We start from the raw sequence: 144,179 nt of genomic DNA on the forward strand, positions 1-144,179 counted from the left end.
CAGTGGGGCTCTCCCACTTAGCTTGAAGCTACAAATACATAACTCTGGGACCTATCAAGACCCCTTATCCTCCATTGACACAATCTCGCATAATCGACCCACCAAATTCCCCGGAATCCTTATGTTAAACATTTCATGAACATTCTGAATCACTAGCCATATTCACATACTTGACCTCTTGCTGGATAGTCAGTAAAATTCTTCGTGGAAGCTCCATCAACACCACGCAACTGCTAACCTGCTCACATGAGATATCCCACATTTGGAAATTCCATGCTGACATACTCCAACAACGTTGCGCCGAGTACTATTACCACGAAACCAATAAACCACTCTGAGCCTGTACTCATTCACCAGTTGTACAAGTACGTTCACTCCCCATAGATAATAACTAAAAGTGCAATGATACATCCCAATCCAAAGTCATGTTGCACTCCTCTTCATATCAGGAAAACTCACTTCTGTCGCATCCAATCTTCCCACAATATAACAGCCAACATTCCAAATTAAGTCGGTAAACCTAGTCACTGTCTACAATGAATCCCAAATCACTCCAAACTTTCCTCAATACGTGTAGTTATCCTACCCCGTAACCCATATGCTATCTTGCCACTCTCCCACTTTGGTCAAACCCTCTCCTTTAAGCAACTACTCGACTTTTGTTTCTCACACTTGGCCTTCTAGAAACTTAACCACCACAAGGCACTTCCCACATGTCCTTCCTCATCCTTTGCTGACCAGTTGTTGTAACGACCCAGCCGGTTATTTTAACTTTTAGAACCCCTTTCCCTAAAATAAAACTTCCTATAGGTGCTTGTAATGATTTATGACTTGCGGGGATGGTTGGTTCGGGATTTGGAAGTGTTTGGGGGTGAAACCAGAACACTTGGTTCCTTAAGTTGGCCTTAAAGTGCTAAGTTTGACTTCGGTCAATATTTTGTGAAAATGACCCCGGAATAGAATTTTGATGATTCCAACAGCTCCGTATGGTGATTTTGGACTTAGGAGCGTGTTCGGAATTTTATTTGGAAGTCCGTAGTTAAATTAGTCATGAAATGGATAAAAACAAGAATTTAATTTGGAAGTTTGACCGATGAGTTGACTTTTTGATACCGGAGTCAGAATCCAGTTCCAAAACTTTTCATAGCTCTATTATGTAATTTATGACTTGTGTGTAAAATTTGAGGTAAATCAGAGTTGATTTCATAGGTTCTGACATTGAATGTAGAAGTTGAAAACTCTTAGTTTCATTAGGCTTGAATTTGGGAATGATTCATGGTTTTAGCATTGTTTGATGTGATTTAGAGGTTTGACTAAGTTTATATGATGGTTTAGGACTTGTTGGTATATTTGGTTAAGGTCCCGAGGGCCTCGAGTGAGTTTCAGATGGTTAACGGATCAAAAATTTGAGTTAAAAAGTTGCTGCAATTTTTCCTCTTCTGTTGGACATTCTGGGCTGTGATCGAGCCCAGATATACGTCCAGATATCGAGCCCAGGTATCGAGCCTAGGGTTGACGAGGTACAGGCTCGAGCTAGTGTATTGAAGCCATGATCGAAGGTCCAACTAGAGGGACATGATCGAAGGTCCAGCTCGAGGGACATGATCGAAGGCAAGGCTCGAGGGCCAGGATTAAGACCCAAGATCGAGGGTCACAATCGAAGGCTCAAGCTTGATGCCATGATTGAGGCTATGATCGAAGGCCCAACCTCGATGCCCTGATCGAGGCCATGACTGAGGTCCAGGCTTGAGCCTGTGATCGAAGACGCAATCGAGGCCCAGTTCGAGGACCAGTTCTGAAGGTTGCTGGGCAGTTTTATAAAAAGAGGGCATTCGTCCCATTTGTCATTTTTGACGAACTTGAGCTTGAGCAGAGATGACTTTTGGCAGATTTTCAAGGGAAAAATATTGGGGTAAGTGATTCTAACTCGGATTTGGTCTACATATACAAGTATATCATTGTTTTCACCATAAATTAGTGTTTTGAGATTTAAATTTGGAAAATTTTTAGAAATCTCATAGAAACGAATTTTTGAGATTTCGGTATCGATTCGGAGTCGTATTTGAGTGAAACTAGTATGGTTGGACTTGTAATTGAATGGGTTATCGGATTTCGTAACTTTTGCTGGATTCCGAGATGTGGGCCCTGCTGGCAAAGTTTTAACTAAATTCGGGATCTTTTCTTAAAAATGTAGTATTTTCTTATAGAATTGATTCCTATAATATTTAGTGATTGTATCGAATTATTTTGGCTAGATTCGAGCCAGACGGAGTTGGATAATCATGAAAAAGGCCTTATAGTGGATTAAATTGGAGCAAGACGAGGTAAGTCTCTTGTCTAATCTTGTGAGGGGGAAATTACCTCATACGTGATTAAAATTAAATAAGTGTTGCTAATTATGGGAGGCTACGTACGCACGAGGTGACGAGAGTCCGTGCGTAGCTACTATTAATACTAAAGTCCGGATAGTTTAGGTCTCAAAGAATGCCTTACTTGTGTAAATTGTATTCTTTGATTTATTTATATTAATTGATATCTATATGAATATATTGTGAATTGTTCGATAAAGATATTAAAGGATGGAAATCTCATAGGCTTGATTGTTTGTTTAAATTAATTAATTGTTAAAAGAAATTGTTCTCCTCACGAATTTACCTTATAATAAATATACTCTCCTTCCGGAGGCACATAAGAAAATGTCCTCCTTTCTTGTGGAGCGGGCCGAACGCCTCGGCAGGATAGATGCATCTATGGATCATGCCGCACGTCCCTCGGCAGTGTACACGACACTCTGGATCGGGTCGTACGTCCTCGGCAGAAATCGTGCTTAATAATAGTAATTACACGATACTTTAATAATTTATTTCAGCTTGTGAAGCTAATTAATAAATTGAAAAATCCTTGGAATTTAATGAATTATTATTCTTGCTTGTTTAGGAATTATTTGTTACTCCTGTAAATGAGATTTAATTGATAAATTGGAATTTATTTAAATTGAAGGAATTTAATTAATATATTTAGAATTGTTACATTTGAAGGAATTTGATTATTTCTGCTGATAAAATAAATTATTGTAAATTCTGTAAATCATGATGATTTAAATATCCTAGTTTTATTTCAATTATTATTGACCCATAGTGAGTGTCAAGGTCGGCCATCTCATCTCTACCACTTCGAGATTAGGCTTGATACTTACTGGGTACACGTTGTTTACGTACTCATACTACACTTGCTGCACTTTTTGTGCAGGGTCTGAGACAGGTGCTAGTGGAGGACCTATCATCACATACCCACGTCATCCCGAGGCATAGTGGTGAGCTGCCTTTTTGAGCCGTTCTGCAGCTACCAGTGTCTCTTCTGATATTTATATTCTGTCTATTTTATTTCAGACAGTATTTGGAGTTTTGTATAATCTACTAGATGCTCATGCACTCGTGACACCGGGTCTTGGGACACACACATTGGTAGAAATTGGTATTTTATTATTTTCTTGGAATAAAGTTTAACCAATTTACGTTTGACTTATTAGTTGGCTTGCCTAGCTATATTGTTGGGTGCCATCACGACCTATAGGTGAAATTGGGTCGTGACAACATGGTATCAGAGCACTAGGTTCACGTAGGTCTCACAAGTTATGAGCAGACCTAATAGAGTCTTGCGGATCGGTACGGAGACGTCTGTACTTATCTTTGAGAGGCTATATGGTGTTAGGAAACTACTTTTCTTCATATTCCATCATGCAATTGATGTAGTACTAAATATCCTTCTCTTATTATCTCACAGATGGTGAGAACACATTGTAATGAGAATCCCATTATTGAGCAGCAGGGTGAGGTGCCTGTGACAGAGCCAGCTCCGGTGGACTTCACATCTGCACCGGGATTTCAGGATGTCATGGGTCGTATGCTACGATTCATGGACAATATGACTCAGGCCTCTTTATTTCCTGTAGACCCAGCCACATCTCAGGCGGGCGGGGGAGCACAGACCCCTACCGCAGAGGCTCATGGACAGGCAGCTGCTGTATATCAGACCCAGGGTGCACTACCTGTGGGTGGAGTCCAGCCAGTGGCAGCAGCTACACCTGAGCCCAGGCCAGCTGTAGCCGCCAATCCTCAGAAACTATTGGACAGATGGACTAGACTACATCCTCCTGTCTTCGGGGGTGAGCGACATGAGGATCCACAGGATTTCATTGATCGTTGCAAGGATAGACAGTATAACATGAGGATATTGGAATCCCATGGGGTTGATTTCGTTACTTTTCAGCTAGAGGGTAGAGCTCGTAGATGGTGGCAGTCTTATTCTCTTGGCAGACCAGCAGATTCTCCTCCCATGACTTGGGACAGGTTCACCCGTATCTTCTTGGACAGGTATATTCCACCCTCCTAGAGGGAAGAGTTGCGGTTTCTATTTGAGCAGCTCCAGCAGGGTCAGATGTCAGTGACTGATTATGAGGCGAGGTTTTCTGAATTATCTCGCCATGCACTAATGATACTCCCTACTGACGCGGAGAGAGTGTGAAGGTTTGTGGCCGGTTTACATACTGGTATTCAGGCCACTATGGCTCGAGAGGTTGAGATGGGTACTTCTTATGAGCGAGTTGTGGAGATATCCCGGAGGATTGAGGGTGTACGTCAGTGGAGCCGAGAGCAAATTATGAGAGATAAGCGATTCAGGTACTCTGGAGAGTTCAGAGGTGCTCCGTCCGGGGGCAGAGGTCAGTTTGTGAGGGGACAGTCCAGCAGACCCCCATATCCAGCACCACCACCTCCTCGAGGTGCTCCAGTACGACCTTATTTCAGTGCTATACCAGAGAGTTCTTATCGCCCACCTACTATTCAGGGTTCTTTCTATGAGTATTCAGGTCCCCATGGCCAGACACTTAGTCAGCAGCCCATCGCACCGAAGAGTTGTTATGAGTGCGGGGATCCCAGTCACATGCAGAGGTTTTGCCCCAGACTTCGAGGTAGACCAGTACAGCAGGGTCAGCAACCTATGCTTACCGGACCAGTTGCTTCACCAGTAGTTCGACAACCGAGAGGCAGAGGACAGGTGGGTAGGGGCTGTCCTAGAGGTGGAGGTCAGCCAGGCGGAGGCCAGACAGTTGGCGCTCCAGCTCGGTTCTATGCTTTTCCAGCTAGACCAGATGCAGAGGCCTCAGATGCCGTGATTACAAGTATTATTTCTGTTTGTGGCAAAGATGCCTCAGTATTATTTGATCCAGGATCTACGTATTCATATGTGTCATCTCTATTTGCTCTATTCCTGGATGTTTCTCGTGAGTCCTTGAGTACTCATGTTTATGTGTCCACTCCTGTAGGCAATTCTGTTGTTGTGAACCGGATCTACCGGTCCTGTATTATTACATTCTGTAGTTACAAAACTAGAGCAGATCTTCTATTGCTTGAGATGACCGATTTTGAAATTATTCTGGGCATGGACTGGTTGTCTCCATATCATGCTATTCTAGATTGTCATGCCAAGACTGTTACCTTGGCTATTCCAGCATTGCCTAAGCTGGAGTGGAAGGGTTCGCCTGTTAGTTCATTTAATCGAGTTATTTCTTTTATAAAGGCTCAACACATGGTTGAGAAGGGTTGTTTGGCTTATCTAGCCTATGTTCGGGATACTACTGCAGAGACTCTGACTATTGATTCAGTGCCTGTAGTTCGGGAGTTTCCTGATGTATTTCCGTCAGATCTTCCAAGTATGCCACCTAATCATGATATTGATTTCTGTATTGACTTGGCTTCAGATACCCAGCCTATATCTATCCCACCGTATCGCATGGCTCCGAAAGAATTGAAAGAATTGAAAGAACAGCTTGAAGAGTTACTAGCCAAAGGGTTTGTCAGACCGAGTGTATCGCCTTGGGGTGCACCAGTATTATTTGTGAAAAAGAAGGATGGAACAATGCGGATGTGTATTGATTATCGCCAATTGAACAAAGTCACTATTAAGAACAAGTACCCGTTGCCGCGTATTGATGATCTATTTGACCAGTTGCAGGGTGCTAGGGTATTCTCTAAGATCGACTTGAGGTCGGGGTACCATTAGTTGAAGATTCGGGATTCGAATATTCCGAAGACTGTTTTCCGTACTAGATATGGTCATTATGAGTTTCTGGTAATGTCTTTTGGTTTAGCTAATGCCCCGACAGCGCTTATGGATCTGATGAATAGGGTATTCAGGCCATATATTGACTCATTTGTCATTGTCTTCATTGATGACATTTTGATCTACTCACGTAGTAAGGAGGAGCATGAGCAGCATATGAGAGTAGTGCTTCAGACATTGCAGGAACAAAAGCTATATGCTAAGTTCTCTAAATGTGAGTTTTGGCTAGAGTCTGTAGCATTTTTGGGACATATCGTATCGGGAGAAGGTATTAAAGTTGATCCCAAAAGATTGAGGCAGTTCAGAATTGGCGTCGTCCTACTTCAGCGACGAAGATCAGGAGTTTTCTGGGTTTGGCAGGTTATTATCGTCGGTTCGTGGAAGATTTTTCATCTATTGCAGCACCTTTGACCAAATTAACCTAGAAGGGTGCTCCATTCTGATGGTCCGATGATTGTGAGGTGAGCTTTCAGAAGCCTAAGACATCATTGACTACAGCACCAGTGTTAGTGTTGCCTTCCGGGTCGGGGATGTATACAGTGTATTGCGACGCTTCACGCGTTGGCTTGGGTTGTGTATTGATGCAGGAAGGGCAAGTTATTGCATATGCTTCACGTCAGCTGAAGCCCCACGAAAAGAATTATCCGGTACATGATTTGGAGTTAGCTGCGATTGTTCACGCTCTTAAGATTTGGAGGCATTATCTTTATGGGGTGTCTTGTGAAGTTTACACTGATCATCGCAGTTTGCAGCATTTGTTCAAGCAGAGGGATCTAAATTTGAGGCAGTGCAGATGGCTGGAGTTACTAAAAGATTATGATATTACTATCCTGTATCATCCGGGCAAAGCAAATGTGGTTGCAGATGCCTTGAGCAGAAAGGCGGAGAGTATGGGTAGTTTGGCTTTCATTTCAGCAGAGGAAAGGCCATTAGCCTCAGATATTCAATCCTTGGCTAACTGACTTATGAGGCTGGATATTTCAGAGCCCAGCCGAGTTCTTGCATGTGTTGTGGCCCGGTCTTCACTATTTGAACAGATCAAGGCTCGCCAGTATGATGAACCACACTTGGTGGTTCTTCGTGAAACGGTACTACAAGGTGGTGCCAAGAAAGTCACTATTGGTGCAGATGGTGTTCTATGACTCCAAGATCGTTTGTGTGTTCTTAATGTGGATGAACTGAGGAAAAGGATCTTGGAGGAGGCACACAATTCTTGATATTATATTCATCCAGGTGCTACGAAGATGTATCGTGACTTGAGGCAGCATTATTGGTGGCGACGAATGAAAAAGGACATAGTTGAGTATGTAGCTCGGTGTCTAAATTGCCAGCAAGTTAAATATGAGCACCAGAGTCTAGGTGGCCTATTTCAGCAAATGACCATACCAGAGTGGAAATGAGAACGAATTACTATGGATTTTGTAGTTGGGTTGCCGCGGACCTTGAGGAAATTTGATGCAGTTTGGGTGATTGTTGACATGTTGACTAAGTCGGCACATTTTATTCCTATTGTGACTACGTATACTTAAGAGAGTTTGGCCCAGATTAATATTTAGGAGATAGTTCGGTTGCACGGTGTGCCAATTTCTATCATATCAGATAGAGGTCCTCAGTTTACTTCACAGTTCTGGAGAGCAGTACAGAGTGAGTTGGGGACCGGTGTAGAGCTCAACACAGCCTTTCATCCGCAGACCGATGGACAGTCAGAGAGGACAATTCAGATTTTGGAGGATATGCTCAGGGCATGTGTGATTGACTTTGGAGGTCAATGGGATCGTTTCCTGCCTTTGGCCGAGTTTGCTTATAATAACAGTTACCAGTCCAGCATCGAGATGGCTCCATTTGAGGCTTTATATGGTCGGCGATGTCGTTCACCTATCGGATGGTTTGAGCCAGGCGAGGCTAAGTTATATGGTACTGATTTGGTAAGGGATGCCTTGGAAAAGGTAAAGTTGATTCAGGAGCGACTTCGTACAGCACAGTCCAGACAAAAGAGTTACGCGGATCAGAAAGCGCGTGATATATCATTTATGGTAGGTGAAAAAGTTCTCTTGAAGGTTTCGCCGATGAAGGGAATTTTGAGATTCGGGAAGAAGGGCAAGTTGAGCCCAAGGTTTATAGGCCCATTTGAGGTGTTGAAACGAGTTGGGGAGGTTGCTTATGAGCTTGCATTTCCTCCCAGCCTATCGGGAGTTCATTCAGTTTTTCACATATCTATGCTCCGGAAGTATCATGCCGACCTATCACATGTGTTAGACTTCAGCACAGTTCAGCTAGATAATAGCTTGGGTTATGAAGATGAGCCAATTGCCATTGTTGATAAACAGGTTCGCCAGTTGAGGTCCAAGAGGATGTCTGCAGTAAAAGTCCAGTGGAGGGGCCAACCAGTCGAGGAAGCGACTTGGGAGGCCGAGGAAGACATGCGGAGCAGATATCCACAGTTATTCAGCACTCCAGGTACAATTCTAAACCCGTTCGAGGATGAACGTTTGTTTAAGAGGTGGAGAATGTAATGACCCAACCGGTCATTTTAACTTTTAGAACCCCGTTCCCTAATATAAAACATCATGTAGGTGCCTGTAATGATTTATGACTTGCGGGGATGGTTGGTTCGGGATTTGGAAGTGTTTGGAGTGAAACCACAACACTTGGTTCCTTAAGTTGGCCTTAAAGTGCTAAGTTTGACTTCGGTTAATATTTTGTGAAAACGACCTCGGAATAGAATTTTGATGATTCCAACAGCTCCGTATGGTGATTTTGGACTTAGGAGCGTGTTCGGAATTTTATTTGGAAGTCCGTAGTTAAATTAGGCATGAAATGGCTAAAAACAAGAATTTAAGTTCGGAAGTTTGACCGATGAGTTGACTTTTTGATACCGGAGTCGGAATCCAGTTCCGAAAATTTATAGCTCCGTTATGTAATTTATGACTTGTGTGTAAAATTTGAGGTCAATCGGAGTTGATTTGATGGGTTCCGACATTGAATGTAGAAGTTGAAAACTCTTAGTTTCATTAAGCTTGAATTGGGGTATGATTCATGGTTTTAGAGTTGTTTGATGTGATATAGAGGTTCGACTAAGTTCGTATGATATTTTAGGACTTGTTGGTATATTTGGTTGAGGTCCCGAGGGCCTCGGGTGAGTTTCAGATGGTTAACGGATCAAAAATTTGAGTTAAAAAGCTGCTACAATATTTCCTCTTCTCTTGGACATTCTGGGCTGTGATCGAGCCCAGATATCGAGCCAGATATCGAGCCCAGGTATCGAGCCCGGGGTTGACGAGGTACAGGCTCGAGCTAGTGTATCGAAGACATGATCGAAGGTCCAACTCGAGGGCCATGATCGAAGGTCCAGCTCAAGGGCCATGATCGAAGGCAAGGCTCGAAGGCCAGGATCGAGACCCAAGATCGAGGGTCACAATCGAAGGCTCAAGCTCGATGCCATGATTGAGGCTATGATCGAAGGCCCAACCTCGATGCCCTGATCGAGGCCATGACAAAGGTCCAGGCTCGAGCCTGTGATCGAAGCCGCGATTGAGGCCCAGTTCGAGGACCAGTTCCGAAGGCTGCTGGGCAGTTTTATAAAAAGAGGGCATTCGTCCCATTTTTCATTTTTGACGAACTTGAGCTTGAGCAGAGACGAATTTTGGCCGATTTTCAAGGGAAAAACATTGGGGTAAGTGATTCTAACACGGATTTGGTCTACATATACAAGTATATCATTATTTTTGCCATAAATTAGTGTTTTGAGATTTAAATTTGGGAACTTTTTAGAAATCAAACGAATTTTTGAGATTTCGGAGTCGGATTTGAGTGAAACTGGTATGGTTGGACTCGTAATTGAATGGGTTGTCAGATTTCATAACTTTTGCCGAATTCCGAGATATGGGACCCGCAGGCAAATTTTTAATTAATTTCGGGATCTTTTCTTAAAAATGTAGTATTTTCTTATAGAATTGATTCCTATAATATTTAGTAATTTTATCGAAATATTTTTGCTAGATTCGAGCCAGACGGAGTTGGATAATCGTGGAAAAGGCCTTATAGTGGAATAAATTGAAGCAAGACGAGGTAAGTCTCTTGTCTAATCTTGTGAGGGGGAAATTACCTCATACATGATTAAAATTAAATAATTGTTGCTAATTATGGGGGGCTACGTACGCACGAGGTGACGAGAGTCCGTGCGTAGCTACTATTAATACTAAAGTCCGGGTAGTTTAGGTCTCAAAGAATGCCTTACTTGTGTAAATTGTATTCTTTGATTTATTTATATTAATTGATATCTATATGAATATATTGTGAATTGTTAGATAAAGATATTAAAGGATGGAAATCTCATAGGCTTGATTGTTTGTTTAAATCAATTAATTGTTAAAAGAAATTGTTCTTCTCCCGAATTTACCTTATAATAAATATACTCTCCTTCCGGAGGCACATAAGAAAATGTCCTCCTTTCTTGTGGAGCGGGCCGAACGCCTCGGCAGGATAGATGCATCTATGGATCGAGCCGCACGTCCCTCGGCAATGTACACGATACTCAGGATCGGGCCGTACGTCCTCGGCAGAAATCGTGCTTAATAATAATAATTACACGATACTTTAATAATTTATTTCAGTTTGTGAAGCTAATTAATAAATTGAAAAATCCTTGGAATTTAATGAATTATTATTCTTGCTTGTTTAGGAATTATTTGTTACTCCTGTAAATGAGATTTAATTGATAAATTAGAATTTATTTGAATTGAAGGAATTTAAATAATATATTGAGAATTGTTACATTTGAAGGAATTTGATTATTTCCGTTGATTAAATAAATTATTGTAAATTCTGTAAATCATGCTGATTTAAATATCCTAGTTTTATTTCAATTATTATTGACCCATAATGAGTTTCAAGGTTGGCCATCTCGTCTCTACCACTTCGAGATTAGGCTTGATACTTATTGGGTACACGTTGTTTACGTACTCATACTACACTTGCTGCACTTTTTGTGCAGGATCTGAGACATGTACTAGTGGAGGACCTATCATCACATACCCACGTCATCCCGAGGCATAGTGGTGAGCTGCCTTTCTGAGCCGTTCTGCAGCTACCAGTGTCTCTTCTGATATTTATATTCTGTCTATTTCGTTTCAGACAGTATTTGGAGTTTTGTATAATCTAATAGATGCTCATGCACTTGTGACACCGGATCTTGGCACACACACATTGGTAGAAATTTGTATTTTATTATTTTCTTGGAATAAAAGTTTAACCAATGTACGTTTGACTTATTAGTTGGCTTGCCTAGCTGTAGTGTTGGGCGCCATCATGGCGTATAGGTGAAATTGGGTCGTGACAGTTGTTGCCTTAACCTCAAATCCGTCTCTGTAGCACTTTAACCAATAGGTCGTTACCAGCTTTAAACCTCTCCGAAGATCATCCTTCTCGATCCATCAACACTAGGGACACCGATTCGATCCTGAATCACTGCATACCACGATTTCTGACAACTGCTTCCCCGACACCAATTCCTAACACCCCGCCATGAAGGCGAGTTAAAGAAAACCATGACATCGGCAAACCTTAACGCATTTAACATGATGATGACACCACATCACAATTGAAAACCCTACCACGCTCGAAAATATCAAACCTCATTACTTCATCAACCCCAAACCTGAACATTCATAGTACGATTACCTTTCCTTTGCTGGGATTAAACGCTGAACCTCTACATCATGTATTGTGAATAACCTTCCTTCAAGTTGTTCACTGCGTCGACACATAAACGGGTGAACATCGTAGCAACCTGTGCATAGCCTCAAAACCATCCGGAATATAGCTACTGAGCTGAAATGACAGAACATCGTTCTGCCAGGCGACGACAATAGCTCAATCAATTACGCAGGGAGAAACATCCTGTACCACATTTGTAGTACCATTACAATTCCTCAATTCTCGATCTACAACAAGCGTTCCACATCGCACAAGATTGAATAGGAAAGAAACAAAGGCATAAGCCTCAAAGCAATTAAATCGCACGATGAGGAAATCAATAAGGGAAGTGCTCCTAACAGCCTTGTAGACTCTCGAAGATAACTACAAACGTCTCTGTACCGATCCGCAAGACTCTAGTAGACTTGCTCATGACTCGTGAGACCTAAATGAACCTAGTACTTTGATACCATGTTGTCACGACCCAAAATCCATTAAAGGCCGTGATGGCGCTTAACACCGATGTCAGGTAAGCCAACCATAATTAATTAACTAAATTACACATTTTAGTATTTTTAAAAATCGAAATTTCTTCAATTAAATAGTAAATATAGAACTAATAGTCTAAGTGATAAATATTTTAGCAACTAAATTTTTAAATAACCCATAACCACTCCCAAAATTCGGTGTCACAAGTGCACGAGCATTTACTAGTAACAATATTTTCCACAACAGGGAGCTCACGGCTTAATCACAATAAGTAAAAAACTCTCACAATAAGTAAATAATTCAGCAAAAATAATATTTCAAAATTTTTAATACGTTTCCTCAGTTCCAAATTTAAAATATCAAATACTTCATATTAATAATATTTAAATTAAAAAAATTTCACCTTCAAATGATGTACAGAATAAAAGAACCAAGTTTCAGCTAAACAGATAAAAATAATTAGCAGGAGAAGGTCAAGCAAATTTAAAGTATATAAATCAGATCAATGATGATGAATATAACAAGATAAAATAATTTAATTAATATACAACAACGATCTACACAATTTAAAAATACAATCCTTCACATTTAGCCCGTGTACATACTCGTCACCTCGTGTACACAACTTTCATCACATTACAATTATCACATCAATACCAATCCTAGGGAAATTTTTTCCAACACAAGGTTAGACAAGTCACTTACCTCACACTTCTCCAATTTAATCCACTAGTAAGCCTTTTCCTCGGTTATTCAACTCCGAATTACTCGAATCTAGCCAAAATAATTCGATAAAGTGAACAAAAATTATAGAATCAATTTCATAAGAAAATACTATATTTTTCAATAAAATCCTAGAATTAACTCAAAAATTGCTCGTGGGGCCCACATCTCGGAATCTAGCGAAAGTTACGAAATATGAATGCTCATTCAACTACGAATCTAACCATACCAATTTTACCAAAATCTGACCTCAACTCGACCTCCAAATCTACAAATCTTATTTTCAAATCTCTAAGTTCAAACCCCCGATTTACACCTCAAAAACATGTAATCTAGTCGGATTATTCGATGATAATTCAATATTATGGAGTAGAAATGATCACAAAGGACTTACCTCAAGTTTTTCCGTGAAAACCTTGCTCAAAAGTCGCCCAACCCGAGCTTGAAATGTCCAAAACTGGTAAAAGCTCGGAACTCCTCTGCTTTTGTACTGCCCAGGGATTTTTGCGCCTGCGATGATTTCTTCGCACCTGCGGTCTTCGCACCCGCGGCAAAACTCTCGCACCCGCGGTGCCTGGCCAGCCCATGCATTTTCGCTTCTACGACTCATGCCTTGCTTCCGCGAGCTCGGGCCCTTTTTCGCTCAGGTGCGATCTCACCAGATGCCCAGCTGCCTCAGCTCCTCCTCCAAATTCAAATTCAATCCGTTAACAATCTGGAACTCACCCGAGGCCCTCGGGACCTCAACCAAATACATCAATAAGTCCTAAAATATCATACGGACTTAGTTGAAATTTCAAATCACATCAAATAATGCTAAAATCACAAATCACACCCCAATTCAAGATTAATGAAACTTAAGAATTTCCAACTTCTACATTCGATGCCGAAACCTATCAAATCAAGTCCGATTGACCTCAAATTTTGCACACAAGTCATAAATGACATAACAGAGCTATAAAAATTTTCAGAATCGGATTTCAGACGGTATAAAATGGAGTATCTAAAATCGTAATGGCACAGCACTTGAATGAAATACAACAATATACATATTGAAAGACTTTTATGTAAACATTTCATCGTAATAAGGATGATATTTTGCATGAACACATACATATATGAAACGTATGCCCGAGGTGCATTGCATTGCATGCATACATACATACATACAGTAACTTGAAGTAACAACTTAATTAAGGATGTTAAGCATATAGAAAGGGAAATGCAGAGAGTTACCACTTTAATTTGGCTGATTCTTCTTTCCTTGTTTCTCTTGCTTGTCTGAATTGGATGAGAGATTATATATAATCAAAGGAATGCCGCTACCAACACAATCAAAAGTCTTGTTTTCTTTTCTTTTGGTTTTCTGAAAAGACAATCAAAGGTCTCACTGGCGGACGCACGTGGGGCAAGTAGGGTAGTGCATAATTTGATAAATACCGAATTACCATATCGAAATCGAAAATTTTGGTATTCGGTATTCGATATTTTTGTATTCGATAGGGTATTTGATTTATATTTTTAAAAAAAAATTGGTATTAGGTATGGTATTTGGTATTTTAAAATAAATTATCGAAATGCCGATACCGTATCGAATTATATATTATATTACACAATACACATTTTATTAATTATAACATAAGTATAAGAAATCTAAATTTTACTTTCTTTTATTCTCTAAGTTCATCAATTAACTCTAAGCAAGTAACAAGACATTTCTCTAAGTTTTCTCGCTCTAGGTTGGTATATGATGGTTTTGGACAAAACGTTTGTCAACAAACGTTTTTAGTTTTGTACTTTTGAGTATTTTAATTAAGAATATTATCGTCTATGACTCTATGCACTAGTTAGTATTCAAACCGAATAAACCGAACTTATCGAACCGAATAAACTGAAACCGAAAGGAGAAAAATCGAACCATGCCGAATTTAGTTTGGTACGGTATTGGTATAGCATTTTACGAAACCGAGTACTGAATATACCGAACCGAAATATCTAAATACCATACCGTATCGTACCGACCAACGAACACCCCTAGTGGAAAGCGAGTTCAACTGAACCCGCTTCATCAAAAAATAATGTTGTGTATATGTATAAATTAGGATTAAAGCTGCGTAAATTTTGTATAAATATTTTATTTGAACTCACTTGGCAACTATTATTTTACGACTAAAGTTACGTACTTTTAAGATTAAGTCCGATTTCTCAAAATCCTAGATCTACCACTTAAGGTTTTAGTAATTTATTATTCCTCATAAGAGCATAATTGTTTTTTTTAAGCCTCCACTGCAGCTATAGCCAGCTAAAACGTTCATAAATTAAAGAAGAATTTTACACTTTGAATATATTATCATAGACTAGACCCACGGGTAATACTGGAAATGTTGTTATAATATATTATTATCATAGAGTAAAGCATAGGTACATGGCAAGGGAAACGTGAGTTGTGAAGTTGTGCGTTGCATGTGCGAAACATACATACTCTTGGGGGGGGTGTGGTACGAAGGAAAATATTTTCCGAAAAAAAAATTTCACCCACCAATCAAATATGAAAAAATAAGTGATAAAACTATTCATTTTCTAGGAAAATATTTTCCATGTTTTCCTTTATACCAAACACCCTTAAATTTGTTGTAATGCAAGGATTTTTAATCCAAAAGAAATCATCATATTTAGCTAACACAATGTTTCTTAAGTTCATTTGTAGCATTAGATTTGCATTTTCTTCTAAAGTCGGCTAAAGTACTAGGAAATAAAAGTACAAATACAACATAATATTTATATTTTGAAAATAAAAATTACTTCATTGGAAAGTAAGTCAAAATATGACATTAGATTCTTCTTATTTGATCCGGCAACAGAAAACATTAGGATGCAGAAAACATTAGGATGCAGTAGACTGGAGAGACATTCAATCAACATTGGTATATAATAATTAACAACAATGACTACTTAACCTCACCTTTGAAAGCTAGAATTGTCTGTATAACTGTGAGTATGAGAAGTGTGATGGCTGCCACAGTTGAAGCTCCAGCCCAAGGACTCTGAAAATAATTGTGCCTCAAACTTGCCATCATTTGACTCCATGGCTTTTCACAATGTTGGATCAATTTGCTGCATTCTTCTCTGTAATAGAAGTCAGTGACTATCACTCCACTTGAAAGTTTCTTGAAGATGCTGGCCACTTCTTTGTCATCTCCTAGATCTTTAAGGATGATTTTATTTTGGCGAAGGAGATTCACATCTCTATGTGAGCCAATAAGTTGAGTCATTATATGAGCATAATTCGAAAAATAAGGATATGCACCAGAAGAATGTTGCTCATAAGCTATTAAATTTCGCATGAAGGTTTCCATAGTATCCTCGATTGTGAAACATGGGATTTTCATTAACCCCTTTTCGAAGTTGATATCGAATAAAGTTGTTTTATCGTTCACATCTTCCGCCACGCTTCCTATTTTTGAGAAGCTAACTCCAGCATTATAAAGCTCCGTTGCACTTGGAATATGATAGCAATCCCATAAATCAAGGACATCGGGTATTTCTTTTGACCTGGTTAATTGCAAAATGTTCCCACAGAAACTTATTTTGCAACATTCCTTTCCCCTGCTGCTAGCATTCTTGGTTTCTCTAGTTTTCTGATCATGTGATGGGCGACAAAACATGTGTACTGCATCTAGTAAGTGGTCGATGTTTTCTGCATTCAAATCGTCGATTTCTGATGGTGGCATAAATGTCACTTTTGGGAAAATATTAAGTAATGTCGTTCTCACCATATTCAAGAAGCTTCGTTCTGTAGGATTCTTTGTCATGTCATGTAGCATGGTGAGAACAAAGAAAGGCAGTTGGTATTCTAGTAACACCATGTCTAGACATACTTGATTTATCATCCATTCCAAGTTGATAATTTGGTTGGATTCTTCTGGCTCAACTTCACAACGCTCTCGAATAAACTCAACCACAAAACAACCATCAAGCAACAACATTTGTGAAAATTTGACAACAATGTCACTGTCAAGGTTATCATCGTAACACTTTAGTGCTTCATCTTTTAGTTTCTCCATTTCATTAATGTAACTTTTCACATCAATCTCTGTTTTTCGTTTGAGAAACCGTTGTAGGTACAGCCATTTGTATTTTTCCATTGAGCCAAGTTGTGGTCTTTTGTTATGGTAAGGACCAATAGAGATAGTCTTTGGAGTATAAGCCTTTGAATTTGATTCACGTAAGCAAACATTTACTTTGAATATGGTAGTGGATTTGATAGACGAATTGTCCATGTCCTTGACCTTTTCCTCAAAGATTTGATTTGCAGCTTTTTTAGTTTGTAATGCCAATTGATCTTGACCACTTGTTTCCTTTTTCTCGATTAAATGGGCCACTTTCCTCACTTCTTCTATCTGCAATAAGTGGGAAAAAGTCATATTTTTTCTCCTTTTTCACATAAATAGCTACTACTAAATGACGACCATACAAAACAAAAATGTTCTTTTTCGTTTCCGATAAAGAGTGAAATTTTTTCCAATTTTTTTTTAAATAACTTAAGTACTCGCTAAATATTAAGCAGTGAATAGAGAAAATAGTTAGTCAATTTATCAAAAGAATCGGAAATGAGTTGTTCTTTAACTAATACTTTTTCATATATCTTTATATTTTGAATTGTTAATTCTAGTAACTTATAGTACTTGTTAGCAATGGCGAAGCCACATGGTCACAAGGGTACATGGTCACAAGGGTGGTTAGTTGACCACTTTGTCGAAAAATTGCATTATGTGTACAGATAGAGTATTACGTTTTAAGGCTATATAATACATATTAAACACTCTTGGTCGAGAATTTTTTTCACCTCTTTCAAATTTGAATACATTTGAAAAAATTTCTAATTTTGCCGCTGCTTGTTATGTAGTTTGAATTATATAAATTTACTTATAAAAATTTAAAGATTCTATATCCGAATTCATAGTCAAAGTTAAAGAATTTAAAGTATCTTGCTTTTTTGGACAGAGGTACTTTTTTTTTTTTAATCTATTCATAACTATTTTGGTCACATCAATAATGTACTTCTTAAAGTAGTAGAAAGATTAAAAAGTTACTTTAATTAAATAAATAGTTACTCCTAATTGATAAAAAGACACTGAAAGAAAAAGATGCCCGCCGAACAAAAACCTGTCATATCTTTTCTTACTTTTTAAAGTTTATCATTTATCCCGACATAATAAAGAATAAAATAATCACAGTAATTATTTTATGCACATGAAACTAATCTTTTGTCATCAATTTAAGCAGTATTTGTTTTGTGAGTGACAAATATATGTATAGAAAGAGATATACCTCATCTTTCTTAGCTTCTCTTAGAGGATTTTGATCAGATAGTGCAATTCGATGATCTAGTGGAACAATCTCAGTATTGTTTGCCATCCCTAATTTTAGATAGCTTTCTTGAGACTGTAAGTCCAATAATAAAAAGAGAGATAGAGATGGTTAATAATTTTAATTCATAGATTGAAAGATTTAAAAAGATCAGGAAAGTACACTTTTAATATCAAATGAGAACATATAAGCCATGATATTCATGTCTTATAATTTGTGCTTACATTTTAATTAATATGCTTATATTCTTATTGTGAAAAAGGGAGAGTACTCCTTAAGAAAATGGAAGTATAAGGGAGTAAGTATTCCTTTAGTAGTATGTTACATATAGAGTGATAAATAAATATAAAAACTCCATGATATAACATCCTTATATGTTTATTAATTTTCTCGAAGCTTACAAAAAAACCATACATATCAACAAAGTGTAGACTGTATAAAATGGAGTATTTAAAATCGTAATGGCTTTAATTACTTAAGAATGTAATTAGTTTCTTGTGTTAATCATATAGAACGGGAAATGCAGAGAGTTACCACTTTAATTTGGCTGATTATCCCAAAATCATAGGGGGTTAAGTCATAGGGGATTAAGTCAAAACCCCAAAGAATGAAACTTGGCTGAAATGTGAAAACCTAAAGACACTTCAAGTTGATGTCTAGATCCAATCTAATTAACCAAAAAAAATCTTACAAAGACATAGGGAATTAAATTGTTTAGATCAGTTGGAGTACAAATTGATTAATTCACTAGATATCTCTGTTGTATCTCATCAACATATGTATTGAATAATTATCTGCACCAAAAGTTAGATATAATAAAATCACCTAACTCATGAAAAACTTTTCTCGTTGTTGACTTTCTCCCGATAAGTTTACATATGGCTTTGAAAGGTGTGTACGGTCAAAATCGATTGACTTAGTCATACGGACTGGTCGAGACGATGATGTTTCGATCAAAGAGTATCTGCATGACAAGCTCGATCGAAGTCCGAAGTAGGGACGTCGAGCTTCGAGCTATAAGACCGATCAATGACAAGCTCGGTATCATTATCGAGCTTATATTTAAATCGAACTACGAGGCAAGGCGTAGATTATCGAAGATACCTAGACCGACCAACACTCACACCGAATATCGATACCCCAATACAGAATCGAGCTCGAACCAAGACCGGCGGCTCGATCCAATACCGAGCTCGATCCAGTATCGAGCTCGCAGACATGAGCCGTTACAACCGCACCAAGAGAGAGAATCTTGACGAGAACCGAGGAAAAGATAAATCATCATGGGTCCTCCACTATGTGTATTATTTTATTATTTTATTATAGATAAAGCAATGACCCTCTATTATAAAAGGGAGGATCCTTGTAAGCTATGGACACAAGATAAACTGCAATAAATAGATCTTTTTCTGATATACACTGAGATTTCTTTGTGCTTATTTTGTTTCACCTTATTCAATTTCTCTGTTCATCATTCCTATCCTCATAGCCAAAATACATGTATTGTTATCTTTTGTATCAAAGAATATTACGTATCCTTAGAACCATACTTAAATTTAACGTTATCTAATTTTTCGGACAAATAGTTTGGCGCCCACCGTGGGACTAAGGATAACAGTGATTGTTTGATATAAATCTACAGTACACTCTAGCCTACAACTTCAAGTCAGCAATGGCTTTACTTATTGACCTCGAAGCCGGCCTTCAAGATGAAACCAACAACTTGGCACTAGGGACCGGAAGGCTACCTGACGATGGCAACGAGGCTCGAATCGAAGTACCCGAAATTCGAGCCGAAGTACCATTTGATGTCAATTCACAAATAGCTCTGGAGGCGAATCAGCATTCCGAACCGGAAAGAAGCATTCAAGGCGGTGCTCGACCCGAAGCCCAAGATACCCACAACACGGGAGAAATCGGGGTCAGCTTGCGTATGATCTTCAAAATGCTACAAGCCCAACAAGCAGCGATAGCTCAGTTACAGAGCCAAACTCCTATACAAAGAAGGCCGGACTCTAATCCGCATCGAGAAGTCACCCCCAGAACGGAGCCCGCCATAGTGAAATCGAACGAGCAAGAATCAGGGACCACTCCCGAAATTACTAGATTGCTCGAGGAACTCAAAAAACGAGTCGAAGCCAAGAACAAGAAAGTGGAAACATATAATGCCAGGGTCGATCAAATTGCGGGGGCTCCGCCAATGATAAAAGGGCCTGATTCGAAAAAATTCATACAAAAGCCTTTTCCCTTGTGCGGCCCCAAAACCAATTCCCAAAATATTCTGCATGCCCGAAATTCCAAAATATAACGGTACGACCGATCCTAACGAACATGTCACCTCTTACACATGTGCCATCAAAGGCAACGATTTTGAGGAAGATGAGATCGAATCCGTGTTGTTGAAAAAGTTCGGGGAGACCCTCTCGAAGGGAGCGATGATCTGGTATCACAATTTGCCACCAAATTCCATCGATTCTTTTTCCATGTTAGCAGATTCGTTCGTAAAGGCACATGCTGGTTCCATAAAGGTTGAAACAAGGAAATCATACCTCTTGAAAGTAAAACAAAGGGGTAACAAAATACTAAGGGAATTCGTATCCCGATTTCAGATGGAACGCATGGAATTGCCACTGGTCACAGACGATTGTGCTGTACAAGCTTTCACCCAAGGGTTGAACGAGCTAAGTTCGATAGTATCACGTCAGCTGAAACAAAATTTGATCGAGTATCCAGCAATAACTTGGGCAGATATACACAACCGGTATCAATCAAAAATCAGGGTCGAGGACGATCAATTGGGAGCTTCGTACGGACCCGTGCATCAGAGCAGGACAACCACTAAGAACCAAAGGGAGATCGATAGAGAACAAAGGTTGACCATAGACCGATATCAACCGTACGCCACAGATCAGATGAATAACGGTTCAGCACGCAATACAGTTCGGAACAATCAGAGGATAGATCGAGGGCAAAATTCTTGCGGACTTATGAGCAAGAGCGGCTTTGATAAATATGCCGATCATATAGAAGTTCCTCGATTATCAGAGTATAACTTCAGCATTGATGCATCCGCCATCGTGTCGGCTATCGGATGCATCAAAGACACCAGATGGCCTCGACCCATGCAGACCGATCCTGCCCAAAGGAATCCCAATCAAATTTGCGAATATCATGGAACCCATGGCAACAGAACGGAAGATTGCATGCAATTAAGAGAGGAAGTGGCCCGCTTATTTAACAAAGGCACCTTCGGGAATTTCTGAGTGATAGGGCGAAGAATCACTTTAAGAACAAGGATTTTGGAAAGCAAAACAAGCTACAAGAACCGCAGCACATCATTCACATGATCATCGACGGCGTCGATACCCCTCAGGGACTGGTGCTTAAACGCACTAAAACGTCGATTGTGAGGGAAAAACGATCTCGAACTCATGATTACACACCCATAGGGACTTTGTCTTTCAAGGATGAAGATGAAGAGGGAGTCATCCAACCTCATAACGATGCACTGGTAATATCCGTACTCATGAATAAAACTAAAATTAAGCGTGTGTTAATTGATCGAGGTAGCTCAGCCAATATCATCAGATCGAGGGTCGTAGAATAGCTCGGCCTGCAGGACCAGGTCGTACCCGCAACTATGGTTCTAAAAGGATTCAATATGGCATGTGAAACCACCAAAGGCGAGATAATCCTACCAATAAATGTGGCCGGAACCATCCAGGAAACAAAGTTTCACGTGATCGAAGGCGATATGAGATATAACGCCCTTCTCGGAAGGCCATGGATCTACAACATGAGAGCTGTACCTTCGACCCTACACTAGGTCCTCAAATTCCCAACATCGAGAGGTGTCAAAGTAGTGTACGGAGAACAATCGACCGCGAAGGAAATGTTCGCCATCGAAGAAGCAAAATCAATATCTTCGCCTTCGCCGATAAAAGGATCGGGTTCAGAAGGAGAACAAAACACCAAATAGCAATCACAGACATCGGCTTCGACCCAGCTAGGTAGCCAGTACATCGAAGAAGATGACGATCAATGGATCCCTCGATCCTTCGTGACCCCCGATGATTCCTACGCCACCAAGTCAACAATTGAGGAACTGGAGCAAATCATACTAATCGAACATTGGCCCGAACGAAAGGTATACCTGGGAACAGGTTTGAGCCCCGAACTCAGGAAAAAACTTATTCGATTTCTTATCGATAACATTGATTATTTTGCCTGGTCCCATTTAGATATAACAGGGATCCTACCGGACATAACGACACATCGGCTAAGTTTGGACCCTCGGTTCAGACCGGTGAAGCAAAAAAGAAGACCCCAGTCGGAGGTAAAGCACGCATTCATAAAGGAAGAGGTAACCAAACTTCTCAAGATAGGGTCCATTCGGGAGGTGAAATACCCTGAATGGTTAGCCAATGTGGTTGTAGTGCCTAAAAAGGGGAACAAACTTAGAATGTGTGTGGACTATAAAGATTTGAACAAAGCATGCCCCAAAGATTCCTTTTCGTTGCCCAACATCGATCGCATGATCGATGCCACGACCGGCCACGAGATCCTCACCTTTCTCGATGCCTATTCCGGGTATAATTAAATTCAGATGAACCCGGAGGACCAGGAAAAGATTTCATTTGTCACCAAATATGGAATATATTGTTATAATGTAATGCCCTTCGGGCTAAAAAACACAGGGGATACTTATCAACGCCTAGTAAATAAAGTGTTCGAAGAACCAATAGGTAAATCAATGGAAGTCTATATTGATGACATGCTAGTTAAGTCCCTGCGCACAGAGGACCATTTGGCCCATTTGCAGGAAACGTTCGAGATTTTGAGGAGATACAACATGAAGCTCAGCCCCAAAAAATGTGCTTTCGAGGTCGGTTCGGGCAAGTTCCTTGGCTTCATGGTGTCAAATCGGGGAATTCAGATTAACCCCGACAAAATCAAGGCCATCGAAGACATCACCATCGTGGATAGCGTGAAAGCTGTACAAAGGTTAACATGAAGGATTGCAGCCTTAGGCCGATTCATTTCGAGATCATCAGATCGAAGTCACAAATTTTTCTCTCTACTAAAACAGAAGAACGATTTCTCTTGGACACTAGGATGCCAACAAGCATTACAGGAACTGAAACGATATCTATCGATCCCACCACTACTTCACACTCCAAAAATAGTCAAAAAACTTTACTTGTACTTGGCGGTATCGGAAGTTGCCGTAAGCAGTGTCCTAGTTCGAGAAGAGCAAGGTACGCAATTTACCGTTTATTACATAAGTCGGACCTTAGGAGAAGCGAAAACTAGGTATCCGCACTTAGAAAAATTGGCACTTGCGCTGATAAGCACCTCTAGAAAGTTAAGACCGTACTTTCAATGTCACCCCATAAGCGTATTAACCACCTACCCACTTCGTAATATTTTGCATATGCCCTAACTATCAGGCCGATTGGCCAAATGGGACGTCGAACTCAGTGGATACGATATCGAATATCAACCCCGTACGGCCATCAAGTCTCAAAATTTAGCAGACTTCATGGCCGACTTCACACCAACCCTCGTACCCGAAGTCGAAAAAGAACTCCTATTGAAATGGGGTATATCGTCGGAGGTATGGATCCTTTTTACGGACGGGGCTTCAAAAGTGAAGGGGTCCGGGCTAGGCATAGTTTTGAAATCACCCACGGGTAACATTATTAGGCAATCTATTAAAACTATCAGGCTAACTAACAACGAGGATGAGTATGAAGCCATGATTGCAGATCTCGAGCTAGCTAGAAACTTGGGAGCAGAAGTCATTGAGGCTAATTGTGACTCTTTGCTGGTGGTGAGTCAAGTAAACAAAACCTTCAAAGTCCGAGAAGGTAGAATGCAAAGGTATTTAGACAAACTGCTTGTCACTTTGCACCATTTCAAACAATGGACTATACGGCATGTTCCATGAGAACGGAATAATGAGGTCGGTGCGCTTGCAAATTTGGGATCGTCGGTCGAGGTAGATGAATTAAGCTCGGGGACTGTCGTTCAACTTTCAAGATCGGTAATCGAAGATGGTCACGCCGAGATAAATTTTACTAGCTTAACCTGGGATTGGAGAAACAAGTATATCGAATACTTAAAGAACGGAAAGCTCCCATCAGACCATAAAGATTCCAGGACCCTACGGACTAAAGCTGCTTGATTTACGTTGGCTGCAGACAAAACACTATATCGAAGGACATTCGATGGACCGTTGGCAGTATGCTTGGGTCCGGGAGATACCAATTACATCCTACGGGAAATACACGAGGGCACTTGTGAGAATCACTCCGGTGCCGACACATTAGTTCGAAAAGTAATCAGAACAGGGTATTATTGGATCAATATGGGCAAAGATGCGAAAGAATTTGTTTGTAAATGTGACAAATGTCAAAGGTTTGCGCCAATGATCCAACAACCTGGAGAGCAACTTCACTCAATCCTATCCCCATGGTCGTTCATGAAATAGGGAATGGACATCGTCGGCCCTCTGCCATCGACCCTAGGTAAAGCCAAATATAATTTATTTATGACTGACTATTTTTTTAAATGGGGTGAAGTGCAGGCGTTCGAGAAAATTAGAGAGAAAGAAGTTATAGACTTTATTTGGGATCATATCATATGCCGGTTCGGGATACCCGCCAAAATAGTATGTGACAATGGGAAGCAATTTGTTGGCAGCAAAGTAACAAAATTCTTCTAAGATCACAAAATAAGAAGGATACTATCAACACCATACCACCCCAGTAGGAACGGACAGGCCGAATCAACAAACAAAACTATTCTTCAAAACCTGAAGAAGAGGTTGAACGACGCTAAAGGAAAATGGAGAGAAATCCTGCCCGAAGTCCTTTGGGCATACCGGATTACGTCAAAATCCAGTACGGGGGCGACCACATTCTCCTTAGTATATGGTTCCGAAGCATTGATACCAGTCGAAATCGGTGAACCTAGTCCCAGATTTCGATTCATGACGGAAGAATCAAATAACGAGGCTATGAATACCAACCTTGAATTATCGGACGAAGGACGAGAAGCTGCTCTCGTCCAATTGGCTTCCCAAAAGCAACGAATCGAAAGATATTATAATCGAAGAACCAAGCTCCGGCATTTCAAGCCCGGGGACTTAGTGTTAAGAAAAGTCACCGTCAATACCCAGAATCCGAACGAAGGAAAACTAGGACCAAATTTGGAAGGACCATATCAGGTGCTCGAGAACGTCGGAAAGGGATCGTATAGGCTTGGCATTGTAAACGGCAAATAACTATCAAACAATTGGAATGTATCACATCTAAAACGGTACTACTGCTAAGGTATGACCTTTCCATATTCATTTAACTGACCCCTGCATAAGTCTGAACAAGAGCTAAGATGGACCTTCCGCTTGGAACCACGTGTTGCACTCTTTTTTCCTTAGACCGGTTTTATCCCAAATGGGTTTTTCGGCAAGGTTTTTAATGAGGCAACTATTGATCGTGCTGCACATTAAACAATATCTGAGGCCCTCATTCGATTGACCTCAAATACCGGGGGAGGGGGAGGGGCATTAGGACCTTAAATACATCGAAGTCAGATGCAAGAAAGTCACTTCATAATGACAGGGCTCCAATAGGAAAAATTGTTAGAGTCAAATGGTCAAAACGAACCATGCTCATGTAGACTGGCCCAAACCCAGGCGCAAAACATGAACACATGTATAATGACTTGAGATTTATTGTGCAATCAGAGTTACCAAAAACTCAACCATTAAGCATACATGCTACTTTCATTTCGAGTTCGAGCAAGAACTCACTCGACCATTACGCCTACGGGCCACATTATTTTAAGTTCGAAACATTCACTCGACTATTAAGCCTACGGACTACTCTCATTTCGAGTTTGAGCAAGCACTCACTCGACCATTACGCCTACGGGCCACATTATTTTGAGTTCGAAACATTCACTCGATTATTAATCCTACGGGCTACTTTCATCTCGAGTTCGAGCAAGCACTCACTTGACCATTACGCCTACGGGCTACATTATCTCGAGTTCGAAATATTCACTCGACTATTAAGCCTACGGGCTACTTTTATTCTGAGTTCGAGCAAGCACTCACTCGACCATTACGCCTACGGGCTACATTATCTCGAGTTCGAAACATTCACTCGACTATTAAGCCTACGGGCTACTTTTATTCTAAGTTCGAGCAAGCACTCAACTTGACCATTACGCCTACGGTCTACATTATCTCGAGCTCGAAACATTCACTCGACTATTAAGCCTACGGGCTACTTTTATTTCGAGTTCGAGCAAATACTCACTCGACCATTACGCCTACAGGCTACATTATCTCGAGTTCAAAACATTCACTAGACGGCTAATAAGCCTATATGCTACTTTTACTCTGAGTTTGAGCAAACACTAACTCAACCATTACACCTACGGGTTATATTTCTTCAAAGTTTGAATCATTGACTCAACTAGCAAGCATAAGGTCTACATCACTTCAAATCTGAAAAAACAAGCAATCGATCAGAGAGACTACGAGGTCAACATTTGATTAAAAGTCTTCACAAAACAAAAACAAGTCGACCTTGTTATATATATATATATATATATATATATATATATATATATATATATATATATATATATATATATATATACAAGATTGCCTACGTGATTGATTACAAATGTAAAGAGTTAAAAACTAAGCTTCCTGGTCACCCACTGGGGCATTCACTCTACTGTCGAGCTCTTCCCCATCCTTGGATCTGCTTTTGCTACCATCATCATCATCATCATCAGAAGCTAAGGCTTCAGCTTTCGCTTCGAGCTCTTTTGCCTTTTATCTCTTTAGTAAGGTCGAAACCTTGAGCGTGTATCTTCTCGAGGGTCTCCCTCCGAGACCTACACTTAGCAAGCTCGGCAACCCAATGAGCTCGAGCATCGGTATAATCCGCCGCCTCCCGGGCCTCCATCTGAGCAGCCTCAGCATCAGCCCGATACACAGCAATGGACTTATCCGCCAAGACTTTCGACGGCTCAACCTCCGCCTTAGCCTCAGCAAGTCGTGTTTCAAGCTCATAGATCTTCTTAGCTTGAGTCGACCCCTTTTACTTGACGCTTCAAAGTTGAACACCAGCCGATAATAATTTTGTCAAGATGGTTTCTTTTTCCGCAGCCAGGCGGTCGATTGTCTCCTTCCACCGATTGCATTCAGCTTGGATTTGATCAACTTCTTCTCGAAGTAACCCGATCTTTTCAATCTTTTACTGCAGCTGAGACAACAAAGGGTTAACTTCCACAGTTGGGTCAGACCCATACTTTAATAGAACGAGGCTCACCTGCTTATCAAGTTTGGCCTCTTCTTCACGGACCTTAGCCAAATCCGCTTGGAGATCCTTTATAGCCTCGTCCTTTTGGCTGCAAAGAAGTCGCAGGGCATCTCTTTCACCTGAGACCTTTCGGAGCTTGGCCTCACACTAGCTAAGATAGACTCGAAACCTACTAATGGGCTACACAGTAAGAAACACGAGTCAAGTAGGGAAAATAACAAAGAAACCAAGTGTAGAAGAATCATTACCCGAGTAATAAAATGTTGAGCCTCCTCTAATAAAAGAGAAGCGTCACCGATATCGAAAGCATCATCGACTCCAGTAAATCAATCCCTAAAAGGGTCCCCTACACCAGAGCCTCTGTCGATATCGGGAGTCTTCAATTCTCGAGCTTCTTTTAACGCCTCCTCGGAAAAAGTTAGAAGAGAAGGCGAATGACCCATTGTCATAGCCCCAAGAAAATCACTCGGAGTGCTCTGATCAAGACTCGAGACTTCAGAACCGACCCTAGCAGGCACAACCTCCATAAGCTCGGGAGCTCTAGCAACCTCGATAGCCTCCGCAGATCGGATTACCAAAGCCGAGGAGTTATCTTTTTCTTCTTCTTCTTCTTCTTCTTCTTCTCTAAGTCGTTGGACCGAGTCCATCAAAAGGGCAATTGATTTTCTCCTCACCCTCCGAGTTTTGGGCTTGGGGTCCTCTGACCGAGAGAAAGCTCTTCACTTCTTATATTTCCCCGGTTGCGGGACCGAGGACTTGTCTCCTTCTTCACCGCTCGAAGGTCTCAAAGCGGCATCCCTGGTTACGCTTGCATGAAAGAAAATTAGTAACAAATAGAACACAAATAATACTTCGAAGGAAACAAGAAGCAAAACCTTACCATGGTCCTTGGCCTCCCATCTACCTTTAGCCAAATCATGCCAAGCGCGTTCGGCTTAAGAGGAAGTCGAAGCTAACCTCCGAACCCAATCCTCGAGGTCAGGTACCACTTGTGGCATCCAAGGGGCAGCTGAATATCAGGGAAAGACATCAGAAAAAATCGGGAAAGGACACGAAAAGCAAACAAGAATCACTTACGGTCAAAATTCTATTCTTCGGGGAACGACATCTTCTCTTCCGGAATAAGATTACGGGTCCTCCCTTGAATATAACGACTCATCCAACCCCGATCCTTGTCTTCATCGATACTCGACATCAAAGCCTTTGATGCCCGACAATGAAGTCTGATTAGTTCTCAAAATATCTGAGGCCGGTACAATCGTATGAGGTGGTTCAGAGAAAAATCCAGCCCACCGGCTTTGATAGAGAAGAAGCAAAGTAAGATCACTATACGCCATAAAGAGGGATGAATTTGACCGAGGGTGACCTGATACCTTTTGCAAAAATCAATAATCACCGGTTCGACGGGTCCCAATGTGAAGGGATAAGTATAAACACTTAAAAACCCCTCCACATGAGTGATGACACTCTCATCGGGGGATAGAATTTGCAACACAACCTCGGAACCCCAGTTACAGTCTTTTCTGACGGCCTCGAGGTGATCCTCCATTATAGATCACATATGCATCAACACGTGCTCGCATTGACCCGGAACGGATGAAGGATTCTCTGCCTTAAAATCGGTCTTCAGAGTGCACTGGACAGGAACATAGTCGTAAATGGATGGCTCCACAGGCGCCTTATCACCGGACGGTCGTGAAGAAGAAGCTTTCTCCTTCTGAGGTACGGTTTTCAAAGTTTTCGCCATTGATATGAGAAGAAAGAATGCAAAGGAAAGTGAAAAATTAATGGTACCAAAACTCTGGTGTGGACGGCTCTGAAGTAACGAAATAGAGAGGAAAAATAAGAGAATTTGGAAGAGAGAAGGCGCAAAAGTGGTAAAGGTTATATGGAAAGGCTATTTATAAACTGAAGCAATGACGGTTCAATATCAGCGGTGGCCGACACCGTCTGACATATATTAAATGCCTCGATAAAATCGAGCCGATGGGACAGCTATCACATACGTCATGGTCGGGATCGATATAAACGTTAGCATATATCTGATCGAGCTGTTGGAAAATCATATCATTTCTCGCCATATCCTTTTTTGAAAAACGACGGGACTATCTATGTACGGTCAAAATCGATTGACTCAGTCATATGGACTGGTCAAAACGATGATGTTTCTATCAAAGGGTATCTGCATGACAAGCTTGATCGAAGTCCGAAGTAGGGACGTCGAGCTTCGAGCTATAAGACCGATCAATGATAAGCTCGGTATCATTATCGAGCTTATATTTAAATCGAACTACGAGGCAAGGCGTAGATTATCAAAGATGCCTAGACCGACCAACACTCACCCTGAATATAGATACCCCAATGCAGAATCGAGCGCGAACCAAGACCGGCGGCTCGATCCAATACCAAGCTCGATCCAGTTCGAGCTCGCAGACAAGAATCGTTACTTGACCAGGGGTAAAATTTAACTTGAATGACCAGGGGTAAAATTTACTCTTTTTCTTTGGTGCAGGTTACTTGACCATGGGAAAAACTTTTAACTTTTAACCTTTATGTTTCGCCTACTATTTGTTAGGTGACCTGCCCCAAAAGCCAAATTAAAAGATAAAACCACCCCTTATGGTGTCCTATTTTTTGCCATTTTCCAAATACACTTTGATATCTACTCACTTACTCCATCATAAGTTTGATGGATCGGAGTTATTATTGCCTCAGGTGAAAATCACTATCTTGTCTGCATAAACCAAATGACTAATTGTGATGTAGGTCGTATTCATGCTAAAGGGTACGTATGAAGTTGTCATTGTCCTTCAATTTGCGGAGTTTGAAAAGCACCTCTGCCCCTTAAACAAAAAGAGATGGGAAGAGTGCATTCCCTTGCTTGAGACCTTGACTAGATGTAAAAAAAGTTCTTTCTTGTAGATTACTTCCAACTTGAAAATTTTGTTAGGTTAAATTCCATTATTCATTCAACCTCCATTTAATTTTTTCACCTGAGGATTTTGAAAATTCCTCGTAGTATATGTAGAAATTTTAAATTTGGATTGGATACACAAATAATAGTAAGGAAAGCCAGATTAACAAAATCAAACAATCATTGTGTATAATTAGAACAATGACTTTTAAACACCACCTCTGAAAGGTAGAACAGTCTGCATAGTTGTGAGTATCAGGAGTATGATAGTTCCCACAATTGAAGCTCCTACCCACAAACTATTAAAATAATTGCGTGAAGAAAAATATTTTATTATAACTCTCTAAAAGCTATCTATAATTCTCACAAATCTCCACGCATTAAAATAAGCTAGTAATATCCTTATTTATAATAGTACGAAACCTATTTTAACTAGAAATAGGAAAGCCTATTCTTATATTAATTCCGACTACAAATCCTATTGAGACATGAATTAAATAAACCAAATCTCAAACAATTAAGGTTTTCTACAATTTTGAATTACTTTTCCAACATTCTCCCATAATTAAAGGTTGTATGTTGTGTGTTGAAACACTTCTCTCCAACTTCTACTTTTTCTAAAGTACATGTCTTCATCCCTCATTGAAGTACTTTGCCATCAACAACCAATTTTGTTGAAGTACTTGTCTTCAACTATCGTTGATGCACTTTGTCACCAACAATCAATTTTGTTGAAGTACCCGTTTTTAACTCACGTAGATGCACTTTTTCACCAATTCTCGATTTTGTTGAAGCACCTGTCTTCAACTCTCGTTGATACACTTGGTCATTTCTCTAATTTCTTAGAAGAGTCTATTTCTCTTGTGCCATATTTGCTTGCACCTCTTTAATCTTGCAATCTCTTTGCTAAATCCTTCTCAGCATGATTGTTTTACATGCATGTATAATAGACTCGTCTTTTGCCAATATAATCATTGGTCAGGTGTTTGTCAATATAATATTTGGCCAAACGGGCGACACATATTGGCTAGTATCGCCCACCGGCAACAGAAGCTACTTGATTCTCTCCCAAGATCGTAAAAACTTTGATACCTATATGAAGTAAAATATGTTATTATTAAATCTAAGAAAGCTCTCTACAATTGTCACAAATCTCCACACATTACAATAAGCTAGTAATACCTTTATTTATAGTACAAAACCTATTTTAACTAGAAATAAGAAAGCTCATTCTTATATTAATTCTGACTACAAATTCTATTGAGACATGAATTAAATAAACTAAATCTTAAACAATTAAAGTTTTCTACTACAACTTTGAATTAGTTTTCCAACATTGCGCCTCAAACTAGCCTTCATTGGGTTCCATGTTTTTTCACAATATTGAACAAATTTTCTGCATTCTTCTTTATAATTGAAGTTCTGAGAAGAAACGATGACACCTTTCCCGGTCTTGTTAAAAAAAGGTAGCTATTTCTTTGTCCTCCCTTATCGTATTCCCGATAATTCCTTTTTGGCATGAAAAATTCACATCTTTCTCTGAGTCGATAAGATAATCCATAAAAATTACAAAATCAATGAAATATCTAGTATGTACATGAGACGACTGTTGCTCAAACGCTATCATATTCTGCAGGAGAGTCTATGTACTATCAAGGACTTTAAAACTAGGTATTTTCATTAACCCATTCTCAAATTTGATATCAAATAAACTTGTGTTATCTCCAAAGTTTTCTCTCTTCAAGTAATCATAAATATATCTGACTTTTACGAAGCTAACTCCAGCTTCGAAAAGCTCTGTTGCATTGGGCATGACCTTATGCCCCGTTAGGTAGTCCTTATATATTGGCTTAATCTCTGAAGGGTGACATGACATGTGCACAACTTGAAGTAAATGTTTGATTTATGCGGTATTACCTTCACTCTCCCGATAGGATACAGGGTCATCTTCGGTAATAAATGTAAAAAAAATCTTCTTCACCATTTTTATGAATGGTATTCGATCAACTCTCTTTGTCATGTCACGACTTGATGAGGACAAATACAGGAAGTTGGTTTTCTACTAATTACATATCTCGAAGTTCTTGATTACATATGCAATTTCCAGGGATAATCCAACTTTCTCCTTCTGGACACATTCCACAATGCTCTCGAATACATTCAACTAGTAAACAACCATCAAGTAACAATATTTTTGAAAATGTGGCAACAATATCACTTTCAAGGTTCTATATCATCATAACACTTTAATGCTTCATCCTCCAATTCCCTAATGCAACTTTCCAAATCAATCCCCTCTTTCATGCGAAGGAACTGTTGTAGGTAACGTAGTTTATACTTTTCCATGGTAAGGACTAATGGAAATCACACTTGGCTTGTAAGCAACCAATTTTGATTCACTCAACCCCACACTTAATTTGAATATGGTACAACATTTGCTGGATGAATCATTGAAATCCGCAAATATTTCATCAAGGATTTCATTTGCATGTTTGTTTGTTTTCAGTCCTGACCGATCTTGACCATTTGTTTGCCTTATCTCAATTAAATGATCCTCTTTCCTCCCTTTTTATATCTGTATTTAATGGGAATGAGTCATATCATTTCCTTATATTGTGTTTCTTTTCTCCACATAAATTGTCAATAAATAATTATCAGAATAAAAATCTGAAGAAAGATTTTCTCCTCTTTTTTCGATTCTGGTGCACTAAGCTCTCGCTATGTGCGGGGTCCGAGGAAGGACCGGAACACAATGATCTATCGTATGCTACCTTACCCTCAATTTCCACAAGAGACATTTTCACAGCTCAAACTAGTGACCTAATCACATGACAACAACTTTACCAGTTACGCTAAGGCTCATCTTTTTCCAATCAAGACTGAAATAGTCCAAAATAAAAATTGAAATTATTTGAGATAATTTGTAGCGACCCGGCCGATTATTTTGAGTATTTTAGACCCGTTCCCCCATTTACTAATTTTCCTATGCTCAATTATTGTTATATGACTGGTCGGGGTAGTTGGTTTGATTCCGAGCAGGTTTCGGAATATATTGGGACACTTAGTCCCAAGGTTGGAAGCTTAAGTTAACCGGATGTTGACTTATATATAAATGACTTCAGAATAGATTTTTGATGATTCCAATAGCTCTGTATGGTGATTTTGGTCTTAGGAGCGTGTCCGGATGTTGATTTAGAGTTATGTAGGTCGTTTTGGCATGAATTGGCGAAAGTTGAAAAAATAAAAGATTGTGAAAAGTTTGACCGGGAATTGACTTTATTGATATAGGGGCCGGGTCTTGGTTCTGGAAGTTGGAATAGGGTCGTACTATCATTTATAACTTGTGTGAAAAATTTGAAGTCAATTCGGGTTTATATCATAGCAAGGTATCAAATGAGGGTAAGTGGAGAAACAAGAAATGGAAAAGAAAACAACTGGGAGAGTACTAGGGTCCGTGCAACGCGCGGATTGTGGCACGTCATCCCTCTCAGCAACTTTGAAAAAACCAGTGAAGTATAGGAATTTGGCGCTGGACCTGGCACATTACCCCCACCTGAAGCCTTTTTAAGTACTCACTTTGGGGGTTCATTTCCCCCATTTCACTTGGACAGATTTTGGAGCTCTTCTCCACTTTCTCAAGACAACCAACTCCTCTCTTCTTCAAGGTAATCAATCCCCATTATTTTGGTGTGAAATCCCATCATTTTTACACTACTATTGATGAACTCTACACATAAAATACTTAGATTTTCAAGAAATTTCTTCAAGAACTCAAAGAAGGGTTTTGCAAGATTTCTTCCAAGAGGTAATTCTTCACCACTAAACATATGTGCATGGATTTATTATGAGTATGTGAGTATGGATTAAGTATTGAAACTTATGGAATAATGATTGGAAGCAATATGTTCCCAATTTAAGTTCATAGCCTTTGTAGAGCTTGAGGGGTGGTTATTTGGTGGAATTTTGTTGGTTGAGTGTGAATGGTTAGTCACGCATGCGATGTTGGGAGTGTGAATTATTTGAGAATGATGGTGGTATAAATTATTGATAAATAGTGGTAGTTGGATGAACTAATTCTATGGTTAAGAGATGTAGAGATTTATGCATACTAAATGTTTGATAATGTGTATAAATGGCCTAAACTATGGAATTGTTACTAATGTTCGTCCCATTGGATGTTGATGTTGTAGATTGAAGTTTTTTAGTGTAGTAAATCATTGTAGTATCACTAAGGGGCGAATTCTATGTATGTTGGCTAAACTTCTCTCTTGGAATTGAATTCCATGATGTTCCTGTAAGTTTCAAGTTGGTTGACTTCGGGGTTTTGATTAAAGATTCGTTCTTTATCATTTAGAATTGATTCCTATAGCTTGTGTTGATTGTATCGAACTATTTGTTGCTAGATTCGAGGTGTTTGAAGGCCAATTCGTGAGGCAATGACATATTGGAGTAGGGATTTGCATGACTTGAGGTAAGCAACACTTCTAAACTTGGTTTTGAGGGTATGAATCCTTGATTATATGTGTTATATGATTGGTTTGGAGGTGACACATATGCTAGGTGACGGGTGTGTAGGCATGCGCCGTAGAAATTTTGATTCAATCGATTTCGTAGAGCTATGTAGCCAAATAGCTTGTTATTTTTCCATATATTAGCAAACCCGAGTTGTGACTCATGTTAGAAATCATGCTTAGGCATATGCTGGTATTATTGGGACCTACTGAGGTTATTTTTACTGTTGAGTTATATGTTTAAATTGTAATTTCATACTCAGTCCTATTCATTCATTTAATATCATATCTCAATCTCTGTTGCTAATTATTGATTCGTCATATCATTATTTTGGGTTTAATTTTATGACATTGTGAGCCCGAGAGGCTGGAGAGATTGATGATTGAATGAGGCCGAGGGCCTGCTTGTCAGTGATATTTATGGGATCGGATTGTACGCTGTAACATGTTTTATTGATTACTGCCAGAATTTGTCTTATTATAGCGCTTGGGCTAGATCTGCCCCTCCGGAGTCTGCACACCCACAGTGAGCGCAATTACTATTTATGTTCAGGCTGGATTTACCCTATACAATACTGAGTGACTGAGTGTGAGGATTTATTTACATTTGGGTTGGATCTGCCCTGGACTAGATCTTCCCCGTACAGTGCTGAGTGATTGAGTATGATGAGTGAGAATTGAGATAGTCAGGCTGATTACTCTGAGAGTATGAGTACGCGAAGCCTTCATTGTACTGTGATATGTACGCGAGGTTGAGTACTCTGAGAGTATGAGTATGCGAGGCATCACATACGATATGTATTATAACGACCTGAATGGTCATTTTGAGCATTTATACTTCACCCGGTAGTTTGGGGGCACAAGTAGCTCCTTATGATGTATTAGGACTTGGGTGCAAAATTTGAGTTCATTTTGAGTTGATTTGATATGTTTTGGCGCGAGTGTTTGGAAGTCGAAAGTTCAAAAGTTCATTAAGTTTGATTTGAGGTGTATTTCATCATTTTGATGTTGTTATGCATGATTTGAGGCCTCGAGTAAGTCCGTGTTAAGTTATGGGACTTGTTTGTATGTTCGTACAGGGTAACGAGGGGCTCAGTTGAGTTTCAGATAGGTTTGGCTTGTATTGCGCTCATTTATTTTATGTTTCGACGTCGTTTCTTCAAACATAAATGGTAACACATTTACCAAATGACCTCTTATTTGTGTTTTTATTGACGCATTAGATCCATATCATAGTTACGGAGCCATAGCAAAAAGAATCGTCGAATTTGGACATCATATGAGGAATTTATGGTCATTTTACTAAGAATTGGGTTGTCAGATTTTATTTTAGATTCATTACGCAATTGCCACTGACTTCGTATTTATAAATCTGCATAATTTTCAAATATTAAAACCAATATATCTCCTTCATTATAAGGTAAAATGGAGTGATTAAAAATCCTAGCTTGACTTACAATTCACAAGGAATCTGTTGGAGGCATCAAAAATCAAGTTTCGAGATTGTTTGGCATGCAAAACGAGGCAGAATAACTGGGCAAATATACTTAATATCGAAGGTTTGTTCATTTGGTCATAAGTTGAGTTGGGGAGCTCGGATTTGGATAATGTTTGGAAGCGATTTTCACCATATGGATTAGGATAAGTGTTCTATACTCGATTTTGGTTATATTTCATGAATCCATCTTCGTTTTTGGCATTTGATTGATGATTTCAAAGTGAAGTTTGGGGGTTTTGTCTAAAATTTTATAAAGTGAATTTTTGAGTTTTGAACATTGATTGGGATTTGGATTTGAGTTAAACTAGTATGGTTGGACTCGTAATTGAATGGATTGTCGGATTTTGTGAGTTTTGTCGGGTTCCGAGACGCGCACCCCGGTTTGACTTTTTGGTCGATATTGGGATTTTGATTAAAGATTTGACCTTTATCGATTGAGTTTGTTTCCTTTTGCATTATTTGATATATTTGAGTTGCTTTTGGCTAGTTTTGAGCCGTTCAGAGGTCGGTACGCGCGGGATGGCATTTTTGGAGCATCGTTTGGCTTGCTGGGTATTGGATTTTGCTTGTTCAAGGTAAGTGACACTTGTAAACTTGGTGCTGAGGCTATGAAACCCGGAATTACATGTTATGTGTTTGGTGTTGAGGTGACGCACATGCTAGGTGACAGGCGTGTGGGCGTGCACCGTGTAAATTGTGACTCTGTTATTCCTGTGGTATTGTATAGTTACATGATCTTATCTGTAACCATGAAATCTCTACATACTAGAGTTATTGAGGTGTGATCCATATTAGAAACCATATCTAGGCTTCATGCTTATTCTGTTGGGACACACTGAGGTCATTTCTGTTGTTGAATTATTTGTTTAAATTGTAATTTCATACTCAGTCATGTTCATTCATTTAATATCATATCCTAGTCGTTGTTGCTATTTATTGACACATCATATCATTATTTTGGGCTAGTTTCAGGGCCTTATGAGCCCGAGAGACTGGAGAGATTGATGACTGAGTGGGGCCGAGGGCCTGATTGTGAGGATATTGATACTATAACACGTGATCTGTCCATGCGGATCCTAATATTGATACTATAGCACGTGAGTTGTCCGTGCGAATTATAGAGCTTGGGGTTGAAAGAGCCCCTCTGGAGTTTGCACACACCCCCGGTGAGAGCATTATATATATATATATATATATATATATATATATATATATATATATAGATCGGGTTACACGCCGTAACGATCCTTATGTATATATACATATGGATCGGGTTGCACGCCGCAACGAGCCTTATGGCTATATACATATGGATCGGGTTGCACGCCATAACGAGCCTTATGGCTATATGTGGATTGCGCTGCACGCCGCAGTAGGTATTGTACAGTGCTGAGTGTTGAGCATGGTGAGAGAGAGTGTGAGACAGTGAGATTGAGTACTCTGAGAGTGTAAGTACATGAGTTCATCTCTGATATACATTGCATTTACATGCACATATGAAATACATGCATAGAGATGCATTTTCCTCATGTTGTACGGTATCACGTCATTCATGACTTCTAACACATATTTTAACGACCTGGTGCTTCGTTACCTTTTCATTTGTAGCTCCGTTGCCCCATTTTTTGCTCTTTATGTGCTTTACAGTTGTTATACGACTTACTGTAACGACTCGGCCGGTTGTTTTGAGAGTTATAGCCCCGTTTCCTCCATTTCTGCTTCCTTTATGCTTTTAAGCTATATTATGATATACCGAGTTAGTTGGTTCGGGGCCAGAATAGTTTCGGAGTGGAATGGGACACTTAGTCTCTAAAGTAGAAACTTAAGTTGGAAAAAGTCAACTTGATGTTGACCTATGTGTAAACGATCTCGAATTTGAATTCATATGGTTCTGCTAGCTCCGTTAGGTTATTTTGGACTTAAGAGTGTGTCCGGAATGTGATTTGGAGGTCTGTAGTAGAATTAGACTTGAATTGGTGAAAGTTAGAAACTTAACGATTTTTGGTCGGCAGTGGAAAATTTGATATCAAGGTCGCTGGTGTGCGTGGGAGTTTGCAGGTGTGGACATTGTATAGGTAGCCTGGGTCCGCAGGTGCGTAAGTGAGGTCGCATCTGCAAGCCCGCAGGTGCGAGGCCTGGGGCGCAGATGCGGAGAGGAGGATTTTGGGATGACTTCACAGATGCGAAGTGTTACACGCAGGTGCACAAGCGCGGACGCGCGATTTGGGCCACAGATGCGGAATCTGGGTTCTTTAGTGAGTTCCGCACCTGCGGTGGAAATATCCGCAGGTGCAGCATCGCAGAAGCGGAAAAAGAGGCCGCAAGTGCGATAGTGCTGGGCAGAAAACCTCGAGCTCGTGGTTTTGTCTTTCATTTTCAATTTTGGGCTTAAGGAACTCGGGAGAGGGGCGATGTTTCGAAGGTTTTCAAGAGGAAACGTTGGGGTAAGTGATTCTAACCCATAATGGTATAAATTTCATGAATCTATGGCTTTGTTCATCATTAATTAGTAGGATATTTGAGGTGAAATGAGGGGTTAGGGCTTGGAAATTTTGGAGAGTAATTTAAGGATTTGAAGGACCAAACGATGTCGGATTTTGATGAATTTGGTATGGTTAGACTCGTGAGTGGATTCGATTTCTAGTTTTGTAAATTTTGTTGGATTTTGAGATGTGGGCCCGGGGGCCGGGTTTTGGGCTAATTTAATAGTTTTGCTTATGGAATTCATTCCATTAGTATATATTGATGGTATTGTACTGATTGTGAATAGATTCAGAGCATTTGGAGGCCGAATCGAGGGGCAAGAGCATCGCGAATTAGGGATTTGATCGGTTTTAGGTAAGTAACGATTTTAAATCTTGCCCTGAGGGTATGAAACCTCGAATTTTGTATCATTTACTATTTTGAGGTGACGCACATGCTAGGTGATGGGCGTGTGGGCGTGCACTGTTGGGGATTGTGACTTGGTCCGTCCCGTGGTATCTGTAAAGTTGCATATTTTGTTGAACTAATATGATACTTATATATTTTAGAAAGAGTTTCTGTAAATTAGGTTGAATGCCATGTTTTGGGTTGAGTACCCAGTTTTTACTGAGAGCCCGAGTGGCTTGATAGGTTTATGACTGAATGAGGCCGAGGGTCTGATTTGTGAGGATATTTATGGGATCGGGCTACACATTGCAGCATGTTTGATATAGGCCGAGGGCCTGAGTGCTTTATGCCATGATTTGGCTTGATATAGCGCTTGGGCTAAAGGAGCCCCTTCGGAGTCTGTACACACCCCCAGTGAGCGCAAGTACCTATTGAGTGCGAGTGCCGAGTGCCGAGTGCTGAGTGACTGGGAGGCATGAGTGATTGTGAGGTATGCCTGAGTGGGATGAGTGATTGTAAGGTATGCCCAAGAGGCATGAGTGATTATGAGGTTTTCCCGAGGGGCTGTATATGTGTGATGTTTTTCCCGAGGAGCTGTTTATGATTTCATCATTTTTGCTCACCTTTTCATTGAGCCTCTATTTGAAACTTTTGAAAACTATCTTTAAATGTGTTTTACTGGAATTGGGTTTTAAAAGAGATGATTTGATTCAAACACTGATCTGTTTTTAAGCATTTTGTATTTTTACCAAATTTTCATGATACGAACTTTATATGCCTTGTTGCTCGTCACTACTGCTCAGTCTTTATTTACTGTTGTTACTTACTGAGTTGGCATACTCACGTAACTCCCTGCACCTTGTGTGAAGATTTAGGTGTAGCTGGACACGGTAGCGGTTGTTGACTATATCGGTTACAGATTTTCTCGGGGATAGTAAGGTAGCTTCCTGGTGATTGCAGCCCTGCTCTTCTCCTTCTTATCTTCCTTTAGTTGTATTTAGCTATTTTCTAGACTATGTTAGTCTCAATATTGTCATACAAATTGTAGTAGATGCTCATGACTATTGACACCCCGATGTCGGGTATTTTCTTTCCGCACTTTTGTTTTTATTTGAACTCCTTTATGAAGGTTTTTATGTTAAATAGTCTTGAGATTATCTTTGAAATAAAAATATCGGTTTGTTTTGGAAAATGAGTCAACTTGCCTAGTTCCACGATAGGCGCCATCACGATAGGGTTAGTTTGGGTCGTGGCAAGTTGGTATCAGAGCCTAGGTTACATAGGTCCCATGAGTCATAAGCGGGTTTAGTAGAGTCTTGCAGATCGGTACGGAGATGTCTGTACCTATCTTTGAGAGGCTGCAGAACCCTTAGGAAACTCTACATTCTTGAATTCTTGTCGTGCGAATTTGTTGATTATAGTAACTAAACATCTGTTGTTTCATTCTCTCACAGATGGTGAGGTCTCGTACTACCGGTTAGGAGGGCTAGCCACCAGTACCACCAGCCAGGGCGGCAGTAGAGGCCTTGGTAGAGGTAGAGGTGCAACCCGTACAGTAGCTGGGGCAGTATATGCTGATCCACCAGTTATCCCAAATCAGGACCAGGTTCCAGTTGTTGATGCACCAGCTCAGGCACCACCTATGCCTATTGTGATTCCAGGCCTTCAGGAGGCCCTAGCTCAGATTCCGACAGCGTGTACCGGCCTTGCTCATGCGGTCTCTATCTCGATGGCCGCAGCCACTTCTCAGGCCTGGGGAGGCACATGCACTCAGACCCGAGCAGGTTAATCAGGGACTCCAGACACCGAGGGCACCACCAGCCCAGCCGGTTGCAGCTGCACAGGATTATGTGGTTCCTTCTATGCCTGAGGATGATCAGCGTAGGTTGGAGAGGTTTGGGAGACTCCAGCCGCCACCTTTCAGTGGCACAGAGAGAGAGAGAGGATGCTCGGGACTTCTTGGATAGGTGTGAGAAGATACTCTGTACTGCTGGTATTTTGGAGACTTGTGGGGTATTTTTAACTACTTTTCAGTTTTCTGGTGCGGCACTCAGATGGTGGGAGACTTAAGAGAGGCGTAGGCCTGTTGGCGCAGCACCCCTTACTTGGCAGCAGTTCTCCGTGGTCTTTTTGGAGACGTTCGTGCCTTGGTCCCGTAGAGAGGAGATGCACAGACAGTTTGAGCGGATTCGCTAGAGTGATATGTCTGTGACGTAGTATGAGATGCGATTCACAGAGTTGGCCCGTCATGCTATCTGGTTGGTTACCACGGATAGGGAGAGGATCATGAGGTTTATTGATGGTCTCACTTTTCAGCTACAATTGCTTATTACCAGAGATAGGGTGTATGGGACTACCTTTGATGAGGTTGTCGACATTGCTCGGCAGATTGAGATAGTTTGCGGTCGGGAGAGGGTTGAGAGGGAGGCCAAGAGGCCTCATGGTCAAGGTGGATTCAGCGGTGCTCCTTTTGGGGTTCAGTTCCATCATGGTAGAGGTCGTCATTTCAGACAGGATCAGTCAGCTCAGCCATTTCACTGTGGTGCATCATCTGGCCATGGTTCTCACAGTTCTCATTAGGGCCACTTATCACTCGGTACCCTTCCAGCCTAGAGTTCATCCCGTGCTCCACCAGTTCAGGGCTCCTCCATGCCAGGTTCTTCTACCAGTTATCCCGGTGCTAGGGGTTCCATTCAGTTCCCGCCACTAGCACCAGGTAGTTGTTTTGAGTGTGGGGAGTTTGGGCATATGTGGAGGCAGTGTCCTCGTCGACATGGAGTTCTATCTCAGCAGAGGAGTCTTCCTTCGACTTCAGCACCAGTTACTTCACCACCCACCCAGTTAGCTCGGAGTGGAGGTCAGTCAGCTATGGGTCGCCCTAGAGGGGGAGGAAGATAAGGGGGTGGTCAGTACCGTTTCTATGCCCTCTCATCCAGACCAGATGCTATTGCGTTAGATGCTGTGATTACAGGTAGTGTCTCAGTTTATCACAGAGATGCCTCTGTATTATTTGACCCTGGTTACACCTATTCATATGTTTTCTCATATTTTCCTCATTTTATAGATATGCCCCGTGAGTCTTTAGTTTCATCTGTTCATGTATCCACTCCTGCAGGCAATACTATTGTTGTAGACTACGTATATCAGTCATGTGTGGTGACTATTGGGGGTCTGGAGACCCAAGTGGACCTTTTGATACTCAGTATGGTTGACTTTGATATGATATTGGGTATGCATTGGTTATCTCCATGTCATGTTGTTCTAGATTATCACGCAAAGACTGTGACGTTGGTGATGCCGGTATTTTCGAGGGTTGAGTAGATCGGTTCTATAGATTATATACCTAGTAGGGTGATTTCATATTTGAAGGCTCAGTGTATGGTTGAGAAGGGTTGTCTATCTTATTTGGCGTTTGTGAGGGATGTTAGTGCAAAGACTCCTGCTATTGATTCTGTTCCGGTGGTATATGATTTTTCGGATGTGTTTCCTGCAGACCTGTCGGGCATGCCGCCTGACAGGGATATTGATTTTGGTATTGACTTGGTGCCGGACACTCAGCCCATTTCTATTCCACTGTATCGTATGGCACCGACGGAGTTGAAGGAATTGAAAGAATAACTTCAGGAACTCCTTAATTAGGGGTTTATTCGGCCTAGTGTGTCACCTTGGGGTGCACTGGTTCTATTTGTGAAGAATAAAGATGGTTCCATGAGAATGTGTATTGATTACAGGCAGTTGAACAAGGTCACAGTCAAGAACAAGTATCTTTTGCCTCGTATTGATGATTTATTTGACCAGCTTCAGGGAGCGAGGGTGTTCTCTAAGATTGATTTGAGGTCCGGTTATCACCAACTGAAGATTCGGGATTCGGATATTCTCAAGACAGCTTTTAGGACCAGATATGGCCATTATGAGTTCTTAGTGATGTCTTTTGGGCTAACCAATTCCCCAGCAGCGCTCATGCATTTGATGAACAGTGTATTCCAGCCCTATTTGGACTCATTCGTTGTTGTATTCATTGATGACATCCTGTGTACTCTCGTAGCACGGAGGAGCACGCCCAGCATTTGAGGATTGTATTACAGATATTGAGGGAAGAGAATCTTTATGCAAAGTTCTCCAAGTGTGAGTTTTGGCTCTGTTCAGTAGCATTCTTGGGGCACGTGGTGTCCAGTGAGGGTATTCAGGTGGATCCAAAGAAGATAGAGGCGGTGCAAAGTTGGCCTAGACCATCCCCAGCCATAGATATTAGTAGATTTCATGGTTTGGCGGGTTATTAGCGTCGCTTTTGTGGAAGGATTTTCATCTATTTCTTCGCCCTTGACCAAATTGACCCCAAAGGGTGCTCCATTCAGGTGGTCGGATGAGTGTGAGGAGAGCTTTCAGAAGCATAAGACTGCTTTGACCACAGCTCCAGTGTTAGTTCTGCCATCAGCTTCAGGTTCTTACACCATGTATTGTGATGCTTCGAGGATAGGCATTGGTTGTGTTTTGATGTAGGAGGGTAGGGTGATTGCCTATGCCTTACGCTAGTTGAAAACCCATGAGAAGAACTATCTTGTCCATGTTCTTGAGTTAGCAACCATTGTTCACACCTTAAAGATTTGGCGTCATTATTTGTGTGGGGTCCATTGTGTGATCTATACTGATCACCGGAGTCTGCAGCATCTGTTTAAGCAGAAGGATCTTAATTTGTATCAGCGAAGATGGTTGGATCTTCTTAAGGACTATGATATCACTATTCTATACCATCCGAGGAAGGCCAATGTGGTGGCCGATGCTTTGAGTCACCGGGCAGAGAGTTTGGGAAGTTTAGCATATCTTCCAGCACCAAAGAGACCTTTGGCATTGGATGTTTAGGCCGTAGTGGGCCAACTTGTGAGATTGGATATTTCGGAGCCTAGTCGGGTATTGGATTGTGTGGTATCCATGTCTTCTCTTTATGACCGTATTAGGGAGCGTCAGTATGATAACCCTTACTTGCTTGTTCTTCAGGACAGGGTCCGGCGAGGTGATGCTAGAGATGTGACTATTGGCAGTGACAGTTAGTTGAGGATACAGAGCCGGATATGTGTGCCTAATGTAGATGGGCTTCGGGAGTTGATTCTTAAGGAGGCCCACAGCTCGCGGTATTCCATCCATCCAGGTGCCGCGAAGATGTACCAGGATTTGAGACAACACTATTTAGGGAGGCGGATGAAGAAGGATATAGTTGGGTTTGTAGCTCGGTGTCTCAACTGTCAGCAGGTTAAGTATGAGCATCAGAGACTGGGTGGCTTGCTTCAGAGATTAGACATTCCGGACTGGAAGTGGGAGCGGATCACCATGGACTTTGTCATTAGGCTCCCACGGACTCGAGGAAGTTCGATGTTATTTGGGTTATTGTGGATCAGCTGACCAAGTCCGCGCACTTCATTCCAGTTGGTACTACCTACACTTCAGAGCGGCTGGCTGATATTTACATCTGACAGATTGTTCGCCTGCATGGTGTCCCAGTTTCCATCATTTTAGATAGGGGCACTCAGTTTACATCGCAGTTTTGGAGGGTCATGCAACGAGAGTTGGGTACTCAGGTTGAGTTGAGCATAACTTTTCACCCTTAGACGGATGGGCAGTCTGAGCGCACTATTTAGATATTGGAGGACATGTTGCTCGCTTGTGTCATTGACTTTGGGGGTTCATGGGACCAGTTTCTGCCACTCGCAGAGTTTGCATATAACAATAGTTATCCGTCGAGTATTCAGATGGCTCCGTACGAGGCTTTATATGGGAGGAGATGTAGATCTCCGGTTGGATGGTTTGAGCCGGGTGAGGCTAGGCTCTTGGGTACAGACTTGGTCCAGGATGCATTAGATAAAGTAAAATTGATTCAGGAGCGGCTTCGCATAGCGCAATCTAGGCAGAAGAGCTATGCAGACAGGAAGGTTAGTGATGTTTCATGGTTAGGGAGAAGATTTGCTGAAGGTATCACCCATGAAGGGTATTATGAGGTTTGGGAAGAGGGGCAAGTTGAGCCCCCGGTTTATTAGGCCTTTTGAGGTGCTTCAGAGGATAGGGAAGGTGGCTTATAAGCTTGCCTTGCCACCCAGCTTGTCGTGTGTGCACCCAGTATTTCATGTTTCCAAGCTCCGGAAGTATATTGGAGATCTGTCTCATGTTTTGGATTTCAGCACGGTGCAGTTGGAGGGTGATATGACTTATGATGTGAAGCCGGTGGCTATTTTGGATCGGCGGGTTCGAAGGTTGAGGTCAAAGGACATAGCTTCGGTGAAGGTGCAGTGGAGAGGGCAGCCTGTGTAGGAGTCCACCTGGGAGACCAAGCGAGAGATGCGGAGCAGATATCCACTCTTATTCGAGACTCCAGGTATGTTTCTAGACCCGTTCGAGGACGAACGATTGTTTAAGAGGGGGAGGATATAATGACCCAATCGGTTATTTTGAGAGTTATTGCCCCGTTTCCCCCATTTCTTCTTCATTTATGCTTTTAAGCTATATTATAATATACCGGGTTAGTTGGTTCGGGTCCGGAGTAGTTTTGGAGTGGAATGAGACACTTAGTCTCTAAAGTAGAAGCTTAAGTTGGAAAAAGTTAACTAAATGTTGACCTATGTGTAAAGGATCTCGGATTTGAATTCATATGGTTCTATTAACTTTGTTAGGTGATTTTGGACTTAGCAGTGCGTCCGGAATGTGATTTGGAAGTCCGTAGTAGAATTATGCTTGAATTGGCGAAAGTTGAAAATTTGGAGATTTTTGGTCGGTGGTGGAAAGTTTGATATCGAGGTCGCTGGTGCACGTGGGAGTTTGCAGGTGTGGTCAATGTCGAGGTAGGCTGGATCCGCTGGTGCGTAAGTGAGGTCGCATCTGCGAGCCCACAGGTGCGAGGCATGGGGCGAAGATGCGGAGAGGAGGATTTTGGGATGGCTTCGCAGATGCAAAGTGTTACCCGCAGGTGCGCAAGCACGGGCGCGCGATTTGGGCCACAGATGCGGAATCTGGGTTCTTTAGTGAGTTCCGCACTTGCGGTGGAAATATCCGCAGGTGCGGCATCGCAGAAGCGAAAAAAGAGGCCGCAGGTGCGATAGTGTTGGGCAGAAAACCTCGAGCTCGTGGTTTTGTCTTTCATTTTCAATTTTGTGCTTGAGGAACTCGGGAGAGGGGCGATGTTTCGAAGGTTTTCAAGGGGCAACGTTGGGGTAAGTGATTCTAACCCATAATGGTATAAATTTCGTGAATCTATGGCTTTGTTCATCATTAATTAGTAGGATATTTGAGGTGAAATGAGGGGTTAGGGCTTGGAAATTTTGGAGAGTAATTTAAGGATTTGAAGGACCAAACAATGTCGGATTTTGATGAATTTTTTATAGTTAGACTCGTGATTAGATGATCTTTCTAGTTTTCTAAATATTCTTGGATTTCGAGATGTGGGCCCAAGGGCCGAGTTTGAGCCAATTTCAGGTTTTGGTCTAATTTGATAGTTTTTCTTGTGGAATTCATTCCATTAGCATATATTGATGGTATTGTACTGATTGTGAATAGATTCAGAGCATTTGGAGGCCGAATCGAGGGGCAAGAGCATCGCGGATCAGGGATTTGTCCTGAGGGTATGAAACCCCAGATTCCCTATCATTTACTATTTTTAGGTGACGCACGTGCTAGGTGACGGGCGTGTGGGAGTGCACTGTTGGGGATTGTGACTTCGTCCGTCTCATGGCAATTGTAAACTTGCATATTTTGTTGAAACTATATGATACTTATATGTTTTAGAAAGAGTTTCTGTAAATTGGGCTGAATGTCATGTTTTGGGCCTTGTGCCAGTGCTGTCTGGACCCTTACGGGGCTTTTTCTTACTATCGTCTCACTATATTCGATTGAAAATGTATACTCAGTCATGGTTATACGTGTTTACTGCATAACTTAGTTTTGTTACTCTGTTTTGATGCGTATAAATGTTGTTTTGGGCTGAGTACCCAGTTTTTACTGAGAGCCCGAGTGGCTTGATAGGTTTATGACTGAATGAGGCCGAGGGCCAGATTTGTGAGGATATTTATGGGATTGGGCTGCACGCCATAGCATATTTGATATAGGCCAAAGGCCTGAGTGCTTTATTCCATGATTTGGCTTGATATAGCGCTTGGGCTGAAGGAGCCCCTTCGGAGTTTGTACACACCCCCAGTGAGCGCAAGTACCTATTGAGTGTGAGTGCCGAGTGCCGAGTGCTGAATGACTGGGAGGCATGAGTGATTGTGAGGTATGCCCGAGTGGCATGAGTGATTGTGAGGTATGCCCGAGAGGCATGAGTGATTGTGAGGTTTGCCCGAGGAGCTGTATGTGAGTGATGTTTTGCCCGTGGGGTTGTTCATGATTTCATCATTTTTTCTCACCTTTGCATTGAGCCTCTGTTTGAAACTATTGAAAAATATCTTTAAATGATGTTTACTGGAATTGGGTTTTAAAAGAGATTATTTGATTCAAACGCTGATTTGATTTTAAGCATGTTGTATTTTTACCGAGATTTCATGATATGAACATTATATGCCTTGTTGCTCGTCACTACTGCTCAGTCTTTATTTACTGTTGTTACTTACTGAGTTGGCGTACTCACATTACTCCCTGCACCTCGTGTGTAGATCCAGGTGTAGTTGGACACAGTAGCTGTTGTTGACTATCCCGGTTGCATATTTTATCGGGGATAGTAAGGTAGCTGCTTGGCAATCGCAGCCCTACTCTTCTCCTTCTTATTTTCCTTTAGTTGTATTTACCTATTTTCTAGACTATGTTATTCTCGATATTGTCAGACAAATTATAGTAGATGCTCATGACTAGTGACACCCCGATGTCGGGCTTTTCTTTTCCACAGTTTTGTTTTGATTTGAACTCATTTACGAAGGTTTTTATGTTAAATAGCCTTGAGATTATCTTTGAAATAAAAATATCGGTTTGTTTTGGAAAATGAGTCGGCTTGCCTAGTTCCACGATAGGCACCATCACGACAGGGTTAGTTTGGGTCGTGACACCTACCGGGTTAGTTAGTTCGGGTCCGGAAGGATTTCAGAATGAATTGCGACACTTAGTCTCATAATTGAAATCTTGAGTTGAAACGTTGACCGGATATTGACTTATGTGAAAAGGACCCTGGAATTGAATTTTGATGGTGTCGTTAGGTCCGTTGGATGATTTTGGACTTAAGAGCGTGTCCGGATTATGATTTGGAGGTCCGTAGTGGAATTAGGCTTGAAATGGCGAAAGTTGAGTTTTTGGGAAGTTTGACCAGGAGTGGAATTTCTGATATCGGGGTCGGATTGAGATTTCGGGTGTTGGAGTAGGTTCGTGGGGTCATTTGTGACTTGTATGCAAAATTTGAGGTCAATCAGACGTGATTTGATAGGTTTCGGCGTCGTTTGTAGAATTTGAAAAATTCAAAGTTCATTAGGCTTGAATTTAGGTGTGTTCGTGTTTTTGAGGTTGTTTGAGGTGGTTTAAGGGTTCAACTAAGTTCGTATGATGTTTTAAGAGTTGTTGGTATGTTTGGTTGAGGTTCCGGGGGCCTCGAGTTGATTTCGGGTGTTTAACGGATCAAGGTTTGAAGTTGGAGAGCTGCTGAAGTTTGAGGACTGCTGGTGTAATCGCACCTGCAGAGTGGGCACCACAGGTGTGAGCCCGCAGAAACGGGAAGGTAGCCGCAGAAGCGGTCCAGGAAGGCAATGGCAGAGTTCGCAGGTGCGAGGTTCTTTCCGCACCTGCGAGGCCGCAGATGCGGACGTGTTGCGCATAAGTGAATATGTATGTGCAGGTGCAGTAGATGGGGAATTAACTGACTTCCGCAGAAGCCTTGTTTTCACCGCAAAAGAGGGACCACAGAAGCGGATTGTTGGACCGCAGATGCGGTTTGACTAGCCAAAACATATAAATGCTAGGGTTCGCGATTTTGGCTTCATTTTAACATTTTGAACTCAGAATTGGGCGATTTCTGAGAGCGAATTCGAAGGGATTCTTGAGGTAGTCACTTGTGGTTAAATTTCTTCAATAACTATATTTTCACATTGATTTCCCCATCTAGTTGGTGTGTTTTTGAGGTGTAAATTGGGGATTTGAGGCTAGGGATTTGGAGAGTTGATTTTGGGGATTTAAGTGTCGAATTGGTGTCGAATGTTGATGAATTTTATATGGTTAGACTAGTAGTTGAATGGGATTTTGGGTTTTGTGACTTTTGTTGGATTTCGAGACATGGGCCCGGGGGCCGACTTGAAGCAGATTTTGGATTTTGATTCATAATTTCGTATTTTTGTGTGGAATTGATTCCTTTAGCCCATATTGATTGTATTGTGTTGCTTGAGTCTAGATTCGGGATATTTGGAGGCTGATTTGCGAGGCAAAGGCGTATTGGAGTAGAGTTTTTTCTCGGATTGAGGTAAATAACACTTCTAAATCTGGAAAACCCCGAATTATGTGTAATGTAATTGGTTTGGAGGTGACGCACATGCTAGGTGATGGGTGTGTAGGCGTGCACCGAAGGAATTGTGACTTGGTGCATTGCGTGAAACTGTAAAGTTGAATGATTTGTTGTTAGCTATATGCTCTCCATTTTTTATAGCAATTTGACTGTAAATCATGTTAGAAATCATGTTTAAGCTATGCGTCGGTATTGTTGGGACCCACAGAGGTCGGGTTACATGTTAAATTACCTGCTAAATGTTATTTGTACTCAGTCTCAGTTTTTACTCGCATATAATATCTCTGTCTCTATTATATCCTTGTTGATACATCATATCATTGCAGTTTGGGATGATTTTCATGATTTATGAGAGCTCGAGAGACCGGAGAGATTGATGACTGAGTGAGGCCGAAGGCCTGATTGTGAGGATATTTATGGGATCGGGCTACACATCGTAACATGTTTTATCAATTTATGCTATGATTGGCTTAATATAGCGCTTGGGCTGAAGGAGCCCCTCTGGAGTCTGTACACACCCCCAGTGAGCGCAGGTACCTACTAAGTACGAGTGTCGAGTGCCAAGCGATTGAGAAAAATGAGTGACGGTGAGGATTGATTGAGTGACTGTGAGGAATGGATGATTGTGAGGTTGGAGTGAATGGGAGAACTGAGTGACTGTTGCTCTGAGAGGCTGAATTTGATATCATTGTTGTTACACATAGCTGCCATATATCACTGTTGTGAAACTTCTGAGAGATATTATATCCGATTTTTACTTGAACTTGGCATGTATAAACTGATTTAACCTAAATTGTCGGATGTGAAAGCATGCCTACTTTTCCTTGTTGAGACTACTAAAAATGAATTATAACTGTGTAGCTCGCCACATTCTTCAATTCTTTATTTAATGTTGTTACTTACAGAGTTGGTTGTACTCACTCTACACCATGTACTTCATGTGCAAATCCAGGTGTTTCTGGACACGGTGGGTATTGATATATCGCACAATTGATCGTTGGAGACTTCGAGGTAGTTGTCCGGCGTTCGTAGTCCTTGTTTCTCCTTCTTTATCTGTTCTTTTATTGTATATAGTTCTAGACTTTCATATACATTTCTTTTCTAGACTGGTGATGTATAGATACTCATGGGCTCAGTAACACCATGATTTGGGAGTTTTTTCGCATTTGTGTTTTGGGTTTTTACCCCGTTATGAAAACTTTTTGTTATTCAAAACTACTTTGAATCATTTTCTGTTAAGTTTTTGGAATATTATGGAAATGTCGGCTTGCCTAGTACCACGATAGGCGCCATCACAACAGGTTAGGATTTGGGTCGTGACACATATTAACATCTAGGTATAGAGATGTATTTTCCTCATGCCATTTGAAAATAAAACATTTTCCTGTTGAAAGCTTTTGGGAAAAATTATAGTTTTCAAACTTACTCACATTTTTGGCAATTTCGGTAAAAGATTTGGTTTTCACATATATACTTGAAAAGCATACCTATTTTCTGGAATTGTGAACGAGCTGAACATTTTATTTTAGAGTTACTTCTTTTATTACTTTCATTATGTTGTTATAAACTGTTGTTGGCCATTGGTGTTGAACTCCGACCTATGTTCCAGCTCGTCACTACTTTCAACCTAAGATTAGGTTTGTTACTTATTGAGTACATGGATTTAGTTGTACTCATACTACACTTCTGCACCTTGCATGCAGATATTGGCTGCTGACAATGTTGTGATCGACGGGAGCTGGATTTGAAGATGTACCTGCGTTCCGGTTATAGCTGCCTCTTGTTCATGGTAGCCTTAATATTATAGAAATTTATTTATGTACATTTCGAACAGATGATGTAATTATTTCATACTAGCTTTGTAAATTCTAATTTTAGAAGTTCATGATTTGTACTACCAGTCCTTGGGAAGTGTATGAGATTCAGATAATTGCTTTTACTTATTTGTCTTTATAAACTTCATTGGAATTAGATAATTGTTAATTGGCTTACCTAGCGGGTTAAGTTAGGTGTCATCACGACTAGTTGGATTTTGGGTCATGACATGTACATTGGCATGTAGATATATAGATATCATATTCCTCATATTATTGAGACTTGGTCTATTTTTCCTGTTTGAGCATTAATTATTGAACTTGAAAGCATGTCTACATTTCTATACTGTTATTTCTATATTTGGATTGTACCTGTTGAGCTACTCACTACTTTTAGCCCAAAGATTAGACTTGTTACTTATTGAGTTGGTTATACTCATACTACACTCTGCATTTCGGGTGCAGATCCAGGTACTTCCGGACATATCGGTTACTTATTTTGGAGCTTTATCAGTTCGGAGATTCTCGAGGTAGCTGCTTTGGGTTCCGCAGACCTTGATTCTCCTCCTTTATCTTATAGTTTTCATTATATTGTTCTATCTTCCTAGACAGTGTGTCAGACCATATTATTATATAGATGCTCATGTACTCAGTGACACCCGGATTTTGAAAAATGTTGTACCGAGATTTCACTATTTTGTGTGTTGGTATTTATGATATTTTTCTCTTAAACTTATTTGTTATGTTTTCAAACTTAAAGATTGGCGTGGTTTATTGTGGTTGTCGCCTTGCCTAATATTGCGATAGGCGCCATCACGATAGGTGAGATTTGGGTCGTGACAGATTTCTCCTCACATTTTGCTTTATTACACTAACCTCCCCTGTATTTTACGATATTTCGATTACCTCTCTCACTTTGATTTTTCTATATTTTTAACCCATTTATCATTAATATAAATAATTATAGCTTGACTATTACTAATATTCTCTTTTGTTTAATTAAATTTATAAACATCTTTTACTACTCTTTTTCTTTTTTACTTATTCTAATAATTAGTAATGCTTAAATAAAGAAACAGTGCGTGGGTGAGTTCCAGAAGTCTACACGCATATAAAATTTTAGTTTTTTATTTTCTTAACTTTTCACTTAGATTAAGTTATATCGAAGTCAAAAACTAAAAGAAAAGAAAAACAGTTGATATCGTTACCCAAAAGTAATAAAGATGAATTTATTTTTGGGTTATATTACTTACTTTTAAAGGATAGCATAAAGTGAAGGACACAATATATGACTTCATTTATTTTTATTTTTTTGAGTGTGTGAGAGAGCGACCTCATTTACAGAAGTTTGATCAAGAAGTGGAATTTGATGATCCATTTGGGTAATCTCAATATGATGTGCCATTCTTCTTGAAATTGCAATTCCTACAACAGAGAGAGACAGGGAGATGGGTTAAGACTTTATTGTATCAACCCAAAGTGATTAAAACTGCAGTTGTATTAACTTCAACTCTTTTGCCAGAAAATAAAAAAAGAAAATACAATACATTTTAAGAAATGGAAACACAAAGGATTGAAATGTCATAATAGATAGTGACGATTTATATAGCTGATTCTAGTTATCTTGGGATTTTAACGTACGTAATTGCAGTTGAACTAACATCATGTATTCTTCTTTGTAATAGAAGTCATATGAAATCGCAACCCCTTTCCCAATTTTGTCTGAGTCGATAAGATAATCCATAAAAATAAAAAAATCACTGAAATATCTAGGATATACATCAAATGATTGTTGCTCATATGCTATAAGATTTAATTTCTCAGGATGGTCTTCGTACAGTCAAAGGCTTCAAAACAAGGAATTGTCATCACCCCATTCTCAAATTTAATGTCAAATAAACTTGTTTTATCTCCAAGATTGTGATCTTCCTCCAATCTTCTATAACTTTTTCCAACTTTTGAAAATATAACTCCAGCTTCGCGAAGCGAAGCTCTGTTGCATTTGGCATGTTAGCATCCCATGTTTGGTGGTCCTTATCATTTGGCATATTTTTCAACCTAACCATTTTTAAAGGATTCCAATATAAGCTTTTCCTAAAATGTTCCATTTCCAAACTAGGATTCTCATGAGTAAGGCTAGTTTTCTTCTCCAAAGGGTGACATGACATGTGTACTAGTTGAAGTAAATGTTTGATGTTTTTGGCATCACTTACAGTATCAAGAAAGGATGCAGGACTTATCTTCAAGAAAGAAGAATTAAAGGTAACCTTCACCAATTGGCCATAGTCATATCGTGAAGCTTAGCGAGGACAAAGAAAGTAAGTTGGTTTTCTAGTAATAACAAAGACCTTCTATGCAACCGTAGGGGATAATAATATTTTTTTCTATTGGCCACAAAATTTTAGGCGATTCGGAGCTCGTCGCTCGAATTCATGTTGATGGCGTTGATTTAGCACACAAAAAATTGAAAATCATCCTGAATTCCTGTTTTATGGCTCTAAAACGTCAAAAAATAAGGAACAATCACTATTGTTTGTTATGTCATTTTTGATTGGCTCACGAATTTATGATGATAGCATGGACTTGACCAGTATTGTTGTCACTATAAATATCCTCTATATCATCATAACACTTTAGTGCCTCATCTTTCAATTTCTCCAATTCACAAATGCAAGTTTTCACTCCTGAGAAACCACTCTACATATCACAATATATAATTCTCCATCGAGCGTAGTTGTGAATTCTTATGGTAAGGACCAATAGAACAAATATTGGCTTATAAGCATCTGGATTCGATTTAGTTAGCCCCACACTTACTCTAAATATGTTATAGGATTTGGTAGATGAATGGTACAAATCTAAATATATTTCATCAAGAATTTGATTTGTCTCGATTAATTGTCCACATTCCTCCCTTCTTCTATCTGTAATTAGTGAAAAAGCGTCATAATTTTTTGTAATAGGAGTTTCAAGCTAAATTACAAAAGTTTGAGGTTGGTAGCCTGTTTGGCCAAGCTTATTTAACCCTAGAAGCACTTATTTTTTTAAAAGTATTTTTTTTTCAAAGTTGAAGTGTTTGGTCATGCTTTTGGAAGAAAAAATACTTTTGAGGAGAAGCAGAAGCAGTTTTGAAGAAGCAGAAAAAGTAATTTCTCTCTAAAAGTATTTTTTTGAAAAGTAATTTTGAGAAAAATACACTTAAAAGCAGTTTTTAAAAGTTTGGGCAAACACTAATGGCTGCTCAGAAGTTCTTTTCAAATTAATTAGCCAAACACCAACTGCTTCTCACCAAAAGTACTTTTGAGAAAATCACGTATTAAAATAAGCTGATTTTTGCAGCTTGGCCAAACATGCTATCAAATTGCTTGAAACGAAAGTATAAGCAAAACTTCATGATAACAATAAGACAGAAGAGGATGTACATAGGTCGGTTTGGTTAAGTTTTTTCATTTATCAAACCAAACATATTATGTCTATTTGCAATATCTATAAACCAAATCAAAAATAAAAAATCAAATTCCTAAACACTTCCTACCTTTGTTTCATGTTGATACAGACAAAAACAAAAAGGATAGCCCCGTGCACAAATTATTCTGTGCTCATGCAGGTGCAAAACATGGTCACACCCTAAGGAGTACGATGTAGACAGCCTACCCTAATGCTAGTCTTAGTGGCTTCTTCCACAGCTCGAACCCGTGACATATTATATAGAGACAACTTTACAATTGCTTCAAGTTTCCCCTTCACAAATATAAAGTAAAATGAAAAGGCATTGCTTGTACGTGTTGAGGGAGAGAGAGGGAGATAAAGTTAGAGAGAGAGAGTTAGGGAGGGAGAGAAAGTGAGAAAGAGAGAGAGTGTTGGAGGGAGAGAGAGACCCCATGTTCTGTCGTTTGATGAAGCAGTGGAGTTCTGTGATTTATTAGGGTAATCTCAATAGAGTGTGCCATTCCTCTTACTTAACTTTGTTGACCTGTAGTTCCTACGTAAAAATTGTACGAGACGTCTTATTTGCTCCCCTACATTTTATCTATACCAATTTTTAAAAATATTTTTAGTAGTACTCAAAGTTTAAACAACTTCAGGCCTTTTTCTCCTCTTTCTTCTTCTTCTTCTTCTTCTTCTTCTTCTTTTTCTTCTACAGTGATTTTATATGGTATTTTGTGAATATATTTTAAGGTAATTTATGATGTTTTGCAGTGGTGAGCTGTTGTGGCATTTTATTTTTCTCATTTGGAGTTGATTTAGATGTTAAATCGTGTATTTGATTGTTAAAATTCGAAGAATAAATTTTTATTTTTGGGCAATTTGCACGTAAGTTCAAAGACTTTTGTAACGATCCGGACGGTCGTTTTGAGATTATTTGCACGTTGGAATTGCATGAAGACGACTCCGGAATGGAGTTTTATCGGTTGTGTTAGCTCCGTTGGGTGATTTTGGACTTAGGAGCATGTCCGGGTTGTGATTTAGAGGTCTGTAGTTGAATTAAGCTTGAAATGGCAAAAGTTAAATTTTTTGGAAGTTGACCAGGAGTAGACTTTTTGATACTGGGTTCGGATTCCAATTCCGAAAGTTGGAGTAGGTCTGTAATGTCAAATGTGACATGTGTGCAAAATTTGAGGTCAATCAGACGTGATTTCATTGGTTTCGGCATCGGTTGAAGAAGTTTGAAGTTTCAAAGTTTATTAAGCTTGAATTTGAGGTGATTTGAAATCTCAACTAAGTTCGTATGATGTTTTAGGACTTGTTGGTGTGTTTGCTTGAGGTCCCGGGGGCCTCAGGTGGATTCTGGGTGGTTAACTAACTAGAATTGGACTTGTTGGAATTGCAAAAACACTAATATTTTGTTGATGGTTTCCTTCATCGCGTTCGCGAGAAAGGTCTCGCATTCGCTTAGGGTATCTTGGTGGCTAGCGGAGTTTGTTCTTCGCATTCACGAAGTTGGCCACGCGGTCGTGAAGGTGAAGGAAATTGTTCTCCATGTTCGCATATGAGGTGTTGCGTTCGCGAAGGAGAAATCTAGCAGCGGAGAATTTTGTGCTTCATTCCGCGTTCACGAAGAAGGAATTACCTGGGCAGACTTTAAATTTCAAAATCGAGGGTTTTTATCCTATTTTCATTTTGGGACCTAGAGAGCTCAGATTGAGGATAAAATTCTAGGGTTTTTCAGAGGAAGCAATTGGGTAATGATTCTTGACAAGCTTTTGGTTATATTCCATTAATCTACCATTAATTTCATCATTTAATTAAGGTTTTGGGTTGAGAAATTTGGGGAAAAAGTTGAAAAGTTCGTCAACTGAATTTTGGGATTTTGATTGAGATTTTGGTATCGGATTTGAGTAATTTTTGTATGGGTGGTGTCACGACCCAAAATCCATTAAAGGTCGTGATGGCGCCGGATACCGCTATCAAAAAAGCCAAAAATAAATACTTAATTTGGTTCTCATTTTAATATTTTTGAAATCATATTTCCTTCAATTAAATATTAAATGATGGAATTTATAGAGTAAATAATAATATTTTTAATAATTTTAATACAGGATAACCCATAATCACCCCCAAAACCCGGTGTCACAAGTGCACGAACCTCAACTAGGAATGTAAAATAAAATACAACATATTTCTGGAATACAAATTTGGACAGGAGAAATATAAATACTCTGAAGGAGACTCTGCTAGTTGCGTATCGTAGTATAGAATGCAGCTCGCCTAAGTCCCTGCCATAACCGCACCTCTGCGCCCACAAGGTCACTAGACATATATGTGCCTCCACAAAAATGTGCAGCAAGTTGTAGTATAAGTACGCAAATCAACGTGTACCTAGTGTATTATGTTATACCGGGTTAGTTGGTTCGGGTCTAGAGTGGTTTCGGAGTGGATTGAGATACTTAGTCTCCTAATTAGAAGTGTAAGTTGGAAAGGTCAACCGGATGTTGACCTATGTGTAAACGATCTCGTATTTGAATTTTTATGGTTCTGTTAGCTCCGTTAGGTGATTTTGGACTTCAGAGTGCGTCCGGAATGTGATTTGGAGGTACGTAGTGGAATTAGACTTGAATTGGCGAAAGTTGGAAATTTGGCGATTTTGGTCGGCAGTGGAAAATTGGATATCGGAGTCGGAATGGATTTTCAGAAGTTGGAATAGGTTTGTGGTGTCATTTATGATGTGTGTGTAAAATTTGAGGTCATTTGGCATCGGTTGTCGAATTTGGAAGTTTAGAAGTTCTTAGGCTTGAATCCGAGGGTAATTTCGTGATTTGATATTATTTTGAGTGATTTGAAGGTTCGACTAAGTTTGTATGTTGATATATAACTTGTTGGTATTTTTGGTTGAGGTCCCGAGGGCCTCAGGGTGATTCCGGGTGTTAACAGATTGTTTGAAATTGGAAAATGCAGTTGAAGCTGCTGCTACTAATATTTCCGCACCTGCGGAGAGGAGAACCGCATGTGCGAGGTAGCTGGTGCAGGTGGGGAGTTCGCAGGTGCGGGCATTGCTGGGCTAGGTAGGATGCGGAGGTGTGAGTTGGAGGTCGCATTTGCGAGCCCGCAGGTGCGAGACCTGGGGCACAGATGCGAAAGGGCGGAGTTGGCCAGTCTCCGCAGAAAGGGAGTGTGAGTGCGCAGGTACGAGGTTCGTCCGCTGATGCGGAACCTGGGATCCTAAGTGAGTTCCGAACCTGCGATGCATTTTCCGCAGGTGCGGTGGAGCAGGAGCAAGAATTGTTCCGCAAGTGAGAAAGGCTTGGGAAGAAAATATAAAAAGGAGACTTCGCGGATTTTGGGTCCATTTCTCACCATTTTCAGTCGATTTTGAAGTTTTTGGGAGTGATTTTGAAGAGGGATTCAAGGAGATATCAGTTATGTAAGTTGCTTGAGCCCTAATACTCGTATATATGGTGATTTTTCGCTGTTTAAACATATAATTAGTGGAAATTAGGGGTGAAAAGGAAGGGTTAGGGGTTAGGGCTTGGGATTTAGGAGAGTTTGATTTAAGGATTTGAGGGACCAAATGAGGTCGGATTTTGATGAATTTGGTATGGTTACACTCGTGAGTGAATGTGCTTTCTAGTTTTGTAAATTTTGTCCGATTTCGAGACGTGGGCCCGGGGGCCGGGTTTGAGTTAGTTTTGCGTTTTTTGTCTAAATTGGTAGTTTTCTTGTGGAATTTATTCCTTTAGCATAAATTGATGGTGTTGCACTGATTGTGAATAGATTCTGAGCATTTGGAGGCCGAGTCAAGAGGCAAGAGCATCGCGGGGTAGAGATTTAACCGGTTTGAGGTAAGTAACAATTGTTAATCTTGTCCTGAGGGTATGAAACCCCAGATTTCTCATCCTTCTACTATTTTGAGGTGACGCACATGCTAGGTGACGGGCATGTGGGCGTGCACCATTGGGGATTGTGACTTGGTTCGTCCCGTAGCAACTGTAAAGTTGCATATTTTGTTGAAACTATATGATACTTCTGAGTTTTAGAAATGAGTTTCCGTAAACCGGGTGGAATGCCATATTTGGGCCTTGTGCCAGTGCTGTTTGGACCCTTAGGGGCCTTTTTCTTACTATCCTCTCACTACTTTCGATTGAAAATCTATACTCAGCCATGGTTATACCTGCTTATTGCATAGCTCAGTTTTATTACTCTGTTTTGATACATATAAATGTTGTTTTGGGCTAAGTACCCTATTTTTACTGCGAGCTCGAGTGGCTTGAGAGGTTTATGATTGAGTGAGGCCAAGGTCCTGATTTTTGAGGATATTTGTGGGATCGGGTTGCATGCCGTAGCATATTTGATATAGGCCGATGGCCTGAGTGATTTATGCCATGATTTGGCTTGATATAGCGCTTGGGCTGAAGGAGCCCTGCGGAGTCTGTACACACCCCCCCTCCCCCCAGTAAGCGCAGGTACCTACTGAGTACGAGTGCCGATTGCTGAGTGAATGGGAGGCATGAGTGATGGTGAGGTATGCCCGAGGGGTTGTTCACGAGTGATTGTTAGGTATGTCCGAGGGGTTGTATACGAGTGAATGTGAGGTTTGCCCGAGGGGATGCATATGAGTGATGTTTTTCCCGAGGGGCTGTTTATGATTTCATCATTTTTGCTCACCTTTGCATTAAGTCTCTGTTTGAAAACTGCTGAAAAATATATTTAAATGATTTTACTGGAACTGGATTTAAAAGAGATGTTTTGATTCAATCCCTGATTTTAAAAGCATGTGGTATTTTAGTGAGATTTCAAGAAATTAAATTTTATATGCTTTATTGCTCGTCACTACTACTCAATATTTATTTATTGTTGTTACTTACTGAGTTGGCATACTCACGTTACTCCCTGCATCTTGTGTGCAGATCCAGGTGTAGCTGGACAAGGTAGCGGCTGTTGACTATTCCGGTTGCAGATTTTCTCGGGGATAGCAAGGTAGCTGCTTGGCGATCGCAACCCTGCTCTTCTCCCTCTTATCTTCCTTTTGTTGTATTTAGCTATTTTCCAAACTATGTTAGTATCGATATTGTCAGAAAAATTATAGTAGATGCTCATGACTGGTGACACCCCGATGTCGGGCTTTTCTTTTCCGCACTTGTGTTTTGATTTGAACTCCTTTACGAAGGTTTTTATGTTAAATAGCCTTGAATTTTTCTTTGAAATAAAAATATCGGTTTGTTATGGAAATGAGTCAGCTTTCCTAGTTCCACGATAGGCGCCATCACGACAGGGTTAGTTTGGGTTGTGACAAAGTATCCCGCCTAATCTCGAAGAAGTAGTGACGAGGGGTCGATTCCGACACTTACTAAGGGCTAACAATAAAATACTGGTATTATAATTAAGCGTGGATTGTGTAGAACATATGTAAACTCAATAACATGAAGCAAGTAAACAATTCTTTTGTTAATAGGAACTTTCCAAATTTATTTTTGTCATTTAATATTTTTGTATCTCAGGGCCAATTAAAGCAATATCAATTATTATCAATTCTAAAGATATATCATGCGCAAATCATGCTGAGGTCGTACGGACCGATCCAACATAAATATTTAAACTGTGCACTGCCGAGTGTCGAACGGCAACCATAGATGCATCTATCTGCTACCGAGACGTTCGGCCCGCTCCACAAAAGAGGAAACACATTAAATAACCAATTCAAGATTTATCAAGGGAAAAATATTCTAAGAAATTTCAAATTCTCATTTAACGGTCAAGTAAATGAAGTTTAACCTTTTTACAATTCCTTTATCGGGTTTCTAAATGTTTTAAATAATTAAATTAACAAGTAGGGCACAAACACCGTAAGTACAATATGATATGGGTCCTAGACTACTCGGACATAAGCATAATAGTACCTATGCACGGACTCTCGTCACCTCGTGCGTACGTAGCCCCCACAAGTAGAAACACATAATGATTTGGTTCACCTATGGAGTTAATTCCCTCTTGCAAGGTTAGAAAGGAGACTTACCTCGCTCCGAAATTCCATAACCGACTTCAAAGCCTTTCCAACAACTCAAATCAATGTCCATCACTCCAAAACTAGTCAATAAAGGTGCAAATCCATAAATATATACTCTAATACTCATAATAATTCAATTTACTACAATTTCCAACTCCGCTCAAAAAGTCGATAAAAACCACCCTCGGGCCCACGTGCCCGGATTGCAAAACTTTTTGATCATAAACTTTACCCATAACACCACGAACTCAAATATATAATTTATTTCAAATTCCATTTCCAATTTCGTGGTCAAAATCCAAAAATAATAATTTCTAGGTTTTTCTTCCAAATCCCAAATTTCTACTAATTTTTATTTTTAAATCCATATATAAACCATGTATTTAACTCACAATATGTGTAAATTACTTGCCTCATGAAGGATGACAAAATGGCACTTCAGAATCGCACCCAAGGCCAACTCCAACGAGAGAAAAGAGGTGAAATGAGCCAAAACTCAATTTGGCAAACTTATACATTCTGCCCAGGTGACTTTCGCACCTGCGAAGCCAAGGGACGCTTATGCGGAACCAAGACCGCTTCTGCGGAAAATACTGGAGGCCGTCCCTTCACACCTGCGGACAATGTCCCGCTCCTGCGACATCGCAGGTGCGCAAATGCGCCTTGCTCCTGCTCTCCACTCCGCTTCTGTGCTCCAAGAGGCCGCATCTGCGCCATCGCAGATGTGGAAGATGTCTCGCACCTACGGACCCTCCTGGCCGCTTTTGCGGCTCCGCGCCTGCGGCCAAAACCTCGCAGGTGCAGTTAAACCAGATACCAGCTGCCTTAGCATTTTCCTTAGTCCAAAAATCGATCTATTAAGCATCTGAAACTCACCCGAGGCTCCCGGGACCCTATCCAATCACACCAACCAGTCCAATAACATAACACGGACTTGTTCGGGGCTTCAAATCACATCAAACAACATCAAAATCATGAATTGCGCCCCAATTCAAGCTTAATAAACTTTAGAACTTCAAACTTCTATATTTGATGCCGAAACCTATCAAATCACGTCCGATTAACCTCAAATTTTGCACACAAGTCGCATTTGACATTACAGACCTACTCCAACTTGCGGAATTGGAATCCGATTTGAATATAAAAAATTTCACTCCCGGTCAAACTTCTTAAAATTATCCAAATTTCCAACTTTCGCCCAAATGACCCCAAAATGACCTACGGACCTCCAAATCCACTTCTGGACACGCTCCTAAGACCGGAATCATCATACGGAGCTATTCCCAGACTCAGAATCCCAATCGAATATCGATAACATTGAAATGCATTTCAACCCAAATTTATGAAATCCTTCCAAAATGCCAACTTTCCACAATAGGCGTTGAAACACTCATGGATCATCCAAAACCCGATCTGGACATGCGCCCAAGTCCAAAATTATCATACGAACCTGTAGGAACCTTCAAATCCTGATTCCGAGGTCGTTTACTCAAAATAACACCTTAGTAAATTCTTCCAACTTAAAGCTTCCGAAATGAGAATTTTGTTTCTAAATCAACTCTGGATTTCCCAAAATTATACACGTACAAGTCATAATACCTGAAGTGAAACTACTCAAGGCCTCAAACCGCAAAACAACGCGCTAGAGTTCAAAATGACCGGTCGGGTCATTACATATGGACTCGTGGTTGAATGGGTGTTCGTATTTTGTGACTTTTATCCGATTCCGGGACGTGGGCCCATATCGACCTTTTGGGGCAAATTTCTTTTTTTTTTGTTTTTTAAAGTCTTGATTTCATTAATTATATTAGTTTCTTATAGTTATATTTATGGTATGTAATTACTTTTGGCTAGATTTGGTCCATTCGGAGTCGGAAAGTCGAGGAAAAGGCATTCTTATTGACTGAGTGAACTTGGTTCGAGGTAAGTGGCTTGCCGAACTTTGTGGGTGTAAATTTTCCTTAGGATTTGGTACTATTGTGACACTTATGTGATATATGAGTGTCGTGTACGCGAGGTGATGAGTGCGTACACTGGCTAATTGTTGAAAAATCTGATTTTTACTGAATAGTAACCTCTTATATCTTAAATGAGTTATCCCGAGGAAGTGTAGTTATCATGTTTAGCCTAATACCGTATGTCTATTTGTCTTAAATGCTTATCTGTGCAACATGCTTAGTTGGATTCCTATTTTTCCTTGATTTGTACTTAGTCTTAAATTGCAGGATTTCTTTTCTGTTAGTTGTTATTTCCATCGATTTCGAGCTGTGTGTTTACTTTTGGGACTACGAGAAGGTACCTCGAGAGATCCCCGCTACATATTTACTTTTGTTAGTACGAGGCGGTACATCGGGAGATCCCCGCTACATATTTACTTTTGGGACTACGAGGCGGTACCTCGGGAAATCCCCATTGCATATTTACTTTTGGGACTACGAGGAGGTACCTCGGGATATCCTCGCTGCATATTTACTTTTGGAACTATGAGACGGTACCTCGGGAGATTCCCGTTGCATATTTACTTTTGGGACTACGATACAGTATCTCGGGAGCGCCCCATGTTGTTTATCCCTATGTGCTGTGTTGTTACCTTTCTGTGATTTCTTCTTTTTATATTTTCAGCCTTTCATTATAACTGCTATACCTTCTGCCTTAAATTATTATATTCCAGTAGGTCCTTGACCTGACCTCGTCACTACTCTACCCAGGTTAGGTTTAGCACTTACTAGGTACCGTTGTGGTGTACTCATGCTACTCTTCTGTACATATTTTGTGTGTAGACCTAGGCACCTCCTACCAGCCCCGCTATTAGTTGAGAGTGTTTGTTGCTGCTACAGAGACTTCAAGGTATATCTTCCAGCGTCCGCAGACCTCGGAGTACTCCTTTATCCTTTTATGCCGTTTCTCCTTTATTTTTCCTAGTTATTGAAGTATAGAGACAGTTAGAACAATTTCTTAGAGCTTGTGACTTGTAACTACCAGATCTTTGGGAGTTGTTTCTACTCGCAGATATTGGTTTTACTTGTACATGTCGAGTAACAGTTTTCCATCTTATATATATATATATATATATATATATATATATATATATATATATATATATATATATATATATATATATATATATATATATATATATATATATATATATATATTTGTTGTTGTTAATGTTTAGCCGTTATTTCTCTTATTATTTTAGTTATTCTGTAACTATTAGGCTTACCTAGTCTTAGAGGTTAGGTGCTGTCATGACATCTTACGGAGGAAGATTTTTTCACTTCACACTTATTGATCTTTAAGTGTATGAAACTATTGGTTGCAATTCTGACCTATTTGGCCTTAAGTTTGAAGTGCAAGTTTTTCACTACTAGAAATCCGGAAAAAACGACCAAACGATACCGACCAATGTTAGTCGGTCAATAAAAATGACCATAAAACCGTCCAAAATGAATGGAAATGGGTCGGTATATTGGTCAAACATTTGACCGCAGTGGTCAGACTTGCTTAGTCAAAGCACCTTTTTGATTGTTGGACCCATATTTTTAAATTTTAATAATTATATTATTATTTAAAATATTTTATAAAATTTATAGTTAAATTTACCGTCCAAAGTCGGTCGGTTATTGCAGGGAAAGATTTTACCGACCAACTTTGGTCGGTTGATGTAATTTCTGGAAAATAACCGACCAACTTCGGTCAGTTCATAGGTCAAACATGGTCAAACTTTTGTGTAACAATTCAGTTGGTCGTTTTGAGTGTATTAGCCCCGATCCCCTATTTACTGCTTTCTCCGTATCTATTTCTACTTATGTGACTTGCCGGGAGGTCTTGTTTTTGGTTTCGGAGTGTTTTGGGACACTTAGTCCCTAAAATGGAAGCTTAAGTCTTAGGAGTTTTAATCGTAGTTAGAATTGTGTGAAGACGACTCCGGAATGGAGTTTCCTCGGTTTCATTAGCTCCATTGGGTGATTTTGAACTTAGGAGCATGTCCAGACTGTGAATTTGAGGTTTGTAGCTAATTTAGGCTTGAAATAGCGAAAGTCGAAATTTTGGAAATTTTGACTGGGGGTTGACCTTTTGATATCGGGGTCGGATTCTGATTCCGGAAGTTTGGGTAGCTCCGTAATGTTGAAGATGACTTGTGTTCAAATTTTGAGGTCAATCGGACGTGGTTTGGTATGGTTCGACATCGTTTGTAGAATTTGGAAGTTTAGAAGTTCTTTAGGCATGAATCCAGGTGTAATATGTATTTTGATGTTGTTTTAGGAATTTGAAGCTTCGACTAAGTTCGCATTGGATTATATGACTAGTTGGTATGTTTGGTTGATGTCCCGGGGGCCTCGGGTTGATTTCGGGTGGTTAACAGACTTGATTTTGAGTTGATAAAGTAGCTGAAGTGTTGCTGCTACTGGTGTGACTGCACTTGTGGGGTGGGCACCGCAGGTGCAAGCCCGCAGAAGCGGCAAAAGATGAGTTGAGCAGAGGTCACATGTGCCAAGATTTTCCCGCATATGCGATGGCCGCAGAAGCGGGCAAGTGGGCGCAGGAGCGAGATCGAGCCGCAGGTGCGATGGGTTACCCTCACCTGCGATAGGCGCATATGCGGTCCTTTGATCGCAGAAGTGGAGGTAGAGGATAAATGACTTCCGTAGGAGTGGGAATGTTTCCTCAAAAGTGGCCCCGCAAGAGCGGATAAATGGCCGCAAGTGCGAAAAGTTTGGGCAGAAGGTTTAAAAGCAAGGGTTCGTGATTTTAGTCTTATTTCAACATTTTGGACACGGACTTGTGCGATTTTGGAGAATCCTTTTGAGGTGATTATTGAGGTAAGCTTCCTGTACTCGTTTTGGATCATAAAACTTATTTCCTCACTGATTTCCCCACCTAATTAGTGAGATTTTGAAGTGAAATTTGGGGGTTTAGGGCTTGAGAATTGGAGAGTGGATTTTGGGGATTTGGATGACCAAATGGTGTCGGATTTTGATAAATTTGGTATGGTTAGACTCATGAGTGAATGGAATTTCGGGTTTTGTGACTTTTGTCGGATTTCAATGCGTGGGCTCGAGGGCCGGGTTGAGTCGATTTCGGATTTTGGGCTATAATTTAGTAGTTTTCTTGTAGAATTGATCCCTTTAGCCTATACTAATTATCTCGTACTGCTTGTGGCTAGATTCGGGGCATTTGAAGACTGATTCGAGCGGCAAAGGCATTTCAGAGTAGGATTTTGCGCAGTTGAGGTAAGTAACGCTTTCAAACTTGGTTCTGAGGGTTCGAAACCCCGAACTATGTGCTTTACGATTGGTATTGAGGTGACGCGCATACCAAGTGATGGGCGTGTGAGCGTGCACCATGAGAATTGTGGCCTGGTTGATTCCATGGCACTGTATAGTGACTCTATTTTATTGATATCTGTGTTTTCATCTTATGATAAAGAAATTTAGCTGTCAATCATGTTATCATGTTTAGGCTTTATGTCGTTATTGTTGGGACCCTAGTGGTCGTTTCTTGCTGTCATCTCACTGATTTCTTTGATATTATGTACTCAGTCATGTTCATGTATTTCATATCATATCTCAGTCTCAGCTGTTAATTATTGATATATCATATCATTATTTCCGGTTAGTTTTCATGATATTGTGAGCCCGAGAGTGAGACTGGGGAGATTGATGATTGAGTGAGGCTAAGAGCCTAATTATGAGTGAAAGTTATGGGATCAGGCTGCACGCCGCATCGGTTATACTAATTTTTATGATAGCGCTTGGGTTGTAGGAGTCCCTCCGGAGTCTGTAACACACCCCTAGTGAGCGCGGTCGATATTATTGAGGGATGGATCTTCCCTGGATATGGATCTTCTCCGAAGTACTTGATGCCTGGAGATGGATCTTCTCCACAGGGTTGGGTTGGCCTTTCCTCGGTACTGGGTGACCTATGGTTAGTGTTGTATATGTTCTGGGATGGATCTTCCCTGGGCCGTGTGGGCCATATACAGTACCAAGTGGTTGAGATATTGAGAGTGTGAGCACTTGAGTATGTCAGCATGGTGCATCAATTACAGTATGAGCATTGGCATGTACAGATAACAGAGTTATATTCATTACACTGTTCGTATCTGCTTTACTTTATTGTTCGAGTTGCCTATGTGATTTGAGAGCATGCCTACGTTTCTGCACAGTTATTTCCATTTTATATGTAACACCTGAGTTCGTCACTACTTTTCAGTCCAAAGTTTAGACTTATTACTTACTGAGTTGGATGTACTCACGGTAGTGCATTCACCTTGTGTTCAGATCCAGGCGTTCCTGGTCACGACAGCGGCTGCTGATTGTGGCATCAGAGTTAGAGGACTATCGAGGTAGTTGCAAGGCATTCGCGGGCCTTGATTTCCCTTCCTTATTCTATATGCACTTTCCGTTTTATTCTCTAGATATTGTTGTGGACTGTATTCAGGTTTTAGACGCTCATGTACTTAGTGACACCCCTGTTTTGGGATGGATTGTACCGTATTTTGGTTAAATTCTATTTTAAAATGGCTTTTCTTTAATATAAATTGTTCCACTGTTATTTCTAAAAGAGTGTTTTACTATGTTAAAGTTGTTGAGTTGTGGCTTGCCTAGTTCCACGATAGGAGCCATCACGACGGTCGTTTTTGGGTCGTGACATTTTGAATCACATTAATATTTACTATCTATATAATATAAATGTAATCCGTTAACACTTTATTTTGTAATACAAATAATAAATACACTAACATATACTATAACAAGCTATATATAGTTAAAGTAGTACAACGAAGTGTGTGTGTGTGTATGTATATATATATATATATATATATATATAGGGTCGGGTTCTTTTGGGGATAGACTCGTGAAGAAGCAATAATTTAATTAGTATATATAATTAATCATCATCAAATATATCTATTTTTAAATTAATTCATCGACTTATAACTTACTTAGATGCATTGATGAATATTAAAAACAAAACGTTTCGACCTATATCGATGAATATTAAAAATAAAACGTCTCGACCTATATCGATGAATCTATGTCATGGATTATTAGTGATGAATGAATGAAATATAGAAGAATTAATACTAAACATCTTTGACATGTATATATGAATCACAAATTAAAGATTATGCTTATAGTTTATTAAAAGTAATTAGTTAATATAATTGTTTATAAAGATTATGCTTATACTTTATAATTATTTATAGTAAATATATATGTGAATAAAATAAATGCTTATAGTTATTTTTTATAGTTTATAATATTTTAAGAAATAAAAACACAAAAAAAAATATTTTTGTTTTTTTTTTAAATAACAAACCAAAGTTGGTCGGTTAATGGTCAAACACAGTCAACGCCCGGTCACTTAGTGTACCGACCAACTTTACCGACCAACGTTGGTCGGTGATTCTAATTCCAGATCCCAAATACGGGATTTCCCCCCTTATTTCTTTTACTCTCTTCTCAAAAATTTCTAACTAACCACTCTCTTCTCCCTCACACACACAACACCCTTTCCCCCCTCCTTCTCTATTTTTCTCACACAATTCCCATTCCCCACCCCATGTCGCCACTGCCTGTCGTCGCTTCCAGTTGCTACGACCTCCACTGCCGCCACTGCCGCTCCCCTTCCACCTCCTAAAAATTTCAGGTTTCGATTTGAACTTACATTGTTTGTATAATTTTAATATTTTATTATTTCGTTATGAATTAGTTAATTATTGTTAAAATTGATTGTTTAAATTTGAGTTTTATTGAAATCTAGGGTTTAGGTCATGTTAAAATTGAATTGAATTAAATTGATTATCTAGGGTGTAAATTCAATGTTTCAGTTTGTATTGACCTGAGTAGTTTTGTTAGGAATTGAAGTTTAACTTTGAATTGAATTGTTTTTTTAGAATTTGTTCTTGTGAATTGAACTTTTAGGGTATAAATTGAATTTTCAGGGGTAAGTGTTGAACTTTTCGGATAGAGCTTATGTTGTGTGAGGTTAATTAAATTGTTTAGTGTATTAATTGAATTGTTTAGGGTATGAGTTGAACTTTTAGGATATGAATTGAACTTTTACAACTAGAATATACAGGTTGGCCAAATAAGAAATTGATACTCTTTAGATGCAAGTGGTTTGACCCAAATCCAACAAGAGGTACAAGAGTACACCACCAATACAACATAATTGAGGTTAATCATAAGATGGAGTATAATCACTAGGATCCTTTCATAATTGCACATAATGTTAGGCAAGTGTATTATGCTCCTTATCCATTGTGGCGGAATAAGTCCGTTTGGTGGTTTGTAATCAAAACTAAGCCTGTAGGTAGGGTGAAAGTCGAGAATGTGTTAGATGTTGCATATTAAAATGATATTTTCAGTATTCACCAAATAGTGGACGATAAGTTAGAAAATAATTTGGAACATCCTAAACGCATATTGGAAGAAGTTCATATAAATTATGTAACAATTATAGAAAATAAGGACGAAGAATCAACTGATAAAATTCAAACAAGTGAGGACGAGGAATTCTCGAACGAGAAACAATATGTCGACGAGGATTAAAAAGTTGGTTTTTTAAAAGCACTCTCATTTTATAACTAGTTTTTTATATATTTCAATCTAAATATATATTATATTCTGCAGATGACAGGGAAGGGTCAAGGTAACAATTACCCTACTAGTTCTCTTGGTTGAGAAAATGCTAGGAATGAAAAGAGGAGGGTAGAATTTGGGGATAATAATACTCCATCTTTTCCACCCTCTTCAGAGATGCCTATGTCTTATCTTCCACCACATGGCTATGCTGAGCTGCCACAGCATCACGAGGCCTACACCTTCATCCAGACACCAGGTCTTCCATCACAGGGCCATAGGACTATACGTCCGACATACAGCCCAACTGCTTCACAGCCACGTGGATCGCAACCATCTGCATCACAGCCACGTGGATCGCAATCATCTATATCACAACTATGTGGATCGCATCCCTATATATCACAGCCACATGGATCGCATCCATCCATATCACAGTCACTCGAGTCACAACCATCAGTATCACAGCCACATGGATCGCATCTAGCTATGTCGCAGTCACATGGATCGCAGTTATCTTCATCATTGACTCCATCTATTTCAGGACTTCTCCTGTGAGACCGTAGGTCTGAGCCCCCTACACCGTCTACACATGCCTCTGATACACATGTTGATAATGATGATCCAGAGGTAGTGCATTATGATCGCTATGGCATGATCATCATAGACCTTGAGGGTGACGGGTAAAGAGTTATTTGTTATTTTTGCGTTTATTGTTTTATAATATTTTTACTAATATATTCATGTATTTTTATTGTTAAATTGCAAGTTCATGTCGGATAAGCATATTATGAAGATAATCACCAATGCAATCAAAAATATTTATGATGGCCCTTATGTGACTTGGACTAATTTTCCATACTCGCTGAAAGAGAAAATTTTCAATCAGTTCATGGTATAAATGTTCTTATAAGCAGTTTAATAATTTATATTTATGATGTTTCCATATAATATTTAACTTTTGAAATTCAAAGCAAGTGTGTATGGAAAGACTGCTATAGCGATGAAGTGGCTGCAAATTTTCATCATAAAGCCCACAAGAGATTGTCAGATCATTTCTTGGATGGTAGAAAGAAGAACAAGAGGCCTAACTGGTGTATGCAACATTTATGGGATGATTTGTTAAGGCAATGGCAGACCGAGGATTTCTTACAGAGGAGCAAAAAGGGAAAGAAAACTCGCTCATCCGAGAAGGGAGGCTCCTTGCACACTTGGGGTGCTATCAGCATTGGGACAATAAGAAAAAGATTGGTAATTGCTTAAAGTATTTTACTTTTCTAAGTATATCAATTCTATTTAGTAACTAAATTAATTTGTTTTCAAGAAAAGAAGTATGGGCGCCGAATGAGCCATGATGAGCAATTCAAGGAGACGCATATTTTAAAGAAGAAGAAAGAGGGGGATGGAGATAGGTGGGTCGAGGACCGGTCAGAGACTGCATATGTAAGCTTTTAATTTTCTTTAAGTGTTATAATTTACTTTTATAAGAATTTTTAAATACTAATTTAATTTAAAATAATATAGGGTCGCTACCAAAGTGACGTGGAGAAATTCATTCGTAGTCAGCCAACTGGTGAATCGGGCGAACCAATCCAACCTTCGGGCGAGGATACATAAAGAATATTGTTGGAGGTTGTTGGCGGTCTAAAAAGAGGGAAGGTATATGGGCTTCCTGCGAAAAACTTCCATCGCTATAAGTGTGGAATGTAAGGAATAGGGACTTCCTCACAGGGCAAGGAACTTAATAGGGAGAGCTTCTCGGCTATGCGGGAGACAGTGACAAAGCTTACATCCGAGCTAGAAGCGGCCAAGGAAAGAGAAAGGCTTAGAGATGCTCAATTCCTTGGTAGGCAGGCTCAGATCAGAACTCTCCTTTCTACTGGAGCTTTTTTGTTGCCCCGGTCTCGTGAGTCTGAAGCTCGACCTCCACATGATCGTTCCTTCCGTCCTCTCCGTGATGGTTCTTCCCATCCTCCACAAGACCATTCTTTATACCGTCATGTAGATGAAAGTTCATCAGATGGTGATGATGTTGTAGAAAACACCCCTTGACCAATACTTTGATATACTTTGAACTAGACTAATAGAACTAGTTTTGAATTAGATTGAACAATTTTGAACTTGTTGTAATTACTTAGTTTTTTCTTGGTTTTGGATTGTGATGTTTAATTGAACTTTAATTTTTTAGTTTTAAAGTATTAATTGGATGTTTGGTTGTTGTTGTTGTTGTTGGATGTTTGGTTTGATTTGTGGTGAATTAGGGGTTGTATGTGGTGAATTGGTGGTTATTAGATGTGAATTGGGGGTATTGATATGCTGTTTTTATTTGGCAGGTAGTGTAGCTACCAAAACATGCATTTTCTACCAAACATAATCCCAGAAAACCGATCAATCTTGGTCGGTAACTAATAAAAATAAATTAAATTATAAATTATCGACTAATGTTGGTCAGTTAATGTACATTGAATTTCCAGAAATTCAACATTACCGCCCAAAGTTGGTCGATAAGTTGTCTGCCCTGTCCAGTTTACCGACCAACGTTGGTCAGTATTTTTAAATTTGAATTATTTATTAAAAAAATATTTTTCATTTCGGTGGGTAAGCAAAATTAATAAATTTTAAACACCGACCAAGTTTGGTCAATAAAATTAAATTATTAAAATAACATTCCGACCAATGTTGGTCGACAAGTCAATTAAATTGTCAGATGGTCGTGTAAAGCATACCCACCAATGTTGGTCGGTAATTTCCGACAAACTTTGGTCGGTATGCTCTTCCGACCTTCAAAATACCGATCGCACGTTAATGGTCGCATTTTGGACGGTTATTGGCCATTACCGACCTACTTTGGTCAGTTTTTGTGGATGGTTTTTCCCGGATTTCTAATAGTGTTTGGCCTTAAGTACATAAAATCACTGGTTGCACTTCATACCTATTTGGCCTTAAGTGCATAAAATCATTGGTTGCACCTCAGACCTATTTGGCCTTAAGTACATTTGAAGTGTAATTTTTTTACTTCAGACCTCTCTTACCTTGAGTGCATGAAAATATTTATTGCACTTCAGACTTATTTGGCTTTAAGTGCATCTTAAGTATAATTTTTATACTTTAAACTTAATTGGCCTTAAGTGCATTGCACTTTACACTAATCTTTTTTGTAACTTCAGACCCGATAAATCTGAAGTTAATCGTAAAGCGGGTAGGTTTATAATTTTTTTGCAAAGTACGTTTAGGTTCTATGGTGACCCAAAAACTGTGTATAGATGCAAAAGCCCCAATTCCTACATATGACAAATCGGGTTAAAATGGTCTGGTATCAAATTCTTTTAATATCTAGTCATAGATGGCTATTATTGTTAAATCCAATTCATTGCAGAATTCGATTTGGAAAGCCCAAAAGAAAAAGGAAAAAAAAACCATCAACTCTCGTCCTACGTGTCTTGCCATAGGGATACAGGTTGTCAATTAGTTAAGGAAGCACATCATAAGGTCATTTGGAACAAGAATGGAGCTGTGGGTCATACAATTACAACTTAAAGGGCGAGCAATTCATGGAAATATGGGAAACAAGGACAAGGACATAAAACAACAAGTGTGACTAAATTTGCAAAATTATGTCAACCAATTGTGCAAAGATCGGACAGTTAAGATGGGCGTCAAATGACATGGAGTATAATGGCCAATTTTATATCTTATTTTCTCTTCATTAGATTACATTTTGTACTATCACTTCTGGATTTTACTCTCAACTGTGATAATAGGGATTATGTGTTTTTTGCAAAAATTTATTTCGTATACACTGTAAGACTTTTTGACATTGTGTCTTTTATTTTAGTTATATATAAAAACTAGCCTTAGGCACATTGCCCAGTGAATTTGCTAAAAAAAACATGTCTAGCCATAACATGTTAGAAATTTTAATTTTTGGATTGAAAGAACTATGTGGGCATTTGGACATAAGAATTGTAAAATTTCGGAAAAAAGTAAAATTATTTTTCAAAATAGTATTTGAAAATTAGAATTGTGTTTGGACATGAATACAATTTGGAGTTGTTTTTGAAATTTTGTGAGTGATTTGAAGTGAAAATTTTGAAAAATAATTTTGGAATTTTTTAAATTTTCAAAAAATTCCGAAATAACTTCAAATGAAATGTGAAATTTTTATGGCCAAACACTAATTAATTCTGAAAAAAGTACAAAAAAAAAAAAATCGAAAAAATAAAAATTTTCTTATGGACAAACGGCCCCTTAATTGTTCTATGAAATATAAAAAATCATGAAGTCTCAAATCGAACGATGAATAAGAGTCTCGAATCCAAAATAAAATTATTAGACGAAATATATCCATCAGTGGCTTGTTTGGCTAAGCCAATCGACTTATTTTGAAAAATATTTTTATTCAAAATTGCTTGTCAAAAAAGTGATTTGAGAGTAGTAGCTTGTATTTGGATAAATTGTTTTAGAAATACTTTCATTAGTAGTATGTATTTGGCCAATATTTTCAAAAAATAATTTTAATCGTCAAATTATGAAAAGGAAAAGGGCATGCAGCCCGAAATTATGAAAAAGGAAGTTACTACTACTAATTAATTTAGTAATGTTAAATTTTTCATATGGGTAATCTTGTTCACAAAATAAATCAAAAACACTTATTTTGGAGAAGCTATTTTCGCTTCTGCTTCAAAACTATAAACAATTTGTTGCTACTTAAAAATACTTATTTATTCGCCATAAACTTGGCCAAACGCTTTCATTCTCTAAAGTAAATGTTTTTTTTAAATTAATAAATAATTGCTTTTGGCCTTTAGAAAATTTGACCAAACAATATATCTATCTATGTTTAGCATATAATGAGAAAATAGCAAAAAAAAAGAAAAAGAAAAAAACCTTTTTGGTTTAGCTGATTATTCTTTCGTTGGTTCTCTTGCTTCTCCTGAATGATGAGAGCTGGCCTGCAAATTTATAAGAGGAGTCAAATATTCATATTATATAATACAGATAATTGAAAATATCAGATATATATGTGACCTTGTTTTGGCCTTTCAACACAAAATATTGTTGGCCAATGAGAGAAGATAATGAGAAATATCTTAATTATTTTCGATTTGTGTTGTCCAATGAAAGAAGCTGATAGAGAGTGAGCACTTATTAGGTAGGAGTATTTAATAATTGAGAAATTTTCTTTGTCGTTTTCTTTGTTTTGCTTTTTATTAGGTAGGAGTATTTAATATCCGCATTGGAACTCACAAAATTTGAATTCGCAAAAGAGTGTCGCATTGAAAGTATAACGCTCTCTAATCCTTTCCTAGTATCATATTACTTATAACATAATTACATATTATTATGGGGTGTTATCATTTTTAACTCACGTCAGAAATTATTTATATTTGGTAATCGAAAAAGTGTATAAAATTTGTATAATTTTTATATATAACATACCGAATGTATGTTATATATATATACACACACACACCATTACATACACAACGTGATCCTACAAATCGACTGTAGGAAGGATATGATATACGCAGTCTTATTCCTACCTTGTGTGAGATAGAGATGTTTCTGATAGAACCTTTGCTCAAGAAAAACGTTTTCATAAGAAATTTAAAAAAATATAAAAGAAAAAAAAACCTAAGATGAAAATACTAAAGAAAAGAAAAATATTAATAGCAGAAATAGTACAAGAAGTTACACTCATAGTATACAAAAAAAGTGGGGAAAAATTCATTTTGTTATCATCCGAGTAAAGGTTTATCACATGTTGAGTCCCACATCGACAATGAAGGGGTTAGGTGGTCTCGTTATATGGACTTGCAATCCTCACCTATTGAGCTAGTTTTTGAGGTTGAGTTAGACCCAAGATCCATTTATCATGGTATCAGAGCAAGACACATCCCGATTTTCCGATGTTGGGCCCCCATAATTGTCGACGCTCCAGATGTCTAGTCCTTTGTGTGAGAGGGGGTGTTGAGTCCCACGTCGACAATGAAGGGAATGGGTGGTCTCCTTATATGGAATTGAGCAATTTTCACCTCTTGAGCTAATTTTTGGGGTTGAGTTAGGTCCAAGATCCATTTATCATCACACAAAAATCACTATTCTAATTTTATCACTTAAAAATCATCCAACTAAAAATCCCTATTAGCTCAAAAATAAATAAAAGGAAAAATGGCCAAAAATACCCCTAAGTTATTGAAAATGACTCAAACATATCCTCTCTTAATTTTTGGGACCGAAAATATCACAACGTTGTTTTAAGGCTCAAGTATGACCATGAGATTTAACAGACCAGCCATGGTCAAATTTACACTTTAAATTTTCAGGAACACGTTATAAATGTGCAATGTGTATTAAACAGTAAACAAAATTAAAACCTTGTCCTTCTAATGCATTTTTTTTACTTTATTTATGTTGGTTGAAGCTTTTAATGACGTTATTTACTCATTTTTGTTCACTTGTGGTCCCTTGTCGATTGTCTTGTCAGAAATTTAGGGTTATTTAACTATTGGATTGGGGTATCTACAACCTTGTCCTTCTAAACTATAGGCTTTTAATGACCTTTTTGGTATGACTGTTTCTGCAAATTTATAAGAGGAATCAGATCAAATATTATACTATAGTAATACAGATAATCAAAAATATCTGATATGTGTTGGCCAATGAGAGAAGATAATGAGAAATCCGTTGGCTCCAAGTCAATGGTTACTTTCCTTGTTTGCGTCAATGGTCTCCGATGATAGAGAATGAGAAAAGGCAATGATATTTCCCTCAATTATTTTCGAGGCTTTGTCGTTTTCTTTGTTTTGCTTTTTTATTAGGTAGGAGTATTTAGTACTCCCTACATTTCAATTTATATGAACATATTTTATTTTTAGTCAATATAAAAAAAAATAATATCTTTTCTTATTTAGAAACAATTTACCTTTATACAATAACTTAAAGCCACACAAAATTTATGTGACTCATTTTAAACCACAAGTTCAAAAATCTTCTCTATTTTTTTAAATTTCGTGTCCAATCAAATAAGTTTAAGGAGGAGTATATGTGGTCCATATTTACTTTCTTTTTGGGCTTGCATGTGCTCCGAAGAATGCAAGAAAACGTGGACTTGATTTTTTATTATGGGGGTATTTGGCTCCGAGAACTTCAATTGGTCTATATTAAAAAACTAATACACATGTAGAAAAAGTGTTATGCAGACTTACTGTCATATATTAATATCTGTCAAGAAGAGGGTGAAAATTATTTTAGTCTTCCGACTGCCCTTGAAAATCAAACACATTCTCCACTATTGGTCAATTATCATTTTCATCCGCCTATCTATCTTTCGACGATTGACCGGCAACTTTAGAATTATTGACATATCATTAAAAGGGTTAATATGCAACTTCAGTTATATTCTCAATTAATAAATACCCTAATTAATCTTATACATCAATTTATCCTATTTTTGCGATTTAGAGCTCGGGGAGAGGTAATTTTCGGGAGATTTTCAAGAAAAATATTGGGATAAGAATTCCTAACTCAATTTTGTTAAATTACCCGAATCTATTATTGTTTTTATACTTAAATAAGTGAATTGAGTTGAAAGTGGTAGAAAATTTCTAGACCTTGAATTGAGGATTTGGAGGTCAGGTTGATGTCGAAATTTGGTAAAATTGGTATGGTTGGATTTCTCATTGAATGAGGGTTCAGATTTCGTAACTTTTGTAAATTTTGAGATGCGGGCCCCACGTTGACTTTTGAGTTGACTTTTCGGATTTTTATTGTGACATCAATTCGACCTCCAAATCCTCAATTGATTCCTATAACTTGTATTGAGTATATTGAAATTTGTTTTGGCTAGATTCGAGCTCTAATTCACAAAAATAGGGTAAATTAATGTATAAGATTAATTGGGGTATTTATTAATTGAGAATATAACTGAAATTATATATTAACCCTTTTAATGATCGGTCAACAATTTTAAAATTATCGGTCAATCGCCGGAGGATGAGGTAGAAAGATGAAAATGATAATTGCTCAATAGTGGAGGATGTGTTTGAGTTGGAGGATGATTTTCACCCGTCAAGAATATAAGGAAGAGCTAGGGTTTAGTGAGGTGAAACAATTATTAGTTACAGGGCCAAACTGACAGCTAAAAGGGCTATGCTTTAGGACAATTAGAAGTTCAATTATTTTGCATGATGTTATGTAATATCAATAGACATATAAACTGATTATCTTTTGTTATTTTTGTGATGAATCAATTATGCTAATGGTTTAACTGATTCTAAACAAAAATATATTTATAGTTTGAGATAGTTGAGAATAGTTGCACAACTATTTTGTAGTTTTACATTGCACAAAAATGTCTATTCCATACCAAAACAACTTGGTAAAAAACAAATGGATATAGTCCTCTTGTATTTTAAGATACATCCATTAACATACTAACTACTTCTTCCGTTTCAATTTACGTGAACTCATTTGATTGGGCTCACGGAATTTAAGAAAAGAAAAAAGACTTTTGAACTTGTGGTGTAAAATTAGTCATATATATTTTGTGTGACTATAAATCATTGCATAAAGGTAAATTATTTACAAATAAGAAAATTGATCATTCTTTTCGGTGCGGACTAAAAAAGAAATAGGTTCACATAAATTAAAACGCATGGAGTACTTAGCTTCAAATCTGCAGTATTATATAAAAATTATTACTTTAAATCTGCAGTTTTACATAGCTTTAAATCTGGATATTACATAGCTATTAATCACCATTACATCACGTTAGTAGCTACAAAACCAACAAATATACACCACGGAAATAGCAGAAAATCTTCATTCTCTACACTTTCTTCCCCAATATATACATTTTTACCACATTTCAGTCACCGTTTTCTTCAAATTATTTCTTTCATGGCGAACAACATCCAATGAAACTCTCAAATTATTGATCCCCAATGCCACATGGGGTGAAAATTCTTCGTCGCACCATTTCCAATAGCCACAAGACGCAACCTTATCAAAATAAAATTTCAGCTAAATCATCTGAAACATTAAAATACAAACTTACAAGTTTCTCGGCAAAAATATTACTTAATGCATAAATTAATAGAATTTTTGACCGTAAATTGGTTCGTAACCTATCCGCAATTACATCTACTCGATTGGGTTGTGTTTTGAGAGGAAACAAAATTCTTGGACATTCTATCTGAAAAGAATAAATTTTTATACAAAGATAACGAAAGATTGTAATAAATAAATTGGAAGAAAGAAGAAGAAGAAAATTTACACTATTAAATAAGGAAGAAGTAATTTGGTTTGGCGGGGGGGGGGGGGGGGGTTGTGTTTAATAGTATGAATTACAGCTCGTTTTAAGGTTGGTTATATGTATTATGGGTAGCGGGTTGGTTCGGTATCTTTTTAAAGATGAATTTTAATTTTGTTTACTGTTTAATACACGTGGCACACTTATAATGTGCCACGTGAAAATTTAAAGAGTAAATTTGACCATGACTGGTCTGTTGAATCTCATGGACAGACTTGAGCATAAAAATACGTAGAGGGTATTTCTGGTCCTAAAGATTAACAGAGGACGATTTTGAGACAGTTTCAATAGGTTAGGGACATTTTTGGCCCTTTCCGAAAACAAAATAGGCTAGAATTTATACATTATGCACAGAAAGCTTGCTTACCCCCCCCCCCCCAAACCAAAGAAAAGGACCTCCAAAGTGCATTATGTTCCCGTAACACTATAATATATCCGAGTGGCATATTGTTAGGCTTCTCAATGTTACTTATCAACAACAACATGTCCAATTGTAGGGAGGGACAGAGCTAGAATACAAGTTATGGGTTTGTCCAAACCTAGTAACTTTAATTCAAATCCTATATTAGTCTTAAGAAATCAATTGAATATGTACAAATTATTAATTTATAACCCAGTAATCTAAACGTACTAGCTTCCCAAACCCATAAATTTCAAATTTTGACTTTGCCTCATATTGCATGTCTTCGCTCTTTGTTTCTTATGTGAAAATTGCCTTCTCTAGTGACAAAGCAAGTAAGTGAGAACGTGAAGAAACCATCACAGAAGTACTTGCAATTAGTTGTAGAAGATAAGTTTGAGTTTTGCCTCTCGACATCCTTGAATAGGAGTATAGTGAAACCTTTCTATAATAACTTTAATTTGTTTGTTCCGAAATATTTTGGCTGCTATAGCGAAGTGTTGTTATAGAGGACATATATTATAATATAATATAATAATAGGTTCCAAGAAAAACTCAACTTTTATAGTTGTGTACGGTCAAAACCGATTAAGTCAGTCATATGGACTGGTCGAGATGATAATACTCCGAAGTAAGGGCGTCAAGCTTCGAGCTCTAAGACCGATCAATGACAAGCTTGGTATCATTATCGAGCTTATATCCAAATCGAACTACGAGGCAAAGCGAAGACTATCGAAGATGCATAGACCGACAAACACTCACCCTGAATATCAAGACTCCAAGTCAGAATCGAGCTCGAACCGAGGCCGAGGGCTCAATCCAATACCAAGCTCGAGCCAGTATCGAGCTCACAGACAAGAGCCGCCGCAACCGCACTAAGGGAGAGAATCTTGACGGAAATCAAAGAAAAGACAATTCATCATGGGTTCTTCACTATATGTTTTTTATTATAGAAAAAGTAGGATCCCTCTACTATAAATAGAGAAATCCTTGTAAGCATATGGGGCAGACACACATTGTAACAAAGACAACTTTAGAGAGATTAATACCTTTGAGCTCAATTACTTTGCCTTGTTCATCAATACTTCTTTTTTCTCGGCCTTATAGCTCATTCCATTTATCAAGAATATATATATATTTCTATTTTACTCTACGATTTGTACCAACTTATATCACGTATCCTTAGAACCATACATAAATTTAACTCTATCCAATTTTTTGGGTAAATAGTTTTGCGCCCACCATGGGGCTAAGGATAACAATGTTTGTTTGATACAAATCTGCAACACACACCAATTTACGCTCGTATTTTGAGAGTGTCTCTAACTCGAACTAGCAATGGCAAACACTCAATTAATGGCTTTACCCACCGACAACGAAGTCGGCCTTCAAAACGAAACAATAACTTGATGCCCAGGGCTGGAAGGCCGCTTATCAATGTCATTGAAGCTCGAGTCGAAGTACCTGAAGCTCAAGATGAAGTACCGCTAGATGTCAACTCACATGTGGCCTTTGAGGCAAACCAATGTTCCGAGCATGAAAATAGAATTCATGGCTTTACTCGATCAGCCGCCCGAGACTCCCATAACATGGAGGAAAACGGAGTCAGCTTGCGTATGTTTTTTGAAATGTTGCAAGCCCAGCAGGTAGCGATAGCTCAGTTGGAGATCCAAACCCATAAATTCGGGGTTTCGAACCCTCAGAACCAAGTTTAGAAGTGTTACTTACCTCAATCTGAGCAAATCCAATTTCGAAAACTTTAAAGTTAGAAGATTTGACCAAGGTCAGATTTCGAGTAAGTGACCTCGGAATCGAGATTTGAAGGTTCCAACAGGTTCATATGATTCTTTTGGACTTGGGCGTATATCCGGATCGTGTTTTGGATGACCCCAGGAATATTTCAGCGCCTATTATAGAAGTTGGCATTTTGGAAGGATTTCATAAATTTGAGTTGAAGTGCATTTCAATGATATCGATGTCTGTTTGGGATTTCCAGTTTGGGAAAAGCTCCGTATGATGATTCTGGGATTAGCACCTCGTTCATATGTGGATTTGGAGGTCCATAGGCCATTTTGGGGTCTTTTGGGTGAAAGTTGGAAATTTGGATTATTTTGAGAAGTTTGACTGGGAGTGGACTCTTTGTTATCGGGGTTGGATTCTGACTTTTGGAAGTTAGAGTAGGTCTGTAATGTCAATTATGACTTGTGTGCAAAATTTGAGGTCAATCGGATGCGATTTGATAGGTTTCGGTATCGATTGTATAAGTTTTGGAATTTCAAAGTTCATTAAGTTTGAATTGGAGGGTAATTCATAGTTTCGATGTTATTGGGTGTGATTTGAAGCCATGTCTAAGTTCGTAATGTATTTTGGAACGTGTTGGTATATTTGGTTGAGATCCGGAGGGCCTCGAGTGGATTCCGGACGGTAAACGGAGCGAGTTTGGACTTGGGAGAAACAGCTGAAGCTTCCAGCTTCTAGTGCACGTGCACAGAAGTTGCCGTAGGAGCGAGCTCACAGGTGCGAGCTATGAGCTGCATAAGCAAAAGAGTGAGGGCAGGCCAGCCACAGCAGGCACGGACGTTTTGGTGCACCTGCGGTCAAGTAGTCACAGAAGCAGATGGGCTCGCAGAAGCGGCCTCTTTTTGTTCGCAGGTGCGGAGCTTGGCTAGGTAGGGGAAATGCGCACCTGCGAGGGTTTTGTCGCAGGTGCGGGACCGCAGGTGCGAAAGTCGCCGGGCAGTGAGGTTTTTAAAGACGGGATTTAGCCATTTTCCTCCACTTTTCATTTGGTTCGGCGATGTTTGGAGCTCTTGGAAGGGAGATTTTCGTCATCTATGTCAAGGTAAGTGATTCCCACCTATAGCAAGTTGAATACTTGGATTATAGATGGATTTAGACTTGAAAATTTGTAGAAATTTGGGATTTTGGTAGAAAACCAAGAAATTGATATTTTTGAATTTTGACCACGAAATTGGACATGGGGTTTGGAATAAATTATATATTTGAGTTAGTGGTGTCATGGGTAAAGTTTATCTTTAAAAAATTTTAGAATCCTGGAACGTGGGCCCGAGGGTGATTTTTATCAACTTTTCAAGCGGAGTTAGGACTTGTTGTGAATTAAATTATAATGAGTATTAGAGTACATTTTGATTGAGTTGCATCTTAATTGACTAGTGTTGGAGCATTGGGCATCGGTTTGAGTTATTGGAAGGGCCTGGGAGCCGGTTATGGAATTTTGGAGCGAGGTAAGTCTCCTTTCTAACCTTGTAAGAGGGAATTTACCCCATAGGTGGAATTAATTAATATGTGTTGTTATTTGTGGGGGCTACGTACGCACGAAATTATGAGAGTCCGTACGTAGCTACTATCCCTGTTTATATCCGGGTACTTTTAGGTTTACACCATGCTTTTTGGACACCGTTATTTGATTATATTTGTTAATTGTATCAAATGAAATTAAGTCGAGGATTTTAAGGATTTAAAAGCTTCAAGTTGAATTGTCTTTATTTTGAAAAGAATCAAGAAAGAGTTATGATTTATTGATAATTTATATTTGACCGCGTCGCATATATGATCCGTGAGCGAGGTATCGAATGAAACTAAGTCAAGGATTTTAAAGATTTAAAAGCTTCAAGTTGAATTGTCTTTATTTTGAAAAGAATCAAGACAAAGTTATGATTTATTGGCAATTTATATTTGATCGCTTCGTATGTACGATCCGCGAGCGGGGTAATAGATGCATCTATGGTTATCGCCTTTCGACCCTCGGTTGTGCACAATTTACATTTATGTTAGATCGGGCCGAACATCCTTGGTGGTATTCGTGCGTTATAATAGAATTGGAAGTTCCTTTTATAATTGGTATAAATTCATTAATTGAAAGATTATTATTTTTTAAATGAAGGAAGTGATTTGGGTCCTTAAATAGGGTGATGAACTGTCCAGTCATTTCTTGTTATGAGTTTTATTGTTATATATATCCTGCTTAATTAGAATTTCATATTATCATATTGTTGGCCCTTAGTAAGTGTCGAAGTCAACCCCTCGTCACTACTTCTTCGTGGTTAGGCGGGATGCTTATTGGGTACGCGTTGATTTACGTACTCATGCTACACTTGCTGCACATTTTTGTGTAGGTGCATATATGTCTAGTGGCCTAGTGGGCACAAAGGCGAGATTATTGCGGGGACTTAGGTGAGCTGCATTCCACATTACGCGTCCGCCGCCAGCAGAGCAGAGTCTCCTTCAGAGTATTTATATTTTCCTGTCCAATTTGTATTCCGGACAGATGTCGTATTTTATTTTATATTCCTGGTTGATGCTCATGCACTTGTAACACTAGGATTTGGGCGATTATGAGTTGCACTGTATTGGAATTTTTAAAGATATTATTATTTATTTTGTAAACTCCATCTTTTACTATTTAATTGAAGGAAATATGAATTTAGAAATATTAAAAATGAAAACCAAATTAAGACACATACGAGGTGTCCGGCGCCATCACAACCTTTAATGGATTTTGGGTCATGACAACGAGGCTATGACAAGACACATACGTGAACAACCTGTACAAGTATATACATATACAAAGCAATAATAAACACAGTAATTAACAATTTACAAATTTGGGAGGGAATATGTGAAAGGGAAAGATATAATTTATTCTAGCAGGAGAAGTGTCACGTAACAACCAAATAATTCACCATCCTTCGTGCTTTTACTCTCATCCTTCCCATGAAATGATAAATAAATAATATGAATGACACGGCATCACCCTTCGTGCTTTAGCACTCTTTCTTGCCACAGTATGATGAATAAATAATTTAAATGGCACGGCCTCACCCTTCGTGTTTTAACTCTCTTCCTCACTTTAAAAATCAATAAATAATAATGTGAAAATGGCACGGCATCACCCTTCGTGCTTTTACACTCTTCCTCAACACAACCATGATACTATAAATAAAATAAATGGCACGACATCACCCTTCGTGCTTTTATACTCTTCCTTACCATGAAAATAATAATATAATTTTAGCATAGTATTTTAAATGTGGGGATTTATACTCATCAATCAATTTAATGCCAGAATATTGACCTCACCTTCCAAAACATTCAATAATAATTAAATTAACAATAATTTCATTAATAATGATCAAATAAATAATAATAAACTTAAGCATGAATATCTTAATTAAATAGGTAATTATTCACAAAGAACAAATTCCACCTGCATGCTTTGACTCAACCGCAACGCATAAGTACTCGTCACTTCACATATACGTTATACCCGCACATTAAATTATGTAGCAAATAAGTCCTATTACTTATTTCACTTTGCAACCAACTCAAGATTTCAATAAACCTTTGCCTCGCAAATTGGTGTACGAATACCTCGAATCTAGTCACAAACAATTAAATATACTCAACACGAATTATAGGAATAAATTCCATATGAAATTGTTAATTTTCCGAATTAAAATTCGAAAAGTCAACTAAAAGTCAACAGCAGGGCCCATATCTTGAAACTCAGAAAAACTCACAAAATCCGAACATCCGTTCTGAGACGAGTCCAATCATACAAAACCTATCGAATTCCGACATCAAATGGCCCTTTAGATCCTAAATTTTTGTTTTTGAAAAGATTGAAAAAAATCTCGATTTCTTCCATTTAAATCTGAAATAAATGATCAATATAACCATGTATTTATGAAATATAATCACTTTAGGATATAGAACACTTACCCAAGTCAAATTCGTGAAAAACTCCTTCGGAATCTCCCAAATCAGAGACTTAAAACTTAAAAATGAGTAAAAATGGCAAACTTCCGATTTTAAGCATTTTGTCCAGTATTTTCGCTTTAGCCGAGGGCCTATCGGAAACAATCTCTCTACCCTTCCAGGTTAGGGGTAAGGTTGCGTACATCCTACCCTCCCCAGACCCCACTCGTGAGATTATACTAGGTTGTTGTTGTTGTCCAGTGTTTTCGCATATGCGGACATATTTTTCATATCTGCGAGCTCGTTTTTGCGAGACAAAGCTCGCATTTGCGGAACAAGGTAGCCAAGTAGAGGACTGCATCTGCGGACCTTCACGTCGCGGAAGCGACTGCGCAGAAGCGCGAAGGAAGTCGCAGAAGCATGAAAGATCACATCTGCGATCATGGCACTGCAGAAGTGGGCATCGCACCTATGTCCCAAGCTTCGCAGAAGCGATGCTTCTCCCCTGGTCTCAAAGTAGCAGAAGCAACACTGCCTCAGCAGAAGTGATCACTGACCTGCGGCCAAAATTGCGCATGTACGACACACCAGAACCATGCGTGTGTTCTTGACAAAAATTGGTACGAAACTCGTCTGAAACTCACCCAAACCTCTCGGAACCCGTTTCGAATATTCCAACAAGTCCTGTAACATAATACAGACTTACTCGGGGTCTCAAATCACGTCAAATAACATCAAAAATTATGACTCACACCTCGATTCGGACTTATGAGTTTCAAATTTTCCAATTTACAAAACTCGTGCCGAACCGTATTAAACGAATCCGGAATGACTTCAAATTTCATAGGCAAGTCCCAAATGATATAACAGAGATATTCCAACTCACAGAATTGAAATTAGAGTCGGATATCAATAAAAGTAATTTGTGGTCAAACTTTGAAATCTTTAAGCTTTCAAACTTCTAATTTTCAACAAATGGCGATAACTCAAGTTAGGGATCTCCAAATTAAATTTCGGGCATACGCCCATGTCCCAAATCATTATATGGACCTACCAAAACTATTAAACTGCTGATCCGAGTCTATTTTCTCAAAACGTTGATCGATGTCAACTCAATTGAGTTTTAATGCTCTATTTCACATTTTAATCAATTTTTCACATAGAAACTTTTCGGAAAAATTTATGGACTACGCACGCAAGAGGAGGAATGTTGAATGGTGCTATTCGAGGTCTCAGAACATATAAATGAATATTTAAAATTCAAGATAGCATATTGGGTCATCACATTTAAAGTCTTCAAATATTTTTCATCTAGTCTTCTATATGAACTTGGACGTTCCCATGTGTACCGGAGGAATTGGCTTTCCCTTAATGTAAGAATGATTATCTTTCCTTATAAGATTAGATAATAATGAGATTCACTTCCTTTGCCTTGTAATTAATTTCAACCATACACTATAGTGATTTTTCATATCACAAATAATTATTTTCCATAATTAGTGCTTAGTCAGTAGCTATCCCCGAGCTTTTCAAACTTTCCATCCGTGTCCTCTTGAATTTGACTTTTCTATCTTTGCAAGTTCTCCATTTGAAATTTTCTTTTTTGTCTTGCAGTATTGTCGTCCATTTGACTTAGCTTTCTCAAATCTTCCTTCCTTGTAGGATCATTATTATTTGAAGGTTCATTATTTGTTCCAGAACAATAAAATCTTTGATTCTTGAATATTAAGTACCATGTAGATCTTCTTTCCTTTGGAAGTGCATTTTGAGATTATTTCCTTTGCTTCCTCGTACTTCTTTCCTTTTCTGTCTTTCTTTTGCCAACTTAGGTGCAGTCTTTTCCATACTTCTATAAACCTTCTAGATTTCTATTTCAAACTTCTTCCATCGAGCATAACTTTCTAACCTATGAAGTTGCTTACACACCTATTGCTAGCTGTTGTATACTTCTAAATCCTTGAGGACTTGTGCCGATTTCCTTATTTGTTGTATTTGGGCAGCATATCAATAAGAGAGCTCATCTCTTTTGTATCTTCATATGAGTCCATCTCATAATACTTTGTTTCCATATTCGTCTGGATCTTCTTAAACAAATAAACTTGGACAGTATCTCTTATTTAATAAAACAGTTGATTTTTTTTTGTAACTTCATGTAATTTCATCTCATATTTTCTTTCCATATTCTTCTGGATTTTCAGCAAATTCTTCTTCATTAAATAAGCATGTACCAATAATAAATTTATACCAAGTAAATATTCTTTAATTAAAACTTATATTGGTTTGGTATCATCAAAATTAATATGTGAACAGAGGCGGATTCTAAATTTTAAAACAAAACACTACTTTGAGCGGGAATCGAACCCCCATCTTTCCTAGCAAACCCACAACCCTTACCGTTGAACCAAGACTCCTTTTGTTACTGGGTTCGGCAGTATATATTTATATAGATTTAGTAAATATTTCAATACAAATACAGAGTTTCGGAAAAAGTCACTGGGTTCGCCCGAACCCGCACCCACTACTGTAGCTCCGCCCCTGTATGTGAAACCTTGGAGTTAACAATATTTGTCCATACGGTTGCAACCTTGCATACACCATATCACCAACTGTGAATTCCCTGAAAGACCTTATTATCAGCATGTGCCTTCATCCCGGACTGAGCGACTGTTAGGTGATGCTTCAGAATCCTAATAGTGCTTTCTCTAGATTGCAAACTCCTGTCAACTTTGTCCATCATAGAGCTGTAGGGAATATAAGGCATGCGAATTGGGGTTTTTTGACCTTACTGCTCCATCATATAATTGTTGTAGTATTTCCTTTCTCAATTCTTTATCTACACCAACCACTATCCTTCCATTCCTGTAAAGCACCCCACCCCTCAACAAATAAAGGGGGTTTATCATGGGATTTTGTTGTAGTCGCTGCATGAGTTGTTGCAGGTGAGCATCAGCAATATAGGAAGTTCTGATCCTCTCAACAAAGTCAGAAGAGACATGGGATATGGTGTGAAACTGAACTTCTATTGTAGGTAATCTAGACAAGGCATCTGCTACTAAATTGTCTTGTCCCTTCTTGTATGTAATACTGTAATCATACACCATTAACTTGGCTAACCATGTATATTGACTAGGAGTGGAAATTCTTTGATCTATAAGATATTTTATACTTTGATGATCAGTCTTGATAGTAAAGTGTTTCCCAATCAGATATGATCTCCGTTTCTGCACGGCTACTACAATGGCCATCATTTCATTTTCATACACTAATAATTGCTGATGTCTAATACTTAAGGCTTTACTCATATATGCCAGAGGATGTCCCGTTTGCATCAAAACATCTCTAATGCTATTGTCACATGCATCAGTTTCGATTACAAACTCTATAGCAAAGTCAGGAAGAGCTAAAACAGGGGGTGTAGTCATTGCTCACTTCAGCTTCTCAAAGGTTGTTGTATCCATCTCAGACCATATAAAGCTATCCTTCTTGAGTAATTCTGTTAATTCTTTGGCAATTATTCTATATCCTTGAACAAATCTCCTGTAGTACCTAGTTAAACCAAGGAAGCCCTTTAGTTCTTTCACTGTTTTTGGTAGAGGCCAGTCTCCCATAGTGTTACACCCTGTACATCCCAAGGTAACGTATAATGAATATGAGTTTTGTTAATCATGAATTAAATGATTTTAAAGTCATAATATGACTATATATGATGTTTGGATAGAGAATATAAAGTTTGGGAAAAATCGGATTTAAGTTGCGAAAATACCGACTAAGGATTTTCCTTGTAACATAGTTCTTTGAGAAATAACTTTCGTCTTCTATATGAGATCTTTTGCGACATATTATATACCATATTGAAGGTCTTGGAATGTAGTTTTCAATAATCTTAACCGTTCATTCATACAACATCCAGATTAAAAGATATAAGTATCGGAATATGGGCGAATGAGATGGTGCCAAGTTAGCAACTCTTTGACTTTTTAAAAGTTGTTATATATGTCTTAACTCGTCTCTCTCCCTTCATTTTTACATAGAACCCTACTAGAGAACACCATAAAACCTGTCCTTGAGCTCTCCAATAGTGTTTCAAAGAATACTAACATCCCGGGTATGAAATCGAGAAACGATAACATCAGAACGATCCCTACGACGTAAGTATCGCTATGTCGCCTCTATCTTTCTTTGTTGTTTGAGTTTTGGAATGTATTGTTTCTGTATTTAAGTGTTTAATTATCAGGGAAGGTTGATAAATTCATTTCCTAATATTTAAAACTCACGGGACGGTGATTGGAAGTCGTAAGTTAAATTTATTTAACTTTTAGTGGACTGTTCTGTAGTCGACTCGTGTTGGCCTATTGTGCTACTGATATATGCTGTTTGGAAGGATGAAGGGCGTGGAGAAATGCCACATGTAGTAGGGTAGTAGGCTGGTTGCTCGTCGTTGCAATTTCAGGTTAATTGATAACTTATTGATTGAATATGTTATGGTATATTTGGGGGTTTTCTTGTATTGAAGGTCCCGAATTGTAGTTGGGTTGTTTTTGAGTTGCTGATTGTATTGTGTTTATATCTCGCCTATAGTAGGCTTGAGGCAGCAGAGAAATCAGGGAAAATGATGCCCGTTTTATTTTAGAATCGAGTTATCATTTGAGATACGTGATATACCACCACCATCTAAGTTGTACACGTATTTCTTTGTTATAGGGTTGGCGCGCTAGTTGTCATAAGCTTGTTATTGAGTTGCATTGACGACTTGAGGTATGTTAAGGCTATCCATTCTTCCCTTTTGGAATGATCCAAATGAAACGTGCAAACGCTGAACTTTCATAAATAACTCTATTCATAGAAGTACTAGGGGTTCCTATGTTCTGGATTCCCCATATGTCCTACTTTCATATTATCTGTTCATGAGTCTCATGACATTCCGAGAGATATTGTTGACTTACTTCAATATGCATTGCATCCATTTATACATGTATACTGAATCATGACCAGATGACGTTATATACATATATAGTATATGTATATGGGGTATGAGGATAGGTTATGGCGTTATATATGCACCACCACCTGATCAGCTGGTATACATTTATGATTTCGCCCATAGAGGCTGAGGTGATATGATGGGATGCCCTCAGAAGCTTGATGATGTTATGTACGCATATACCTATGCATGATATGACATTTATACACATATATATGGCATTATAAATATTTCATGATTCACAGATTTATTCAGACTTATAGGTTGAGTTCTTTACTCCATGCTTCTTTCATGTCTGTTATATACTAATTTTTATGCCTTACATACTCGGTACATTATTCGTACTGACGCCCCCATTGCTTGGGACCCTGCGTTTCATGCCGCATGAGCAGGTAGACAGGCTGACGGTTCCCCATCTAAGGATCCTTGCTCAGCGAGAGTTGGTGAGTTCCGTTTGTATACATATGGGTATGACGGAGCCCAGTCTCGTCCTCTATACAGCTGGATACTATGTTAGAGGTCTGTAGACAATCATGTATAGTTATATAGTATTTGGCCTTGTCGACTTGCCCTACCGCATATATATATATATATATATATATATGTATGTATGTATGTATGTATGTATGTATGTTAGAGGTCTGTAGATAATCATGTATAGTTATATAGTATTTGGCCTTGTCGACTTGCCCTACCGCATATATATATATATATATATATATATATATATATATATATATATATATATATATATATATATATATATATATATATGTATGTATGTATGTATGTATGTATGTATGTATGTATGTATGTATGTATTTTGGGCATATCTTCCCACGTATGTTGTTCATATGAATCAGTAGTTTATTTCCAGATGTTAGGCATGATCTACACTTATTTCATGTTTATATCTTAGATATATGCTTAGGGGTGTTTGATAGGTAGCACTCGGGCACTCGTCATAGCCACTCGGTTTGGGTTGTGACAAAAGTGGTATCATAGCAGTTCCATCCTAGGGTTATCTACAGACCGTGTCTTGTAGTGCCTTGTTTATGAGTGTGTTGTGCACCACACTTATAAACAGGAGGCTGCAGGATATATAGGATGCTACCCTCCCTTCTTATATAAGATCGTGCGATATAAGAATTCATTTTTCTAACGATATGTTATGTTTTCAGCGACGCCCAAGAAGGCTATTGCCGCCCAGAAGGGAAAGCCTGTGGATGATGAGACTACAAATCGAGCGCCACGAGTTACCAAGGCTCAGGGAGAGTCACATAGTAAGACTCCATCTCATACTTCACATACCCTACTCTCTCCGAAGGAGATCTGAGGGGCACCAGCTCCAGCGCCATCTCTAGTACCCCAGATCCTCAGCCAGATGCACCAGGTAAGGAGATGAGAGATGTTATTCAGCTATTGACTCGATTAGTGGCCGCACAGGCTTGGTGCTAGGAGGTAGGTATTGGTTATGCAGATAGGGCCATCAGTGTGAGGGTTCGTGATTTAATTAATTTGGATCCTCCTATATTCACTAGAGCATATCCAAATGAGGACCCTCGGGTATTTATCCATAAGATGCAGAGACTTTGAGGGTAATGAATGCCATTGCGACCAAGTCAGTTGAGCTAGCTTCCTATAGACTTTGGAATGTTGCAGTTAATTGGTACGTGTCTTGGGCGTTGTCCAAAGGTGAGGATCCCCTTCCAGCAGTATGGCATGAGTTTACAGAGGCTTTTCTTCATCATTATTTGCAACCAGAGCTTAGACGGGCTAGAGTTGATAGGTTCTTGACCCTTCGACAGGGTAATATGAGTGTTCGGGAGTACAATCTTCAGTTTGATTCTTTGGCTAGGTATGCTCCCACTATTGTAGCTAAGCTGGAGGATCGGGTTCATCGTTTCGTGATGGGGTTGGAGCCGCACCTGCTTAATGACTGTATGTCGGTCTTACTTCATCTAGGCATTGATATTTCTTGTATTCGGGCATATGCTCAGGGTATAGAGGAGCTTAAGAAGAAGCAGAGGGCCAATTGTGAGCATGATAAGGGCCAAAATAAGAGAGCGAGATCTTCAGGTCCTTCTGGTGAGTTTCGAGGTGGTCAGCGACAACAGTACCCAAGGTATCCACCCCAGCCATCGGCTAGTGCACCCCCTCAGTTGCCGGTATGATATTTGATTGTTCCATATATTCAGGGCCTCTAGTTCTCAATATAGGGGTGAGTCAAGTCAGATGAGGCCACCCTTGCCACGATGTGCACAGTGCAGTAAACAACATGTCGGGCAGTGCCTTATAGGATTGGGTGTTTGTTATAATTGTGCTTATAGAGGCCACATTATGAGTGATTGTCCGATGAGAGGTGGTGCAGGTATAGTTCATCAAGCGAGATTTGTAGCCACTTTGTCATCATTAGTATGCCCCCCGGGCAAGGTTCACAGGCACCAGCTGGTCGTGGTAGAGGCAGAAGTGGAACATCTAGCTCGAGCGGTCCTCAGAACCGTATCTATGACTTAGCCTGTCGACAGGATCATGAGTCATCACCTTATGCTGTTACAGGTATATTATCAGTCTCCTCATATGATGTATATGCATTGATTGATCCAGGTTCCACCTTATCGTACGTCACTCTGTTGTTTGCTAGTAAGTTTGGGATAAAACCTGAGTTGATTGAAACTTTTGAGGTGTCTACACATGTTGGGGGTCCAGTGATAGCTAGACGGGTATATAACGACTGTATAATACTAGTTCATAGTCGTTCTACAGTAGCAGACCTGATTGAGTTAGATATGGTTGAATTTGATGTTATAATGTGTATGGATTGGTTGGGTGCTTGTTATGCTAACGTTGATTGTAGATCAAAGATGGTTTGGCTCCAGTTTCCAAGGGAGCCAATTCTGGAGTGGAAATGTAATACTGCATCGCCAAGAGGTAGGTTTATTTCCTATCTCAAGGAAAGGAAGATGATCAGAAAGGGCTATATTTATCACTTAGTTCGGGTACTAGATGTGAAAGCAGAGTTACCGACACTTCAATCTATCCCAGTGGTTAATGAGTTTCCCGATGAGCTTCCAGGCCTTTCACCAGAGAGGGAGATTGAGTTTGCTATTGACACATTACTAGATACTCAACCGATATCTATTCCTCCTTATTAAATGCCACATGCAGAGTTGAGAAAGTTGAAAGAACAACTGAGGGATTTGCTTGAAAAGGCTTTATCAGACCTAGTATATGACCGTGGGGAGCACCTGTGTTATTTGTGAGAAAGGAAGATGGTTCCTTGCAGATGTGCATTGATTATAGATAGTTGAATAAGGCGACAATCAAGAATAAGTACCCGCTCTCGAGGATTGATTAATTATTTGATCAGTTGCAGGGTGCCAGATGTTTCTCAAAGATAGGCTTGAGGTCAGGGTACCATCAGATAAGGGTTAGAGAGAAAGATATTCTGAAGACAACATTCAGGACCAGATACGAGCACTTTGAGTTTCGTGTCATGCCGTTCGATTTGACCAATGCCCAACAGTATTCATGGACTTGATGAACTGTGTGTTCAGACCCTTTCTAGATATGTTTGTGATTCTATTTAAAGATGATATTTTGGTTTATTCACGTTCAGAGGTTGAGCATGCAAATCATTTGCATACTGTGTTCGCAGCTCTACAAGAAAGGAAGTTGTACGCAAAAATTTCCAAATGTGAATTCTATAGCTTTCCTTGGACATATTATTCCATGTGAGGGTATCCGGGTTGATACACAGAAGATTGAGGCAATGAAGACTTGGCCTAGACCTACGACACCGACAGAGGTTCTTAGCTTCCTGGGTTTGGCAGGTTATTATAGGAGATTTGTAGAGGGCTTTTCTTCTCTTTCAGCACCATTGACAAAGTTCACTCAGAAGGAAACTAAGTTTCAGTGGACTGATGCTTGTGAGTGGAGTTTCCAGGCATTGAAGAACAAACTGGCTTCAACACCGGTTCTGACACTCCCAGAGGGTACCGATGGTTATGCTATCTATTATGACGCTTCGGGCATTGGATTGGGTTGTGTACTGATGCAGCATGGTAAGGTTGTATGTTATGCTTCTAGACAACTAAGAAAGGACGAGAAGAATTACCCGACCCACAATTTAGAGTTAGACGCGGTGATTCATGCAATAAACATATGGAGGCACTATTTGTATGGCATTCATGTTGATATCTATACGAATCATAAGAGCCTTCAATATATCTTCAAGCAAAGGGAATTTAATTTATGCCAAAGGAGATGGTTGGAGCTACTGAAAGACTATGACGTTGATATTTTATACCATCTGGGGAAGGCGGATGTAGTAGCCGACACCCTCAGATGTAGATCTATAGGTGGCCTATCATATTTACTGCCAGAGAAGTGTGGGATAGCCCATGAGATTCATCATCTAGCTAGTCTTGGAGTTCGATTACTGGTCTTAGGTGATATCGGAGTTACTATTCAGGACACAACAACATCCTCTTTAGTAACTGAAGTGAAGGAATGCCAGTATGAGGATCATGTGCTAGCTCATTACAGAGATATATCCCCTCAAAAGGAGAATACACCATTTGCGATTACAGGAGATGGAGTCCTCAAATATCGAGGTTGATTATGTGTTCCTAATGTTGTAGGGTTGCGCCAGCAGGTTATGGGAGAAGCTCAATATTCTCGTTATTCTATTCATCCAGGAGAGACAAAGATGTATCATGATATCAGGGGAATATACGGGTGGGACAGAATGAAGAAGGATATAGCAGAGTTTGTTGCTCAATGCCCCAATTGTCAGCAGGTTAAGATTGAGCATCAGAAACCCGATGGATTATTGCAGACTTGTTCAAATCAACAGACTTGTTCAGTAGCTTATCCACTTTCTTATTATCAACCACCCTTGTTCCCCCAGGTTGATTGCCACTCAATGAAACCTTCTTCCCTCCAATTTGGAACTCCATCTTTAATTGTTTAAAGTTCCACCTTATATCCCCTAGAGTTACCAACCATTGAATCCCAAATAATACATATGCACCACCCAAGGGCATCACAAGTATGTCCACCTTAAATTCTACACTTTGCATCTTCTACGTGACCCATTTGCTCATGTATGAGCTATGCACCTTATTGTTATTGGAAACCGAGACAAATAATGTGGGAATTGTCTCTAATTTACATACCAACTTCCTAGAAATATTGATGTCCATGAAGTTATTTGTTGACCCAAAATCAATCAAAACATGTGCCATTTTCCCTTGACCCCTCCCTTGACTCTCATGGTTCTATAGTCAACTATAACATCTAATGCATGAACTGACATTTGAGGACTCAATGCACATTCATAAACATTTTCCTCTACCTCCAATTCATCATCCACCTCTTACTCCTCCACTTCTGCCTCTACTTTTAAAATGTATATTTTTTTCTTCTTTTTACAATTGTGGCCAAGGGTGTACTTTACATCACACCAATAGCACAATCTCTTGGCTCTTGTTTCATCAATTTAAGCGGTTGTAAGTCTTCTTGAAGACCTCACTGAAGGTCTATTTTCTGTCCCCAAGTTATTCTCAAGAGTTTAAGCCTGAGAATAGTTCCTTGCATATGAATTCCATGAAGTATTTAGATTGGGAAGTATTGGTTTGGAACTCCTCACAAACGACTGATTTTTACATCTTTGTAACTTCAATGAGTGTTCAGCTAGTTTAGCCAAACTATAAGCCTTCATCAGAGTTCTTGGGGCCAGCATCCTTACTTGCACTTCATTTCCTGGTTTCGACCCTTTCAAGAAACAACTAATGGAGTATTCTTCAGACAATTAACCCCGGTTTAACAGTCCATCAAACTGATCCAGAAACTCTTGAACACCCCATGTTTGTTTCAAGCTAATTAACTCGGCCATGGGGTCTTCATGTAATGTGTTCCCAAATCGATGGTATAAACTTTTAACGTGGTTACCCTAAATGGGCATTCCTCTTCCCAGTCGAGCTTTCACCATCGCCCGATGCCATTGCAAAGCCCTACCCTCCAAATTGATTGTAGTAATTTTAACCTTCTTTTCCTCTATTGTCCCCTCAAAATCAAAATACTGCTCTCACAAGTAGACCCACTCTTCTATATCGTCCCCATTAAACCTTGAAAATTCTAATTTTCTAGAGTATTTGTGTTGAGGTTTACCTCACTCATTCAATTCCCCATCATCCGCGTGAGTCTCCACTGGTGGAATTGGGGCTTGATTTTGAGCGTTCACAACTGTCATGAGTTGTCGAAACTCCGTAATCGCGTTCTCATGCCGCTCACCTAAGATTCAAACTTTTTCCCCGATTTCTTCCACCTCCCGACGGAGTTCCCCATATCTTGTCGTGTCCGGCATAGTTTTCGGCCAAGGTGCGGTGGTTCTAATACCAAATTGGTATGTGCTAAATTAATTGAGCACAATTTTATAGCCCTAAGGAACTAAAATGAGAAGAATAGTTCCTGGACGATGCTACAGATATGGAAAATAGAGTATAAGATTTGAAGAGAGAAGAGTTTATCAATAAAAAAGTATATCCCCCTTTACAATTGATTCCTCTTTTAATCTTCCACTAACCGACTAACAGTTTCTCTAACGACTCCTAACAGTATAACTAACTTTATTGTGTAAAAATTGAACTGCCTTTACTATCCCTATACAATTAACAATTGCATCCCCCTTATCATATAGGTACATAGCACGTTTCCTTACGAATGGAGTCCTACGTGGCGCGCATTCGGATATAGTTGGACTCTAATGCAGGTAACGGACATCGGATATGAAATAAAAAAATAATGTATGTAAAGACATATGTCATAAAACTATGTACGAGGTAAGTTTTACTGGATAAAATAACATCGGCATCTAATAAGAACAACTTGCTTCTCAGTAAAGACAATTCAATCCCTTCGCCGGAAATTATACTATAGAGATAGGTAACTTTTTTTATGTATATATACTATATATTGACATCCCTTGGTTTCTTTGTGATTTTATTTCTTTATATTTTGGCACTCTTAGTGAAAATCCTGGCTGCTTGTAACGACCTGGACAGTCATTTTTAGAGTATTAGCCCCGACCCCCTATTTACTGCTTTCTTTGTTTTATTTTATGCTTACGTGACTTGTCGGGTTAGCCGGTTCGGGTCCGAAGAGATTTCGAAATGAATTAAGACACTTAGTCTCAAGGTTGGAAGCTTAAGTTAAAATGGTTGACCGGATATTAACTTATGGGTAAACGACTCCGGAAGGGAGTTTTGATGGTTCCGTTAGCAACATTGGGTGATTTTGGACGTAGGATCGTGTTCGGAGTGTGATTTGGAGGTCCGTAGTTGAATTAGTGGATTTATTAGAAGTTTGACCAAGAGTGGACTTTTTGATATAGATGTCGAATTCTGATTCCGGAAGTTAGATTAGGTCCATAATGTCAAATGTGACTTATGTGCAAAATTTGGGGTCAACCGACCTTGATTTGATAGGTTTCGACATCGGAAGTAAAAGTTTGAAATTCTAAAGTTCATTAGGCTTGATTCGATGCACAATTCGTGTTTTTAACATTGTTTGATATGATTTGAAGGCTTGACTAAGTTTGTATGATGTTTTAGGACTTATTTGTATGTTTGGTTGAATTTCTGGGGGTCTCGGATGAGTTTCAGATGGTTAACGGATTGGGCATTTGTCTTGGAAGATGGCTGAAGTTCAGTTATCTGGTGTATCTAGTTTCCTTCTACTCATTCGCGAAGGTTTTCCCGCGTTCGTGTAGAGGAGTTGGAGATCACTGCGATTTTTGCCTTCGCGTTCGCGATGTATGTCCCGTGTTTACAAATCTTTGGTGTATTTAGTCTAAGCGTTCGATATAGGGGCTACGCGTTCGCGTAGGGGGAACAGTCAGTTGGGGCTCCAGGCTTTTTAGCCTATGCGATCGCTTATTGGTGCACACGTTCGCGAAAGGTCAAGTTGGTAAAGCTCCACATTTGCAGCAGTTGGTTCGCGTTCGTGTAGGCCATTTTAGTAGCTGAGATTTATTGTCCTTCGTGATCGTGATGTGGGTCCCGCGATCACGATATATAACACACGGGCATAGTTTGAGATAGAGAGCTCTGATTGAGGCTATAGTTTGAGGGATATTCAGAGAAAATATTTGGGTAAGGATTCTACACTCATTCTTTATTAATATCCACTAATCCATAGTTAATTTCATCATTTAATTAAGAATTTGGGTTGAGAAATTGGGGGTAAAAGGTGGAAGATCCTTAGGCTGAATTTTGGGATTTTAATCGAGGTTTCGGTAGCGGATTTGTGCAATTTTGGTATGGGTAAACTCGTAATTGAATGAGTGTTCGTATATTATGACTTTTACCCGTTTTCGAGATGTGGATCCAGGTCGACTTTTTGGGGCGATTTTCTAATTTCTTGCTAAAGTCTTGATTTCATTAATTTGATTAGTTTCTTATAGTTATATTTATGGTATGTAATTGCTTTTGGCTAGATTTGGGCCCTTCAGAGTCAGAAAGTTGAGGATAAGGCATTCTTATTGACTGATTGAGCTTTGTTCGAGGTAAGTGACTTGTCTAACCTTGTTTGGGGGGAGGCCCCTTAGGATTTGGTACTGTTGTCAAATTTTGAATATGTGAGTGCCGTGTACGCGAGGTGATGAATGCGTACACAGGTTAAATATTGAAAATACGGTTCTTGCTGAGTAGCCTAATATCACATGTTTACGTGTCTTAATTGCTTACTTGAAATATGTGCAGCATGCTTAGTTGAATTCTTGCTTCCTTGGTTTTGAAGTTAGACTTTAATTGTAGGATTTCATGCTGTGAATTCGTTGTTCCATCGGTTACGAGCTGTGTGTTTACTTTTGGGACTACGAGGCAGTACCTCGGGAGCTCCCCTGTTGAGCAATTAATTTTGGGACTACGAGGCGGTACCTCGTGAGCTCCCATATTGAGTATTTACTTTTGGGACTACGAGGCGGTACCTCGAGAGTGACCCTATTATTTACTCCTATGTGTTGTGTTGTTATCTTTCTGTAGTTTCTCATTGCTAAATTCTCAGTAGGGCCCTGACCTGACCTCGTCACTGTTTTATCGAGGTTAAGCATGGCACTTACTAGGTACCGTTGTGGTGTACTCATACTACTCTTCTGCACATGTTTTGTGCGCAGATCTAGGTACCTCCTACCAGCCCCGATATCAGTGAGCGGTGAGCTCGTGGACACTTCAAGGTATATCTTCCAATGCTCGCAAACCTCGGAGTCCCTCTCTATCCTTATATTGTCTTTCTTCTTTATTCTCTTAGATGTTGATGTATAGAGACAATTAGTACGTTTTATAGAGCTTGTGACTTCTGACTACCATGTTTTGGGAGTTGTCTATACTCGATTGGTTGGTTTACTTGTATATGAGCTGCATTTTTCAGTATTATATATATCGGTGAAGTATAGTTGTTATTTCTATTATTATGTTCAGTTAGTCCACAATTGTTAGGCTTACCTAGTCTTAGAGACTATGTTCCATCACGACAACTTACATTGGAGAAATTCAGGTCGTGACACTCCTTCACTGACAATATCTCGGTATAAGGTCAAACTATTAGTTTTATTTCAAATAAATTCTTATTCAATCCTTTCACATATAAAATTTATCAACTCGGAACCATAAAAATTAAATTGCAATAAGAAAAATATGAATTCTCTCTTCGATGATGTAACGACCAGACCGGTCGTTTCGAGAGCTATAGCCCTGTTTCCCCCATTTCTGCTTCTTTTGTGCTTTACAACTATATTATGTCTTACCGGGTTGGTTGGTTCAGGTCCGGAGTGGTTTTGGAGTAAATTGAGACACTTAGTCTCATAATTGGAAACTTAAGTTAGAAAAGTCGACCGGATGTCGACTTATGGGACAACGACCTCGAATTTGAATTTTTATTGTTCCATTAGCTCCGTTAGATAATTTTGGACTTGAGCACGTCCGGAATGTGATTTGGAGCTCCGTATTCAAATTAGGCTTGAATTACCGAAAGTTGGAATAGGTTCGTGGTGTCATTTTTGACTTGTGTGTAAATCTGGGGTCAGTCGGACGTGGTTTGGTAGGTTTCAGCATCGTTTGTGGAATTTGAAAGTTTAGAAGTTCTTTAGGCTTGAATTCGGGTGTAGTTGGTGTTTTGATGTTATCTTGAGTGATTCGAAGGTTCGACTAAATTTGCATGGGGCTATATGACTTGTTGGTATGATTGGTTGAGGTCTCGAAAGCCTCGGAGTGATTTCGGGTGGCTAATGGCTTGATGTGAGTTAAGGAATTGCAGCTGAAGCTGCTGCTACTAGTGTAACCGCACCTGCGGAGTGGGAATCGCAGGTGCGAGCCCACATAAGTGAAGGAGGAGCCGCAAATGCGGCTAAGGAGGATCTGGGCAGAGGACGCAGGTGCGATGGCATTCCCGCACCTACGGTGGTCGCAGAAGTGGAATTAGGACCGCAGGTGCGAGTTTCGACTGCAGGTGCGATGTAGTTCCCGCACCCGCAAGGAGCGCAAATGCGATCACTTGATCGCAAGAGCGGAGGCAGAGTTTAAGGATTTTTCCGTAGAAGCGGGGCTTTGCCTGCAGATGAGGAAATGGAGCTGCAGGTGCGAGAAGTCTGGGAAGATCCTATAAATAGAACCCTTCAAGATTTTTCACCATTTTTGTCATTTTTGAGCTCGGATTTTGGGGATTTTGAGAGAGAGTTAGGAGTAATCACCGAGTTAAGTTCCTTGTGCCTATTTATCTTCAATAATGGTATTTCCCCATTGATTTTACACCTAGTTGGTGAGTGTTTGAGGTGAGATTTGGGAGATTAGGGATTGGAAATTGGAGAGTGAATTTTGGGGGTTTGGAGGGGTAATTGAGGTCGGATTGTGATAAATTTGGTATGGTTAGACTCGTGAGTGAATGGTATTTTTTGGTTTTATGAATTTCGTCGAGTTTCGAGAGGGGGGGGGGGGGGGGGTTGAGCCGATTTCGGATTTTGGACTATATTTTAGTAGTTGTTTTTGTGAAATTGATCCTTTTACCCAATATTGATTATCTCGTACTGTTTGTGGCTAGATTCGAGGTATTTGGAGGCTGATTCGAGAGGCAAAGGCATTTTAGAGTAGGATTTTTGCGCGATTGAGGTAATTAACGGTCTTAAATCTGGTGTTTAGTGTATGAAACACCGAGAATTGGTATGATGTGAATATTTGGAGGTGACGTACATGCTAGGTGACAGACGTGAGGGATTGTGACTTGGTCCGTCCCGTGAGATTGTAAAGTCGATCAACCATTGTTAGTACTTTTTTTCCTTGTCTTTGAGCAATTGACTGCCTTTCATGTTAGAAACCATGCTTAGGCCATATGATATCACTGTTGGGACCCGCAGCGGTCGAATACTTATTGAATTGACTACTAATTATTGTCTTGTACTCAGTCACAATTTTACTTGTGTGTTATATCTCTATTTCCTCTCCTTTCCTGTTGATACTTGTTGTTTCTCTGTTTGGGCTAATTATTATGATATTCTGTGAGCCCGAGGGGCTGGAGAGTTTAGTGACTGAGATAGGGCATGTGTGTTGCGCTACGAGCTGTGATGTATATGGATCAGGTTGCATGCCGCAAAATATATATATATATATATATATATATATATATATATATATATATATATATATATATATATTACTGGATCGGTTGCACGCCGCAACAATATTGGGATTTCAGGAGTTGCGGGCGTTGGGCAGCTCACCCTCAAGTCTCCACAGGCTGTCCAATCCGAGCTCTCTAGTAGCCGACGCTGGGATCGTCTCCAAAATCTGCGCAGTATGCAGAGTGTAGTATCAGTACAACCGACCTCATGCATTGGTAAGTGTCGAGCCTAACCCCGACGAAGTAGTGACGAGGCTAAGGCGGGTCACCTACTCTACAACCTGAACACAATATATAATAATGACAGAAAATGGGAATACTGAACAGAATTAAACAACCAACTGAAAATAATAACCACAGCCTCAAGAATAAACCAGTATCGTCCAGAATCACCAATCGTTAATAATTCAGATACAAATACCAAAAGAAAACCAACACAACTCAAGAAATGGAAACATATAGGTTATTGCGGCGCGCAACCCGATCCCACCGTACATCTCACACTCCTCCCTTATTTCCTCGTAATAGCATAAACAATAGTGAATATAAATAAAAGTGATGAAGTGTGCAACCCGATCCCACCATATCACAATAACAGAATCATAGTTCATCCTTATGCCACTAAATAATCCACCCTTATTACACTTGTTGCGGCGTGCAACCCGATCCTACCGTATCACTGTCGTGCCCCTTATTATCGCGAAAGAGAGATTTGATGAATTACAACTCTTTTGGATAGGAGTATAGGTATTAAAAGAGAAGAGTCATCACCTAACAGTTTTTAAGGTGCGTTAGGGCACCTATTATGCAAATGACTCTATTCGACTAGTCAGCATCACCAACGATCGGGTAAGGGCTCAAATTACCTCAAAGAGAAGGTGTTAGGCACTCTACGAGGTCCACAACTGTGGGTCCCGGCCGAACTTAAGATTATGTGAATTACAATTAGGCTAAGTGATCAAATAAACAGAGCGAATGTAAAGGTCAAAGAATTTCATTACAACACGATTAGTACAAATTTTAGTACGAACATAGGGATACAACTATTTGGATCTAATAACAACATATAAAAGAAGGGGAGGGGGTCCTATATTTTTTAGCCTAAAGGATCACCCCGTGCAACATAAATAATACTTCGCAACTCCCTTGAGATGGGAGTTACTCATATTATTCAGTTGGCACAGACTATCATCTCCTGCTACCCGATTACTATGTTAAAGTTGTTTACCTGAAGCACGCTAATTCAATTTTAAGTTGTACTCTATGCGTGCACTACTCATCCCATTCCTATGGTCCAGGAGGTATTGTACCTCTACTTGGGTGGTTCTAGACCTTACTTAGGTGGCTCAGAAATGTCAAAACTAGGTGACATACAAAACACATATTGGACTTCAAATATGGGCAGTTAAGGGCTCAAGTTAGCCTCCACACTTAAGCAACACATGCACGCAAAACATATTTTCATGTTAGGTCGTTTCAAAATTAAGAACCTTAAGCCCTATAGACTTGCTTTCTATGTGACTATGCATTAAAACATACACGCAGTTTCAGAGGCTAGGCGATGCTTATCTCCAAATAATTATACGATTGTTGCATGTTGATTTGAGATTGCAGATTTCCAGCTATTTAACCTGTAGATGTTGTGTCTAGGTGATTCACATACTAAGTGACAATGAAATATATTAGAGAAAAGCCCAGAATTATTCATACTTTTCGAGCAGCAAACAACGTTTAGAAAATTAACACTTTTTGGCGAGTAGTAATACCTTATAGGCAGGATCTCTAACAATTGGCGATTGGAACCAATTCTATTGTTATACTTTAACCTTATAGGCATGTTTTCTAGGTGAACAGAGTGATACAGTAGCGAATGAAATAATTAAAATCATATAGGCATGATTTCTAGTGGATATGTTGCAGCGATGCAAATTGAAGGAAAATTCAATGATATTTATTTCCTATGGGCAGGTTTTCTAATAACATGTAGCAACAGGGATAGTTGAAGAATTTGAACTCATGCTTTGCTAGTAGACAAGTAGTGTGAGTGTGTGCTTCTCTTAATGACATGATTTCTACAGTGCACATAGATATTGAATAACATAAATAGCAGATGAATTATTGAATTATATAGGTATGTTTTCTACCCTTGCATGCAAACATCAGAATTTACCCATCCCCCGTTTTATTAACACCTCAATTGTTTATTACAAAGTTATTACAGGCCCAATAATGAATATGATTACAAATATTATACAAATAATGAAAGTACTCCCACAACATGCCCAAAGAAATACCCAGAACTGCTGGGCCTTCAACAATTCTCTTGTGGTATACCCAAATTTTCAACAAGGAACCATATTCATCAACACAACTCGGAATCCATAGAAAAGCTCAAAGCCAAATCACACAACCCTATATCATCCATATTACCCAGGTATTAAATCACTTAAACCAACCGGCTTACATGCTCATTAGACAATAGGAAGAAGGAATTGAGTGTGGTAGTTCATGTCTCAGTAGTAGAGAAAGTGGCTAAAAGGCCTCAAACCCCAGTGTGTCACAGTTCACAAGGGTCTCAAATCGACCCCGAGCAGTGCTCACACTAGGGAGGTCAGTAGTAAGAGTCTTGGTGGCCTTGCATTTCATATAGCCATGACTAATAGGTTCAGAATAGCACATATAAACAAATGAGAAGGATTGAACCATGGTTAAGGGACAAAAGTTAAGGAAATACACTTATAGTTTAGAAAGCAAACATATCAAAGTTGAGAACATAGAACAGTTAATCAAAAGGTCAACAAGATTTAGAAGCAGATTCAACACTTAGCAAAAATAACACATTGGCAGAAAGCACATTGGGAGTTAGAGGAGAGTCAAGTTCCCTGAGATTACAAGATCAACCCGATTATCATACTAATGTGCATATTATCAAACAAATCTAAGTGGGGTACTAACTTAAAAGATTTAAATCTTAAAGGTCCAAATTATGCTAAGGATTCATCACAATATTATAAGAGAGCCATGTTAACTTATATCATGAAGCAGAAAAGTATCAAACATGGTATGGAGACACAAACTAAGATAACCATTCTAAAGGTTTGAAACAGTTACTAAGGATATAGGATTAACCAAAATAGAGACATGTTGTGAGACACATTAATATGGGAGCAGATCATAGTTGATAGAAAAGGGTCTTAACATGGATTAGAACACATTACATGTGCAAGTGTGCCATTATAGAGATTCGGAACAGAGTGGGAAAGCAAGCTCATGTCAAAGAGCAAACGTAGGCATTCAGGTATTCACATAGTAGACTAATGAACTTAAGAAGGAAATTAGGCATAAACATGTATTAGAACTAGAAGCATTAGGTAAATTTAAATACTAAAGTGGTTCAACACAAAATGCAAAACTAATCAAAGTTGCACACAAAAGTAGCCCAGAAACACATTAAGCCATGAATTTTAGAGGTAAGGATGTGCGAATCATAAACACATAAGAACGAAATTGCAAATCCAAGTGACTTACCAGTTTAACGGACAATAAGGAAGAACAAATTCCACAATGTTTCTGAGTATCAACAAAGAACAAGAACCCATAATCTCAATGCGTCAAAGTTCCCAAGGGCTTCAAAGGAACCCCGGGCAGTGCTCGCACCAAGGTTGAAAAGTTGACTCTTGGTGGCCTTGGCTTTCAGCTGGCCATTAATCGAGGCATAGAACAAGAGAACGAGAGAACAATAAAGTGATTGCTCTAATTTTTAGTGAAAGTCTAGCGATCAAGGTCCGTCTCAAGGGGGAATGGGGAGGGGTTTATATAGTGACAGAAATCGAAAAAGTAAACAAGGAAACACTATAAAATCAAACATAAATAAGGAATTAATAACATGCAGAATCAATTATAATCCTATTAGGGAAAAAAAATTGGTAAACCCTAGTTGATACAAATGGGAAATTGGCCGGAAATCCTGGCTAATCGGACCAATATAGTCTGGTCATGATGTATATGGACTAAATACTGTCCAGATTCAAGCGATTGAATTTGAACGAACCCAAATCTGAGAGATAGTACTTGCCAAGTTTAGGCAAGTACTAAGTGATACTATAACCTTGCAAGTAGTACCGAGATAACACATGAAATGTAAGGAAATCATGGAAAGAATCCATGATTGAGAAGGATTTGGAGAAAATTGAGAGGTCGGCTAGGGTTTCTGAAGAGAGGATAAGAGAGGATTCAAAGGCGGCGTCTGGGAGGAAATGATAGGATTTTGGGATGGGTTAGGTTAATTAAAACGGGGGAATGGCTGTGGACCGTTGATCATTTGAGATTAACGGCCAGGATTAGAGGAGAAGCAGGCGGGTCGCGAAACGGGGTCGTTTGGTCTTGTGCCAGAGGGTTGGGCTAAGGATACTGGGCCAATTTTGGTCCAAACATTAGTTTAAATCTAGGCTATTATTTAAATAGGCAATATTTTTCGAATGTAACTTATAAAAATGATTAATAAATAACTAAGAATATTATTTATGCACTAAAATGATTAAAAATAATAAATTAGTATTATAAAAAATAGAAAATGTTATTTTGACACAAATAATATAAATAACTTAGTATTATTGTGAATATGGGCTATTACTGCAAAATTGTGCAAATAGCCTTTAAAATACTAATGTAATTAGAAAAAACAAGAATTAAAATATTTGAAACCTGTGTTACAGGTGCAAATAATAATTTTAGGTAACTAAGTCATCACAAAATAATTTGAAGGAGTAATTAATAATTATTCAAGTAATTTAGGTACAGGGAAATCAATTTAAAAACTCTAAAAATTATGGAAAATTATAGAAAATGCTCGTATAGATTTTTAAACTAAATAATGATGTAAAAAATGATATTTGAAAGTATATATAGTATTTGAGAAAATATGAGGGCAAAATTGGGTATCAACAACTACTCCTTTTTACCCGGGAATGATGAAAGAGTTGTCGGGTAAATAAAATGATGACAAATTTTGGCCGAATTGAGTGAGAAATGATGTGATTTTAAAAATTGGGGCCGAATCCTGGTTCCTGGGTTGCCTACATGTACCTGGTATTACGGGAATTAGGGTGTGTGTAGTTTTGGATCCAATGGTGAACCAAACCGATGGAGTTGTTATAAGAGTATTCGCATGTTTCAGAGAGGGTTTTTTCGGGTAGGATAGTATCAGATGAATTTATGCGGAGTCATGCCTGTGAATCTGAAATGTTACAGATGTATCACAGAGCAAATATCATTTGAACGGTCATAGAGTAAATTTGAAACAATTGAAGGATGTGAACGGAAACTAGAGTGAAGATTTCTCCCGTTTGTAGAATGGTTACCTCCTGGATTACCTGCGAAACTTAAAACACGGTGCATGCGAATATATATACGGATTATTGCAAAAGTTTAAATGTGATGCAAGTTCCCTTCAGACCATGAAGGTTGTCTTTCGGTGCTGAGGATGATATCCTTAGACCATGACGTCCTGGGCCATGAAGCGTGTGAGAAGGGATTCGCAGGCCATGAAATGATGTCCTAGGGTCATGAGGATGGTGCCTCTAGACTATGATGCCTTTGAATAATGATGTGTAGTTTTGAGAGATCCTCAGGCCATGGAATGGTGTCTCCCGGCTATGAGGGTGATGCCTTTGGACTATGGCGCCTTTGGACAAACTGGCGATGTTTCAGCCCATGAAATGTAAATATATGATGCTTGGTCATATGCAAAATGAGACAAGACAAGGCTTAGTCTTGTGTAAGATGAGGGCAGTGCTTAGCCATAGGTGAGTAGAGGATAGTGCTAGGTCTTAAATAGCGTAATAGAGATAGTATTTAATCTTATGCGTGGAAAAGCCCGAACTTATCCTTATGCAATTAGGGAGGCAATGTTTAGCCTCATGCAATTAGGGAGGCAATGTTTAGCCTCATGCAAAGAGGAGACAATGCTTAGTCTCATGCAGGGAAAGGCAATGCTTAGCCTTATGCGATTAGGGAGGCAATGCTTAGCCTCATGCAAAGAGGAGACAATACTTAGTCTCATGCATGGAAAGGCAGTGCTTAGCCTTATGCAATTAAGGAGGCAATGCTTAGCCTCATGCAAATAAAAGAAAATGCTTAGTCTCATGAAGGGAAAGGCAGTGCTTAGCCTTATGCAATTAGGGAGGCAATGCTTCGCCTCATGCAAATATGAGACAATGCTTAGTCTCATACATGGAAAGGAAATGATTAGCCTTATGCAATTAGGGAGGCAATGCTTAGCCTCATACAAAGAGGAGAAAATGCTTAGTCTCATGCAGGAATATGACATAATGCTCAGTCTCGACGCAAAGAAAGGCAGTGCTTAGCCTTATACAATTAGGGAGGCAATGCTTAGCCTCATGCAAAGAGGAGACAATTCTTAGTCTAATGTAGGGAAAGGCAGTGCTTAGCCTTATGCAAGGAGGGAGGCAATGCTTATCCTCATGCAATGAAGAGACAATTCTTAGTCTCATGCAGGGAAAGGCAATGCTTAACCTTATGCAATTAGGGAGGCAATGCTTAGCCTCATGCAAGAATAGGAGACAATGCCTAGTCTCATGCAGGGAAATGCAATTCTTAGCCTTATGCAAGGATGGAGGTAGAGCTTAACCTCATGCAAATGATGAGAAGGTAGTGTGAAAGTAAAGTATTTCTTAGCTGGAGGTGTTTGCGCTAGGTAATTTATCGTCATGAAGGTAGCGACTTGATGTATCCGCGAATAATATTGTCTTATCGTTCCCACATCCAAAGAATAATTGTGAGTTATGTGGGGAAGGTTGGTTCGTGCTTTCATTTTCTTGCTCTATCTTTGCTCCTGCCTTGAGATCCAGTTTGAGTTACCCTGAGTAACATCTGGCTGTCATAGAAATAAAGTTTTCGAAACAATATGCACGCAATTTGATAAATATAGTTATTTGAAATGTAGTAGTGTGCGATATCAAGTAATTTAGATGAACCGATGGCTGTGACATATTTTAGAGACATTGTGTTACACCCTATATTTTCGTACGTAAAAATGCGTCGTAAGCAAACTAATGTAGGACCAAAAATGAGATAATATTTAAAAGTATATAAAGTAAGTTAATCATGTTACCTCTGAGGTTACAAATATTGAAGATCATGAACAACAAGTACAAAGAGGGTTGGACAGTTCAGAAGCTAAAGCAATTAAATAAAACAATGTTTCGTCGAAAGTCGACAAGTTGGAAATATTATAACATGTACCTTTGGGGTGAGACTAGGGTGATTAACATGATAAGGAGATTATGTTATGATTTATATTAGTCGTATGACATCCGTGTGTTATGTTTTAATGTCAAGCGAGTTGTGGAACAAAAGTCGATGAAAGTCATCACAAGTTACACTCATAAGTTTTACTGAAATTTTGGGTCAAATGTAACTGCAATTTTCTCCCAATATACTTAGATTTATGGGGTGTTCCACCCATCAAATTAAAGATCTATGAGTCTATTTTCCAACGCATTAAACCGTTTGTCAATACGACATTGGAGTAGAAAGATATGGGCATTTGTGCGATACTGCGCAAGCTGCTAGGTGACAAGTAGGTGTGTCACCTACTTGCTTAAATGAAAGCCCAAAAATGGGCCATTTCGGGTCGTCCAAAGAGGCCTTTTAAGGGCCTATTTTCTTCATATATTAGACTTAAAATAGATCATAATAACCAGACATAAGCTCTGCAAAGAATCCTCCCAAAATTTTCTCACAAACCCTAATTGATTTTCTCTCCCTTTCAAGTTCCAATTGGAGGTAAAACCTAGAGTTTGAAGAACCAATATAAGAGCTGAGTTATCCAAAAAATAAGGTGAGTTTACTTCTCTCTTTCATCCAATTTTTCTTCTGTAAATTCATGGTAAGTCATTCTATACTTGTAAGAACTCACGGGACGGTGATCGGAAGCCGTGAGTTCGAGTTATTCACTTGTAGCGGACTGTTTTGTGGACTATTTTGTGTTGCTGTTGGGCTGCGTGTTTTACTACTATTTTGTGGAGTTTTGGAGGAGGAAGGGGGTTTATAAACACCATATAAATGTAGGGTGGTTGGCTGGTCGTTCGTCATAACATTTTCGGGTCGTTTGACACTACTACGGTGGTCGTTTTGTGTACGAAGAGATTGGGGTGTGTTGGGCTATTTTGTAGTATTTGATGGTGTATATAGGGCTGGAAAATGATGTATATATGTTGTTATTGTTCTGTTCTTGTATTGTTGGTGTTATCTTGAATTTGGAGGAAGTAAGGATTATAGGGGAGATGCTGCCCGTTTTAATACAAAATAAGTTTGTCGTTCATTGTGCGATAGTTGTACCTTTCGTAACTTAACGATAGTATTATTATCGTTCTTGTAGATTAAGGTGCAAAGAGGTGAGTTCAACTTGGTGATTGGAAAGATTGTGATAAGGTATGTTAAGGCTAAGCCTTCCTTCATTTTGGCATGATCTCGTAGCTACATGTGTTAGTAATGAGACAAAAAGAGAAGTTCATATTCATGAATTTATTCACACTATTCTAGTCTCATAAGTTACAATATTATTCCTTATCGAGATTCTATATTAAATTTAGTATTGTCTTCTTCCAGTCAAGAGAGCAACAAGCCTATATATATAGTATTACAGTATTTTCATTACCATCGAGCTATAATCGATGGGCAGGCCCCTATTGGGCAACCTCTGATCAGATGGAAAGTTATATACCGAGCCTACTGTGGCCGAGCGCCTATGAGCGAGCCCAGCATGGTTGAGATACATAGCCTAGTATGGCCGAGCGCCTATGAGCGAGCCTACTATGGCACAGCAGTTATATATACCGAGCCTTATAAGGCCGTACAATTATTTTACTTACTACATTGAAGGAGTTGAGTCAGTATCAGCAGGTAAGTATATCTCCAGATCATCTTTGACTCCCAGTTACTTCCAGTTATTATATTATTAGTTCAGTTTCGATTTTCAGTTATGTTATTGCCTTACATACTCGGTACATTATTTCGTACTGACGTCCCTTTTTCGGGGACGCTGCATTTCATGCATGCAGGTTCAGATAGACAGACGAGTAGATCTCCTCAGTAGGTGTTTCCCGAGTTCAGCCTGATCGGTAAGCTCCACGCCTTTCGGAGTTGCCAGGTCTAGAGTGTTGTGTACATCTTATGTATATCTGTATATATGTTATGGGTAGGTCGGGGCCCTGTTCCGATCATAGTACATCTATCAGTAGAGGCTTGTAGACATATCCTGTTGGTTAGTGTAGTATGTTGGGTTTGTAGGCCTGGTATGTATAATTTGGTGGTTTGTCAGCTGTAGTAGCTATGACGGCCTTTTCAGCCTAGCTTTATATTGATGTTTAGTTAGCGCTAGTTTCCATTCAGTTTTATATTTTGCTTCGCAAATTGTCTTGCAAGGTGGCCCCATGGCCAAAGTATGACATTATGTGTTCAGAGTCCCTTAGTCGCAATTTGGTACGCCAGGTTAGGTGAGGCACTGGGTGCTTGTCTCGCTCCTAGGTTCGGGGTGTGACACATTGTGACCTCCATGCTTTTGTACCCCAGTTTAAATGCAATACTTCTGACAATACTTTGGCAATTTCGCATATGATGAAGTTGGCTAGACTTGCTTTAGAATTTTGGGTGTCCTCCTCAACTTTCTGCCTCAGTTTCTGATCATGGTAAAGTGATGATTTTATTAAGATGTGACCGAACCCACAGGGTTGCCTACATATCCACTCTTAAATGAGAATCGGGTCAAGCGTAGTTCAGTTACATCAAATAAAGAATTGTAAACAATCCTAAACACAGTATCTCTTGACCGCGTCTGAGTTGATAGGTTTTGGCCAAATCTCTCCGTCCATTTCTGCAAGTATGAGTGCTCCTTCTATTAGTCCTTGATGAACCATGTAGGGACCTTGCCAGTTGGGTGAGAACTTCCCCTTGGCTTCTTCTTGATGTGGGAAGATCCACTTTAGCACTAACTGCCCTGGTGGGAATTGTCTTGTTCTGACTTTTTATTTGAAAGCTCTTGCCATTCTATTCTGGTAGGGTTGACCGTGACATACCATGCCATTGTTTGTAATTGTCTGCCATTTTCCTTAGTATCTTCTTGATGTTTTTGTTGGCGGCTTCTACAACTCCATTCATCTGCGGCCTGTATGCTGTGGAAGTCATATGCTTGATCTTGAAAGTTTCACACATGGCCTTCATTAAATCATTGTTGAGATTGGCGGCGTTGTCGGTGATGATTGACACTGGTACTCTAAACCGACAAACAATACAATCCCAAACAAAATCTGCAACGACCTTCTTAGTTACAGCTTTATAAGATGCAGCCTCAACCCATTTTGTGAAGTAGTCTATGGACACTAGAATGAACTTATGCCCATTTAAAGCAGCGGTTTAGATTGGACCGATGACATCCATGCCTCAAGCGGAGAAAGGCTAGGGTGCGCTTGTTGGATTGAGTTTATTGGGTAGCACTCGTATCATACAACATGTATCTGGCATTGGTGACATTTCTGAACATACTTGATGCAGTCTGTTTCCATAGTCATCCAAAAATGCCCTGCTCTTAGTATTTTCTTAGCTAGGACGAAGCTATTCATGTGCGGTCTGCAAGTTCTGGCATATATTTCCTCGAGCAATCTGGATGCTTCCTTGGCATCGACACACCGCAGTAACATCAGGTTAGGAGTCTTTCTATACAAAATTCCTCTGCTTTGAAAAAGGTGGTTGGCTAACCTTCGAAGTGTGCATTTCTAAGTATGATTTGCATGCTTTGGGTACTCTCCTTTTGCGAAGTATTCTTTGATGTTGTGGAACCATGGATTTCCATGACTTTCTTCTTCAACATGAGGATAATAATCTGGCTACTTATGAATTCCTATTGGGATAGGATTGATGAAATTATTGTCTGAGTGTTGTATCATGGAAGATAAAGTGGCTAATGCATCTGCAAACTCATTCTGAACCCTCGGAACATGTTTGAATTCTATCTTCGTGAACCTATTGATCAAATCTTGTACACGGTACAAATAGGGAAATATTTTGATATTCTTTGTAGCCCATTCGTCAAAAACCTGATGCACCAAAAGGTCGGAATCTCCAATCACCAGCAATTCCTGAACATTCATGTCAATGGTTAACATGAGTCCCAAGATGCAAGCCTCGTATTCTGCCATATTGTTGGTACATGGAAACCTGATTTTTGCGGATACCAGATAATGTTGGCCTATTTCTAACACTAAGACAGCTCCGATACCCACTCCTTTGAAGTTTGCATCTCCATCGAAGAACATTCTCCAACCATCGTATGCTTCGGTGATATCTTCTCCCACAAATGATACCTCCTCGTCAGGAAAATACGTTTTCAATGGTTCGTATTCTCCTTCTATAGGATTTTCTGCCAAATGATCCACCAATACTTGCCCTTTGACTGCCTTCTGAGTTACATAAATGATGTTGAACTCACTCAGCAATATCTGCCATTTTTCTAAATATTTCGTAAGCATGGGTTTCTGGAAGATGTATTTCAGCGGATCCATCCTTGATATGAGATATGTGGTGTAGGCACAGAAGTAGTGTCTCAACTTTTGAGCTATCCATGTCAAAGCACAGCAGGTGCACTCCAGCAAAGAGTACCGTGCTTCGTAAGGTGTGAATTTCTTGATATTGTCCGATAACGCAACTGAAAGCTCCATCCACTACAGACAAATAGAGCAGCAGTGGTCTTCCTGGCTTTTGGTGGGACCAGAACGGGCGGTTTGGATAAATACTCCTTGATTTTGTTGAAGGCTTTCTAACATTCTTCAGTCCAACTTGTTGCAGCATCTTTCTTCAGCATTTTGAAGATCGAATCACAGATCATGATTTATTGTGCTATGAAACGACAGATGTAGTTGAGACGCCTTAAGAATCTCATCACATCTTTCTTATTCTTCGGTGGTGGCAAGTCCTGGATAACTTTGATCATTGACGGGTCCAATTCAATCCCTCGATGACTGACGATGAATCCTAGCAATTTTTCGGTAGGGACTCCGAAGGCATACTTTGCAGGATTTAGTTTCAGATTGTACCTTCGAAGTCGGTCAAATAATTTACTCAAGTTTGCTATATGATCTATGCTTCTTCTGGATTTGATGATGATGTCATCCAAGTACACCTCTATTTCCTTGTTTATCATGTCATGGAAAATGGTTTTCATGGCTCTCATGTAAGTAGCTCTAGCATTCTTCAAACGAAACAGCATCATTATATAGAAGTACATCCCCCATGGTGTGATAAAGGCTGTCTTTTCGATATCATCTTCATCCATCCAGATCTGATGATACCCTGCGAAACAATCCACAAAAGACTGGAGTTCATGTTTGGCACAATTATCGATCATTATGTGTATATTGGGCAATAGGAAATCATCTTTGGGACTCGCTCTGTTTAAATCCCGATAATCGACATACACTCTGACCTTCCCGTTTTTCTTCGGGACAGGCACGAAGTTGGCCAACCAAGTCGGATATTCAACCACTCGGAGAACCTTCGCTTTGATTTTCTTGGTGACCTCCTCTTTTATCATCATATTCATATTCGGTTTGCATTTTCTGAGCTTCTATATTACCGGTGGACACATGGGATCGGTAGGTAGCTTGTGAGACACTATGGATGTGCTCAAACCAGTCATATCATTGTAGGACCATGCAAAGATATCTGCATACCCTTTTAGGAATCAGACATATTCTTCCTTCTCCGATGGTGATATGTTAATACTTATACGTGTTTCCTTGACCATTTCGGAGTCCCCTAAGTTAACTATCTCAGTCTCATCCAAATTAGACTTAGGCTTGTTTTCAAAGTTTTTCAATTCTCTGACAATTTCCTTAGGTATTATGTCGTCTCCCATATCCTCTGAATCATTATCCTTATGTCGCGTTGCCTCATTACATATCATAGTCGTAGGTTCATCAGGATAGAATAACAATAAATACTAAAAATAGCAATGCATTAATAAAATTTGAAAAACGTCCACAAGTACGGCTCGATGACTCGAGCAATTATTTCAAAACAAAATACGTTCAAAACAAAATACTGAAAATGTCTTAGATGCTCAAAAAGATTTCTTTAAAATAATTGATGCTAATTGCCAAGGATGGTGCAGCAGTCCAATTCTTGAGAGCAACTCCTTTTTCAACGGTCTGAATGGTAAGGTCTTCCTCCTCCTCCTCAACTATCGCACTACAATCCATGTCTTCGTCATCCAAAAACAACTTCCTTATGCCAGCTAAGGCTTTATCTTCCTCAAACTCCCATATCATGTCAGCTTGATGAAATGCCTGGTGCAAATGTGGTACCAGTTGTTCCAACGGATAATAAGGACTGCGCCATGGTGGTGACAAATCCTGGCACTCTTACCAAGTATATTCATACCCAAGTTCGAAAGTCGTACCATGATGCTTCGGCTGTACCGGTTTGGTGATCCCTTGGAGGTTCTTGCCGAGACCCTTACCAGGTTGATACCTTGTCCATTGCAGTATGATTTCTATATTGTTGCTTCACTATTTGTCCTTTTCAATTATTTTGAAGCGCTCAATGCGATGGTATGTTTCTCCACCTAACTTCTTCCTATTCTCGATGACCAGAACAATCTGACTGGTATAAATCGGATTACTTCTTTCTCCGTGGATAATCACCTCCTGATGGTTTCATTCAAACTTCACATCCTGATGTAGAGTAGAGGCCACTGCCCCAACGGTATGTACCCAGGGTCATCCCAATAATAGATTGTAGGTAGTAGATATATCCAGCACTTCAAACTCAACATCAAACCAGGTTGGGCCCATTTGTAGGCTGGGGTTGATTTCTCCGATTATGGCTCTTTGAGATCCATCAAACGCCTTTACATTCATGTTTCCTACTCATATCTCATGCAGGACTTTACCTAATCTCTTTAGAGTGGTCAGTGTACATATATTGAGACTCGAACCCCCATCTACCAGGACCTTGGCGATGAATTTATCTTCAAATTGCGCTGTGATATGTAGTGCCATGTTGTGACTTAGTCCTTCTGGTTGTAGCTCATCTTCATAAAAGGTGATTTTGTGGCTTTTGAGTACCTGCCCGACCATGTTGGCCATTTACCCACTAGTGATGTTGGTGGGTACATAAGCTTCATTCAGCACCTTCATCAGGGCATTCATGTGTGTCTCGGAGTTTTGCAGCAGTGATAAAATGGATATCTGAGCAGGAGTTTTGTTCAGATGGTCAACCACAAAGTATTCTTTCACTTGCACTTTTCTCCAAAGGTCGCCAGGGCTAGTCTCAATGACAGGCAGCTTAGATGCAAGTTCCTTGCTTGTTCCTCCCAAGTGCTCAGGTGTATAAACCCTGCCAATTCTGGTCATGCCTTATGCTGTACATGTTTCTTCCATTTTTTCTTTTCCTTTCCTTCTTGCGTCCACAACATAATCCCATGGTATAGCATCATACTTGTAAGATGACGTGGGTGCTACCATCACAGTGAAGGGTGTGGTTACCTCAATTTCAAACGGTGTTGGTGCGGTTACCTCGACTTCAAACGGTGCTTGGGTTTGTACCACAATGGGCGTGAGGGTGATTGGAGATGTTTTAGGATCATCTCCCTCCCGAATGAGTCCAATTGACCCTTTCGGATCCCATTCCTCATCAGTCTCTATCACATTCACTCCCTCACCTTTGTGATCCAGAAGAGGATTGTTACAAACATTAGGTGTGGCTTGTTTTGCCTGTATGACCTTGGTGTCGATCAATGTCTGAATCTTGTCCTTCAGAGTGAGACACTCATCAATGGTATGTCCCTTCATGCTTGAGTTACAGGCACACTTTTTGTTTGGGTTAATCCATTGAGAAGCGTTTTCCATATAAATGGCGGGAATGGGAGTGACATAACCAGCAACCTTCAGTCTCTCATACATTTAGTCAATGGTTTCAGCGATTGGAGTGTATTATCTGGGTAGTCTGCGCTCGAAGTTTGGTCGTGGTTTTTGGTAATTTTGGTAGGTAGGTGGTGGTGAGTGATAATATGCGGGTTGGGTGTTATAGGCGTGGTAGGTGGTGCAAAGTTATTGGTATCTGGGGGTGAGGGTTGGTATGTGGGTGGAGGTGTTTGGTATGTGAGAGGAGACTTAGGACCCTTGGCCACCATTACAACACCCAGTTCTTTCTTCTTAGAGATACCTCATGACTGCAAAGCTTTATTTGTGGCCTGTAGTGCTTCGAAATTTGTCATCATTCCACTCTTAATTCCTTCTTCAATTCTTTCTCCCAACTTGATGATGTTAGAGAATTTATGGTTTTTAATAACCATCAGCCTTTCATAGTACTACGTGTCTTGAGCTCTGACGAAGAACTTATTCATTAGTTCTTCTTAAAGCGTTAGCCTTACCTTTGCAGCTTCAGATCTCCACCGAGTAGCATACTCGCGAAAAGTTTCTGTTGGTTTCTTCTTGAGATTTTGAATGTAGAAAATATCTGGTTCATTTTCTGTGTTGAACCTGAATATAACCATGCAATTTGATGCCATGCTCGCCCAATTAACCCTCTTCTTCGGGTTTTGACTGATGTACCAAGACAAAACATCTCCTATGAGGCTTCTCATGAACTACAGATTCGTTCATCTTTGCCCACTCCTACAAGTTTGTCATAATATGTCCTAAGGTGTACCTTCGGATCACCAGTTCCATCGAACATTTTGAAGTTGGGAGGTTTGTAATCCTCTGAAAGTTCCACATCTGGTTGAATGCACAAGTCCTCATAATTCAAACCTTCAATGCCCTTACCACCTTCGACGCTCTAAAGTCTGCCAGTGAGCCTCTTGAGTTTTTCTGCCATGTTCTTGATAAGCAGGTCCTTCTCGGTTGATTCCAGTATATATAGGTTTTGTTGTGGGGGTATGGTAAAGTTTCCACATATATGGGATTGCTTTAGTGAACTCCGAGAATCTGGGCATAAGGGTGGTCATTGGTTGAGTTTTGAGGATCAAGAGTAGGTTGTGACACGTTCTGGGGAGCGTGATAAGTGGTGGTTTGCAGGTATTGAGTCAGATGATGGTGTTGTTATTGAGGAGTAGGTACTGGTGGAGGGTTATGGTTCTGAGGAGCTGTGGTGTATTGATGTGGTGCGGAAGGATTCGGTGGTGGATTTTGGTTTTGCGTGTTTTGGGGTGGTGCCGGGTTTTGGGCATTTGGATTTTGTTGGTTGATATCAGGGATGTTTAGGGTGAGGGAAAGATTTGCCAAGTTTCGGACCTGCTCAAGTTCTCTTTGTAGCTCCAGGATTTTCAGTTCCAGGCGTAAGACCAATTCGTTCTATGCCGGATTACTTCGGCCATCTGAAGTTTCAACGTTTTCTGTTATAATAGCATTGTCTTTTCTGATACCGCTCAAATCATCCATTTTTCCTTTCCCTTAGCTTCTGCCTTTAAGATCACTTGGTGGAGGAGGAGGTTGAGGACCTCTGGATCTAGTGTGATATACAGATGATGTCAGTATGCACAAACCAACCTTGGGGAATGAGAATAATTAAAAGAAAGAAAAACAAATAAAGGTAACCAAGTCAGTAAGGATATTTGAAAGAATGCTTGCAGTATTTAAACATGTTCTGTAAAATCATGCAATAATTCGCGTCCTAATTGTGGACCTCATTGTGCCCGAGGTAGGCCTAAGCGACACATAGACTCAGAGAAAATTGATGCCAATATTGCGTCATTTCATTAAAGTGAAAATGAGCCAAACTTTTACTAAATCAACAATAATAATGAAGTTACTAATGGCGTTTAGCCTTATTACAATCGAAATCTAAACTAAGCTAGAAAATAGTAAAAAACATCATTTGCTAAATCTATTTGGCCCTCGAGGGACCTTCTCCATGCTTGGCTCACTTGACTACGTCAATCAAGTTCCCCAAGTGGCGCATATCCAACAATAGGTAAGCCTTTTCTAGATGCCCTCCTTCATTGCCATCTGTGTTATGACAATCTGAAAGCCTCTTCCTCATCTTTCCCTCAAATCCATCAAACCTTGCTCCAAATATTCCAATCACTCGGTGGACTTAGTGGCGATTTCCTTCCATTCATTAATTTCCTCCATGTCCACTTTATGTTGTTCTATATGTCTAGCTTCAGACTCAAAACCCCTTTTGTGAAGCCTTCTATAATTGACTTGTGCCTCGGCAGCATCATCAATGATCCTATTTTACAAATTGACCCCTGGCTTGACATCTCCCGCTATATCATATACCAACTATGATGGATAGAAATATACATGACCGGCATGGTACCTGTCTGGCTCGATAGTCTCTCTTTACACAATGACCTTCTAGTTCCACATATATTGCGCCTCGAACTTGAAAGGAATGATGTTCTCTTTGAAATCTACCTTGTACTGGACCATGTTGGAAACCCGAGGTATGACCTGTTTTCTTCCTGCTTGTCTCATTACCCTTATATGAGCATAAGGATAAATGCCTCGTAACCCGATCAATACAAAAATGAGTAGTATCCCTCGACCTAATGATGAACTCGCTGCTGAGAAACCACTCAAACATCCAATGTACCTTCTCGTCTATCAGATTGCTAAAGAAACATAGTCAACTTACACCACCTCCGGGCTGTGCAAACCTATCTTGGATGAATGTCATTTACTTTGGGTGATGTTGAGATATTTAGTCATTCAATGGTCGTCGCAGAAGATCTTTGCGGTATTCTCCCCTCTGAAAGTGTTATAATAACCAGACTTGCAATAATAGATTACAATCTTCAAAATGTCCGAACCCCTGCTTGCACCGATCTAGAGCACGGTACAGTTCAGCTAGGATTATAGGGATGATGGTGTAGGTTTTCCCCTCGATGTCTTCCATTAAAGTTCTTGCAACCATAGCTTAACATGTGTGAATCCTTCCCCCCTTTCATTGGAAATATCAACAAACCCAAGAAGTAGATGTTGAATACATAAACTCGGCGGTGCGTCCAACCTAAGGAGGTAATGAAAAGTTCCTCCTGATGAAGACGATATGACTTACTGTGCTCGTAACGCTCATACAAGAATTCAAATGGGATGAATGATTTCTTCAAACAAAAAAACTCATCATTTTTCTTGAAACTTAGCATTTTTAGAAAACTGCGAGGGGTGCGATTCTCTGGCACTAATAACCCCAGACTATCCCATGGTAGCTTAGCGAAGCCTCCTATTTCTTCTAGGAGAGGAGTCATTTTTATGTCACCAAAGCGGAAGATGATTCTTTTCTCATCCCAAAACATGGTAGCAGCCTCAATCAATGCCCTATTTGGTCGAATGTCTAGCAAGGATGGAAAATTACCAAGGACCCTTCTCACATGATTCTTGTTGCAAGGAGAGAGATTTTTTAACCAATCAAGTAACGAAGGTGGGATGTTTTGGACCATGCCGAACCTGCGGAGGTCGTGCTTCATTTTATGAAAGCAAATAGAGTTAGCCCTCTGCCCCTCAAAATTCGACCATTTACAGAATAATGATCAACATATTATCACATTTTCTCCCAGTATTGCACGTAGTGTCCATTGGGATTGGGGAAATCTCGTCGGACTTTGGACAAGGATTATCTTAGCAGGCTATTATGTTAACAACGTCATAACCCGTACTAGGTTTAACATGATGCATGTATATTTGATGGTGGATTAAGGTTTCTAGAATGGTCTAGACTGGTACTCTCAAGTGGACAACTTGAGAGGGAAAGGCACGGGACCGTCGACTACACCGCTGATCGACTAGTCTACCGTAAATAAGCCTTTTCGATTTAAAAAAGGTAATTCTGGAAGAGCGCGAACACTCATCAAGTGCTGCTATGTTGATAATTGGCACGAGTGGAGTATGATGTGGAGCATGCTTTATGTAGAGATAATAACACGTTGCCAAGTATTTGCATGATAAATATGTAAAAGCAGCAAATACGGTAATAAGTTAAAACATGAAAAGCATAAGAAAGAAAGACAAAGGAAGAAGTTAGTCCATGGAATATATGCGAGGATGTAATAAAGCAAGTAAGGGAGTAGGGATGGGAGAGGCATGATATAGCAGTCAAATGAAGTGCAGTCATAGCAAATAATGGGGAAGGGATGTGCATGTTAAAATAAATTTAAACAAATAAAGGTGGAGAATGGAAAGGATATGCATGTTATAACAAAGAAAATAATCCATATAAGCCAAGTTCATTATGGTAAGAGCCTAAGTGTAAATCCCAGTTGAGTCGCCATGCTGTCGCGCCCCTTTTTCTTGCGAAAGCAGGCTTTGACATACTACAACTCTCTTGGATAGGAGTATAAGTATTAAAAGAGAAGAGTCTCCACCTAATAGTTTCTAAGGTGCGTTAGGGTACCTATTATGCAAATGACTCTGTTTGACTATCAACGTCACCAAAGATCGGGTAAGGGCTCAAATTACCTCAAACAGAAGGTGTTAGGTAGTCTTCGAGGTCCACAATTGTGGGTCTCGGCCGAACTTAAGATTATGTGGATTACAATTAGGCTAAGTTATCAAATAAACAGAGCAAATGTAAAGGTCAAATAATATCATCACAACATGATTAGTACAGATCTTAGTACGAATATAGGGATACAACTATTTAGATCTAATAACAACATATAAAAGAGAGGGGGGGGGGTCCTAAGTTTTTTAGCCTAAAGGATCACCCCGTGCAACATAAATAATACTTTGCAACTCCCTTGAGATAGGGAATTACTCATATTATTCAGCGGGCACAGACTATCATCTCCTTCTACCCGATTACTATGTTAAAGTTGTTTACCTGAAGCGCGCTAATTCAATTCTAAGTCGTACTCTATGCGTGCACTACTCGTCCTACTCATATGGTCCATGAGGTATTGGACCTATACTAGGGTGGTTCTATACCTTACTAGGTGGCTCAGAAATGTCAAAACTAGGCGACATACAAAACACATATTGGACTTCCAATATGGACGGTAAAGGGCTCAAGTTAGCCTCCACACTTAAGCAACACATCCACGCGAAACAGGTTTTCATGGTAGGCCGTTTTAAAATTAAAAACCTTAAGCCCTATAGACATGATTTCTATGTCACTATGCATTAAAACATACAAGCAGTTTCAAAGGCTAGGCGTTGCTTATCTCCAAATAATTGTTCGATTGTTGAATGCTTATTTGAGATTGCAGATTTCCAGTTATTTAACCTATACATGTTGTGTCTAGGTGATTTATGTACTAAGTGACAATGAAATCTATTGGAGGAAATCCCAGAATTATTCATGCTTTTCGAGCAGCAAACAACGTTTAGAAAATTAACACTTTTTGGCGAGTAGTAATACCTTATAGGCAGGATCTCTATCAATTGGCGATTAGAACCAATTCTATTATTATACTTTAACCTTATAGGCATGTTGTCTAGGTAAACAGTGTGATATGATAGCAAATGAAATGATTAAAATCCTATAGGCGTGATTTCTAGTGGATATGCTGCAGCGATGCAAATTGAAGGAAAATTCAATGATATTTATTTCCTATGGGCATGTTTTCTTATAACATATAGCAGCAGGGATAATTGAAGCATTTGAACTCTTGCTTTGCTAGTAGATAAGTAGTGTGAGTGTGTGATTCTCTTAATGCCATGATTTCTAAAGTGCACATAGATATTGAATGGCATATATAGCAGATGCATCATTGAATCCTTTAGGCATGTTTTATGCCCTTGCATGCAAACATCAGAATTTACCGATCCCCCATTTTTACTAAAATCCCAATTGTTTATTACAAAGTTATTACATACCCAATAATGAATATGATTACAAATATTACACAAATAATGACAGCAGGCCCATAGCAGGCCCAAAAGAAATACATAGAACTGCTTGGCCTTCAACAATTCTCCCGTGGTATACCCAAATTTTCAACAAGGAACCATATTCATCAGCACTACTCAGAATCCATAGAAAAGCTCAAAGTCAAATCACACAACCATAGATCAGCCATATTACCCAGGCATTAAATCACTTATACCAACCAGCTTACATGTTCATTAGACAATAGGAGGAAGGAATTGAGTGTGGTAGTTCAGGTCTCAGTAGTATAGAAAGTGGCTAAAAGACCCCAAACCCTAGTGTGTCACAGTTCAAAAGGGTCTCAAATCGACCTCGAGCAGTGCTCACACCAGGGAGGTCAGTAGTAAGAGTCTTGATGGCCTTGGCTTTCAGATGGCCAAGAATGATAGGTTCAGAATAGCACATGTAACAAATGAGAAGGATTGGGCCATGGTTAAGGGACAGAAGTTGAGGAAATACACTTATAGTTTAGAAAGCAAACATATCAAAGTTGAGAACACAGAACAATTATTCAAAAGGTCAACAAGATTTAGTAGCAGGTTCAACACTTGGAAAAAATATCACATTGGCAGAAAGCACATTGGGAGTTGGAGGAGAGTCAAGTTCCCTAAGATTACAAGATCAACTAGATTATCATAATAATGTTCATATTATCAAACAAATCTAAGTGGGGTACTAACTTAAAAGGTTTAAAGCTTAAAGGTCCAAATTATGCTAAGGATTCATCACAATATCATAAGACAGCCATGTTAACTTATATCATGAAGCAGAAAAGTATCCAACATGGTATGGAAACACAAACTAAGATAACCATTCTAAAGGTTTGAAATACTTACTAAGGATATAGGATTAAGAAGAATGGAGACATGCTGTGAGACACATTAACAGGGATTCAGAACATTACATGTGCAAGTCTGTCATTATAGAGATTCAGAACAGAGTGGGAAAGCAAGCTCATATCAAATAGCAAATGTAGCCATTCAGATATTAACATAGTATACTAATGAACTTAAGAGGGTTCAAATTATTCCAATTAGGCATAAACATGTCTCAAAATTGGCAGCATTGGGTAAAATTAAATACTAAAGAGGTTCAAAATAAAATGCAAAACTAATCAAAGTTGCACACAAAAGTAGCCCATAAACACATTAAGCCATGCATTTCAGAGGTAAGGATGCACAAATCATAAACACATAAGAACGAAATTGCAAAGCCAAGTGACTTACTAGTTACACGGAGAATAAGGAAGAACAAATTCCACAATGTTTCTGAGTATCAACAAAGAAAAAGAACCTAGAATCTCAATGCGTCAAAGTTCCCAAGGGCTTCAAAGGAACCCCGGGCAGTGCTTGCACCAAGAAAAGGTTGAAAAGTTGAATCCCGGTGGCCTTGGCTTTCAGCCGGCCAAGAATCAAGGTATAGAACAAGAGAACAATAAAGTAACAGCTGCAATTTTTAGTGGAAGTCTAGCGATCAATGTTCGTCTCAAAGGGGGATGGGGAGGGGTTTATATAGTGATAGAAATCGAACAAGTAAACATGGAAACAGTATAAAATCAAACATAAATAAGTAACTAATAACATGCAGAATCAATAAAAATCGGATTCGGGATAAAAATAGGTAAACCCTAGTTGACATAAATCGGAAATTGGCCGAAAATTCTGGCTAATCGGACCCATATAGCCTGGTAATGATGTATATGGACTAAATACTATCCAGATTCAAGCGATTGAAGTTGAACGGACCCAAATCTGAGAGATAGTACTTGCCAAGTTTAGGCAAGTACTATGTGATACCATAGCCTTGCAAGTGGTACCGAGATAACACATAAAAGGTAAGAAAATCATGGAAAGAATCCATGATTGAGACGGATTTAGAAAAAATTGAGAGGTCGACTAGGGTTTCTGAGGAGAGGAGAAGAAAGGATTCAAAGGCGGCGTCTGGGAGGAAATGATAGGGTTTTGGGGCGGGTTAGGTTAATTAAAATGGGGGAATGGCTATGGGTCGTTGATCATTTGAGATCAACGGCCAGGATTAGAGGAGAAGCGGGCGGGTCGCGCAACGGGTCTCAACCGGGTTATAACTAAAGGGGCTGTTTGGTCTTGGGCCAGGGGGTTGGGCTAAAGATACTGGACCAATTTTGGTCCAAACATTAGATTAAATCTGGGCTATTATTTAAATAAGCAATATTTATCGAAAGTAACTTATAACAATGATTATTAAATAAATAAGAATATTATTTATGCACTAAAATGATTAAAAATAATAACTTAGTATTATAAAAAAAATATAAAATGCTATTTTGACACAAATAATATAAATAAAGAGCATTTATGTATGAATATGGGCCATTACTACAAAATTGTGCAAATAGCCTTCAAAATACTAATGTAATTATATAAAAATATGATGTAAAATATTTGAAACTTGTGTTATAGGTGCAAATAATAATTTTAGGTAACTAAGTCGTCACAAAATAATTTGAAGGAGTAATTAATAATTATTCAAGTAATTTAAGTAGAGGGAAATCAATTTAAAAACTCTAAACATTATGGAAAATCATAAAAAATGCTCGTATAGATTTGTAAACTAAATAATGATGCAAATAATGATATTTGCAAGTATATATTATTTGAGAAAATATGAGGGCAAAATTGGGTATCAACAATCACACTAACACAATCATAGTTCACCCTTATGCCACCAAACAATTCACCCTTATTACAATTGTTGCGGTGTGCAACCCGATCCCACCATGTCAAATTCATTCATATTTCAAATCACGGAAACCCTCCACAATACTTGAGCACCAAACCGAAACAAATAGGAAACTTGTACGTCATGAAAGTTCACATAAGTAATACTACACAGCGAGACCAATTCAGAGTATACAATAAAAGGTACCGATACACCAGCGTAAACAAATAATAGGAGATAATGAAACTATGAAAAGAACAATATCATGAACAAGAGGAAACAATGTCAAACAAGTAGCAATTAGGCATGGGAAGACATTTAGAGCGTGTAACAATTAAGATAGGGAAAGAGGTAACATGAGAAAAGCGTAAAAACAGATAAAATTGGCGGCGCATAAGTACTCGTCACCTCACATATACGCCTCTCACATGAATTTCACATAGAAAATAGTCTGAGGGTTCCCAATTACCTCAAGTCAAAGTTAGACACAACACTTAGCTCGCTCCAAAGACTACTCACTGCTCAATCACAGTCTTGCCTCTCAAACAAGCCTCTGGACCAATAGAATCTAGCAAATTATCAACCAAACGATTCAAATTAAGCCCTAGGAATCCTCCACGATTGCTAAAGATTCAATTTAGGTCATTATGGAAAAAGTCAACAAAAGTCAACTCGCGGGCCCGCTTGGTCCAAACCCGAAATTTCGATCAAAACCCGACTACCCATTTACACCCGAGCCCGATTATATAATTTATTTTGGAATCCGATCCCAATTTGAGGTCTAAATCCCAATTTTTCAAAAATCCCTAACTCTACCCAAACCCCCAAATTTCCACCATGAAAGAAAGCACTAAATTTTAGGTTAAGAACTTGTGAAATGTAATGAAAGATTGAAATAAATTGGGTTAGAATTACTTACCAATGATTTGGGGAAGAAAGAGTCTTGGAAAAATCGCCTCTAATGTTTTAGGTTTTGAAAATTTGAGAAATGGACCAAAAATCCCGTCTAAGTCATATTTGTTCAGCTGCAGATGTCGCATTTGTGACCTGGGCTTCGCAAATGCGAAGCCCACAAATGCGATATTTTCTTCGCAAATGCAAAAGGTGCCCTAGGCCTGCAGTCATCGCAAATGTGAACCGGAGAGGATCGCAAATGCGAAGGTCCACCCCCACGCTACTGCTCGCAAATGCGATGGTTTCATCGCAAATGCGAGGCTCATTTGCGAGCCAGATCTCGCAAATGCAAAATCTGCAGGTCTGATGCACACCAACTATGATTTCTAAGTTTAATTCACTCCGTAGCCTATCCAAAACTCAGCCGAGCCCTCGGGACTCCAAACGAAATATGAACACAAGTCTAAAAATATCATACAAACTTGCTCACGCAATCAAATCGTCAAAATAACACCTAGAACTACGAATCGAACACCAAATCAAATGAAAATTTCAAAAATACTTTGAAACTTCTATTTTCACAATCGGACGTCCGAATCACGTCAAACCAACTCCAGGTTTCAACAAATTTCACAGACAAGTCATAAATATAATAATGGACTTGTACCGGGCTCCAAAACCAAAATACGGACCCGATATCAACAAGACCAAAAATCAGTCAATCTATAAAATCATTAAACTTTCAAACTTTTAATTTTTTTTATCAAAATTTCATATCTCGAGCTTGGGACCTCGAAATTTGATTCCAGGCATATGCCCATATCCCAAATTATGATACGGACCTACCAGTACCGTTAAAATATGAATCCGGGTCCGTTTTCCCAAAACATTGATTGAAATCAACTTAAATGAATTTTTGAGGTAAAATTCTTATTTTTATCAGTTTTTAACATAAAAGCTTTTCGGAAACACACCCGGACTATGTACGTAAATTGAGGACGGATAAAATGAGATATTTATGGCTCTGAAACACAAAATTGAATTTTAAAACATGAGATGACCTATCGGATCATCACAAGTGACTTCAAAACTAGGAATTTTCAATAACTCATTCTCAAATTTGATATCAAATAAACTTGTGTTATCTCCAAAATTTTCTTTCTTCAAGTTATGATAAATATATCCGATGTTTACGAAGCTAACTCCTACTTCGGAAAGATCTGTTGCATTTGGCATGACCTTATGCCTCATTAGGTGGTCCTTATCTATTGGCTTACATTTTGACCTAACTATTTGCAAAGGATTACAACATAAGCTTTTCCAGGAATGCTCTGTTTCCATGCTAGGATGCATTTAGGCTAGTAGTTTTAATCTCTGAAGGGTGACATGACATGTGTACAACTTGAAGTAAATGTTTAATTTCTACAGCATCATTGCCTTCACTCTCAAGATAGGATGCAGGGGTATTCTTCGGTAATGAATGTAAAAAACTCATCTTCACCATTTTTATGAATGGTATTCGATCAACTCTCTTTGTCAAGTCATGAAGCTTGGTGAGGACAAAGAAAGGAAATTGGTTTTCCACAAACAACAGATCTCGACGTACTTGATTACTTATGCAATTTCAGGGGATAATCCAATCTTCTCCTTTTGGACACATTCCATAACGCTCTCAAAGGAATTCAACTAGAAAGCAGCCATCAAGTAACAATATTTTTGAAACTTTGTCAACAATATCCTTGTCTAGGTTCTCTATATCATCAAACACATTAATGCTTCTGTAACGACCCGACTTGTCATTTTAAGAAATTAAGCCCCGTCTGGCGGTATAAGGCTTTGAATAGCTTCTTATTATGTGTATTGACTTGTGTGCGTAGTTGAATTTAGTTACCGGATGATTTGGAGTGATTTGGGACACTTGGTCCCCAAAACGGAAGCTTAAGTCTTAAGATTTTTACCGTAGTCGAAACTGTGTGAAGACGACTCCGGAATGGAATTTTGATGATGTCAATAGCTCTGTATGGTGATTTTGGACTTAGGAGCGTATCCAAAAAATTATTTGGAGGAACGTAGTGGAATTAGGCTTGAAATGCCGAAAGTTGAATTTTTGAAAAGTTTGACCGGGGGTTGACTTTTTGATATCGAGGTCGGAATTCGATTGTGGAAATTGGAATAGCTTCGTTATGTCATTTATGACTTGTGTGCAAAATTTGAAGTCATTCCGGATTGATTTGATGTATTTCGGTACAAGATATAGAATTTGACATTTCAAAGTTCATTAGGTTTGAATTGAGGTGTGATTCGTGGTTTTAGCGTTGTTTGATGTGATTCGAGGCTTCGACTATGTTCGTATGATGTTTTAGGACTTGTTGGTATATTTGGTTGAGGTCTCGAGGGGCTCGGGTGTATTTCGGGGTGGTTTCAGACTATTTCTAGGCCATTTTTAATTGCTGGTTTCCACCTACAAAGGTGTGCATCGCGATCGCGAACTTTTGGTCGCGTTCGCGAAGAGCAAACAACAGTTTGGGGCCTTGTGAATCCCGATCGCGGAAGCTCTTTCGCGATCGCGTAGAACAAATCTCTGTTGCACTAACCCAACTTTGGAAGCTTATATCTCATAATCTATAAAGAATTTGGAGATGATCCAAAAAGGAAAGTTGTAGATCTTGAGGTCTAGTTTTCCGAAAAGTAAACCAATTGTCATTTGGAGTTTTAACAAAAAGTTATGGTAGACACACTATAGGCTGTCCGGGAAGAGTTTGGAAATCTCTGTTGCACAGGGCTGATTTTGTAAGCTTATATCTAGAAATATATAAGGATTTGGGAGATGAGCAACAACTGAAAGTTATAGCCCTTGGTGTCTTGTTTTCATAACGTTAAACCATTTGCAATTTGGAGTTTCGTAAGGAAAGTTATGACCATTATACTAGAGGCTGTCTGGAAGAGTTGGGGGAGTTTGTTCTTCGCGATCGCGATTGGTTTTCCGCGATCGCGAATAGCAATTTTGGGGCTGAAAATTTTTGTGCTTCGCAATCGCGAAGTATTTTCCGTGATCGCGAAGAGTAAATACCTGGGCAGTAGCTATATTTCGAGGATTCAGCCATTTTTGACATATTTAGAGCTATGGAGCTCGGATTGAAGCGATATTTGATGCGATATTTCACCATATGGATTAGGGTAAGCGTTCTATATCCTAAAGTGTTTATATTTAATGAATCTATGATTATATGCATTATTTAATTCGTATTTTAATGGATAAAATCAAGATTTTTGTAAAATCTTTCAAAAACAAAAATTTAAGATTTGGAGGTCGAGTTGTTATTGGAATTCAATAAATTTGGTATGGTTGAACTCGTATCGAAATGGGTGTTCGAATTTCATAAAATTTTTGTCGGGTTCCGAGGGGCGGGTCCCGCGTTGAAATTTGTTGACTTTTTAGGAATAAAGTTTTAAGTCGACGTATTATTATCCGGAATTATTTCCGACGAATTTTAATGGAGTTATACAATTAATTTGAATAGATTTGAGATGTCCGAAGGTCAATTCAACCAACAAGGCTATTTTGGAATATCGGCCTAACTTGAAAAAGGTAAGTGTCTTGCTTAACCTCGAATGAGGGAATTACCCCTTAGGCATTGAGTCTTATGTGCCATTTGTGAAATGTGAAAAGCCGTGTACGCGAGGTGACGAGTACGTACTCGGGCTTATACGTGCAAAAATTCATTGAATTAAAGTCTTAGGCATTATTGTGTAGTAAATGGGGAAATTGTGAAAAATTATTAAATCATTTATTTGCCATGCCTAAATCCTTATTGTTGAATTTATTTTTATATGATAAATTGATGTGATTGTTACTTGAAATATTTATGAAATTTCGTGAGTATTGATGGTTTAATATTTCTTAAAAATTAATTCCAATATGAATTTTCTTATGCAAATAATTAATTTAAGCGAGCTTAAGAATAAGTGTTAATATAATTATCTAAATTTGCATTAATGAAGGCTTTGCTTTATGCTGAGTAATTTCTATCTCTATTGATTGTTTTTGGATGTTATATATATTGTGTGGAGCCTTGGGCTATTTGTTGTGAAATTAATTGATTTTGTTATATCGTTGGAATTTGGTTGTGGCCATTGGCAAATTATGATATGGATTGATTTTATTATGTTGCCATGTCAATTTTTCGTGTAAATTGTTGTGTTGTGCGAGTTATTGGTGTGGGAAAATAAGGGTGGCATTTCACAGTTGATATTATGTGGGTATAAGGGTGGCATTTTACTGTTGTTGTGTTTGTTGGAATATTATCTGGGCAGAGCGATAAGAGTGGCTATAGGAGCGATAAGGGTGGCATTAAGAGTTATAAGGGTGAATATTGATATTGTCTGGGCGGAGCGATAAGGGTGGCTATTAGAGTGATAAGGGTGACAATAGAAGCGATAAGGGTGGCTATTGTTAGGGACGATATGTGATGATGTGGGGTTGTGGTGTTGATGATTTTTATGTGATGTTGTGATTTTTCTTGTGTTTATTTTTATGCCTTGTGCAATTGGCCTTGTTGATAGTAAATTGATAACAATCTGTTTTATGTTGAAAATGAGAGCATGTGGCTATTGTCAGTCGGATTATAAAATGAAATGTGGGCACGAGGTACCGTGAGTAAATAATGAGGATATTTGCCACGTGAATTGTCCGTGCTGTTGTGATATAAAATGTGGGCACGAGGCGATGTGATGAAATGGTAATGATAATTGGCACGTGAATTGTCCGTGCAGCTGTGATATGAAATGAGGGCACGAGGTGCCGGAAAAATATGATAAGAAAATGGGTTGAGACCCGTGTTTAAGAAGAATATGAAAATGGGCCGAGACCCGTATTTTTATGATTATGAAATGAGGTGTCACATGGTGACTTTTTAAATGAAAGAATTATATTCAAAATATTTATTTGGAAGGATTTTTACTTAGAAAGTATTATATGAAAGGATTGTATTTGAAAGATATTTATTTGAGAAAATTATATTTGAAAAGATTTATTGAAAGAATTATATTTGAAAAATAATTATTTGAGAAAATTATATTTAAAGGAGAGCTATCTGGAAGAATTATATGTGAAAGACATTTATTTGAAGGACTTGATTTAATTGGGTGTAATTGTGTTTATTAATTGTTGAGTAATATCAATGGTATTTGTTGTCTATTGTGCATATAACTAGTTGTTTTATCCTGCCCTTATTATTATTATTTGTTTCCTATTATTTTGTATATTATATTACACAGGTTATTAGACTAGTGAGTGTCTTGACTGTACCTCGTCTCTACTCCATTGAGGTTAGTCTTGATTCTTACTGGGTACCGATCGTGGTGTACTCATACTACACGTCTGCACATTTTTTACAGAGCCAAGTAATGGAGATATCGGACTTGAGCAGAGTTAAAGCGGGATCGTAAGGATTCAAGGTAGAGCTGCTTGGTCGTCGCAGTCCCTAGGAGTCTTTTCATTTTATTGTACTGTTAATTTGTAATCAAACAGTATTGTATATTCGGTCCTCGTGATTATTTCATGTATTCAATTAGAGTTCGTGACTCAGTACTACCAGTCTTGGGAGGTTGTATATCGTAATTATTTCTGCTGTTAGTTTCGAAAAAAAAATGACTTCAAAATGTAATTAAAATCGGCTTACCTAGTCTTAGAGACTAGGTGCCATCACGACGCCTTTGGTGGGATTTTGGGTCGTGACAACTTCATCCTTCAATTCCCTAATGCAACTTTCCACATCAATCCCCTCTTTTCCGCGGACGAATTGCTGTAAGTAACACAATTTGTACTTTTCCATGGAGCGAAGTTCAGGATTGTGTTTATGGTAAGGACCAATGGAGATCACCTTTGACTTATAAGCATCCGGATTTGATTCACGTAACCCCACCGTTACTTTGCAAATGGTACATGTAGATGAGTCGGTGAAATCCGCAAATATTTCATCAAGGATTTCATTTGCAGGTTTGTTTGTTTCCTTTATCTCAATTAAATGATCCAGTTTCCTCCCTTCTTCTATCTATAATTAATGGAAATTAATGAGTCATATTTTTTTCCTTCTTTTCTGTTTCTTTTCTTTACATAAATTGTCAATAAATAATGATCAGATAAAATAAAAATCTGAAGAGATATTTTCTCCTATTTTTCGATTTCCCGCTATGCGCAGGGTCCAAGGAAGACCCAGACCACAAGGGTCTATCGTATGTAGTTTTACCCTACATTTCAGCAAGAGTATGTTTTCACGGCTCGAACCTGTGACCCGCTGGTCACATGACAACAACTCTACTAGTTACGCCAACACTCATCTTTTTCCAATCAAGATTGAAATTGTCCAAAATAAAAATTGAAATTATTTGAGAGATTTTTCTTCACACTTTGCTTTATTACACTAACCTCCCCTGTATTTTACGATATTATGATTACCTCTCTCACTTTGATTTTCTATACTTTTAACCCATTTATCATTAATATAAATAATTATTGCTTGATTATCTTGCCCTTACTAATATTCTCTTTTGTTTAATTAATTTTATAAACATCTTTTACTACTCTTTTTTTACATATTCTATTCATTATAAATAAAGAAAATGCGTGGGTGAGCTCCAGACGTCCACACGCATATGGAATTCTAGTTTTTGATTTTCTTAACTTTTCACTTAGATTAAGTTATATCAAAGTCAAAAACTAAAAGAAAACAAAAATAATTTAAATAACAAGTAACGACAAATAAAAACAAACCAAAAGAAACAAGAAAAACGCAATTCCAAAATAAAATAAAATTAATTTACTAAAAATAAGCAGTGAGTAAATAAAATAGAAAGTCTATAATGCCTTAAGAAGAGCAGAGATCGTTACCCAAAAGTAATAAAGATGAATTTATTTTTGGGTTATATTACTTACACACGTCTGTTGTGATTTCTAAAAATAGTTATCTCAAATTAATTATCATTTAATTTAAAAAGTTCAAGACTTAATTAATTATTTTTTCCCTATTTTATCCTTAATATTAATTATTCTTGAAGACTACAAATACCTCAATTATGTGTAAATACTAAATGAAGAGAGATTATATCTTAAAACATAAATAAGGATAATACATTAAAAATTCTACTATTTAATATTTTCTTAAGAAACGTGTATAAGAGAAACGCGATAGATAATTTGAGACAGAGGAAAATATACTTTTTAAAGGATAGCATAAAGTGAAGGACAACATATATGACTTCATTTATTTTTGAATTAAAGAAGTATAGCGTGGGGGGTGTGTGTGTGAGAGACCTCATTTAGAGAGGTTTGATCAAGAAGTGGAATTTGATGATCCATTTGGGTAATCTCAATATGTTGTACCATTTTTCTTGAAACTGCAATTCCTACAAGAGAGAGAGAGACATGGAGCTGTATTAACTTCTACTCTTTTGCCAAAAAACAAGAAAAGAAAATACAATACATTTTAAGAGATGGAAACACAAAAGATTGACATGCCATAAAGTGAAAAAATAGATAGTAATGATTTATATAGCTGATTCTAGTTATCTTGTGATTGCGGTGTACATAATTGCAGTTGTTCCTCTAAAAACTAGCAAAAATTACCATTTCTACTAAATATATATTGTATGAAAATCTTTTAAAATCGTCATGGTACACAGTTTCTAGAGTATACAATATACTCGAAAAAGATCTTCTCGGGTAAAATGGTAGCAAAGAATGAAAGAAAAAAAGTTAACAAACGAATATAAATAATATTCTTTTTCAAGGCATATATAGAATGAGAAATGCAGAAGTACTAACCTCTTGCTTGTCCTGAATTAATTAGGATGAGAAGCGGGGCATCAGATTTACAAGAGGATGTGATTACTATGGTCAATTAGAAGTCTTTCTTTATATATATATTATTAGGTAACAATCAAAAGCCTTTCTTTATTCTCAAAAAAAAAAAAAATTATTATATTTGAGTTTGCTTTTTGACTTTTGATTAAGAACTTAGTATTTTCTTATGGAATTGATTCATTTGCCTCGTGTTGATTGTATCGAATTGTTTATGGCTAGATTCGAGGCATTCAGAGGCCGTTTCGCGAGACAAGGGCTTGTTGGAGTAGAGATTTGCACAGTTTGAGGTAAGTAACACTTTTAATGTCACGACCCCAATTTTTCTCCGTAGGATGTCGTGATGGCACCTAGTCGTGAATTATGCGGAATACAAAACTGAAACTCAAATCTCAACATATAAAATAAATCAAACCGCTATTCAAATAGTTACAACTCCCAATGGTAGAAATAAGTCACAAGCTTCTAAGAATTTATTCTAGATGTCTCTATACATCAGATTCTAAAGAGAATAAGGAAAACAACATAATAAGGATAGAAGGGGACTCCGAAGTTTGCGGACACTGGCAAATATACCTTGAAGCCTCCGCGTACGACTAGTTCACTAATACCTATTTTGATCGAAAGTACCTGGATCTACACAAAAAGATGTGCAGAAGCATAGTATGAGTACACCACAACGGTACTCAGTAAGTGCCAAGCATAGTATGGGGGTTTGTAGCTAAATTACGCTTGAATTGACGAAAGTCGAATTTTTGGAGATTTTGACCAGTAGTGAAATATTTGATATCGGGGTCGAATTTCGATTCCGGAAGTTGGAGTAGGTCCATAGGGTTGAATATGACGTGTGTACAAAATTTGGGGTCAATCGGACGTGGTTTGATAGGTTTCGGCATCGGTTGTAGAAATTAGAAGTTTCAAGCTCATTAAGTTTGAATCGGAGGGTGGTTCGTATTTTAGCATTGTTGTGATTTGAGGGGTCGACTAAATTCGTATGGTATTTTAGGACTTGCTGGTATATTTGGTTGAGGTCCCGGATGCTTAACGGAGGGAAGATCGCAGGTGCGGTTTAGTCATGCTTGGTCTGTGGGCGCAGGTGCGAGATTGGCATCTGCGGAAGATGGAGCGCAGAAGCGGACGGGGCCTGGAGTGTGAGGATCGTAGAAGAGGAAGATATCCACAGGAGCGGGCGCGCAAGTGTGGCCCCTGGCTCGCAGATGTGGACCCAGCCTACTCAAGTCATTTCCGCACCTGCGAGGGAAATTCCGCAGATGCGGAAATGCCCGGGCAAAACCTTTTTAAGCGAGGCTTCGAGAAGTTTTGCCATTTTCTTCATTTTTGAGCTCGGGTTGACGATTCCTTGAGAGCATTTTCGAGGGATTTCATGAGGTAAGTCCCTTGTGCTTATTTTTTATCAATAATCTTGCTTCCCCATTTATTTTCCACCTAGCTAGTGTGTATTTATGGTGGAATTTGGGAGTTTAAGGCTACGGGTTTGAAGAGTTTGATTTTGGGTTTTGAGTGGTCATTTGAGGTTGTATTTTAATAAATTTGGTATGGTTGGACTCGTGAGTGAATGGGCTTTCGAATTTTTTGATTTTTTTCCCAATTCTGAGATATGGGCCCGAGTTGACTTTTAGGACAGATTTTAAAATTTTTGTTAAAGTCTTGATTTCATTAGTTAGATTAGTCTATTATAGTTGTATTTATGATATGTCATTATTTTGGCTATATTTGGTCCATTCGGAGTCAGATAATCGAGGAAAAAATATTGTTACGGATTAATTTGAGCTTGGTTCGAGGTAAGTGGCTTTCCTAACCTTGTGTGGGGGAAATTCCTTTGGGATTTGGTGTTGTTATGATATGTGAGTGCCGTGTACGCGAGGTGACGAGTGTGTACATGGGCTATTTGTGGAAAAACCCTGATTTTTATTGAGTAGTAGCCTGTTTGCATCTTATCTGAGTATACTAGTATGTGCAGTTATCCTGTTAGCCTAGAATAGCATGTCTACATGTCCTAAAGGCCTATTTAAACTTTTTGCAGCATGTTTAGTAAGTCCTGTTTTCTTTCTTGACTTGTACTTAGCCTGAATTGTAGGCTTTCTTGTTGTAATTGTTATATTCATTTGTTTGAGTTGCATATTTATTTTGGGATTACGGGACGGTATCCCAGGAGATCCCCCTGTACTGCATATTGTCTTTGGGACTTCGAGGCGTTTACTCTGGAGATCCTCATGTGCTACATATTTACTTTAGGACTACGAGGCGTTTACTCGAGAGATCCCCTTTTACTGCATATTTACTTTGAGACTACGAGGCGGTTCCTCGGGAGTTTCCGCGCACATTTACTTTTGAGACTACGAGGCGGTTCCTCGGGAGTTTTCCCTGCATATTTACTTTTGAGATTACGAGGCGGTACCTCAGGAGTTCTCCCTGTATATTTACTTTTGGGACTACGAGACGGTATCTCGGGGGCGCCCATGTTGTTATATCATTGTGCGGTCTTGTTATTACTTTGTGAATACTTGTTGTTATCTTCTCCATTTTACTTCATGTTTATTATAGCATTTGTCTTATTATTAAATACCAGTAGGGCCCGGACCTGACCTCGTCACTACTCTACCGAGGTTAGACTTGGCACTTATTGGGTACCGTTGTGGTGTACTCATGCTACTCTTCTGCACATGTTTTGTGTACAGATCCAGGTACTTCTTTTCAACCCCGCTACTAGCTGAGAGTGCTTGCTGCTGTACGGATACTTCAAGGTATATTTGTTGCGCCCGCAGACCTCGGAGTCCCCCTCAATTCTCTTCTATGTCATCTACTTTACGTATTTCTTTTATTAGACTCTGGTGTATAGAGATTCTAGTTTTCTTCTGTATCTTGTGACTTATGATGTTCCGGGTTTAGGGAATACCGTGTATTACTAGAGTGTTGTTAATTGTACATGCTGAGAGTCATTGTTATTAGTTATCTATTGCAATTAGTTTTTAAGTTTTCCTTTCGTTTTGTTATTTTCGCATTTGTGTTAGGCTTACCTAGTAGCAGAGACTAGGTGTCGTCACGACATCTTTCGGAGGGAGAATTGGGTCGTGACACCCTACTGGAATAATGAAAGACAGGGAGAAAAGTTAACCATATAATAATAATAATAACAATGGGGATGAATCACGTAAGTAGTATGTCACAATTTAACTACACAGAATAAGGGCAAATAACACCTCGCAGAAGGAAAAATAGAAATTTACAACTTTAAGGAAAACACCAAAATAACCAAAGGCAATGCAACCATAAAAAAAATATCAACAAGGGCACTCCCGAGGTACTGCCTCGTAGTCCCAAATCATAAATAAATTCACAATATCTCATTTTCTTATATCACTGCGGGAGTCTTCACATTTAATTTTTAAAGAAAATATTTTTTTCCGAAATAGCATCCCGCATTTTAGCCACCCTTATCACACCGCATGAATTCTAGTAGTTTCCCAACTGGCCACACGTATTAAGCCACCCTTATCTCACCGTGTGCATTTCAACACTCAGACCTTATACCACCGCCTGCGTATCAATATCACAATATATCACAAATTGCACCTCAAGTGCTCAAATATTTCAACTTGCCAAAATAAATCAACAACAACGATATTTTCCACAATAAGGAGCTCACGACTTAGTCACAATGAGTAAAAATAATCTTACTAAATATTTGGGAATGAATAACTCAGCAAAAATAATATTTCAGAATTTTTAGCACGTTGTCTCAACACCAAATTTAGAATGTCAAATTCTTCATATTAATAATAATTTAATTAAGAAAATTCAACTCCTAAATATTGAGCATAGAATAAAAGAAACAAAGTTTCAACTAATCATGTAAAATAATTAGTAGGAAAAATGTCAAGAAAATTTAAAATATAAAAATTGATCAATGATGAGGAATATAACCGGATAAAATAATTTAATTAATGTATAACAGATATCTACACAATTTAAAACCAGCGTTCTTCCACATTTAGCCCATGTACACACTTGTCACCTCGCGTACACCACTTTCCACACATCACAATTTTCATATCAATATCAATCCTAAGGGAAATTTTTCCCACACAAGGTTACACAAGTCACTTACCTCGACTTGTATAATTCTTTACTCTGCTATGCCTTTTCCTCGTGAATTAGCCTCCAAAAGTCTCTATCTAGTCCTAATAATTTTGATTCGGTCAATACAATTATTGGAAATTAATTCCATATGAAAATACTGATTTTCCAACAAAATCTGAAATTTAACTCAAAAATCGCTCGTGGAACTATAAGGCCCCATAAAAGTTTTCCTAAAAAATCGGATTCCGTGATGCCAAAGTAGTAGTAGAGGTTAATAATAATAGAAATTCTTCGAACTTTGGGATTGAACAGTGCGTTGGGGAGTTGAAGGAAAATGTTGGGCAGAAGCAGAACAATATGCTTAGTTGTATATCAAGGAAATAGTAAGGCTACATGCCACTCCAGTTTCTATCATTTCCGATTGAGGGACTCAGTTCACGGCCAATTTTTGGAATAAATTTTAGCAAGGCTTGGGTACTCAGGTAAATCTTAATACAACCTTCCATCCACAGACCGACGGAAAAGCAGAGCGGACTATTCAGACGCTTGAGGACATGTTCCGTGCTTGTGTTCTTGATTTCAAGGGTAGCTGGGATGATCATTTTGCACTCATAGAGTTTTCTTATAACAACAACTTTTATGCTTGTATTCAGATGGCACCATTTAAGGCATTATATGGTAGGAGATGTAGATCTCCCATTGGGTGGTTCGAGATTGGGGAAGCAGAGTTGATAGGGCCAGACCTTGTACATCAGGCTATGGAAAAAGTTAAGATCACAAAGGAGCGGTTGAAAACTGCTCAGAGTTGTCAAAACTTATATTCGGTCGTAGAGACTTAGAGTTCAAAGAAGATGATTGGGTATTCTTGAAAATTTCCCCCAAGAAAGGTGTAATGCGATTTGGTAAGAAAGGGAAATTGAGTCTGAGGTATGTCGGGCTGTACAGAATCGTCCAGAGGATCGGTTAGGTGGCGTAAAAGCTTGAGCTACCACCCGATATGTCATTAGTACACCCGGTATTCCATGTGTCCATGTTGAAGAAGGTAGTTAGAGATCCGTCAGCTATCGTGCCGATTGAGACCATTGAGATTAATGAAGAATTGTCATATGAAAGAATTCCGGTTTCCATTCTTGATAGACAAGTCCGAAAGTTGAGGAATAAAGAAATTTCCTTCGTGAAAGTGTTATGGCAAAACCAGCAGGTTGAAGAGGCCATGTGGGAGGCCAAGGAAGAAATGAAGAAGAAGTATCCTTACTTGTTTGAATAGCTGTGTAATCCTTTCTTTTTATGAACTTGTCGCCTATGAATTTTGTATCACTTGTTCAGCTAATGTAAACGTGTTCCTTTTGATTATGTGTTGCTTATATGGCCACGGTTGGTACTGTTATGAGTTTGTTACATTGTTGAGTTCTGCATATGTTTGTAAGATGTGTTTCTGGTGCTATCTGACAGGTGGATAGGCCTAGTTACAAAGGACACTCTAGCAAACCTTTTGGAAATTTGGGAAATTAGTTACATTTGGGGTTGCTGGTATAGGGTATGTAAAAAAAACTACTAAGTTGCAAAGGTGCTTATAGCAGACCATGATCCTCATTCGAGGACGAATGATCTTATGTGGGGGAGGATGTAAGGCCCCATAAAAGTTTTCCTAAAAAACCGGATTCCGTGATGCCAAAGTAGGCGTAAAGGTTAATAATAATAGAAATTCTTCGCGTCAAGCTTGCGAGATGCGGTTCGGACTTTTTGGATTGATCAGTGCATTGGGGAGTTGAAGGAAAACGTTGAGCAGAATGATGCATTTCTGCGGCCCAATCTGCGGACGCAGAACCACTCTGCAGACCGCAGACTGGTCGTAGTGTGAGGCACATTTCTGGGGCATTTTTGATGCCCAATTTCGCGGCCATTATGCGACCGCTTAACCATTTCACGGGTTGCATTCTTGTCGCATATCCCGCCTTGGGATTTTTTAGAGGGAGGTTCTACGTTTCACTATGCGACTGTAGAACTGTTTTGTAGTGCATTATGGGACGGCAGAATAGGTCTGCGGGCCGCATAGTGACCGCAGACCAGGTCGGTTCTTTTCCAGCTCTGGCACCCCTTTTGGTGGTTATTTCGCGGACCGCATAACCACTATGCGGTTGCATATGCGACTGCAGAACCCGTTCCGGAGCTTCATTTTAGGGGTTTTTAAACCCGACCCAATTCCATTAAAACACACCCCAAAGTCCATTTTGAGCACATTTATGATATTATAGAGTAAGAGGGAGAGTTCTTAGAGTGGGGGAGGAATATTTAACCATTACCCATCAATTCTTGCTCAATCATTGAGGATTAACAAAGGAAGTCTTCACCCTAAAGGTAAGAATCTATGTCCTAGCTCTCAACTTCGAAAATTTGTAAAAATGGGGTAATTAGAGAGGCAATTATTGGGTGTGGGAATTGTTGTCTTGCATGCATGTATCCTTGAAGTATATTGGAAGGTTATGAGATAAAAATGATAGGGAGTGGGTTGGGAAATGATGGAATCTTCCACAAAAGAACCTTAGAACCTTAATGCACACCTAGTGTTTGATAAAATGCTCAAATGAGCTAAAACCATGATCATCTTCCTAATTTTTGGTTCAACTTGTTATATTTCTAAAATAAATTGAAGTTGCTAAGAATTCCGGATCATTTTAGAGTTTGAGAAGCTCAATTGAGGTATGTTGGATAAACTCCCTTCTTCTTAGAATCAAACCCCATGGTGTTCATGTAAATGGAGTAAGCCCTTGATCATTATAGAATTGGCGATTTCTAATGTGGTTGTGTTGAAGGATGTAAGTTCAATATTTATTCTAAAATCTTCATCATGTTATCTTGTTATTTGGGGATGTGTTCAAAATGTGGAATATGTGCTAGCATTGTTAAGACATGATGTCAAGATCGAAATAAAGGTTGTTATGCCAAATTGTATGAAAAGCCTCTATGTGCCTAACACTCCCAAAATTGCTCATATGTGAATTTAACATCTTGAATGGGAAGCCTTATTGTTGTTGATAATAAAAATGTTGGGATGTGAAAAAGAGCTTGAATTATGAAATACGGCCTAGCGCCAAAAATAACTTTATAATTGGGGCCACTCGTGCCATTATATTGAAAGTATGGGAAAGATATATGAATTGAGATGACTGGTTGAACATGGGTGATGTCTCAAATGAGATGGACTAGCCAATCGGGCCGAGATCAGACTCCGTGTAAGAACACGGTGGTATTGTGTGCGAAATTGTGAATATTGTGGTAATGTCTCAAATGAGATGGCCTAGCCGATCGGGCCGTGATCAGACGCCATGCCGCACACATTGTGGTACTGTGCTGGAAATTATAATGAAATTGTGGTAATATCTCAAATGAGATGGCCTAGTCGATAGGGCTGAGATCGGACCCCGTGTAAGAATACGGAGGTATTATGAATTGTGGAATATTGGTGCTAAAGATCACCCAACCTAATAATATGGAAATTGACTTGAAAACGTATATGATCCTTAACTTGTTGTTTTAATATTATCTGAAGCCTTATTGAATTCTTGACTGTTCTTCTTGTATTATTATTCATTTTATTGAGTTGGTGTTTAGCTTTACATACTAGTGCTATTCGATGGTACTAATGTCCCTTTTGCCAGGGGCGCTATACCTTTAAATGGATGCAGGTGGTTACATAGCAGACAATGTTCTTCATAGATAGTCCTGCATCCTCTTCTCAGCGGACTCGTTGAGCCCCATTTCATTTCGGGGTCATGTATTGTACCTTTAGTTTATATTGTGGTCACTTTTTGAGGTATAGTCGTAGCCTTGTTGCCGGCACCATCTTTACTCTCTTTTGTAACTTTAGAGGCTACGTAGACACTATGTGGGTTGTGCATGGGTGCTAGAAAGGTCAAATGGATTATGTTGTATTTGGATTTGTGTTCCACTAAATCTCAAAATGTATGCCTTTTGAAACTTAACAGGAAATAGAAAAAATAAAATTGTTTAGTAATGTTTATGCATATGGTCCTTCTACTGTTTAGCTAATAAAATCATGTCTTCTCTTATCATGGGTTAATTGGGTAGAAAGTATCAAATAGGCTTGCTCGGCCGTGTTCACTCGGTTGATCGCCGGTCGCGTTTCCCGAAGTTGGGGCGTGACAGGGGCCTACGTCCCGAAAACCAACAAAAGTTACAAAATATGAATGCCCATTCAACCACGAGTCCAGCCATACCAAAATCACTAAATTCCATCATCAATTCAACCCTAAAATCTTCAATCTAAACTAAGGGATTTTCACAATTTTTCCAACTTAATCACCAATTAAATGTTAAAAACTATCATAGTTTCGGGTACTTTAACCAAAATTGAGTTAAGAACACTTATCCCAATGTTTTCCTTGAAAATCCCTCGAAAAGCACCTCTCCCCGAGCTCCAAGTCGTCGAAAATTGAAAATGGGACGAAGTCCCATTTCTTAACTTAAATTCTCTGCCCAACGATTCCTTTTTCGCGAACGCGGCCAGTGCCTCGTGTTCGCGAAGCACAAATTTGCTGCCCAGAAATTTCTTCATCGCGAACGCGGCCAATGCCTCGCATTCGCGAAGCACAAAATGTTGTTGGCCGTATTTCTTCTTCGCGAACGCGATACTGCCCTCGGGAACGCGTACCCCAAAAGCGTGAAGTCCCCAGATTTCATCTCTCTTCTTCTTCGCGAATGCGACTGCCCTCTCACGTTTGTGATGAACATTCATCGAAACCTTGACGAACATGTTGCCCTCTTTGGGAATGTGAAGAACAAATCTTCGCCTGCCTCCAGGTACTCTTCGCGAACGCGAGACCTCCCTCACGAACGCGAAGAAGGAAACCAGTAGCAGCAGGGTCAACAGTTTCAAGCTTCCGAAATGCGCCGAACATGAACCGAATAATGCCCAAGGCCCTCGGGAACTCAACCAATTATTCCAACGAGTCCTAAAACATCATACAACCTTGGTTGAAACCTCAAATCATATCAAACAACGTTAAAATCACAAATCATATCCGAATTCAAGCTTAATGAAACTTAAGAATTTCCAACTTATACATCTATGCCGAAACCTATCAAATAAATTCCGATTGACCTCAAAGTTTGCACACAAGTTATAAATGACATAACGGAGCTATGAAAATTTTCAGAACTGGGTTCAGACTTCGATATCAAAAAGTCAGCTCCCCGGTCAAACTTCCAAACTTAAACCTCTATTTTAGCCATTTCAAGCATAATTTAGCTACGGACTTCCGAATAATTTTCCGCACACACTCCTTAGTCCAAAATCACCGTACGAAGATATTGGAATCATCCAAACTCTACTCTGAGGTTGTTTACACATAGATCGACATCTAGCTAACCTTTTCAACTTAAGTTTTAAACTTTGGAACTAAGTGTTCCCATTCATTCTAAGACCTCACAGAACTCGAACTGACTACCCCGACAAGTCACAATACAGCTATAAAGAACATAATGAGCAGTAAATGGGGGAAATGGAGCTACAACTTTCAAAATGACCGATCAGATCATTACATTCTCCCCCTCTTAAACAAATTTTCGTCCTCGAACGGGTTTATAATTATACCTAGAGTGGTGAAAATATGAGGATAATAGCTACGCATATCTTTCTAGGTATCCCAAGTTGCCTCCTCGACCGGATGACTCTTCTACAGTACTTTTATTGAAGCATTGCTCTTTGATCTTAGCTTTCTAACCTGTTTGTCAAATATGGCCACTGGATCTTCAACTTAAGATAGATACTTATCAAACTGGACTGAGCTAAAGTCTAACA

At 39.1% G+C, this 144,179-nt stretch overlaps 2 protein-coding genes, 1 long non-coding RNA gene and 1 pseudogene across 3 annotated transcripts; all 4 read right to left on the reverse strand.

The window, feature by feature from the left end:
• Nucleotides 1-13,518: 13,518 nt before the first annotated feature.
• LOC104105036 (UPF0481 protein At3g47200-like) lies at nucleotides 13,519-74,871 on the reverse strand. Its single transcript, XM_070194932.1, has 7 exons — nucleotides 74,863-74,871; nucleotides 74,722-74,786; nucleotides 53,135-53,226; nucleotides 18,358-18,471; nucleotides 15,989-17,426; nucleotides 14,263-14,392; nucleotides 13,519-13,792 (listed from the first exon to the last, which is right to left on the reverse strand). The coding sequence occupies exons 3-6, from the start codon at nucleotides 53,204-53,206 to the stop codon at nucleotides 14,361-14,363; spliced, it is 1,656 nt and encodes a 551-aa protein (XP_070051033.1). The 5' UTR covers nucleotides 53,207-53,226; nucleotides 74,722-74,786; nucleotides 74,863-74,871; the 3' UTR covers nucleotides 13,519-13,792; nucleotides 14,263-14,360.
• Nucleotides 74,872-78,519: 3,648 nt separating this feature from the next.
• On the reverse strand, nucleotides 78,520-79,118 carry LOC117273835 (uncharacterized). The gene is made up of 2 exons (XR_004503864.2): nucleotides 78,945-79,118; nucleotides 78,520-78,867 (listed from the first exon to the last, which is right to left on the reverse strand). It is a non-coding gene; the product is annotated as an uncharacterized lncRNA (long non-coding RNA).
• A 33,705-nt stretch (nucleotides 79,119-112,823) lies between these two features.
• Nucleotides 112,824-113,654, reverse strand: LOC138904295 (uncharacterized). Its single transcript, XM_070192796.1, has one exon. The coding sequence runs from the start codon at nucleotides 113,652-113,654 to the stop codon at nucleotides 112,824-112,826; it is 831 nt and encodes a 276-aa protein (XP_070048897.1).
• Nucleotides 113,655-127,443: 13,789 nt separating this feature from the next.
• On the reverse strand, nucleotides 127,444-133,783 carry LOC108944444 (UPF0481 protein At3g47200-like; annotated as a pseudogene).
• Between the last annotated feature and the right edge of the window lie 10,396 nt (nucleotides 133,784-144,179).

Source organism: Nicotiana tomentosiformis, chromosome 2 (genome assembly GCF_000390325.3).
Source record: "Nicotiana tomentosiformis chromosome 2, ASM39032v3, whole genome shotgun sequence".
Classification (NCBI taxonomy): Eukaryota; Viridiplantae; Streptophyta; class Magnoliopsida; order Solanales; family Solanaceae; genus Nicotiana; species Nicotiana tomentosiformis.

Bases quoted from the DNA above. Each gene is read 5' to 3' on its own strand.
- LOC104105036 (XM_070194932.1), bottom strand. From the start codon at position 53,206: ATGGCACATCATATTGAGATTACCCAAATGGATCATCAAATTCCACTT. The intron at 18,472-53,134 runs GTCGCTCTCTCA...TTGGACTTACAG, and splicing joins ATCAAACTTCTGTAAATGAG to TCTCAAGAAAGCTATCTAAA. The intron at 14,393-15,988 runs GTGAGGTTAAGT...TTGTCTTTTCAG, and splicing joins GACAATTCTAGCTTTCAAAG to AAAACCAAAAGAAAAGAAAA.
- LOC138904295 (XM_070192796.1), bottom strand. From the start codon at position 113,654: ATGGAGCTTTCAGTTGCGTTATCGGACAATATCAAGAAATTCACACCT.